The 121896-nt window shown below is 38.2% G+C and overlaps 1 long non-coding RNA gene across 1 annotated transcript; it reads left to right on the forward strand.

Annotated features, from left to right (window-relative positions):
• Nucleotides 1-44327: 44327 nt before the first annotated feature.
• On the forward strand, nt 44328-115342 carry LOC127482962 (uncharacterized). The gene is made up of 3 exons (XR_007908930.2): nt 44328-44522; nt 70110-70203; nt 115222-115342. It is a non-coding gene; the product is annotated as an uncharacterized lncRNA (long non-coding RNA).
• Nucleotides 115343-121896: the final 6554 nt, after the last annotated feature.

Here is a 121896-nt window from a genome sequence, read left to right on the forward strand (position 1 = left end):
TCACTGCTGAATTAACCCAAACTCTTAAAGAACTATTACCAATTCTATTTAAAGTACTCAAAACAATGGAAAGGGAGGGAATCCTCCCAAACTCCTTCTATGAGGCCAAAATCACCTTAATTCCAAAACCAGATAAAGATACAAGAAAGAAAGAGAACTATAGAGCAATATTGCTGATGAACATAGATGCAAAAATCCTCAACAAAATACTAGCTAATTGAATCTAACACTTCAAAAAGATCATCCACCTGGACCAAGTGGGATTTACCCCAGGGATGCAGGAATGGTTCAACATATGCAGATCAATAAGCTTGATACATCACATCAACAAAATGGAGAATAGAAACCATATGATTATCTCAATAGATGCAAAGAAAGCATGTGATAAAATACAACATTGTTTCATGATAAAAAACCTTAAGCAAATTGGGTATAGAAGGAACATACCTCAACATAATCAAGACAATGCATCACAAACCCACAGCCAGCATCATATTGAATGGGTAAAAGCTGGAAGCATTTCCACTAAGATCTGTAACCAGATAAAAACACCTTCTCTCACCATTACTATTAAACAGAGTTGTGGAACTTTTACTCAGAGCCAGTAAGCAAGAAAAAGAAATTAAAGAGATACAAATAGGAAAGAAGGTAAACAAAATATCCCTATTTGTAGATGGCATGATTCTTCATACAGAGCAGCCAAAAAAACTCCGCTATGAAACTATTGGACCTCATAAGACATTTTGGCAAAGTTGTAGAACATAAACTCAACAAAAAAAATAAATAGCATTTGTATACACAGACAATGCCATGGCTGAGAAAATCAATCTTATTCACAATAGCTACAAAAATACTTCAAAGAACTTGGAATAAATTTAACCAAAGATATGAAAGCTCTCTACAATGAAAATTAGAGTATTAAGATATAGAATAAGATACAAAAACAGAAAAATCTTCCATACTCATAGATTGGAGGAATTAATATCATCAGAATATCCATACTACCCAAAGCAATTTACATATTCAATGTGATTCTAATCAAAATGCCAATGATATTATTCTCAGATCTAGAAAAAAACTATCCTATAATTCTTATGGAAACACAAGAGTATCTGCATAGCTATAGAAATCTTCAGCAATAAAAAAGCTGGAGGCAGCACAATACCAGTTATTAAGGCATACTACAGGACGATTTTAATCAAAATTGCCTTGTACAGGCAGAAAAACAGACATGTAGACCATTGGAACAGAATAGAAACTCCAGAAATTATTCCATGCATCTATAATCAACTAAACTTTGACAAATGATCTAATATCACTCCCTGGAGAAAGGACATTCTCTTCAACAAATGGGATTGAGAAAATCGGATCTCCACATTCAAAAGAATGAAACAAAACCTCTCCTTAAACCATATACAAAAATCAACTCACAGTGCAATCTCATCTAAGCTAAATCTATGACTTGTGACAGCACTGTGGCATAGTCAGCAAAACTGTCTGCAAGGCAGGCACCCCATATGTGCAGCAGTTCAGGTCTTGTCTGCTCCACCTCTGATCTAGCTCTATACTGATGTCTGGGAAAAGCAGCAAAAGATGGCCCAAGTGCTTGGGCCCCTGTTACCCATGTAGCAGTGCTCTAAGAGGCTCCTGGCTCCTGCCTTCCCCCTGGCCTAGCCTCTGGCCTAGCCCCAGTCACTGTGGCCATCTCAGGAGTGTACCAGTGGATGGAAGATATTTTTCTCGCTCTAGCTCGCTCTCTCTGTCTCTCTCTCTCTCCCTCTCTCTTTATGTAACTCTGACTTTCAAATAAATAAGTAAATATTTTAAATAAATAATCTAGGACTTTACATGATCAAATTACTAGAGGGAAATTATGTAAGATGTTGGCATAGGCAAAGATTTCTTGGATAAAAGCCCAGAAGTACAGGCAATAAAAACAAAAATAAACTGGAATTAAATCAAGCTAAAGCTTCTGCACACCAAAGGAAACAGAGCAAAGTAGAGTGGAAACTAACAGAATGAGAGAAAATATTTGCAAACTATGCATCTGAAAAAAGATTAATATACAGAATGTATAAGGAGCTCAAGGATCTTAGCAACAACAAAACAAACAATCCAGTCAAGAAATGTGTAAGGGACAGGAATAGACATTTTTCAAAGGATGAAATACAAATGGCCAACAGACACATGAAAAACTCTCAGGTTCACTAGCCATAAGGGAAATGCAAACAATCAAAATAAATAATAGAATAGCTATCATCCAAAAATAAAAAAGTAAAAAATTCTGATGAGGATGTGGAGGAAAAGGTATGCTAAAACATTGTTGCTGGGAATGAAAACTAGTAAAGATTATGGAAGTCATTACAGAGATTCCTCAGAGATCTGCGAATGGATCTATCATATAACCAATCCCCCTACTCCTTGGAATTTATCCAAAGGAATTGAAATCAGCATATGAATGAGTTATTTGTATCCCCATGGTTATAGCAGGTCAGTTTACTGTAGCTAAGATATGAAATCATCACAAATGTCCACCAACTGATGACTGGATAAAGTTGTATATATGCATGGTAGAATACTACCCAGCCATAAAAAATAATGAAGTCCTGTATTTTGCAGCAAAATGGATACAACTGGAGACCATAATGCTTAGCAAAATAAGCCAGTCCCTAAAACACAAATTTCATGTTTCTTCTGATATGTGGTAACTAATCAATAGAGTACAAAAAAAAGAATGTTTAATAGTGAAACTACATCTTCTAATTTGATTATTTTTTACAACCCTTTTCTGTAGTCCTGTGGAACCATGGTCTTTGTACTTTTGCTTATTTAACACTATGGTTAGTGGTGCATTAAGTCTGTGATTGTAAAGTAAATTGAAAGTATATTATTGCAAAAATTTAAAATGAAAGAGAAAAGAGGGAGAGAGGGATGGAGGGAAGGAAGTAGTTTATTTTCTTAGATTTCTGTCTATGAAATACATGAAATATCTTCTTTATACTAATAAATATAATTTTTTAAACTTTTATTTAGTAAATATAAATTTCCAAAGTACAGTTTATGGATTACAATGGCTTTTTGCCCCCCTAACTTCCCTCCCACCCACAACCCTCCCATCTCCTGCTCCCTCTCCCATTCCATTCACATCAAGATTAATTTTCAATTATCTTTATATACAGAAGATCATTTTAGCATATATTAAGTAAAGATTTCATCAGTTTACACCCACACAGGACATAAAGTGTAAAATACTGTTTGAGTATTAGTTATAGCATTAATTCACATTGAGCAATACATTAAGGACAGAGATCCTGCATGAGGAGTAAGTACACAGTGACTCCTGTTGTTGACTTAACAATTTGACACTCTTGTTTATGGCGTCAGTAATCACCCTAGGCTCTTGTCATGAGCTGCCAAGGCTCTGACTCTGATCATATTTAGACAAGATCATAGTCAACATAGAAGTTCTCTCCTCCCTTCAGAGAAAGGTACCTCCTTCTTTGATGACCCGTTCTTTCCACTGGGATCTCACTCACAGAGATCATTTAGGTCTTTTTTTTTTTTTTTTGGCCAGAGTGTCTTGGCTTTCCATGCCTAAAATACTCTCACGGGCTCTTCAGCCAGATCCAAATGCCTTAAGGGCTGATTCTGAGGCCACAGTGCTGTTTAGGACATCTGCCATTCTATGGGTCCGCTGTGTATCTCACTTCCCATGTTGGATCATTCTCTCCCTTTTTGATTCTATCAGTTAGTATTAGCAGACACTAGTCTTGTTTGTGTGATCCCTTTGACTCCTAGACCTATCAGTATGATCAATTGTGAACTGAAATTGATAACTTGGACTAGTGAAATGGCATTGGTACATGCAACCTTGATGGGATTATATTGGAATCCCCTGGCACATAAAGAAAATAATAATATTCATGAGGCAGAGGTCTTCAGTGAATCAAAGTAATGGCATTACATAGACCATATCTAGTATAGGCCGTCAATTCTCTCTACCATAAAACTTTGTTTGTTCTACTTAATACTATTGGTTGAACTCTGAAATTAATACACAATTATTCTTAAGTGTTGAAACTTCACTGAAACTGTTAAATATAAGAGTGGGAATAAGAGAGGGAAGAGATGTACAATTTGGGATATGCTCAATCGGACTTTCCACAAATGATAAAGTTAGAAACATACCAGGGGATTCCATTTCAATCCCATCAAGGTGGCATGTACCAATGCCATCTCACTAGTCCCAGGATCAATTTCTGTTCACAATTGATCATAATGATAGGACTAAGAACCAAAGGGATCACATAAACAAGACTCATGTCTGCAAATACTAGCTGATAGAATCAAAAAGGGAGAGAATGATCCAACATGGGAAGTGAGATACACAGCAGACCCATAGAATGGCAGATGTCCTAAACAGCACTCTGGCCTCAGAATCAGCCCTTAAGGCATGCAGATCTGGCTGAAGAGCCCATGAGAGTATTTTAGGCATGGAAAGCCAAGACACTCTGGCAAAAAAAAAAAAAAAAAAGACCTAAATGATCTCTGCTAGTGAGATCCAGTGGAAAGAACAGGTCATCAAAGAAGGAGGTACTTTTCTCTGAAGGGAGGATAGAACTTCCACGTTGACTATGACCTTGTCTAAATATGATCAGAGTCAGCGAACTCAAAAGGCTTCCATAGCCTTGGCAACTCATGACAAGAGCCTAGGGAGCTTGCTGACGCCATAAACAAGAGTGTCAAATTGTTAAGTCAACAACAGGAGTCACTGTGCACTTACTCCTCATGTAGGATCTCTGTCCTCAATCTGCTGTACATTGTGATTTAATGCTATAACTAGTACTCAAACAGTATTTTTCACTTTGTGTTTCTGTGTGGGTGTAAACTGATGAAATCTTTACTTAATATATGCTAAAATGATCTTCTGTATATAAAGATAATTGAAAATGAATCTTGATGTGAATGGAATGGGAGAGGGAGCAGGAGATGGGAGGGTTGTGGGTGGGAGGGAAGTTAGGGGGGCAAAAAGCCATTGTAATCCATAAGCTGTACTTTGGATATATATATATATATATTCATTAAATAAAAGTTTAAAAAAAGAATGAAAAAAGAAAAAAACTGCAAAAATGAAATAACCATTTCTATCAATTGATTATTGCTACATAACTAACCATCCATCACTTACTGGTTTAAAGCAATTTACTTTTGGGTTTTGCTTTCTTTGATTTGCAGTACTATGGTTCAGGTTGTAGTTCAGTGATCTCCCTTAGGCATATTCTTGTTCCTAGTATTCATATAGTGAGTCAAACACTCTGTTCTATAGATTATCTGACTCACATGTACAGGCGGTATATTACTGGCCAAGGTGGCAGTGATGATCATTCCTTTTGCCATTCATTCTCCAACAGTCTCTATTGGTTGACAGGGTTTTAAGATGATGTGGAAACATAAGAGACTTCCAAGACCCGGGTATAGAATAGGCACAGTATGACTTGTGGTGCATTCTATTTAACAAATTAAGTCATGTGGCCATCCTAGATTTAATATGTGAGAGAATAGATGCTGTAAAAATCTCATTGCCAAGACTATGGATACAGAGTTAGGTGGAGAATTGTGAACATATTCTCAAGCAGCAATACCAAGATTTAGAAAATAGTACTGTGGATTTCCACGTTTAAACTCACATGTGTTTTATGGCACTGCGTGATTCTACATTAAAAAACCTGAAATGACTTGTACTGTGATAAATATAACATTGATTGTCTACCTAAAAGTAGTTAATCTAGGGGAATTATTAAAACGTGACTGGAGAGTATCTCCCAAAATCTGAAGGTACTAACCTGTAAACCTGTTGTTTAGGCTACACTTAGTTTTTCAGACTGTGCGTCTTGTGCTATAACATCAAACATTCTGTGACTGCTTTCCAAATGTATAAGGGTATGTGTCCTTTTCTAATGACCTTCAGTGCAATTCCAACAATGTGCCTTCTTGATGGACACTCAACCAATCTTCTCTGAATGGTTTTTTATACTTGAGAGACACTGTGACATGGCTGTTCCCTGTGGTATCAGGATGCCAACATCAGCCAGCCTCTACTGTCTTTCTTTCTCTACTGTCTGAGGCAGAAATCTGCCAACTCTCAAATCTTTGCTGAGTGTCACTCACCAGAAAACCCTGCCTTCAGATTCACGAATGTGTTGTATCTGAGCACTAACGCTTACAGAAGCTCTGCCAGTGACTGCAGTCCAGTTATGGGAACACAAGTCAGGGATGACGACTTTGAGCATGTGCCGGAGCCAGCTGCGGTGGGGAAAAGGGAGGGCTCCTGATCCTCTTCTTGATCCTTCTGATGTGAAAAGAACAAGATTTATTGCATATTCCGTTGCCTTAAAAACAAGCCAGCAGTTCCATATGTTCTTTTCCTGATGGAAAGCATGAATTCACATTGTGTATATAGCTTGGCCTAAGTAAAATAACTCAATTGACCGACACTTATATTTCACTGCTGGTGTCCCAAAAACCATCATACTGAGCCCAGTGGCCAATGCTGGCACACAGCATGTTTGGTTATGCTTTTTTCATTCTCAGTGCCGAGATGTTGCCTACCCTTCTGATAGGTATACGCGTCTCCAGCTGTTCCACTGTCTCATGCTAGTGACTCCCTGTCGTGCATCTCTCAGTGACAGTAGAGTTTTATTCTACTCACTCACATATTCAACACGTATCAATGGATGTCGCCAATGAGCTTTTAAACCTGTGCAATGAGGTTCCTTTAATTTGTTTTAAATCTTTCAAGATAATATGAATATTTTATTTTTCTGTGCCTAATAGCAACTGAAAGGGGGGGAAGCAAATATATTAGTTCCTTTTTCAATTCTCATATCATTTACTTTGAGACAGCAAAATGCAACAGAAGACTTAGAAGAGACTGCATGATGAATTCCTGTATAAGAAATGTGTTGCCTCAGGCCATTCTCTGTGCTATAACACAATACCCCACACTGGATAATTTTTTTAAAACTGTATTTCCTTCCTTCCTCCCTTCCTTCCTTCCTTCCTTCCTTCCTTCCTTCCTTCCTTCCTTCTATATTTGAAGGCAAATACAACCAGAGTAACAGCCACACAGAAAGCTCCCATCCACTGATCCCCAAATGCCCACAACAACCAGGACTAGCCAAGACCAAAACCAGGAGACAGGAACTCTTCACATCTCCCACAAGGGTAGCAGGGACTCAACTACTTGAGCCATCACCTGCTGCCACCCGGCATGGACATTAACAGGAAACTAGAATCAGAAGCAAAGACAGGATTTGAACTCAGACACTCTGATATGGGTTGTGGGCATCCCAAGCAGCACCTTATCAGCTGTACCAAATGTCTACTCCATAGCCCATTCTTCTGGAGACTGGCAAGTCCAGCACCATGGCACTGGCATTTGGTGAAGGCCTTCGTGCTTCATAAGCTAACTCAGATCCCTTCTCCTCCTCTTATAAGATCTTAATACAATGCCCTACCTTCATGACATCATTTAATCCCAGTTACCTCCCCAAAGCGCCCTTTCAAATGCCACTAAAATGTAAATTTGAAGGATTAAATTTTTAGCACATGAACTTTTGGGAGCCCATTTTTTTCTTAATATTTATTTATTTGAAAGACAGAATTACAGAGAGAAAGAGAGAGGAAGAGAGAGAGAGGGGGAGAGCAAGCTTCCATCTGCTGGTTCACTCCCCAGTTGGCCACATAGCAAAAGCTGGGCTGATCCAAAGCCAGGAGCCAGGAAATTCTTTCGGGTCTCCCATATGGGTGCAGGGGCCCAAGCACCTGGGCCCTCTTCTGTTGCTTTCCCAGGTGCATTAACAGGAAGCTGGGTCAGAAGAGAGCAGCCAGGAATCAACCTGGTGCCCATATAGGATGGTGGTGCTGCAGGTGGTGGCTTTACCTGCTGTGCCACAGAGCCAGCCCCTGGGGACCCATACAAACCACAGCACATGCTGAAAATTTTGACCCATAGGCGGAAAAAATATGCAATTTCAGTTCAGACCCAGCTATGGTGTCATTTTCTGGATCCCTGATGCATCATATGGGTATTCTTCTAACTCAGTCATCTTGTGTAACGTTTTACAATCTCAGTAAGTCAAAAGCAGGCTGATTTCAGCATGTAGAGTGCCCACTGAACACTGCTGAACTGGTGCTGTCATGCGGGGTCTGCTTTGCCTAGACCAGATTTGATTCAGGATAGAACTTGCCATTGTCCTCTGCCTTTCACTTGTCCTGGTCAAGTTGCTGTCACTCAAGGGATTAGATGGTTTTTGAATAGATTTGTGCCATTCCAAGGTGACTGTCCTCTGTGGCTCTGAGAGACGGTAACAATAGCTTTGGCTCTCAGATTCCCTGCTAGGCCCCTGTCCTGTGTGGTGGCTTGATACTGCATGCCCAGCTGCTGGGTTTGTGTCTGTTTGCTCTGCTACCTCCTTGCCCCTTTGGATGGCACTGTGGGACAAGAGCTCTTCACCTTACACGGCCCATAGTCTATTCTTCCCAACTCTGAGAGATCATGCAATCCATATACAGCGCTCTTGTGACTCAACCTCCCAAACTATGGCTCTGGGATATCAAGTGGTGCTCCACATCTAGGGGCTCGCTCAGATCAGAACAAGAACTTTCTCCAATTTCCTTACCAACCTCTTCCCCTTCCTACTGACTGTAACTCTGCACATGAATCTGATAGACACAGGAGCCATGTTTTCTTGCCATTTACTTTGGAAGGCAGCATATGCGAATGTGGGTGTCTGCCTGTGTTCTGCTATCTGATACTTGTTCTTAAAGAATCTAAGCTGAAACCTGACACAGGCATAGTTCCATACTAATTTCCTATTAACACTCACTATATAACTTTACAAAAAATTTAATTTTCTCATCTCATGTTTCCTCCATGAAATGAGAGTGTTGAAGCTAAATCTCTAGGGCTTTCCAGCTCTGGAATTTGGTGGTTTTGAACTAAAGTTTCTACAGACAATGTAACACAATAGAAAACACACTGAGAAAGTTGTTGAGAGTTAGAAATAAAATCCCAGCTATAACCCAATTAACAGATTTATTGACCTTAAGCAAATCTTTATTTTCTAGGACTCAATTTTCTGATAAATGAAGGAAGAAGAGAGATAACACAGAATGACTTACAAGGATCTCTTCTAGAGATAATTTTATTTATTTACCACTTATTGTTTCTAGATATTTCAAATTACAAATCCTCATTTTACTGAACACCCAAAATAAGATCTTAAACAACAAACATATTGCAATTAAACACAAAACAGTTGAGAAATCTTCTGACCAGCAAAAGCATAATAAAAATTGCAGACCCTAATATACTTCAATATTATGGACACATTCAAAATCGAAAACATCGTGTCGGCCAGTGCCGTGGCTCTCTAGGCTAATCCTCCTCCTGCGGCACCGGCACCCCAGGTTCTAGTCCCGGTTGAGGCGCCAGATTCTGTCCCAGTTGCTCCTCTTCCAGTCCAGCTCTCTGCTGTGGCCTGGGAAGGCAGTGGAGGATGGCCCAAGTGCTTGGGCCCTACACCCACATGGGAGACCAGGAGGAAGCATCTGGCTCCTGGCTTCGGATCAGCACAGTTTGCCGGCCGCAATGCGCCGGCCGTCGCGGCAACTTGGGGGATGAACCAACGGAAAAGGAAGACCTTTCTCTGTCTCTCTCTCTCACACAGTCTAACTCTGACTGTCAAAAAAAAAAAGAAAAAAAAAAAGAAAACATAGTGTCTGATGCTGTTCCTGCCTCTTCCCCATAGATATGAGCACAGATACATCACCACATGTTTTTAAACTTTATTATTAACAGTAATATTTGTTTGATGAGGTTGATCTAAGGATTTGTGTTATAAATTTGCAAATGGGTTTTAAATGAAAAATAAAACAGAGGCTGGTTATTATACTCCAGTACAGTAAACAATATAGAAAGAAACCAACTACTTTTACCACTTTTCCAGAATGGTGATGAGAGAGAGATATGCTGCCTATCTCTGGGCTCTACCCGGCACCTGCAGAATGGCACATAAGGGAACTAGAAGCAAGAGGGGTTTGAATATTCGGGTCTGGAGAGTGAAATAGATCCGGGATGCTAGTGCAGAAAATACTCTGAGAACTTTGTGAATCATCGAACTAGAAATACTTGTCCAGGCTCTTGGTCTTGTCTTAAATCACATTTCAGTCAAGGCACAGGTTTTGTGCAGATATTCTCATGTGTGTAGTTGGAAAACATTCCAATCATACTTTATTTTGTTTCCTCAGACTGAGGTGTGCTTGTTTGTATCACTGGTTTGTGTCTTCACTAAAACAGATATTTCACTCTATTACGGCAGGTAAGATTTAGCTGTCTAGATAAGGATCACACTCTTTAAAATTGCTCATTATTTGGTTGACTTTCAAACTCAGCACTGGGCTTCCATTTTAGATGTAACTTAAAAAGAAACAAAAAGCACTTTGTTTCCATTGTCGTTTTAACTTTTCCCCCTGTTGTACTGGTAATTTCTTAAAACTCTTCAGAGCAAGTATTATGGAAGCTTATTTACTATGTAAGCAAAATACTTTCATTTTCTAGGGTCTGACTAAAATGATTTTTCAAAATCAAAGATGTTATTTAATGTATCCTAAAGCTCCTAAAACTCTGGTCACTGAATTTTCAAAAGCCACGTTTTATTACCACACCCAGTAGCCTTACCAATAATGCATTTCTCTATTCGAGCAATTTCCCATCGTGTCATCAGACTGCTTCACACTTCTTTCTTCAAAACCTTGATACCCTTGTTTTCTCCCTTTAACTGATAATCTCACCTTTTAATTAATTGAAAAAAGTGGAAATGCTAAAACAGAATGCTTGCATCCTCTCCTCACCAATTATATCCACCCAATGACTTCTATCCTGCGTGACCTCCTCCGGCTGCACCGTCATTTTCTTTCTCTGCTGAATCATAATTAGCAAGAGACGTGCATCCCCTGCATCATCTCCTATGTCTGAAATCCTTCTTTGGACCATGCACCCTCTTTCCTTACTGCCTCATGTGTCTACCACATTTCATGTCCAAGCTTGTTAGTACTTAGTGGATTTCCTTCTATCCTGTACTCTCCTGAGCCCCCTCGTGGTCATGCTGAAATCTCTGCCATGCCATGCTCCAATCCTGGGTAACAATGATGCCCACCTTGCAAGATCAGTGACGTGCATATGATGTCCTCATATTTCTTAAATGATTCCCTGTTGGTCAAATTTTCACAGCTGAATATTATTGCTTATTTTTTCAAAACGGCATTGCTCTTGGGAAGCCACACACCCCTGTTTATTTTCTGCCATGCTCACTGTTCCTTCTCAGCATCAGTGTTGACCCCTTTACCCCAAGCTGAACAATAGGCTGGCCAGGAGCCTATCCCTATATTTCTCTCCTTTCTTGATAAGTATGCCACAGGTTGTGTGTTACACCCTTTCTCTTCTCTTTACTCTTACCTCTCCCCCTATCATATATTTAAATAAATGGAAGATATACATGACTGGGAAATTCATATCTTTGATCCCTATCTACACACACATACACACGCACAGATATATATATACACATACATATACATATACATATCCAGCCATATATCTAGCTGTTTCATAATTATTTCCATATAAAATGTAAAATAAACTTCAAATTTAACATAGCAATTGTTCTTCTTATTCATGCACACCCTGGGAGGCATTAGGTGATGGCTCCAGTGGTTGTGTTCCTGCCCACCATGTGGGAAACTGGGATTGAGTTCCTGGCTCCCTGCTTCAGGCTTGGGCCATCCCTAATATTTGCAGGCATTTGGAAGTTAGTCAATGAATGGGCGCTCTGTATCTGTTTCTCTGTCTCTCTGCCTTTCAAATAAATAAGAACTTGCTCATTTCTCTTCTTCTCACCTGTAACATTTTAATCCAGGTCACTCTCTCTCTTCCTTAAACTTTAGCAATAGCCTCTCTATTCTCCCCTTATCTGTATACAATTAATTTTCTATTTACCATGTCTCTAATAGCATAACTAGTCCTAAGTCTCTTTAATTCCCAGACATTGTTTTTAAAATAAATTCTGGGTAAAATAAACAAAATCTTACATTTTTATATGAAATAAATTTGTAATGTTTGTGAAATACGAGAGATTTTAGATACATATGACTATATGTACATTACACATATACACCTACATAGCAACTGACTGGACAATTGAGACAATAAGCAATTTTATTTTTAATTCTGGTAAGTTATTTTTAACCTAACACAAATAAGAATGCAAATTTGTTACCAAGTTTTAAGATAGAGACTTCTAGGAAATCTTGTACTGGGAACAAAACGCTTCAGACTAAGAGCCCAGATTCCTAGAAAGGAATATCCTCTTACCTTCTCCACTAAAGAGACTTGGATAGGACTTAAATGAAGGATCTTCCAAAAACCTTGTGGAAATGTGCATTACAAAAAAATATGCTTAGATTGAAAAATTGCCCCAAAACAATCTTATCTTTTAATTATTTTTTCTACAAACTGATTGAACTAACTTCAGATCTATGAAGTAATAGATTGCTCTCAGTGGATTTTCTTGTATCAATAATCAGTCTCCTTTTGAAAAACCCTGAATCACAACCCTTCATGACATCATGTCCGCAAGTGAGGGAGAGGAAGGAACATTGTAATTATATCATAAAACTTTCAAAGGACACTAAAATCTTTGTTTACTTAGTTTACTTAGTTATCTTGTTATGATGCTTACAAATTGAGGTCAGACTTATCAAAATAATGAAGCTTCCCATAAATCAGAAAGAGTGTGAAAATCATTACTCACAAAACAATCTGCCTTTTTTCTTCACAGACATTCTTAGTTCCTGGTGATCCTGAACACATTGTAATCTTCCTGAATGTGTGAATAATGGCACATTATTCAGGGTGAAAAAATCCCGCCTCCCCAGACAAGTCAATGTGAAAACAGAATAGTGTTACAATGTTTATTTAGTGACCATCAAAAGTCCCCAATGCTGGGAAATATTTCTGTACTGCATCCCACACTGGGCTTTGGGCCAAACCTTCCTACTATAGATGTTCCCACTGGCTTCAATAAGGAGGAAATTACTTTACTCTAAACTTTAATTAACAAGGAAACGATCATAAAGTTGCTTAGCCTTTCTCTCTTGTGCGAGATAAAGCAAGCAAAACTCACCACATCTCTACTTGGATAAAACTCTCTTCCCTAAGTTTTGCCATTGACTGCAGGAGTAGTACGAAATATTTCCCTCCTGGCTAGCCTACCCCAGCTCAGATTCCTTATCCTCATGGGGACTGAGCCAACATACCATGAAGCAAACCCACTCTCACTCCCGCCACAACAATTGCTGGTACTGAGCCACGGGGAGAGCACTGTGGGAAAGCAATCAGGATAGCAGAGTGAATTAATTCTCTGCTGTCAGAATAAAGCTTCATAACTCATAAACGTGAGGAATTGACAAGGAAACCTGCAGTCCAATCAATTTTGACTCAACAGAGTCTCCTTTTCCCTGGAAATGATATAAACTTCAAACCAAATCACAATCTGGTTCATTTCCTGTTGCACAAAGAAATGTCTGTTTACAGCGTTTTCATTTTAATGGTTTTAACATAAACGTCCTCCTCACCATCATAAACTCATCCATTCAGATTTTGAAGGTAGACTCTGTAATGAAGGTGAAATAATTTGGAGAAATATCCTTAAGACTGGAAGAGGAAGATCTGTATGTGTATACTGTTATAGCTAAGTGTGTAGGGTTGGTGGGAACAAGAGGAGGAAGGAAACGGAGTGCAGAGGAAGAAAAGAGAAATAAGGGAAAAGGTGTAGAGGGGAAAGGAGGGGAGAGGGAAGAGGGAAAAAGAGAGAAAGGACACCTCCTACCAAAAAGAGTTCAGCAGACTGGAGATTTTCTAATTTTATAAAAAGGATATGTGCCATAAATTTAAAATAAGTATCTCAATAGGCATCCCTGAGTCTTGTTGTTCCAATACTACTCTATTTTTCTATCAGTACACAAGACATTCAGTTTGGAATTGAAGCATATTTCTTCACTAAGATGCCCTCTCTCAGTCAGTGCATGCATTACATAACCCATAGCCTAGTAAGAACATGGATTTTTGTTTTACCTTAAGAACACTGATGAATTATGGGAGTTTTTTTCTTTGTTTGTTTCACCATCTCTTTCTTGGGACTAAAGAAAACTATTAGCAAAATTAATGCAATAATATTTTTTAAGAAATACGAGCCCCTGAGCTGTGATAACATTTTTGAAATGGCCACTATTGTGATTAGAGACCAAAGAGTGCTCATGCATATAAGATTCCAATTAGATAGCTTGTTTGCTGCTTTAATTATACATGACTGTGCATATGGCTAAAAATCTGAGGACACAGATTATTGTCATTTTGTAGTGTCTGTGGAGCCTAGCAAATTGCCTCCTTGGGATTATAAGACATTGGATTTTAGTTCTTCTATTTATGATGTAGTAATTATATTTTTACCGTGGTTTCTTTTTAGCTTAAGTACCTCCAACTGCACCATGATGGGTAAGATGAGTTCCTTGTTCTAGATTGGCTAAAATAACTTACAGTGTACATCTACACTTGATACTTCCTGGTCTGAAAATGCAAAAGTAATCATTAAGGAGATATTTTTGCAGGAAAACAAGATCACACAAACTCAGTGAGCAGGAGGCAAAGCTGTCCCCTGAGTTATCATGCCATGCACACATGTTACCTGAATCTTACGAGAGAACAAACAACTTGTTCAGTTCATTGAGATGCTTCTTAGAACCATCCATCTAACTCTCAATGGAAGTTCCATAGATTAACTATTGGAATATATTAATGCAACAAATACAAATCACCTGTTTATTTCAGTTCTTTAGCTATAATATGAGCATACTCAAATTGAAGCACCCTTGGGAAAAAAATATTTAACCAAGCAAATTTTATTCTGCGTTTGCTCCATCCCAGCCCTTTCTTTGAAAGAAGTACATTCTAGACATGTATTTTATAATTCTGTTCAGTCTTTGTTAGACCAGCAATTAAAAATACAATCTGGGAAGAAAATAAAGAAGAAAAAATCCCCACAAAAACCCTTTCCCCCAGAGTCTTGCTGACATTACAATTTTACAGGAACACAGACACGTTGGCATGTAAGCTCCATTTTGTCGAACTTGAGTGAACTCAAAGATGGATGAATACTGTCCCCAGTTGCACCTTAAAAGTTGTCACTAAACAAAAAACAGATGTGTTGGTTTTAGGTCCATTCAAAACATTTATAATTTCTTTATAAATAAAGACTTTTGTCAAGATGCTAAAGCAAACAATAATGTTTTAGTTAAGGCCTCTCTTTGTATGATTTACTTAATGTTAACAAGGCCATAGATAAGAAACATATATGTACTGTAAGAAGACAAATGATAAGTGAAGGTTAGAAGAGAATGCAAAGGGAAGTTACAGGTCTTAGGATCAAGTAAATTTTAATTTGTAACTTGTAAAACTTTCCCAGCTACATGCCTTTCCCCCATCTTTAGTTCAACACTGTTAAAAAGTGTGGGAAAACAGCTGCCTGTGTGATTGTAAAGGCAAGAGAATTACTGGTATCTCACAAACTGTGAAGAGATGTGTATTAATGGGTGAGCATCTGGGCTGATTAGTTAATTAATTCTCTTTTGGATGGTTTCAGCCTCTATTAAAGCAAACTTGAAAAGATAGTGGAGGCCAACATTTCATCAGGCTGTTATATACACACTAACACGACCCACATAGAAAGAGTAATCTTTACATTACGGAACACAAACATCAGCTGTTCTGTATTTATTTTTAATTTTTTAAAAGTGCACTTATTTATTGAAAGGCAAGGGGGGAAAACGATCTTCCATCTGCTGGTTTACTCTCCAAATGGCCACAATGCCCAGGGGTGGCCTAGGCTGAAGCCAGGAACCTGAAACTCCATCTGGATCTCCCATGTGGATGGCAGGGATCCAATTACTTAGGCCTTTACTGGTTGTTTTCCAGGTGCATTAGCTGGAAGCTGGATCAGAATCAGGACTGCCAGGACACACAAACTGGCATTCCCATGTGGTATTCCAGCATTGCAAACAGTGGTTCAACCTGCTACAGTGCCAGTGTTTCACATTTAGATGTAGCAGTTTCCTCACTTCAGAACTGTTCATGATTATCTAAAGCAATGAGATCAGGGAGTAAGGCATCTTAGTAAATGTCTTATAAAACTGTTCTTTGAAATTTTGGAAAAAGTCTGATGCAAAGAAAGACATTAAGACTCAGAGCTCTAAAACAGTAAGAAAAATCATTGTGCTAAAGGATTCCCCATATCAAGTCAACCTATTGGGTATGCACACATATTAATATATATTTAATTTCTTGTCCTGTAGTTTTGTGCTCTGAAGAGCTGAGGAGGGTGGATGGAGTCAGACAATATTTCTGGGTTTTTTTGCCCATTTGCCAAGGGTTTGAGGCTTCAATCTGAAGCAATACAAAAATGGAGTAAATCTGCCAACATGCTACTGGGTGATTTCAGGGCAGTAAGGTATTTTTCAAGAGTAATTTTGAATGCAGGTGATTTTTGATTCAAGTCTTTACAATTTTCTCAGTAAATGTGAAACTGTCATGTATTTTCCTTGAAGTGTTCTTATTGTCAGAATTCTTGTTGTTTGCATTTAAGATCTCAGTTGTTGGAAACTGTTTCTGACAAATTGCTTGCTTTTAAGATTTGGGTAACCATGACTCTTTAAACAAACTCTCAAGTTAAAGAACTTTCTTGTGTATAACTGAATGTTCTTCACTATTGCAACTCCTTTGTCAGACTTTTGAATACCCTTATTCCTTTGACTCACAGGTTCCTCTATTTCAAGAGATGAAGGATTCAAGTTCATCTCCAAATGTGCAGAAAAGTGTAGAAGGTGCAATTCTTCTACAACTCTGGTTCCTTCATCTGCTGAATTCTTATTTTCTCCACTTTGGTTCTGCCTCCTGTATATGTGTTGATCATGGAGCTTTATCCTTTTCTCCACATCCTTACCAAATTTGTCATCTTTCATCTTTTTTGGAAAATAGGATGAGTTTCCTCAAATAAGCAAAGGGAAATTACCATGACCCAGCCGTTCCACTGCTGTGGAATGGGATGCTTGGGTCCAAGTTCTTGCTTCTGACATGAGAAGGAATTCAAGGGTGAAACTGGGTAAAGGGCAGCAGACAAGCAAGATTTGTTTACATGCAAAGTGAAAGTGAACACTCAGGAAGGAGTACAGGCAAATTCAGGAGGGAAAGCTGTACCCAACAAGTTTCAGGGTCGTCCTTTTATACAATCTGGAGAGACAGGGGATGGTGTCTGGGGCCAGATTTGATTGAATATTCAAAGTAGGAGGAGTTTGGAGTGAGGCTTGAGTACCACCCATATTGTCCTTTTTTGGGAAACCATGGAAGTGTCACAATGTCAGGTGGGTTGGCAGTAATGTAATTACCAAGGTGATTTTTATTATAATGACATTAGAAAGACCTGAAGATCATCATGGGGCCACACCAGCAGCCATATTGGATATCTAAGATGTGAAACCCTAGAAGCTGCAGTTTTCCTCTGAGAGAAGGGGGGTGGGGTTTGGGTGGTGCATGGAGGGGTTTTAGAGTAGTCACAAGGAGATTTTGGGCAGTACAGATAGGGCATCTGTGAATGTAAGGTTGCAGTGCAAGTAGAGCTGCAGCAAAGGTAAGGCTACAGGGAGCTGCTGGTGATCTCAGCTCATTTTTGCTAGCTGCTCTTTGCTCCCTGAATACATCGCCATTTCTGGATATATACTCAAAATAGAGAAAATCAACATACCTGAGAGATGTGTGCATTCCCACATTCACTGCAACACTATTCACAATAACAAAGCTATGGAACATCTCAAATGTTTGTCAACAGATAAATGGATTTAAAAACATAGGACACACACACATACACTGTTATTCAGCATGAGAACACCAACAGGGAATTCTGTCATTTGCAAGACTATGGCTGAACAAGGAGGACAGAAAGTTAAGGGAACTAATCCAGGAACAGAGACAAACTGATTAATCTTGCTTATATGTAGAATCTGAAATGTGAAACTGATAGAAGTAGATTGTAGAATGGCAATTACCAGAGGCTAGAGATGGAAAGTGGAGGACAAGGGAAGGGGAGACATTTGTCAATGATTACAAAGTTATAGTTAGATAGCAGAAATGAGTTCTGGAGCCCTGTATCACAGCACACCAACTGCAGTCACTAATAATGCATTGTGTATTTCAAGATAGCTAAATATTTCCACTGCAAAGAAAAGATATATTCAATGTGATAGGTAGGCAAATGCTGCAGGCAAATGATTTGATCATTCTACAATTTATACATTTATTAAAACACTAAGTAATACTTCATAAATACATACAATCTTTATAAAATAATACTTCAAAGATTTGAGCTAAAAGTAGAGAGATCCTCTTTCTTAAGCACGATTCAGACGCCTTCAGAGGTTGCACAGAGAACATAGCATAAATGTGTTGAATGCAGTGAACTAGCATTTCCCTTTTTCAGGAAAGGTAAAACTTTCATCTTATTCTTAGAAATATTCCAATGTTTAGGCCGGCGCAGCGGCTCACTAGGCTAATCCTCTGCCTGCGGTGCCGGCATCCCGGGGTTCTGGTCCCATTTGGGGCAACCAGCTCTAGTCCCGGTTGCTCCTCTTCCAGTCCAGCTCTCTGCTGTGGCCTGGGAAGGCAGTGGAGGATGGCCCAAGTGCTTGAGCCCTGCACCTGCATGGGAGACCAGGAGGAAACATCTAGCTCCTGGCTTTGGATCAGCATGGCGCCGGCTGTAGCAGCCATTTGGGGAGTGAACCAACGGAAAAAGGAAGACCTTTCTCTCTGTCTCTCTCTCATTGTCTAACTCTGCCTGTCAAAAAAAAAATATTCTAATGTTTAAATATTGGAAACTATTTTTAAGTGTTTTATAGCACTTTACACAAAAAATGCATGCATAAGTTATATGTAGCCTATAGGATACAGTTTCACAGGCTATGTGCTGTTATCATGAGCTGCATGTAATGTTAGATGAATCTTCCTAATGAACGGAGACAACCTACTTTAATTATTACTTTAATTATACATGACAGTATAGATGGCTAACAGGTTTCAAGACGTCTCTCATAAATATACAATTTTATCCTCCTAGTTATACTATTTATAGATCTCTATTTCTAATCTTCCATTAGACTCTCAGCAATTGCTCTATACAAAGTTTTCAACTGGAACATCAATTTAAGTAGAATTATAAGAAGGAAATGCATTCATTTTGTTTTTCCCTAAGCCCTCCAACCTTCTGGATTCACTTTCATAAATATCTAAATTAGACAAATATGCCCACATACTGGGAGATATTTAAAATCCCAAGGTTTTCCACAGTTCCCAAGAGGGATTAGTTATGTTTTGAGTCACCCTTACTCTGAAATGTAACTGCTGACAGCTGCTGTCCGCTTTTGGATCAGTGTGAGTATTCCCCACACTAGGCCTTTTTCTTCATTCTCTCAAGAACCGAAAACTTAAGGCCATTGCATCTAATAGATACTCCATGTTTAAGATTAAATGTGGGAGAACTCAGATTGCCTCAACTAGGAAAAGCATCTAAAATTAACATTAGACATTCTCTTCATAGAGTTCTGCCATGCATACCCCTAGGCCCTATTTTACATCACTCACTGACTTACATGCATTTATAAGCAGAAATGTCCAATGCCATTGTCATTAATACAGTTCCTAGTATCCTACCCAGGCTTGCTTTGTTTCTCTTTTGTTTTGTTTTCTTTCATGGTTTATTTTATTACTAATCAACCCAATATTAAATCCAATTATTTTTACTTACACATGTGTAACATTATCTAAATTACTTAACTTCTTGACTTAATAAATGGAGATAAACTATCTAGTAATAGACCTATTCTTGTAGAGATTAGAGAATAAAATATAAGTGAGATACTTCCTGTGATGTCCAGTACACACCTGGTATTCAACAAATTTTTCCCTACCTCTTCTGTGACTCCTTTGAAGCAACAACCCTCATTTCTCTTCCCTGCATCTTTCCCCAGTCCAAAGTGGAGCAATTCCCTCTTGGTCACTTTTAGTCACCAGTGACGTGCACTTTATTATAATTTGTGTTTCATTAAGATTTTTATGCAATTTAAATCAATCTTCTGAATCCAATCAATGGCTCACTATTTCCTGAATCAGAATCACACTTCTCTGAGTAGAATCTTACAATCAATTGTACATTTTCCTTTTTTCTATTCCTGTTCGATCAGGTGTCCTTGAGTTAGATCCTGAGATCCCTCATTCTCTCAGCAATGTATACTCATTACCAAATTATTCATTTTCCTTGTAATTCATTTTGAATTATTTTTGTTTTTATTATTTCAGCAGCTTCTGCTTTTCCTACCCTCTCAGATTCTTGCCTCTAGAAAAATTTTAGAAAATTAATACTTTGGCTCATTTTGCTTCTCTCCAGTTCACCACTGCAGAAATTAGCATTTACCACATTTCTTCCTTCACATGTGATAATCTTGTCAATGAAAAAACCCATAGTAAATCCACATAACTTAACAAAGAAATTCTTGCCTGAAGATAGTTCAATAATTTTGTTTCCTATGGTAAATATAATTCTTATAAAAACTCACATCAATGCCAAAATAATACAAGGTTTTAAACAACTAAATATTCTGGTCATAATTCTTTTTTATGTTTTATTTAAGATAAACCAATTTTATACATTTCATACATACAGATTTAGGAACATAGTGAAACGTCCCTCCCACCATGCTCCAACCCTTCCTCCTCCTTCCTCTCTTTTTCCTTCTCTTGATTTTCATAATTATCTACTTTAAGCTTACTTTATACTCATAAGATTAACCCTACACTACATAAAGAGTTCAGTAAATAGTAAGGGCCTCAACAGTAGAGACAAGGTCCATAAACAATCATCAAATCCCAAAATGTCAATTTCAGTCCTATCCATTACAATTTCGGTACTCTATTAGTTGGCACATATCAGGAAAAACATACAGCATTTGTCTTTTGAGGACTAGCTTATTTCTCTAAGTATACCATTTTCTAGTTGCATATATTATATAGTATATATTTCTAGCTTCTTATATAATATATAATTAATATATAATTTCTTTATACAGCCATCAGTTAATGGACATCTGGGTTGATTCCATATCTTACCTATTGTAATTTGACCTGCAATAGACATGAGGATGCAGATAACTCTTTCATATGCTGATTTCATTTCATTTGGCTAAATTCTCAGGGTAAGACTGCTAGATCATACGGTAGCTCTATTTTCAACTTTCTGAGGTATCTCCATACCGTCTTCCCCAATGACTGTTCTAGTTTACATTTGGAGCTAGATAGTTGAACCTGAACAACTTGTAACTACAGAATAAGGCAAAACAATGGTGCCATTGTTTAATATTTCCAAATAATTAAGTCTTGAGATATAGTTTTTGAGTGTAAATGTGAAACAAAGAGTTGGATTTTTTAGATTATTTGACATTGAAATGTTTCATAAGGTAAGGGAGTGGAAGGTTTCTGGTACAGAAATAAGGTCATAACCATACGGATATAAATATTAAATTATCTCACTGCCAGATATTAATAAATTTGGTATTGAGAGTCACTATAGCATCTCAAAATTATCTTAAATGTCAACAGACTGGAACACTGCATCACCAAGTGACCCGCATGGAAAGTTTCCAGAGTCAATCATGTTCATTTCTGTGCTTTGTATATTATAAATGGGGCAGAATATGTGGAGCCCAATTCCTTTACCAGACTTAGGGGGAAAATGGTCCTTAAAGTTTCTAAGGCTTCCTCACACTTAAGAGTCACTCTACAGCTCAAAGCTATGACTGTCCCCAAAGGAGTCCTGACCTGGAACTCTCTTGGTTTGAAAGACCTTTGCAGTAGAATCTTAAGGAGAAACAGGAAAAACAATCTAGCAGCTGCTAAAAATTCTATATAAGAGAGTTTCCAAAAGTTCACAGAAAATACATATTCAAAAAAAGTATATATGGATTTCAAAATTTTTGTACCAAAATTCATTTACTTTTTAATTCTGTTTTCCATAAACTTTTTGAAACTTCCTCATATAATTCTTATTAAAGAAAAACACTTTTCCAAACTGCTGTTCATTAGATTAATATTTGTGATGATAATCTTCCACAATATTGGTAAGCAAGCACAAGATAGCGAATGATCACAATAGTTTACTTCCCTACATATTGCAGAAAACACAAGGTTTTATTTTTTTTTAATTTTTTTTTTTTTTTTTTTTACAGACAGAGTGGACAGTGAGAGAGACAGAGAGAAAGGTCTTCCTTTGCCGTTGGTTCACCCTCCAGTGGCCGCCGCGGCTGGCGCTCTGCAGCTGGCGCGCTGCGCTGATCCAAAGGCAGGAGCCAGGTGCTTCTCCTGGTCTCCCATGGGGTACAGGGCCCAAGGACTTGGGCCATCCTCCACTGCACTCCCGGGCCACAGCAGAGAGCTGGCCTGGAAGAGGAGCAACTGGGACAGAATCCGGTGCCCCGACCGGGACTAGAACCCCGTGTGCCGGCGCCACCAGGTGGAGGATTAGCCTAGTGAGCCATGGCGCCGGCCAAGGTTTTATTTTTTTTTTAAAGATATATTTATTTATTTATTTGAAAGGCAGAGTTACAGAGAGGCAGAGGCAGAGAGAAAAAGAGACCTCCCATTTGCTGGTTCACTCCCCCAAATATCATGACCCCAGGAGTTGGGCTGATTCGAAGCAGGAAGCCAGAAGCTTGAACATATGCACATGCCAAGTTTGGTACTGGCTTGGAATTTGCTTTCATTTATAATGGATAAGAGTTAGTATAAAATTAACCAGAATGTTTTTGTAAGGCCATAAGTATTACATGAACTAAAATTTCCAGAAGACTTTTTAAAATTAGTAAAATAGTTTGTTTTGATCAAAATACCAATACCAGAAAATAATCCTTTTTTTTCTCTGTTGAGCAGACCATCCTGGAAAATGATATTAAATTGTGAGAATCACAAATATTTGTTTTGCAGATCTAAAGATTGTCAAAGCTTATTTCAATTTTACATTCATCATAAACATGTTTCTTGTTAAACATATTTTTCTGTAAACATTATCAATCCTTATTCAAAATCTATAGATACATGGCTTGATAATATGGAAGATATTAAGTTCTATATGTAATTTCATTTTGAGCTCAAAAATGGTCAAATATTAGTAATTTTGCACAATAAGCCTAAACCAATGAGTAGGAGTGATTAAGGGACACAATAAAAGACATTTATTTTTATTATATATATAGTCAAAGGTTGATCTTTAGTTGTATGGGATAGTTAAAATTATTGATTATCTCCTGGCCAGCAGACACTATGAAGGTCAACTAAATATAACTGATTAGTAAAAACAATTAATGAAGTTTTAATAAATTCAGTTCACAATCATAAACACTTTGCATGGCAACTTTAAAATTTAATAATCTAAATAGTGAATTTATTCCTATTCACACAAAATTCTTTTCTTATAATCAAAATCAGAATTCTCTCCTCCATTCTCTTTACTTTGTGGTTATTTTTAAGTTTTATTTGTTTATTTGAAAGGCATAGTTACAGAGAGAGAGGAGAGACAAAGAGAAAAACACCTTCCATCTGCTGGTTCACTCCCTAGATGGCCACAATGGCCCAAACTGGGCCAAGCTGAGGCCAGGAAGCAGGAGCTTCATCTGGGTCTCCCACATGGATAGCAGGGGCCCAAGTACTTGGGCCATCTTCTGCTGCTTTTTCCGGGCCCTTAACAGGGAGTTGTATTGAAAATGGAGCAGCCAGGATCCCAAGGGGGCCCATGTGAGATGCTGGCATCAAAGCAGTGGCTTGATAAATGAGGAGGGGTGGAGCCAAGATGGCGGAATAGTAAGGGCGCGCACCCATAGTCCTGGTAAATTTAGTTTAATAAAAGGGGAGTTACGGTAGCCTCAGAAAAAAGAACCAGGAAAATATTGCAGAGTAAACTCTTCTTGATCGAGTGGCTGTGAATCGGAGGACCTACTGGGAGAACAAGGTCGCCCACTGCGCGGAAGCCAAGCCGCGGGTGCTGTGGAAGCCGCAGGGTCTGCGCGCCAGTGCGGGAAGGGGAGTGCATGAAAAAACACAGACAACAGCGGGGAGAGTTCCCACATCCAGGGCTCAGAGTCCACACATCGGCGCTGGAAGGGGAGGTGAGCTCAATAACTCGAGACATTGGCGGGGAAACGGGGGTCAGAATCTAGAGGGGGGCCGGAAAGTGCAGCAAACTCACTACTGGAAAGAAGGGAAAAAAAAAAAAAAAAGAGCTTGGGGGTTTCTCTCTCAAGGCTTGAAGAATTCTCAAGAGACAAAGAGCAGGTCCACTCTCTGGATTTACATATCAACAGCGGAGAGCTAAGGAACTGAGTCACTACAATTCAGTAGCCTAGGCAACCCAGTGGGAGTCCAGAGGAGCCTAAACAGACTCTGGGGAGAAGCCGTGCCATGCAGTGTTACTTACCCCCTGAATAAATAAAATAAATAAATAAATAAATAAATAAATAAATAAATAAATAAAAAGAGAGAGATTTACCACGCATAACCTGAGGGTGTCACCTTTGGACACCCTTAACCAGGAAGAACCAAGAAGAGCTCTCAGGCCGCACCCATCTCAAGCCTCCAAGGCTCCTCCAACAGCAGGCAGTCCACTTAACACAGACATAGTATAAAATAAAATAAAAAAAAAAAAAAAAGCACAGTGACGAAAGAAGAATTAACTATGCCAAGCAACAAACACAGAAATCGAGCGAACAAGATCAATGATGACACTATGATGCCTCCAAATAAACAAAACACCCCAAACCAAGATTATGAAGATGATGAGATAGAAGAAATGCAAGATACGGATTTCAAAAAATCTATGATAAGAACAATTAGAAGTTTTCAAAAGCAAATCCTTGAACTACAGAAATCTTTATTGGACAGGATTGAAAATCTCTCTCGTGAAAATGAAATTTTAAGGAAGAATCAAAATCAAACTCAGAAACTAGTAGAACAGGAAAGTGTGATAGTGAAGAGAAATCAAAATGAAATGAAGAGCTCAATAGATCAAATGACAAACACATTAGAAAGCCTTAAAAACAGAATGGGTGAAGCAGAAGAGAGAATATCAGACTTAGAAGATAGAGCACAGGAAAACATACAGTCAAACCAAAAAAAAGAAGAGGAAATTAGAAATCTAAAAAATATTGTTGGGAATCTACAGGATACTATTAAAAAAACCAACATTCGAGTTCTAGGAGTTCCTGAAGGCATGGATAGAGAGAAAGGATTAGAAGGCCTTTTAAGTGAGATACTAGCAGAGAACTTTCCAGGTTTGGAGAAGGACAGAGACATCCTAGTACAGGAAGCTCATAGAACCCCCAATAAACATGACCAAAAGAGATCCTCACCACGACACGTGGTAATTAAACTTACCACAGTGAAACATAAAGAAAAGATCCTAAAATGTGCAAGAGAGAAACATCAGATTACTCTCAGAGGATCTCCAATCAGACTCACAGCAGACTTCTCATCAGAAACACTACAGGCTAGGAGGGAATGGCGAGACATAGCACAGGTGCTAAGAGAGAAAAATTGCCAGCCCAGAATATTATATCCTGCCAAGCTCTCATTTGTGAATGAAGGTGAAATAAAGACCTTTCATAGCAAACAGAAATTGAAAGACTTTGTGGCCACTCGTCCAGCCCTGCAAAAGATACTTAAAGATGTGCTACACTCAGAAACACAGAAACACGGCCATCAATATGAAAGAAGGGAAAGGAAGAACACCTACCAGTAAAAGAGCATGGGAAGCTCAAAGCATATACTAGAAAATATCTCCGGGAAAATGGCAGGGCAAAGTCACTACCTATCAATAGTCACATTGAACATTAATGGTCTGAATTCTTCAGTTAAAAGACACCGTTTGACTGACTGGCTCAAAGAACACAACCCAACTATTTGGTGCCTACAAGAAACACATCTCTCTAACAAAGAGGCATGCAGACTGAAAGTGAAAGGTTGGAAAAAGATATTCCATGCCAACAGAAACCAAAAAAAAGCAGGTGTAGCCATATTAATATCAGACAAAATAAACTTTAATACAAAAACTGTTAAGAGAGACAAAGAGGACACTATATAATGATTAAGGGTTCAATTCAACAGGAAGATGTAACTATTATAAATGTATATGCACCTAATTACAGGGCACCGGTCTATTTAAAAGATATGTTAAGGGACTTAAAGGGAGATTTAGATTCCAATACAATAGTACTGGGGGACTTCAATACTCCACTCTCAGAAATAGACAGATCATCCAGACAGAAGATCAACAAGGAAACAGCAGATTTAATTGACACTATTGCCCAAATGGATCTAACAGATATCTACAGAACATTCAACCCTACATCTACAGACTTCACATTCTTCTCAGCAGCGCATGGAACCTTCTCTAGGATTGATCACATACTAGGCCATAAAGCAAGTCTCAGCAAATTTAAAAGAATTAGAATCATACCATGCAGCTTCTCAGACCACAGCGGAATGAAGCTGGAAATTAGCAACTCAGGAAACCCCAGAAAGTATGCAAACACCTGGAGACTGAACAACATGCTCCTGAATGAACACTGGGTCATTCAAGAAATCAAAAGAGAAATCAAAAACTTTCTGGAAGTAAATGAAGACAACAACACAACATATCAAACTTATGGGATACAGCAAAAGCAGTATTGAGAGGCAAATTTATAGCAATAGGTGCCTATATCAAGAAATTGGAAAGGTACCAAATAAATGAGCTTTCAGCACATCTCAAGGACCTAGAAAAACTGCAGCAAACCAAACCCAAATCTAGTAGGAGAAGAGAAATAATTAAAACCAGAGAAGAAATTAACAGGATTGAATCCAAAAAAACACTACAAAAAATCAGCCAAGCGAGAAGCTGGTTTTTTGAAAAAATAAACAAAATTGACACCCCATTGGCCCAACTAACTAAAAAAAGAAGAGAAAAGACCCAAATCATTAAAATCACAGATGAAAAAGGAAACGTAACAACAGACACCACAGAAATAAAAAGAATCATCAGAAATTACTAGAAGGACCTGTATGCCAGCAAACAGGAAAATCTCTCAGAAATGGATAGATTCCTGGACACATGTAATCCACCAAAATTGAACCATGAAGACACAGAAAACCTAAATAGACCCATAACTGAAACAGAAATTGAAACAGTAATAAGGGCCCTCCCAACAAAGAAAAGCCCAGGACCAGATGGATTCACTGCTGAATTCTACCAGACATTTAAAGAAGAACTAATCCCATTTCTTCTCAAACTATTCAGAACAATCGAAGAAGAGGGAATCCTCCCAAATTCTTTCTACGAAGCCAGCATCACCTTAATCCGTAAGCCAGAGAAAGATGCAGCACTGAAAGAAAATTACAGACCAATATCCCTGATGAACATAGACGCAAAAATCCTCAATAAAATTCTGGCCAATAGAGTACAACAACACATCAGGAAAATCATCCACCCAGACCAAGTGGGATTCATCCCTGGTATGCAGGGATGGTTCAACATTCGCAAATCAATCAATGTGATTCACCACATTAACAGACTGCAAAAGAAAAACCATATGATTATCTCAATTGATGCAGAGAAAGCATTTGATAAAATTCAACACACTTTTATGATGAAAACTCTAAGCAAATTGGGTATAGAAGGAACATTCCTCAATATAATCAAAGCAATTTATAAAAAACCCACAGCCAGCATCCTATTGAATGGGGAAAAGTTGGAAGCATTTCCACTGAAATCTGGCACCAGGCAGGGATGCCCACTCTCACCACTGCTATTTAACATAGTTCTGGAAGTTTTAGCCAGAGCCATCAGACAAGAAAAAGAAATCAAAGGAATACAAATTGAGAAGGAAGAATTCAAACTATCCCCCTTTGCAGACGATATGATCCTTTACTTAGAGGATCCAAAGAACTCCACTAAGAGACTATTGGAACTCATAGAGGAGTTTGGCAAAGTGGCAGGATATAAAATCAATGCACAAAAATCAACAGCCTTTGTATACACAAGCAATGCCATGACTGAGAAAGAACTGCTAAGATGAATCCCATTCACAATAGCTACAAAAACAATCAAATACCTTGAAATAAACCTAACCAAGGACGTTAAAGATCTCTACGATGAGAACTACAAAATCTTAAAGAAAGAAATAGAAGAGGATACCAAAAAATGGAAAAATCTTCCATGCTCATGGATTGGAAGAATCAACATCATCAAAATGTCCATTCTCCCAAAAGCAATTTATACATTCAATGCAATCCCAATCAAGATACCAAAGACCTTCTTCTCAGATCTAGAAAAATGATGCTGAAAATCATATGTAGGCACAAGAGACCTCGAATAGCTAAAGCAATCTTGTACAACAAAAACAAAGCCGGAGGCATCACAATACCAGATTTCAGGACATACTACAGGGCAGTTGTAATCAAAACAGCATGGTACTGGTACAGAAACAGATGGATAGACCAATGGAACAGAATTGAAACACCAGAAATCAACCCAAACATCTCCAGCCAACTTATATTTGACCAAGGATCTAAAACCAATTCCTGGAGCAAGGATGGTCTATTCAATAAATGGTGCTGGGAAAACTGGATTTCCACGTGCAGAAGCATGAAGCAAGACCCCTACCTTACACCTTACACAAAAATCCACTCAACGTGGATTAAAGACCTAAATCTACGTCCTAACACCATTAAGTTACTAGAGAACATTGGAGAAACCCTTCAAGATATTGGCACAGGCAAAGAATTTCTGGAAAAGACCCGGGAGGCACAGGCAGTCAAAGCCAAAATCAACTATTGGGATTGCATCAAATTGAGAAGTTTCTGTACTGCAAAAGAAACAGTCAGGAGAGTGAAGAGACAACCGACAGAATGGGAAAAAATATTTGCAAACTATGCAACATATAAAGGGTTGATAACCAGAATCTACAAAGAAATCAAGAAACTCCACAACATCTAAATAATCAACCCACTTAAGAGATGGGCCAAGGACCTCAATAGACATTTCACAAAAGAGGAAATCCAAATGGCCAACAGGCACATGAAAAAATGCTCAAGGTCACTAGCAATCAGGGAAATGCAAATCAAAACCACAATGAGGTTTCACCTCACCCCGGTTAGAATGGCTCACATTCAGAAATCTACCAACAACAGATACTGGCGAGGATGTGGGGAAAAAGGGACACTAACCCACTGTTGGTGGGAATGCAAACTGGTCAAGCCACTATGGAAGTCAGTCTGGAGATTCCTCAGAAACCTGAATATAACCCTACCGTTCGACCCAGCCATCCCACTCCTTGGAATTTACCCAAAGGAATTTAAATTTTCAAACCAAAAAGCGGTCTGCACCCTAATGTTTATCGCAGCACAATTCACAATAGCCAAGACCTGGAACCAACTTAAATGCCCATCAACGGTAGACTGGATAAAGAAATTATGGGATATGTATTCTTTAGAATACTATACCGCAGTAAGAAACAACGAAATCCAGTCATTTGCAACAAAATGGAGGAATCTGGAACACATCATGCTGAGTGAAGTAAGCCAGTCCCAAAGGGACAAATACCATATGTTCTCCCTGATCGGTGACAACTGACTGAACACCAAAAAGGAAACCTGTTGAAGTGAAATGGACACTATGAGAAATGGTGACTTGATCAGCACAGCCCTGACTGCTAATGAACAACTTAATACATTATCCCTCTTAGTATTTTTTTGTCTGTTCTACTTAATATGACTGGTTTCATTCTGTAATTATCACACAGTTATTCTTAAGTGTTGAAAATTAACTGAAATGTGATCCCTGTTAAACAGAAGAGTGGGAATAAGAGAGGGAAGAGATGTACAATTTGGGACATGCTCAAGCTGACTTGCCCCAAATGGTAGAGTTAGAAACATACCAGGGGATTCCAATTCAATCCCATCAAGGTGGCATGTACCAATGCCATCTCACTATTCCAAGTGATCGATTTCAGTTCACAATTGATCATAATGAAAGGACTAAGAGTCAAAGGGAGCACATAAACAAGTCTAGTACCTGCTAACACTAACCAATAGAATAAATAAAGGGGAGAGTGATCCAACATGGGAAGTGAGATACTCAGCAGACTCATAGAATGGCAGATGTCCTAAATAGCACTCTGGCCTCAGAATCAGCCCTAAAGGCATTCGGATCTGGCTGAAAAGCACATGAGAGTATTTCAGGCATGGAAAGCCAAGACACTCTGGCAAAAAGATCTCTGTGAGTGAGATCCCAGTGGAAAGAACAGGTCTTCAAAGAAGGAGGTACCTTTCTCTGAAGGGAGGAGAGAACCTCCACTTTGACTATGACCTTGTCTAAACAAGATAAGAGTCGGAGAACTCAGAGGGCTTCCATAGCCTTGGAAACTCATGACTGGAGCATAGGGAGATTATTGATGCCATAAACAAGAGTGTCAATTTGTAAAGTCAACAACAGGAGTCACTGTGCACTTACTCCTCATGTAGGATCTCTGTCCTTAATGTGCTGTACATTGGGATTTAATGCTATAACAAGTACTCAAACAATATATTTCACCTTGTGTTTCTATGGGGGTGCAGACTGTTGAAATCTTTACTTAATGCATACTAAACTGATCCTCTGTAAAAAAAAAAAAAAGAAATTATCAATTCCCAACTTGACTCTCACTGGGATTAAACATGACAATAGGTCTGATCTGATTTCATCATCATTTGAAAAAATCATCTATTATTTTTCACTTTATGTTTCTGTGTGGGAGCAAACTGTTGAAATCCTTACTTAATGTGTGCTAGGCTGATCTTCTGTATGTTAAGATAATTGAAAATGGATCTTGATGTGAATGGAAGGGGAGAGGCAGTGGGAGGGGGGAGGGTTGTGGGTGGGAGGGACGGTATGGGGGGGAAGCCATTGTAATCCATAAGTCGTACTTTGGAAATTCATATTCATTAAATAAAAGTTAAAAAAAAAAGCAGTGGCTTTACCCAACACACCACAACATAGGCCCCCACTTTGGGTTTTAAGGAAAACTTTAAGGTCTTAGTGTAATGACTTTGAGGAAAGTGATGACTTTGCGTATTATTTTCCTCCAGCATTCATTGCTGATTTATTCCTTCATTGGTTTCCCAGTTCAGAAAGGCTTGTGACAGGCAGTCTTTTCCCATTGGTTCACCCCTCTCCTCAGCTTCCACACCATCAGGTTAGCAGCCAGCAAGGCCTTTTTGCCTCCATAGGCTCAAATATAAAGTCCTCCATCACTTATTGTGACAGTTCCTTGGCAAGCATAAATTCTTCAGCTCGTTGCTGCTTTCAGGTCATACTTGACTCTACTGTGAATTTTTTCAGATCTCCTCCTCATCCAGTAGAAAAATTTAAATGGTGAGTGGAGAGAGGAGGTATTCATCTCTGCACCTTACTTTGGCAGACACACACTGCTGACATTTTTTCTTTGCTGTAATGATCCTGTGTTGGCATAGCACATTTTACAGCAATTGATTTTCCCATAGTTTCAGTCAGAATCCATGGCACAGATCACATCTGTTCACAGATTCCTCGATCCAGGAGTTCCCATCTCCTTGCTGGGTGATTGATTGGCACTGGTGGCAGAGACTGAAAGTACTCAGCTTCTGCTTGCCCCTCTCAGTGCTCCCTAATCTCCTAATCTGGGTGTAGAAACTGTTGTTATCCACTTTCATGTAGAGCTAGAATTAAGACAGATCCACTCTCCATAGTAATGAGTACCATTGATTCAGATAATAGTTACCAACATTTTATTAGTCTGCTTTTCATTACTTAGCTAAAATGGCCAAGAAAAACTGATTTGGGAAAGAAGAGGTCTAATTCAGTTTACAGTTGGAGGTTAGAGAATCGGGCAGCCTCAGCCTGGTTTCTGATGGAAGCTAGTCCTGTAAATGAGGAGGCATATGTAGAGGCATAATACATATACATTATATTATGTAGAGGCATAATCACCTGATGAGCCAGAAAGAGATAGAGACATAAACTAGGCTGATTTGATCTCAGATAATCAAACCTCTCACAAAAACCACCTGAAGGAATACCTCCGACAACCCAAAGATCTCACACCAATCTCACCTCTCAGATGTTATCATTAGAAAAAGCTTCTACCCTCAGTCCATCAACCATTATGACATAAGGTTTTAAACAGGGTCATGAGTTTTGGGGATACAAGTCCTAATGTACCCATTATAATCATATTAATAATTATATTACTCATATTTACATGTTTTCTTAGAAAGTCTTGAAGTTATGAAAAAGTATAATTAACATATTTGAAAATTATTAAGAACCATGATTTATGATTTGTCTCATTGATGCTTACCGCAATACTATGTATACACAGAATTTTCCTATCTTACAAAACAGAAAACTAAGTTTCCATAAAGGCTTAAGTAATTATTCAATTTTACTTCATATTAACTGTAGAAACTGAAATATAATCTAGTTCTCCCTAGCCTTTCCTGATATATTTATACATGATGCAATAATAGATCAATGGTTCATGTAAACATGTAGTGCCAAAAAATGAAAATCCATGTGTAGATATTTAATAATACATAAATTCCATGAACTTTCTGAAGACTCCCATACTTGAAATATATGTGTCTGTGTGTGTGTGTGTGTATACATATATATATATTGCATCATTTAAATAACTTTTCAAACTATTGGGAATACAGCAAATAATGCTCTGAAATCATATACCTCTATGTTTCTAAATTTCAAACCATTATGCTAAGACACACGCAAAAGGAAAAGAAACATAGAAAACTCCTTCTATTAACTTTTTCATCACAGGATACAATTTATGACTTTCTGCCATTTGATAATAAAAGTTAAGTTTTCTATGCTGTTACTGGCATTGGGTACAATAATTCATTCTCCAAAATCAATTTGCACAGGAAAACATATTGAATACAAAGATGATTGAGTTTCTGTATTTCTCTTTTGTCATTTGGCAGCAATTTGTGCAAGATTCAGGAAAGATAGAGTGAGAACTGATGGTAGCTATTTCTTCAAGATATGTGGAAAAGACCAACAGTATTGAAAGCACATGTCAGTTAAAATCATTCATTTTAGATTAAACTCGTGGTCTGCAGTGACAGAAATCCCTAAGAAGATATCTATCTTTAAGGATTAATAGAGTTTCATCCAGGGATTATTCTTGATCAAAAAACATGGGATTTTTTTTTTCAGTAGCTCATTTGACAACCATTGTGTGCACAAATAGCACTGGACATTCCAATCTATTTTCCCAAGGTGGGAGAATGTTGGACTCAGTCTTTAGTAACTTTATAACTTATTTTCAAAGCACAATGAGCTTTTTAACCTCTGTTCACCAACACTCAATAAATGTTCCAGTTCGCTTTTTCATTGAAAACGTAAGTTTTGTGAATGCCGTAATTGTAAGATGGTTCCAACTTTATTTCTAGAAAGGACAGTGTCAATTTTTTAGATTTTAGCATTTTTGTGGCTTCTAAAGCTAGGGCTATAAAAAATCTAAGACCATAAAATCACATAGTTTCTATGCATTTCAAACTATCTAAAGTGTTTATCACTCTAGTAATTTGCATTGTGGTTATCTCAAAAGATCAAAACAAAATTTTGCATCATGAATCAATTGTGCAGACTGTATGGATTGTAGTGTCCATATCTACTGCTACTTGAGTAGTCCACATCTGAAATGGGAAATTCCAAATGTCTTGCCATAACTACTGGCACAACAGTCCACATAGCAAATGGTTCTGGCAAAATAGAATCAGCCCAGATAATACATGATATTTTCCTGGCTACTGAAATGAGTTAAAGATTAGCCCTGTTTACAAAGAGATTTCTGAAACCAGATATTGTCCTTTTCTAATGATGTGATTTGTTGATCTGCCATCAGTTTGCCACCCTAAAATTGAAACACAGAGTAAGTTGGAGACTTGATCAAACATGAGTAGATATGTTATTTCCCTAAAACTTAACCTGCAATAATAAACTCTGTGTAGTTTAGGTAATTTTGAAATAGATTTGACATGGCAAGTTAAAGCCAAAACTCTTTCTCTATTTAAATAATAAATATGGTCAGAAAAAATATTTCTGTAATCAGAAGTATTGATTTTTACGGTTTAGTTACATTATATTAGATTATGTGATGAATGATCAAAGAGAATTAACAAACTTATATTAATTTGCTAAAAAGCTTAAAAGGAAAGGATTTTGAAATTCAGTCCACAGACTAGATTATTAGCATCTTGTGTCCTCTTTCTCTGTGACCATGGTCTTAAGATGGCAATGGCATCACAAAGATTATCTAGTTTAGCAATGCATCTTAGCTTAAAGCCCATTCCAGCTAGTCATTAGCCAGCCCTTGATTGCTTGTAAAGGCAGAAAACTCACACCTCCTGAGACAATCTTTTCCAATTTCTTCAAAATTTGTTGAGTGAACATCACTTTTCTTCATATAGAATGTTGAGTGCTACTTTCCCAAAAATTCCATAAACTTTAATTATCTCATTTTCCTTTCTCTCTAGATAGTAACTTTCTTCTTTGTCACCTCAGGCAAAGTATTCTATACTTGTTGCCTTTAAAATGTTTGCTGTTTTCATTCAGGGATATCATTTCTATTTTCTTTCTAAGAAATCCATTTCAAGCTATTTTTTCTTAATTTATTCCATTATGATTTCTAGGATTAAGAAAAGGAATTGTGATTCTCTACTGGCTTCTGTACTGAACTGGCTGTGGCAAAGACTATTAGTTGAAAGTTTCTAACTGCCTAGCAAGTTAGTTAATTATTCTTCCTTGCTGAAAGAACTCCTATGTTGTTGAATATTCAAAAATGCCCAGCAAAAAACAAAAATATCACATTTCACTATGTACTTTTTGTATTGCAGTGATAGAGTAGTCCTGAGAAATAAACCTTCTTACCATCAAAGGGATAATTGTGTCTTTTGCCCTGTGTTCTTTCCCTTGAACAGAAAGTAGAAATATCAATCCATATGGGAATTATAAAATATCACACCTTCTAAAGCTTTTTATTGAACTTATGATGTGAGAAACATAAAATCATTAATTTAAAAATAGCAGTTCCTATTATCTACAAAATAAACATGCTTTTTACCAAAAAATAGGTAGTAATGTAAGATTATAACAAAGGTGACAACTGTTGAAATACCAAAGACTTATGACATTCCATAAATTTAGAAATGCTTAAATAAATCTTTATGAATGTATCACCTTCTGTAGAGGATGGTCCAAATGAGCTCTGATGATGATTTCATTTTAATATACCTTCTTTGATACTTGGCTCTTAAAATAGATAAACAATGGTATGGAATCCTTAGGTTTCTATCTCTTATTATGTGGAGGCATATAAATAACCAACTATCATAAAATGTGGGGAAAATATATTTATGTGTATGTTTGTAGACCATATGTTTACACAAAAAAAGCACAACATTAATGAACAAGAACACAAGTATAGAAAGTCCAAATGGAGTCTTGAGAGTAGATAAAATAGTAAGAAATTTAAAGAAGTTTCAGCTAGATTAAAAAATTTGTAATATCCCCAATCTCCAAAACCAAGGGCTGTTAGGGTACTTGCTTGTCAATGGTAGTGTGAAGGGGAAAATACACTGAGGCTATTCCAATTGTTTTTGTTTCTAAAATTTTGATTTTAGACGATTTATCCATGAGTTTAATTCACTCAAATATCTGAATTTATTATATAATAATAATAAGGTAGTAAGGTTCATTATAATTACCACCATCAAGGCCTATGGAAATTATTATGCTTTATTCATAGTAAAAATCTGGTAAGTTTTTAAGGCTGTGTTAGACAGCTATTGTCAAGCAGAAGGTCACATATCTAAATGTGTGTCTTAACATATCAAAGTAGTAATATTTTAAAGACAAAACTAAAACATCAATATTCTCATGTCTACCTCATATATGTGCCTGAAAACTCAGCTTGCCGCAGTCTAATTTTAGGTCTTACTTGTTGAGTTGGCCCTGCAATTTTTCCATAAATATTCCTATTGTTTTCTTTGTGTTTCCTCTGTGCTTTTAATAGATTTTTCTGCCTTCACATTCTTTCATAATGATGACCACCTTTCTGTTGCTGTGTGTAGCACATCCTTAAGCATCACTTGTAAGGCTGGACAAGTGGTGACAAATTCTTTCAATTTTTGTTTGTTTTGGAAGCCTTTATTTCACCTTCTCTCATAGATGAGAGCTTTGTAGTAATCTGAGTGAATAGTTTTATTTTTCTTTTATTCTTTTAAGACTTGGATTATGTCTCTCTATTCTCTCCTCACCTGTAGGGATTCTGATGAGGAATCAGCTCTCAGTCGAATAAGAGAACCTCTAAAAGCAATCTGGCATTTCTCTCATGGACATCTTAGAATCTTTTTTTTTTATATTTTATTATTAAAACTTTTACTAAAATGTGTTATAGTGAAGTTCTTTCTGGCCATGTCTATTAGGAGTTCTCTGAACTTCCTATAATTGGATGTGACTTTCTTTTTAGAAATTAGGGAAGTTTTACTGTTACTGTTTAACTGAATAGGCCTTCTAATCCATTCTCTCTTTGCACACCTTCAGGAACTCCTAAGATACGTATATTAGGATGTTTCATAGTATCTCATAAATCTAGAACACTAATTTCAATTTTTTCTTTCTCTCTTGGTGAGATATTTCCAAAGCTTTTTTTTAATAAACATCTTTTTTAAAGATCTACTTATTTCTTTGAAAGGCAGAGTTACAGAGAGACAGAGGCAGAGACAGAGAGAAAGATTTTCCATCCTCTGGTTCACTCCCCAGATCACTACAAATGCTGGAGCTGGGCCAATCTGAAACTGAGCCAGGAGGTTCTTCCAGGTCTCCCACAGGTGTGCAGGGACACAATGACTTAGGCTATCTTTCACTGCTTTCCCAGGCATATTAGCAGGGAGCTGGATCAGAAGTGGAGCAGCCAGGACTTGAACCAGTGCCCATATGGGATGCTGGCACTGCAGGCAGCAGCTTTATACACTACACCAAAGATTTTTCTTCTAGCTTGAATACTATTTCTTCTGCTTCATCAAGTCTGTTGTTGAGGCTTTTGACTGTATTTTTTATTTGACATATTGAATTCTTCATTTCTTTTTTTTTATCACTCACATACGACTTTTATTTTTCCTAGAAGTTAAAATAAACCAATTAAATTGCACAACTGTTATTTTTAGAAAGGAGAAAAAACAATTTAGCAATGGATTCAAAGTATTTCATGGGACTATACTCAGAAAGAAATATATTAAATATTATTTGTGAAATAGGCAATGAATTTATCAGTAAGAATCCCTTGAAGCCAGCATTGTGGTATAGCAGGTAAGGCTGCCACCTGTAACACCACTTCAAGTCCTGGCTGCTCCACTTCCCATACAGCTCCCTGATGGTGGCTTGAGAAAAGTAGAGGAAGACAGCCCAAGTACTTGGGACCCCGTCACCCATGTGAGAGACCTGGATTGAGAGTTTGGCTCCTGGTTTTGGCCAGGCCCAGCCCAGTCTCCTGCAGCCATCTGGGGCATCTGGGGAGTGAACCAGCAGATAGAAGATCTCCCTCTCTCTCTCTCTCTGTGTGTGTGTGTGTGTGTGTGCACACGTACGCGCACATGCACATGTACACATGCATGCGGATCCCTTTCCATACCTCTCTGTATCTGTGACTTTCAAATAAATATTGCTTTAAAAAGGAATTCTTCATTTCTAATATTACAGCTTGATTTGCTTTAATATCTATATCTCATGGAGAAATTTTTTGTCCATGTTGTATATGGATTTATTTAAGTCGTGGATTTGCTTCTCATTGCCTTTAAGTAATCTTATGATCATTCTTATGATTCCAAAATGTGCATGAGAGAAATGCTGGGTTTCCTTCACAGGGTCTCTAACTGACAGCTGATATCTCATCAGAACCCCTACTGGCTAGGGAAGAACAGAGACATAACCCAAGTCTTCAGGCATTACATCAATCTCTTTGTCTTCACATTCTAATATTGAAGTGTTGTTGTGTTTCTTTCAGGGACTCATATTAACTTCCTTGTTCATATTTATCATGTTTCCGCATTTATTTTTATGTATTTGTGGAACCACTTTTTGGTTTTCCCTTCTGATGGCTTTGGTCTTTGAATATGCTTCTGTGGCTTAGTGGGATGTCTGCTCATTCAATGGATATCAAAGACATGTGCTTGGTGAGGTAAGGAACTATACAGCCAGTGCTCTAAGGTGTTGTAAGAGTCCAAGGTGACACCCGCATTGGGCATGATAGATCTCCTCTATTGTCAGTAGGGGGAAGGATATGTTTGCATGCCTGGTGTGATCACTGCCTCACCTCCTCTCTGCCAAGGTGATCAATGCTCAGAGCAAACCTGCAATGGCTACACACCCCTCACACACAAAAACCACAGAAAGGATATATATAGTCTTCACTTGGAGCACTGAACCTTCTGCAATGACCAACCACAAGAACTTAGGGAATCTGAGACTCTGAAGCCATACAGTGATTGCCCAAAGACTCAGCTATGCTTCATGTCCTATTGTGCAGTCACGGCATTCCCATATTTGTGGCTTGCAAGGCTCCCACAGTCACAGGGAGCAAGGGATCAACTCTCAGCTCCATCCACAGAGCCAAGGTGTTCCCAGACCCAGCTGCCTATTGGTGTTCCACCTTGACAGTTTGAATAAAGGCAACAATGATACAGAGGTGAGGGGAGCACTTCACAGGCTTAAGTGCCCACCCCACCCTTGCCAACCCTCCACACCAGACTGAAAGTCAGTGGGCACAGCAAATTTATCCCTTAAATAAAATCCCCTAGTCACACACATACATACACACACACACACACACAGGCACACACACACGCTGAAGCAGCTTGGACTTGCCTTCAGAGATGGCACTTCCTCCCTGCTATTCCCCCAGAGCCTTTGTAGGGGGATGTGAAGCAGGCAATGTGTGTTGGAATGAGAAGATCATGCCAAGATGGCACTGAAGAGTGTCAGTTACTCAGGAAATGGCTTCAGAACCCCCCTGGCAAAGGAACCTGCCTGGCAACAGGCAGTGATTGGTTACAGCATAAACCACCCTTTGACTGGATTGGCTGCCTCGGCTATATAAGCTGTTGTACCAACTGAAATAAAGGAGTCTGCAAGCTGCTCTCCTCTAGCCTGCTTTCACCCAACTCCCAGTGTCTGTGTTGTGACTCCACACCTCTTGCCCCCACTGTGCTCCTCCTCTCAGAACGAATCCACAGCAACAGCAATGTGCTCTTACTTCCTCAGTTTAGGTGGCCAGCTCTCCAGGCCAGATTCAAAGTCCATATGGTCCATGGGCAATATCACCAGTGAAACGGACTGTCCCAATCTCCTTTCATTTCTCTTGGAGAAGATGGCATCTCCTCTCTATGCTGATAATGGCACTGGTAGGAGTGGAACAGAGGATCACTGCCGAAATTTTTGGTACCAATTACAGGGCTCTGTAGGAGTAGAGAGGGGGAGGAAGCATGGTGGCTTCACTGCTCCCAGCCTGGAAGTTGCTCAGACTCCAGTCAGCTCCCCAGACTGAAGTAAAAGTCAATGGGTGACTGTGGAATTTGCTCTCAGCTAAAGCCTCGAGCTGTTTCTTCCTCACTTATCATGGTATGATGGCAGCTCACAGCCAGCAGCTGGCTCCTGCAGCATCTCTGTATTCTCTCCCCTTGTCTCATGCAGTCATTGTTTTTGTCAGTCTTTGGTGAGAAATTTCTGTCAGTCAGGTCCCTGGAAATGCAGTCGTTCCTTTGTTCTTTTCATATCCCAGAGCAGTTGAAGTGTCTGTGGCTACATCCTATTCAGCCATTTTGGATCTCCATCACATTCATTTTAAAGAATAAATTAAGATCAAGAGCCAACAACATATAAAAAATCACTGCCTTCTAGACAACCCCTACAAATTAAAGGAAACTTTCATTCTATCCTCTCTCCCTCATTCTCACCCTATTGTTTCCAATCAGGTACCAAATTTTACTATTTTATTCCAAAACCTATGTTTTCTAATTCCAAAATATATTTAAAATGTCAAAAATATGAATCCAGCTAGTAAAAGAACTATTACTATGTGAATAATGAAGAGTGAAATCCAAAATCACCATTCAATTTTTTTGCTGAAGTAATCATAATTTATGAATCAAAATGGAAAACAAAAAATGTAGTGCATCCCAATATCTAGGAAGTCATAGTCTTGATAATATGAATTTTAGACATTTCATTTCCATCCTTCAAAATATCTTTTACTATTGTGCATTCATTCTTAAACAGGTAACTTGTCACCAGCCCCCAGTCTTTAGCATTTCTGTCCCATTATTATGCTGCTTCCAGTCTTACAAATAAAGACATATGGTGCTTCATTTTTCAGAGGAATTCATTATCATCCAGGTGTCCACACACACACACACACACACACACACAAATATTATAAATGCTTTAGCTTGACAAAGAAGAACCTCCAAATAGGGGCTGGCATTTAGGTGTAGTTGTGGTTCCAACATTCTATATGGGCATCAGTTTGTGTCCCTGATACTCAGCTTCTGATCTGGCTTCCTGCTAATGGCCTGGGAAAAGCAGCAGAAGATGATCCAAGTGCTTGGTTCCCTGTGATCAATGTGGGAGACCCAGAAGAAGCTCCTGGCTCCTGGCTCTTGGCTCCTGGCTTTGGCCTGGCCCAGCACTGGCCATTGCAGACATCTGGGGACCGAACCAATGGATGAAATATTGCCTGTCTCTCTATCTCTCTCTCCTGTAACTCTCGCTCTCTAATTCTGAGTCTCAATTTTTTAAAGAAAAAATCTCCATAGTATAAAATTTGCAATTGGTTTTGTTCTTTTTTGTTTGTTTGTTTGTTTTGGTTCTTTTATCAGAGACACCATGAGATTTATAAGGGAAAAATACAGGTGTTAACAATAAAGATGGCAGGCGCTGCAGCTCACTAGGCTCACTAGGTGGTGGGGGCAAGAGGCGCAGAGTCATCACACAGACCCCGGGAGTCGGGTGAAAGCAAGCAAAGAGGCGAGCAGCCCACAGATTAATTTATTTCAGTTAGTACAACAGCTTATATAGCCAAGACCAGCCAATCCAGTCAAGGGGTGGTCTATGCCCCAACCAATCACAGCCTGTTGCCAGGCAGGCTCCATTTGCCAGGTGTGTTTCAATGCCATTCCTGAGTAACTGATGCTTGCTTGCCAGTGGCCATCTTGGCATGGCCTTCTCATTCCACCGCATTTCCCCCTTTTCGTTTATTTTTGAGCAATGGGAGGCATGATTCTTGACCATACCATTGTTGACCCCGTTTCCATCTGGTCTCCGAATGCAGCTGTGCCTGTCTTGGGTTGTCCCCCAGGGGATCTTACCCGTCATTGACTAACCAGTGCTCAAATTGAGAGACTGCAGGAGTGCTTGCTCAGATAGGGGTAGGAATGAGGAACAATGGTAATCAGGAATGGCGTGACCGCACACAGGCTGTGGGCTGTTTGAGTGGCTGACCAGAGCTAGTGGGGTACAAAACAGTAACAGATATGGCTATGGGCAGTTCCTCAGGGTAGGATGATAGGGCAGGTGCATCTGCTAAGAAGGTGGATTCTCAGTCTTGCTCAGCTGATTCTGGTTGGCTGTCAGTTGCAGGCTTGATGTTTCTGGCTGGTACCCAAATGGGCTGTTCCACATTCTTTGGAAAGGCACAAGCATATCCTTAACCTTTGGTTAACAAAGGGTATGGTCCTTTCCATTCTCCTGTCAGGGGGTCTTTCCACCTAACCACAGGGGCTGGGGTCTGGGGTGGAAAGGATCCCCAGTGTTTATAAGCTGGGCTGATCCCTTGGGAATCAAAAGTAAGAAAATTGATAGTGAAAAGGACCTCAATCAAAGCAAGCTGTGGGTCTGAGGGCATATGATTGTTTTTCTGTCTTTGTAAAAGATCTTTAATCGTCCTATGAGTTCTTTCAATGATTGCCTGTCCCTGTGGGTTGTATGGGATACCTGTGGCAGACTGTATGTTCCAAGATTTCAGGAAGGAATTAAATTCCTGTGATGTATATGCTGGCCCATTATCAGTCTTTATGGTCCAGGGGACACCAAGGACCAGCATGGCTGATTTAACTGCCTTTATCACATTACTAGCCTTTTCTCTGGATTGGGCTGTTTCAAATACAGCCTTTGAATAAGTATCTACCACCACATGGGCAAACTTAAGTTTACCAAAGGAGTTAATGTGGGTGATGTCCACTTGCCATATCTTATTAGGATCAAGGCCTCGCGGGTTCACTCCTGCTTGTTGCAGTTGGGCCTAACGGGGTGAAGGGGCACAATTCTTGCAAGGTGTTTGCATTGGCTCATTTTTAGCTCTGGGAAAAGCAATTTTATGTTGCTTGCTGACATATGAAATTTTTGGTGTAAAACACGGGCTTGTTCATGAGGATACATGTAGGTGCCATGGCTTGTAAGCGTATCAAAGGTTACTGCTATTCCATAGGCAGCATTATTCCTTGCCACAGTTTCAGCCTCTTCCTGATAGGAGGCTTTCCACTCTAAAAACTGTGGTCTCGACAAACTGCTTTGAGCAGTGTAACCCAGTCAAAATGAGTTTGAAGGTTTGCTGCCCATTGTGTGAGCACCTGTTCAAAGTAGGAGAGTCAGGACCTGACTCTTGAGAAGCCTTTTTTAGCATAGTAAGGTCTTTTATGGGTGTTGGAATCCAGAGCCTGAATTCTGCATCTGCTCCTACATTAACAGCAAACGTGCAGGTGGGATGGGGTCTAGCATCTGCCCTAAGAGCTTGGGGTGCCTGAGTACTGACACAAATGTGGGGATCCTCACTGGGTGTGGATGGGATGACCTGGCATGAGTTATTATATAGAGGTCCTGTAAGTTCATCCCACGGGTATGTGGGGGGTGGCTGACTAGGCATTACTACATTGTTTGCTACTTTGTATGCTACATTGTTTGCTACCTTGTATGCTACATTGTCATTTTCACTGTCAGAGCTCTCTCTCCCTAAGTCATCAACTGTTGTCTGTGAGACAGGGACCTGGAGTGTCAGGCTCTTACCACTCAGATTCACTATGCTTGATAATCTGCACGGGATTCTGAGAGGGGGGTATCTTTCCCATGTCTGAGTGCTTAAGAGCAGCATGGCATTCCGACTCTAGCCAAAGGAAGACAGGCACAGCACTGCTGCAGTAACAAAGCAAATTCCTAGCACCTCAGCTCTTGATGGCATTTTGCAGGGGTTCCCTACATTAGACGAACAGACAGTGGTGTATCAGATCGTAAGTATGTCCTGTGCTTAGTGGGGGACTTCCTTGATTCGTTAGGTCAAGGTCGTATGCCCACACAGTGTCTCCGGAGTGTCACCTCTCTCGAGTGAGGGAAGATGACTTGGTTCCGAATTCTGGGATGATCAGTCCCTTATGTGAATTTGCTGGGCGAACCAAAAGTAAAAGGAGGAGCCAAGAAGTGACGTACACTTCTGGGCAGTGTGTGCCTAACCTCAGGTCACTTAGACCGAGGATAAGGACAGGAAAGGGGCGTTAGGAGGGGGTTCTGTGCTCACCCTCACAGAACTGAACAGCACACAAAACACCGAGGGGACTTCTTGCTGAAATCCAGGGGGGACCTTGCCGAGTCCCACAAGCTGTCTCTTTCTCAGTCACATTGGCGTGCCAGATGTTGCTGTTGATTTCTCAACAATGTTGCAGTGGATTTGTTTCTGAGAGGAGGAGCATGGTGGGGACAAGAGGCGCTGAGTCATCACACAGACCCCGGGAGTCGGGTGAAAGCAGGCTTGAGGCAAGCAGCCCACAGACTCATTTATTTCAGTTAGTACAACAGCTTATATAGCCAAGACCAGCCAATCCGGTCAAAGGATGGTCTATGCCCCAACCAATCACAGCTTGTTTCCAGGCAGTTTCCAAAGCCATCCAATTACAGCCTGTTGCCAGGCAGGCTCCATTTGCCAGGTGGGTTTCAAAGCCATTCCTGAGTAACCGATGCTCGCTTGCCAGCAGCCATCTTGGCATGGCCTTCTCAAAAAAAGAAAGCACAGGCCCCTCTCTCGGGGTGAACCCATTCCAGGGCATCCTGCCCTTCACAAAGAAAAGAGAACTCTCCCTGGGGCTCCTGCTGGCTTCTCTGGGATCGGTCGCATTATCGAGAAATTCTCAAGTTGCTTGTACTTTTGAAGTAAGTGAAAATAATTAATAAATATGCTGAATCAGTGACTCTTTTCAGACAAAGTAGGATGCCCTCATTAGCTGTTGACCCTTGCATATCTATGTTCTCAAGTTGAGGAATGACTGGTTGGGAGGGATGGGGTTGAGATGTCAGTCTCTCCCAAGTCACAGGCAAAGTGCTTAATGGTAAGAGGAGTTCTCATAGCATTAAAAGAGAAAAGAGAAAAAAGTAAAAGTAGTTCTGGAGCTGGCGCCGCGGCTCACTAGGCTAATCCTCCGCCTTGCGGCGCCGGCACACTGGGTTCTAGTCCCGGTCAGGGCGCCGGATTCTGTCCCGGTTGCCCCTCTTCCAGGCCAGCTCTCTGCTGTGGCCCGGGAGTGCAGTGGAGGATGGCCCAGGTGCTTGGGCCCTGCACCCCATGGGAGACCAGGATAAGTACCTGGCTCCTGCCATCGGATCAGCACGGTGTGCTGGCCGCAGCACACCGGCCGTAGTGGCCATTGGAGGGTGAAGCAAGGGCAAAGGAAGACCTTTCTTTCTGTCTGTCTGTCTCACTGTCCATTCTGCCTGTCAAAAAAAAAAAAAAAAAAAAAAAAGTTGTTCTGGATACCATGCCAACTATTCTGTTACAAAACATAAATGCAAAAGGAGAATTTGGAAGAGTTCCACATTCCTTACCAATATCTTACTGTTACTACATGGCTACTTTTGAAACATGCAAAATTAGGCACAATGATCAGACTGTGTATCTTTATCTATTTTTTTTTTATTTTGTGCTCTTGGCTATCATTTAATTTCCTGGTTGTAACTAACTAGTTCTCCCATGTAATAGTTCATGTTGGATATTCTCCAAACTATTCCAGGTGCCATATTGTCTCTCTTTACAATGCAATGCTAAAATACAAATTTATGAGCCTCTCCCCCCTCCACTGATGGTGGCAGTGATAATAACATTTATTGAACACTTGCTATATTCCAAGCACTATTAAGTTACTGTTGAGTACAGTATATATTTTAAATCTCATAGCCTAATGCAAAGAAGAATTTGGCATAAGCACAGAGAAAATATTTAGTTAATTTGGCATTAAAATCAAAATTGGCTCTCACGTCACAATACTGCATAACTTTAACAGATTTTTTTCAGAAGAATCCTTTGTTACAAACTCATTTGCATGTGTGAAATCTTGCTGTGAACCTGCATAAAGAGGAATTAAAAATTAATGTAGTGTGTATTACGTCTCTGCCACATAAGAAAGACCTATATGAACTCCCAAAGCCTGTCATTCTATTTCATATTTAAAGAACAGACTAAATTTATGTGTACAGCCATCTATGATATCTCTTGTCAATTCTGAAAGGCTCAAGAAAGGTCATATGATTATTGTGGTGTGTGTGTACAACTTAAGCCATCCTAAAATGCTGAAAAATCAAATTAAAACAGTACAAAAAAAGCAGAAGTCTTAGTATATTGACTCAGCATAGAAACACTCCAAAATAAAACTGGATGAAAATACATTTGTAATAATGACAAGCTGCTAATGCAAAATGTGAAAAAAATGTTGGAGTTGCTTATGGAAAATGTAAATCCCATTATCATTATTTTCTGTATCAACGTATTTGAGTAGCAACTAATTCTCATAATCAAATTGTTCCTAGTAGGACAATGAACAAAAAGTATTTGTATTCCAAAAGAACCAATGATTATACCATTATTTGAACAAGTAGGAGTTGGCATTATGATAAATAGAAAACTATTTAGAAGTCCTATAACATTTTTAAAAAGGCAGTTAGCATTTATTGAAGCTACATTTAAATTCCTAATATATCTCAAAATGTAAATATATAGAAATATGAAAAGTCCAGTGAATAACCATGATGACCATGTTTTCTGAACTAAAATTTCATAAATATACAATAACAAAGGATTATTACTTTTCATTTGTAATTATTCTAAATGGGAAGTCAAGTACACACTGCACATCAATTCATCTCTCTTTCTGGAAAGGGAATCATTTTAAATTAAAGCTATATCATATATACTACAGCTAAAACTTCCACTGATGTAGACTTCTAAAAATCTTTGGTGGGCAGGCATTTGGCACAATTTGTGGAATACCCACATTGTATATCAGAGTGCCTGGATTCAACTCCCAACTCTACTTCCAATCCAGCTTTCTGCTAATGCACATCCCGGGGGGCAGCAAATGATAGCTCAAGTACATGAATCTCTGAGGCCCATGTGGGAGAACTGCATGGAGTTCCAGGTTCCTGGATTTGGCCTGTCCCAACTGTGCCTATTGCAGGCATTTGGGGACTAAACCAGTAGATGGGGATTTCTCTCTCTCTCTCTCTCTCTCTCTCTCTCTCCCTCCCTCCCTTCCTCCCTCTCTCCTTCCCTCCCTCCCTCTCCCTCTCTCTCTCTGCCTTTCAGATAAAATAAAAATAAAGAAATAAATATTTCCTTTTGAAATTTTTAATTTTTTCTTCTTTTTTTAAAGTCATACTTTGAAGAATTCTCTTATTGGGCAACTCAGAATATGAAGGGATTGAATTAACAAATGGTTCTGGAATAATTGAATATCCAAATGCAAATTATAAACTTTACATTTTACCACAGAGGAGAATTCCATAATGGATAATTAGGGAAAAGATGTACTGCTGTAAACTCTGGAGAAATACAGAAAAAAGGGAGGAAGTGCATCCATGGAGCCACGGAGAAGGTGCAGAGCAGACATGTAGCAATGAACATAGAAACCACACACATCCCTGGCATCAGGAAAATGGAACTGGAGCAAATGTCAGCTTTGGAGATCAAGCTGAGAGCAGACTGCAGCAGCCCATGCAACTGGTGATATAACCTAAGGAAGAGCCTTCTGGACCACACTGTCTGGCCTGCAGCCCTAATGAGGGTCAAGGTACCCACCTAATCAAGCAAAAGAAAAGTGTGTTTGTTTTCTCCCCATTCCCCTGATGAAGATACTGAGCAACTGGCAGAAGAAGGCACCATTTTGACACAAGTAGAGGCTGAGGTGTCTTTTGTGGGCACATTTGATCAGGATATATTACCAGAGGGAAAAATCTACATTCATCACTGACTTTGAGTCTCACTGGAAGGGTTGACAGAGTGCTAGGTACCCATGTAAGACTGTGAAGTAACCCATCCACTCAATTTTCACAGGCTCCAGGGCTCAAACTCTCAAGCTAGAGCACCCAAAGGCACTGCCTCTGGGAACATGTCTGCTCTCTGTGGACAGGAAAATGTAAATCCTCTGCACCTTGTGACTGTGAGAGCTTTGTGTTCTATGACTGTGAGAACTATGTGGTCTATGTGGTTGCACAATTAGACTCAAGTTAAAGCTGGATCTCTGGGCAATTAGTGTGTCTGATGCCAGAGGATCAGAGCTCCCTGCCTTCCTGGGTGGGTCATTTGTAATTCATGTGACAACGTGAGTGTTGCCCCCACTGTAGGCTAACGGTGGGCATTGATCACCTGGTAAGAGAGGAAGTGAGGAGCTGATTACACCAACAGAGGTGAACATACACACCATACTGCTGACAATAGAGGAGATCTACCACACCCAACTTGGCTGTCACCAGGGATGCTTGCCCCACACTGAAGCACTGATCAGAGCTCCCTGTCCACAGTCAGTACCAATGTTGATTAGTACTTAGTCCACTAAGCCATAGAGGCATAGTTCAAAGCTAAAATCCATCAGAGAAGAAAACCAATAAGATCTTCCACAATTGCCTAAAAATAAACACAGAAATCTAAGAATCAATAATAAATAAGACAACATAACTTACTCAAAAGAAAATAAAAGCACTTGAAGATGAAAAGATTGATGAAATGCCTGAAACAGAATTCAAAGAATGATCAGAGGCAATTAAAAACAAACTCGCAAGTTTAAAAAAGTCCATAAGTGGATTTAGAAAATATTTTTCATGAAACTGAGGTTTTGAATAGAAATCAAACTGAAATATTAGAAATGAAGAATTCAATATATCAAATAAAAATTATAGTGGAAAGCCTTACAAACAACATTGGTGTGAGAAAAGAAAGAATATCTAAGCTAGAAGACAATTTTTTTAAATATTTCAGTCAGACCAAAAAAAAAGAATTTAGAAAAATTAAAAACAATACTTGATATTTCTGAGATAAAATCATAAACTCAACATATGGGTGTTAGGAGTTTGTGAAGATATGGAAAGCAAGAATTGGTTAGAAGGGCTATTATGTAAAATAATCATAGAAAATTTCCCCAAGTTGGAGAAAGAAAGGGACAGGAAGCACATAGAACTCCTACCAGACATGACCAGAAAAGATCTTCACCATGTCACATTATAGTCAAACTGTCCATAGTAAAACATAGAAAAGATTTTAAAATGTGCACAAGAGAAACACCAGATTACTTTCAGAGAATATCCAATTAGACTTACAGCTGATTTCTCATCAGAAACCCAATAGGCTAGGAGAGAATGGAGAGGTATGGTCCAAGTCTTAAAAGAAAAAAAAAAAAACAAACCTTCTGACCCAGAATACTATAACCTTACAAAGCTTTCATTTATTAATTAAAGTGAAATAAAGACCTTCCATAACAAACAGAAATTGAAAGAATATCTCACCACTCATCCAGCCTTATAAAAGATGCTTAAGGATGTTTTACACAGGGAAACACAGAAAGATAGTTATCATTATTAAACAATGTGAAGACAGAAAATATCCCAGTAAAAGTACAAAAGAAGTCCAAAGGAAATAATAGGAATATTTATGGGAAAATGGCATGGCCAAGTAGTTACTTATCAATAATCACCTTGAATGTAAATGACCTCAACTCTACAGTTAAAAGATACAGGGTGATTGAATGGATTAAAAAACAAAACTCATCTATTTGCTGCTTATAACAAACACATCTCAACAACAAGGATAGACACAGACTGAAAGTTAAGGGATGGAAAAATATATTTCATGCTAACAGAAACCATAAAGAAGCTGGTCTTGCCATCCCAATATTGGACAAAATATACTTTAAAATAAAACTGCTAAAAGATATGAAGGAGGGCACTATATAATGATTAAGGGATCATCTCAACAGAAAGATGTGACTATAATAAATGTATATGTACCAAAAGCCAGGGAATTTGAAAATTTAAAACAAATGTTTTTGGATCTAAAGGGAGGCATAGACTCCAATATAATATTAATGGGAACTTTAACATTCCATCCTTGTCAATGGACAGTTCAACTAGACAAGAGTTCAATAAAAAAACAACAGAGCTAATCTTCATTATGGACCAAATGTATCTGATAGCTACAGAACATTTCATCCAAGAAATGCAGAATACACATTCTTCTCAGCAGTGCATTGAACTTTCTCTAGAATAGATTGCATACTAGGCCATAAAGCAACTCTCAGAAAATTCAAAGAAACAAATCATATTTTGCATCTTTCCTGATTATAATAGAATGAAGCTGTAAATTAACACCTCAAGAATCTCTATAAAATGTGCAAACATGTGGAGATGAACAACATGCTCCTGAATAAACAGTGGTCATAGAGGAAATCAATGTTTCCTAGAAGTGAAGGAAGATGAAAACACAACACAACACATCAAAACGTATGGGATACAGCAAAATCACCATAAAGAGGAAGAGTTATAGCAATGAGTGCCTACATTAAGAAATTGTAAAGGTATCAAAAAATGTGCTGTCTACACAGCTCAAGGATCTAGAAAAACAACAAACCAAACCTAAAATTAGTAGCAAGAAAAAAAAATAATTAAAATTAGAGAAGTTATAAACAAAATTAAAGCCAATAAAACAATACAAAAGATCAGTGAAATGAACAGCTATGTTTTTGAATAAATAAACAATATTGACAGAACATTGGCCCAACTAACCAAAATAAAAAAAGACCCAAATTAATAAAATCTGAGCTGTAAAATGAGGTATATCAACGGATACCACAGAAATAAAAGGAATCATCAGGAATTACTACAAAGACCAATATCCCAAAAAATTGGAAAATCTGAAACAGATGGATTCCTGGAAATGTACTATACCAAAACTGAATCATGAAGATACAGGAAGCCTAAACACACCAATAATGAAGATAGAGATTGAATCAGTAATGAAGACCCTCCCATCAAAGAACTGTACATGACTTGATGGCTTCACTGCTGAATTCTATCAAAGTTCTTAAGAAGAACTAGTTCCAATTCTTCTAGAATTATTCAAAACAATTGAAAGGGGAGGGGGGAAACCTCACCAACTCCCTCTATGCGGCCAACATCACCTTAATTCCAAATGAGAAAACAATGCAAGAAAGATAACTATTGAGCAATTCCCCTGATGAACATAGATGTAAACATCCTCAACAAAATATTACTTCATTAAATTCAACAACACATCAGAAAGTTCATTCATCTATACCAGTGATATTAATTCCATATACACAGGGATGTTTCAACATATGCAGATCAATAAATAATAAATCACACCAGCAAATTGAAGAATAAAAACCATATGATTATCTCAACAGATGCAGCAACAACATTTGATAAAATATAACATCCTTTCAAGATAAAAACCTTGGCAGGTGCCGCGGCTCACTAGGCTAATCCTCCGCCTTGCAGCACTGGCACACCGGGTTCTAGTCCCGGTCAGGGCGCCAGATTCTGTCCCAGTTGCCCCTCTTCCAGGCCAGCTCTCTTCTGTGGCCCGGGAGTGCAGTGGAGGATGGCCCAAGTCCTTGGGCCCTGCACCCCATGGGAGACCAGGAGAAGCACCTGGCTCCTGCCACTGGATCAGTGCGGTGCGGCGGCCACAGCGAGCCGGCCGCGCCGGCCATTGGAGGGTGAACCAACGGCAAAGGAAGACCTTTCTCTCTGTCTCTCTCTCTCACTGTCCACTCTGCCTGTCAAAAAAAAAAAAAAAAAAAAAAAAAAAAACCTTAAGCAAATTGCTTATAAAAGGAATATCCCTCAAAAAAAAAAAAAAAAAAAGAAAGAAAAAAAATGTGTGACAAACCTGTGGTCAGCTTCATAGCGAATGGGGAAAAGTTGGAAGCCTTTCCACTAAGATCTAGAATCAGACAAGGATACCCACTTTCACCATTGCTATTCAATATAGTCCTGGAAGATTTAGCCAAAGCCATTAGGAAGGAAAAAACCAACGGACTACAAATTGGAAAGGAGGACATCAAGCTATCCCTGTTTGCAGATGACATGTTTCTTTTATATAGGGGAACCAAATGACTTTACCAAAAGATGACTGGAACTCATAAGAGTTTAGTAAAGTGCCAGGATACAAAATTAACACACAAAAATCAATAGCCCTTGTATACACAGAAAGTGCCATGGCAAAGAAAGAATTTTTAAGATCAATATTATTCACAATAGCTACAAAAATCAAATGCCTTGGAATAAGTTTAACCAAGGAGGTGAAATATCTCTATGATGAAAATTTAGAACTTTAAAAAAGAAATAGAAAACACAAAAGTCAAAAAATTTTCCATGTCCATGGATTAGAAAAATTTTATTACCAAAATGTCTATACTACTGAAAGCAATTTGCAGATTCAATGGAATCCCAATCAAAATATCATTTAAATTATTCTCAGATCTTGAAAAAATGATGCTAAAATTCATATGGAAACACAAGAGACTCCAAATAGCTAAAGCAATCTTAAATAACAAAAACAAAGCCAGAAGTATCAGATTTCAAGTTCTACCACAGGGTAGTTCTAATCAAAACAGCAAGGTACTGGCACAAAAATAGATATGCAGAACAATGAAACAGAACAAAAATTCTGAAAATCAATCCATGCACCTACAACCAACTAATCTTTGACAAAGTAGCTAAAATGAATCCCTGGAGAAAGGACAGACTCTTCCACAATTGCTGCTGGGAAAATTGGATGTCTACAATCAGAAGTATGTAACAAGACCCCTACCTTACACTTTTTACAAAAAATAATAAACTCAAAATGGGTCAAGGATTTAAATCTATCACTTGATACCATCAAATTACTAGAAGAGAACATTGGAGAAACTCTGCAAGACACTGGCAAAGGCAAACACTTCTTGGAAAAGACCCCAGAATCACAAGTAATCAAAGCAAAAATAGACAAATAGGATTACATCAAGCTGAGAAGCTTCTGTACTGCAAAGGAAACAATCAGCAAAGTGAAAATTCAACCCACAGATTAGGAGAAAATATTTACAAACTATGCATCTGATAAGTGATTAATATCCTGAATCTATAAATAGCTCAAGAAACTAAACAAATAAATCAAATATCAAAACAAATAACCAAATTAAGAAATGGGCAAAAGACTTGAATAGGGATTTTTCAAAAAAGGAAATTCAAATGACTAACAAACACCAGAAAAATGCTTGAGATAATTAACCATCAGGGAAATGCAAATCAAAATCACAACGAGTTTTCACCTCACCCTGGTTAGAATGGTTTTCATACAGAAATCAAAAACCAATAAATGCTGATGAAGATATGGGGAAAATGGAATCCTTATCCACTGCTGGTGGAAATGTAAATTAGTACAGCCATTATGGAAGACAGCATGGAGATACCTCAGAAAGCTGAAAATAGGTATACTATATGACCTTGCAATCCCACACTTGGGAATTCAGCCAAGGTAAATTAAGTCAACAGATATACTCACCATGTTTATTTCAGCTCAATTCACAATAGTTGAGATATGGAATGAACCCAGATGTCCAACAACTCATGACTGGATAATTATGGAATATACTTAGTATGGAATACTACTCATATGTAAAAAAGGATGAAATCCTGTCTTTTGCAACAAAATATATCCAACTGGAAACCATTATACTTAGTGAAATAAGCCAATACCAAATGAAAAATGCCATATGTTTCCCTGATCTGTAGTAACTAATAGAGTAGAAAAAAAAAAGAATGCATAGTAGTGACATTGACAATTTGAGATTCAATGATTGCTTACAGCCCTTGTGTCTACTGTTGAAGAATAGTGTTTTTTTTTTTCTTTTCTTCTTACTATTTGTTGAATCTCTTTACTTAATGTAGGGTTAATCTTATGAGTAGAAAATAAACTGAAAGTAAATAATTTTAAAAATTGAGAGAGGGAATAAGAGAGGAAAGAGGAAGAAGGATGGGTCTATGGGCAGAGGGAGGGTAGGGTGGGAAGTATCACTATGCTACTTAATCTGTATATATGAACTACATGAAATTTTTTCACCTTAAAATTTTAAAACTAAAAAAGAAAGTATACAAACAAAATAAAAAATAAAAATACATTTACTGTAGAAAATATTACCTAGAAATAGATCCTGAACCTAAGTGAAGACCCAAAACTTTAAAATTTCTAGACATTAACAGAACAAAATCAGCAAAGATGTATTAAGGAGGAATCAAAGAACATAACCCATGAAATAATACTCTGAGAAAATGCAAAAAGTATTTTTTACTTCAAACAGAGTGTAAGAAAATGAAAAATCTTCATTTTAACATATAGTTAATTTTAAAAAACTAGTATTTAGAATATGTAAGGCATCCCTACAACTCAAAAAAAATACAAATGACTCAATAAAATATGGAAGAAATATTTGAATAAAAAATCCACCAAATAGTGGCAGGCATTGTGACATAGCATGTAAGGCTGCCATCTGTGGCACCACTATCCCATATCTGTGCCTGTTTGAGTCCCAGCTGCTCCATTTCTGATTCCTGCTAATGGCTTGGGAAAGCAGCAGCAGACAACCCAAGTGCTTGGGCCACCACACCCATATGGGATATCCAGATAAAGCTCTATTCTCCTGGTTTCAGCTTGGCCCAGCCCCAGCTATTGTGTTCATTTGCAGAGTGGACCAGCAGATGGAGGATATCTCTCTCTTTCTCTTTCTCTCTCCTTAGCCTTTATTTCTCCCCATCACACCCATAAATTTGCCTTTTTTTTCATTTTTGATTATCTTAATATACAGAAGATCAGCTTAGTATACATTAAGTAAGGATTTCAACAGTTTGCTCCCACACAGAAATATAAAGTGAAAAATAATAGATGATTTTTTTAATGATGATGAAATCAGATCAGACCTATTGTCATGTTTAATCCCAGTGAGAGTCAAGTTGGGAGTTGATAATTTCTTTTTTTTTTTTTTTTTTTACAGAGGATCAGTTTAGTATGCATTAAGTAAAGATTTCAACAGTTTGCACCCCCATAGAAACACAAAGTGAAATATATTGTTTGAGTACTCGTTATAGCATTAAATCTCAATGCACAGTACATTAAGGACAGAGATCCTACATGAGGAGTAAGTGCACAGTGACTCCTGTTGTTGACTTTACCAATTAACACTCCTGTCTATGGCATCAGTAATCTCCCTATGCTCCAGTCATGAGTTTCCAAGGATATGGAAGCCCTCTGAGTTCTCCGACTCTTATCTTGTTTAGACAAGGTCATAGTCAAAGTGGAGGTTCTCTCCTCCCTTCAGAGAAAGGTACCTCCTTCTTTGAAGACCTGTTCTTTCCACTGGGATCTCACTAACAGAGATCTTTTGCCAGAGTGTCTTGGCTTTCCATGCCTGAAATACTCTCATGGGCTTTTCAGCCAGATCCGAACGCCTTTAGGGCTGATTCTGAGGCCAGAGTGCTATTTAGGACATCTGCCATTCTATGAGTCTGCTGAGTATCTCACTTCCCATGTTGGATCACTCTCCCCTTTATTTATTCTATCGGTTAGTGTTAGCAGGTACTAGACTTGTTTATGTGCTCGCTTTGACTCTTAGTCCTTTCATTATGATCAATTGTGAACTGAAATTGATCACTTGGAATAGTGAGATGGCATTGGTACATGCCACCTTTAACTTTGCCTTTTTTTAAGATTTATTTATTTATTTGAAAGGCAGAGTTACAGAGAGGTTGAGACGGGGGGGGGGGGTCTTCCATCTCCTGGTTCACTTCACAGATGGCCACATGGCCAGATCTGAAGCCAGGAGCCAGGAGCCAGGAGCTTCTTCCAGGTCTCTCATGTGGATGCAGGGGCCCAAGGACTTGGGCCATCTTCCACTGCTTTCCCAGGCTACAGCAGAAAGCTGGATTGGAAGTGGAGCAGCTGGGACTTGAACCGGTGCCCATATGGGATGCCAGCACTGCAGGCAGCAGATTTTACCAGCTACACCACAACACCGGCCCAACTTTGCCTTTAAAATAAACATTTTTTTAAATCTACCAACTAATATATATAACTATCAAATGAAAATATGAAACGAACTCCAATATTAATGGCAATATGGCAAAATAAGATGAGATACCATTACACACACAAAAAAAATGAATAACAGTATAAAAGGCTGGCAAATGCTCCTAATGAGCACCTGGAAATCTCATACATTGCTGGAGGAATTGCAAAATGGCATAGCAACTTGAAAAAAAGACTTTTTTTAAAAAAAATTTTATTTATTTGAAAGGCAGAGATGGGGGAGGGTAGGAGAGGGAGAGAGGGAGAGAGCTTCCACCCGTTGGTTCACTCTCCAAGTGGTGGCAACAACTGGTGCTGGTCCAAGTCAAAATCATTAGCCAAGAGCTTCATCCAGGTTTCCCACATGGGTGCAGGGGCTCAAGGCCTTGGGCCATCCTCCACTGTTTTCCCAGATGCATTCGCAGGGAGCTGGATCAGAAGTAAAGAAGCAGGCACTCGAACCAGCTCCCATATGGGATTCTGTTACTGCAGGCAGTGTCTTCTACACCACAGTGCCGTCCCGACATTTTCTCATCTAATTAAACCTACACTCATTTTATAACTTACTGATTTCTTTCTTAAACATTTATCTCATAAAATGAGAGCATGTAGACCATGAATACTTGCCTATGAGCTTTTACGACAGCTTTATTTACTGTAAGTAAAAACTGAAAACAACTCATGTGTCCATCAACTAGAGTATAGTTTCAAAGCAATAAAATAGAATGAACAAATGTTACCCACAAGACCATGAGTGAACACAAAATCATCAAGCTACTTAAAAGAAGTCACACAGTTGGCCAGCAGCACGGCTCAATAGGCTAATCCTCCGCCTACAGCGCCGGCCCCCCAGGTTCTAGTACCTGTCGGGGTGCCGGATTCTGTCCCGGTTGCTCCTCTTCCACTCCAGCTCTCTGCTGTGGCCCAGGAAGGAAGTGGAGGATGGCCCAAGTCCTTGGGCCCTGCACCTGCTTGGGAGACCAAGAGGAAGCACCTGGCTCCTGGCTTCGGATCAGCACAGTGCGCCGGCCGCAGTAGCCATTGGGGGGGGGTGAACCAACAGCAAAGGAAGACCTCTCTCTCTCTCTCTCTCTCTCTCTCTCTCTCTCTGCTTCTCCTTCTCTCTGTGTGCAAATCTGACCTTTTGGTGAGAAAGTGGAGAGAATGCTGGCTTTGGGAATGTAAATTAGCACAGCCACTATGGAGAACAGCAAGGAGATTCCTTTAAAAGCTGGGAACAGCCGGTGCCGCGGCTCACTAGGCTAATCCTCCGCCTTGCGGCGCCGGCACACCGGGTTCTAGTCCCAGTTGGGGCGCCAGATTCTGTCCCGGTTGCCCCTCTTCCAGGCCAGCTCTCTGCTGTGGCCAGGGAGTGCAGTCGAGGATGGCCCAAGTGCTTGGGCCCTGCACCCCATGGGAGACCAGGAAAAGCACCTGGCTCCTGCCTTCGGATCAGCGCGGTGTGACGGCTGCAGCGCGCCAGCCGCGGCGGCCATTGGAGGGTGAACCAACGGCAAAGGAAGACCTTTCTCTCTCTCTGTCTCTGTCACTGTCCACTTTGCCTGTCAAAAAAAAAAAAAAAAAAGTCACAAAGTTAAGACTATCCACACACCACACAATTCTATTAAATGATTTTCCAAACAAGGCAAACAGTTGTGCCACAAAGCACAGGGGTTGCCAGAGGCTGAGTTAGGAAGTGAGAATTATTACAAAGGGATGTGAGAAAGTTTAGGAATGATGGAAATACAAGGGTACTTCAAAAAGTTCATGGGGGATGAAATTGAAATGTGAGTTTATTTTGGTTCCAAAAATTTTAAGCTCCATGTACAGTTTTTTCTGCATTTCCATGAACTTTTTGAAGATTTTTTTTTGTCCAGGGCTTTAACCTGCTGTGCCACAGCGTCGCCTCAACCACTGCTTTTTTTTTTTTTTTTTTTTTTTTTTTTGACAGAGTTATAGTCAGTGAGAGAAACAGAGAGAAAGTTCTTCCTTCCATTGGTTCACCCCTCAAATGGCCGCTACAGCCGGAACTGTGCCAATCCGAAGCCAGGAGCCAGGCGCTTCCTCCTGGTCTCCCATGCGGGTGCAGGGCCCAAGTGCTTGGGCCATCCTCCACTGCCTTCCTGGGCCACAGCAGAGAGCTGGACTGGAAGAGGAGCAGTGGGACTAGAACTGGTGCCCATATGGGATGCTGGCACCGCAGGCAGAGGATTAACCAAGTGAGCCACAGCTCTGGCCCCTAAGATCTCTTAATTCAAATATCGTGTGTGCTGGTGGTTCAAATCTTACTAAGTTCTTCCTCTAAATGAATAATTTTATAACTCACTGGAGTTTATTTTAATAAATGCTTTCTGATTTTTATCTAAAATTTTTTTTATTTATTTGTAATGTAGTGAGAGGGAGAAAGAAAGAGGTCCAGCATTCTGGCAAAGCAGGTAAATGTACCACCTATGATGCCGGCATCCCATTCAGGTCCTGGCTACTCCACTTCCCATCCAGCTCACTAGGCCTGGAAAAAGCAGCAGAAGATGACCCGAGTCCTTGGACCCCTGCCACCCACACTGGAGAACTGTGTGAAGCTACAGGTACCTGGTTTCCGCCTGGCTCAACCCTGGCCTTTGGGGCCTTTTGAGCAGTTAACCAAAAGATGGAAGATCAATCTCTCTCTCTCTAGATTTTGACCTAAAACTATGGGGAATGTGGGATAGCATTTAGTTAATGCATACTTCAAGCTGCTCAAGTATAACCAAATCTATCTGCCATTGTGGTCAAGTGGGCAGAGGGCTGTTCAGCATGCAGCCTACAACAAACTCTACATAAAAGGCTCTGGTCCATGAATTTTATGGAATGCATTAAAGTATGAAACCCTGGTATTGAAGTGGAATAGAAGAGAGAGCTGGTGAGCGCTGTTTCTGTGGGAACTAGCAGCCAACACCGAGGCACATTTCCCCTTTCGTAATTTTCTCTACATCCATCTGCCAAGAAAAACTGAACAGCAGCAACACCAGCTGTTCTTGCTGCTTCCCAGATTGCAAGCCATGTTTCCCAAATTAGCATCTCACCAATGCTTCCCCATTGAGTTTATACAAGACAGGACCTAAATCAAGACGGGCTCTTTAACAACTAACAAGTTAGCCTGATCGAAAACTAAGGAGCAGATAGAAGCTGCCTGTGTGAAGGTCAAGCTACAGAGTCTGTGAGGAAATGAGTGCAAGCTCGATTCACAGACACCAGTAGGGAAGGGGGAGCAGGTGTTTAACACGTGGAAGCTGGACAGTAAGACTACAGTTCACTCCTTTCCCTCCCCATTTGAGAAAAGGAGCAAAATGAAGAGTACATAGCAGACCATTGTTAGAGACATCCATATGCTGAGTAACAGACTCAATGGACTCATTAGACAGATGCTTGAAAGTTATGGAAGAAACGAATTATGTCAACAGTATTATTGCCTTAAATACTAAGGTGACAATCATTTCCATCTTGCTAAAGAAAGTGCCTTCTAATCATATAATAAAAGGACTCTCATTTGCTCGGTTTTGAGAATCATGGCTCTCATTGCTCTAGTATCTGGGGCTAGACTGTTTTCCTCTCAGCACTGGCTGATCTAACAAGGCCAGCAGCTTCCAGGGTCATCTGCGTAAGACATAATGTGAAAGCCCTTTGAGTAGGAAATTTTCTTACGCCTGTATCTTTTCTCACTCTTCTTTTCCTTTCCCTACTTTCTTGTAATTTCCAGTTTCTCCTTTGGTAATCAGTTTGGGCTAACACAGAGCCAACTGAGATAATACCCATGGTGCTACAGTTGGCAATGCAATAGAGGAGCCTCCTCTCATTTGAAAAATGTGTCCCTCTCAGTGTTCCCTGAAACAATGCAGTTTGATCACAAAACAGAGTAGAAACAATAATGCATGGTCCTATGTCTTAGCAATTGGTGTTGGGAGGAGCAGAGGCAGAGGGAAGATAATTCATTCAATTTTAATCTTGAAATGAAAGTTTAAGGCACTCACTCACTGGTGCTCCCACAATATATTTCTGAGAGCTATTTGGGAAGATTCTTGTGTTTAGTGCAGCAGATTGAGCGACCACTTGCAGCGCTGGCAGCCACACGGGAGCACCAGTTCCAGTCCTGGCTGCTCTGTTTCCAATCCAGCTTCCGACTGATGCACCTGGGAAGGCAGTAGAAAATGGCCCAAGTGCTGCTGCCCTTGTCAGCCGTGTGGGAGATGAGGGTGGAATTTTTGGCTCCTGTCTTCAGCAAGGCCCAGATCTAGCTGTTGGGACCATTGGGGAAGTAAACCAGTGAATGAAATATTTTTTTCTCTCTCTCTCTTTCCCTCTCTCTCTCTCCCTTCTTCTCTCCCTTCCTCTCTCTCTCTGTAGCTCTGCCTTTCAAATAAATAAATATTTTCTGAAACAACTAGGGGCAGTACATCTTAGAATTTAGTCTATTCAATTTATATTCACTAAAGCAAACCATAAATATTTCAGCCTTATTCTGCACAGTGAATATTCCATTTGCCAATGTAAAGACAAATGAAAATTTCTTAACTTCATGTAAAAATAATCTAATGATGGTTGAGTATATTTTAATCAACACACATAAATCTCTTTTATGAAACAAAAAATTTAAATTCATATTTCAAATACATTTTCTGCATCCTTGTTTGTAAGGTAAACCATATAAATGACTCACTATAGGAGACAATGACTACTTCCTTAGCCAGCAAACCATGTGTGCATTGTCAAGGGACCTGCTCTTAGTTTTACTGCCAACAAGTTACTTGGGCTTATCTGCATTCTCAAAGTATAGCATGAATAATCCTGGTATTTATAATAACCTCTTAAAGAGCATTGATTTTCTTCTTTAAGAATCAAAAATAATCAACTTATTTAAGAGTTTCTAAAATTAATGCTAAAAATAAGCAGGAATATACATAAAGTGTTATTTTCCTGCCTCCCTAACAGCATTGATTTCATTTATTTTATACTATTTGCAATGATTTGACAGTTTCAAAGTGTTTATATATTCTACTGTTGTGGAAAATACTAAGCTATATTTGCAATTATTCATATCAGTACTAAATTTTGCTTAAGACATAGTATTCTGTAAATATTTTGAAAATTAACATTAAGGGCCGGCACCGCGGCTCACTTGGCTAACCCTCTGCCTGCGGCACCGGCACCCCAGGTTCTAGTCCCGGTTGGGGCGCCGGATTCTGTACTAGTTGCTCCTCTTCCAGTCCAGCTCTCTGCTGTGGCCCTGGAATGCAGTGGAAGATGGCCCAGGTGCTTGGGCCGTGCACCCGCATGGGAGACCAGGAGGAAGCGCCTGGCTCCTGGCTTCAGATCAGCGCAGTGCGCCAGCCGTGGCGGCCATTTGGGGGGTGAACCAATGGAAAGGAAAGAACTTTCTCTCTGTCTCTCTCTCTCTCTCTCTACTGTCTAACTCTGCCTGTCCAAAAAAAAAAAAAAAGAAAAAGAAAGAAAATTAACATAATTAACATTAAGAAAAGTTAAATCTCATAATAAAACTCAGGTTTCTGGTATCTAGATTATTGTTATAGCTAATGGAGTGAAACTGTTCAGAGACTGATCTGTAAGGTTACCATCATGAGAGGTTAAATCCTACTCTGTTGCATTCTGGTAACATAATCTTGAAGTTACTCAAACTAAGCATCAGTGTTCCCTTCTGTGAAAGGAAGGGAAGCAGAACCACAGCAAGCAGTAAGTGATACATGTGTGTACTTCTAAAAGTTTCTAAAAAATCAAATTAAAAAATCGGGGTTTTTTTTGGGTTCAAAAATGTGGAAATACATACATTTTTTCAGAATGAGCACTTTCCGTGAACTTTTGAAGACCTTTTATGTAGAGAGTTTAAGGAACACATGGCATAACAGAAGCATGCCAGCTGCTATCTACTTTGAACCAGTACTTATTGAGTGATTACTGCATACCTGGAATTGTTCTAGTTCTCTGAGTAACAGTAGTGAAGAGATTTTTAAAAGACTTCTTCTAAGCAGGTTACATTCTAATGGGAGATTTGACAATCAGCGATGTATAAAATATATGTATTCTGTTCATAAATCTTAGCACACAAAGGAGGGATAAGAAAGTCCAGAGGGCATGATGCAGGTTTAGATGGGATGGTGAGAGAAACATCACTGAAAAGATGACATGGGAACAATGTGAGAAAAGACAGGGAGAGAGAGAGACAGAGACAGAGACAGAGAGAGAGAAGAGAGAGAGCGAGCGAGCCAAGCATGAACTTTTCAGGAAGAGGAATGTCTTCCAGGCAGCAGAAACTCCAAGGACAAGGGTCCTGAGATACAAGTGGATTTGATCTGCTGCAAGCAGAACCAGAGCAGTGCGCCCAGTGAGTGAGCAAATGTACACGCAACACCAGCATACAAGAGGCGAGGTGGGCAAGAGAATGCTGGGGGTACCAGCAGTGGACACAGGGCAGTGTGACTGACACCAACTCAGTGACACACTCTGAGAGTTGGGAGGAGAGGCGGGAGGGTTTTGAAACTAACAGTGACATGATATGACCCGATCCATTATTTGCATAAAACCTGTAGCTAATATAGATACAAATGTTCTCCAGTCATCGTCCACAACTAAGCTGTCTCCTCCCATTAGACAAACAGTTCTCTTAAGCCTGTTCTAAAACTTTCAGGGCGAACTTTAGAGACCTCTCCAGCTCCGGTGACATACACACTTTAGCAGCAAATCCCACCCCACCCCACCCCGCTCATATACAAATCAGACTTTGGACCAGGAATTTCATTTGTAAACACAACATGCAAACTGTTGGATTGTGAAATATAAACATACTTTCCTGCACTTAAATCTCAAAGTGTGAAAGGACTCAGAGAAAATGTTCCCTTCACTCTGGAGGCGTTCGGCTGCTTTTGTAGCATTTTTATTGGTAGCGTCTACAGCTAAGTGATACCTCAATGTCCCTGTGCCTCCAGCTGACGGGCAGTAAATATCCAAGAGCAGGATGAGAGCATCGGCCGCTGTGGTGTTCCTGAAGGAAGCCAGCACCACAACAGGTCGGTGTCCCTCCGTCTCTCATATGAGCTAAAGTGTCAGGGAAGAGGCGGATTCAGACAATCAACCAACGGCTTGCGTTGCTTTCATGACGATCCTGCAGAGCATTTAAATTTTCAGCAGAGAGTTTCTGCCCTTTTAAAACCAGCTGTACACCAGCCACTCGCCATCCTGCAGGAGGCAGCCGGCTGAGAGAATTCCACTTCCCTCTGAAGACCAGTCAGAAGCGCTGGGAAAGGCAAGCACTTCAAAGTCACACGGGGGTCTGGTGAATGTTCCCCTCACTTCTGGAAGCCTTGCCCTGCTCCTGCTCCGAGATAAGGGGGAACTGCGATACTCCGAACACTTGCCGAGTCCCAGCTCTGCTCTCACCTGCTTTTCTGTTTCACCCAGAAACTCGAGACAATCAGGAAGCATGCTTCTTGCACAGACACAACTAACAACTGGCTGGGAAAACAAAACATCAGAAATCTTTGCTATTGTGATTTGGGGCCTGGAATACACACGCCAAACAGCTGCGGTGCCAAAGAATTTGACTTCCAGGGTCTTGAAAGTCTTACCGTGCTTTTGACTGCCAACTGTGTAATTGTCTGGCAAGACTGGATTCCAAATTGTGTGTTCTCTGTAACAGAGAATTCATTTCTCTATTCCCTTTACCGTTTCTAGAAAATATTTCCTTTTTCTAGCATGAGATGATCCAAAACTGACAGTTGCCTCTGAGAAGGTCTCATCAATAATGAGAAATGTTTATCGGACTGGATCAAGATTGTCTCGGGCTAAGGAGAGAAACCTTAGGAGCCCAGTTGGCCTTTTTTGTTCCACCGAACAAACATAACTCGTTTCATGTCATCTCAAATCATATGCCATAGGCAACTATATATGTAGATTCCCTTTCCTGAGACATTCAAAAAGGAAGATCATATTTTTTTTTCTTTTTTGATGTATAAAGGGGGTGTATTTCATGTATTTCATATATAAAGTTTTAAGAGCATAATGATACTTCCCACCCTACCCTCTATCACTCCTTCACTCCCTCACTCCCATCCTCCCTTCTCCTTCTTTTCTTATTTTTCTTTCAATTTTTACAATGACATACTTTCAATTTTCTTTATAATCATACACTTAACCCTGCACTACAAAAAGAACTCAACAAATAGTAAATAGTAAAACCACTGAGGAAGATATTCTTCTGCTACTAATTCATTAGTTGAGGAGATATGTTTGTCTGCTCAATCCAATCCACTAAGAATACATAATTGATTTTAAGTTAGTGGTATACTCAATAAAGACAAATCTTCATCTTCAAGAATAACTGTAAAGTTAGAAACATGCCAGGGGATTCCAATTCAATCCCATCAAGGTGGCATGTACCAATGCCATCTCACTAGTCCAAATGATCAATTTCAGTTCACAATTTATCATAATGATAGTCCTGGTCGGGGCGCCGGATTCTGTCCCGGTTGCCCCTCTTCCAGGCCAGCTCTCTGCTGTGGCCAGGGAGTGCAGTGGAGGATGGCCCGAGTGCTTGGGCCCTGCACCCCATGGGAGACCAGGAGAAGTACCTGGCTCCTGCCATTGGATCAGCGCGGTGCGCGGGCGGCAGCGCGCTGGCCACGGCGGCCATTGGAGGGTGAACCAACGGCAAAGGAAGACCTTTCTCTCTGTCTCTCTCTCTCACTGTCCACTCTGCCTGTCAAAAAAAAAAAGAGTCAAAGGGATCACATAAACAAGACTAGTGTATGCTAATACTAACTGATAGAATTAAGAAGGAGAGAACAATCCAACATGGGAAGTGGGAGACACAGCAGACTCATAGAATGGCAGATGTTCTAAACAGCACTCTGGCCTCAGAATCAGCCCTTAAGGCATTTGGATCTGGCTGGAGAGCCCGTGAGAGTATTTTAGGCATGGAAAGCCAAGACACTCTGGCCAAAAAAAAGAAGAAGAAAAAAAAAAGACCTACATGACCTACATGAAAGATCTCTGCGAGTGAGATCCCAGTTGGAAGAATGAGCCATCAAAGAAGGAGGTACCTTTCTCTGAAGGGAGGAGAGAACTTCCACATTGACTATGATCTTGTAAATAAGATCAGAGTCAGCGAACTCAAAAGGCTTCCATAGCCTTGGCAACTCATGACAAGAGCCTAGGGTGACTACCGATGCCATAAACGAGAGTGTCAACAAAAGTCAACCACAGGAGTCACTGTGCACTTACTCCCCATGTAGGATCTCTGTCCTTAATGTGTTGTACAATGTGAATTAATGCTATAACTAATACTCAAACAGTATTTTACACATTGTGTTTCTGTGTGGGTGCAAACTGTTGAAATCTTTACTCAATTTATACTAAATTGATCTTCTGTATATAAGGATAATTGAAAATGAATCTTGATGCAAATGGAGTGGGAGAGGGAGCAGGAAATGGGAGGGTTGCGGGTGGGAGGGCAGTTATGGGGGGAAGCCATTGTAATCCATAAACTGTATTTTGGAAATTTATATTTATTAAATAAAAGTTTAAAAAAATCAAATGAAGACACACATGCTTTTAAACAGTTTTTACTTTTATAAGTTGTCAATGTCATAAGCAAAGCAGTTTTCTTTCAAAATTGTCTGTTCTCTATCTTTAGACTCCATGCCAAATCTCCTTCCCACACTTATCAAGCCAACTAAGTGTTACACAGCCCACATTCTTCCACATTTAAATTATTTGGGTTTGACTGTCAGACACATGAATTGTTAGTCAAAATAGTTATATCTCCTCTCTAAATTGTGTGTCACCTGGCATTTCTCCATCATCACCACTCTGCCTCTCTTTATCAGACAAAGGATCCTACCTCTTTTTTTCCCTCGTTTTGTTGATTTAGACTCCTCAGAGACAAAAAAAAAAAAAAAAAAAAAAAAAAACACCACGTCATTTTAATATGATCGTGTTAACAGAGGGACAATTTGATATGACTTATTATTAGAGTATATTGACTGAAATAGTAAGGATGATATGATGTGTCTTTCTAAAAATGTGTAGCCATCTTATGAGCTCAAAAGTGGCATGTGTCCTCCTTGAGCTTGGTGTCATCCATGGGTCACTCTGTATCTTCATTCATTCATTACCATATTTTTACTGTAATATTCAACTTATTAACAGTCCATATTCCACCGAAGACCATAACCTCCTTCCCCTCCTAATTAGCCAAAATGGCAACTTTCACTATTAAACAGATTTCTCCACTTTGGGAAAGAATGTGCACAATCAGTCATAGACAAAATAATTGTGAATCTGCCTTGTTTTAAAATAAAGTTGCTCAATATCTTCTTGAGAAATTTAAAATAAATAATTACATATAAAATAACTTTGAAACCTCAAAAGATTTCCAAAGTCACTTAACCTAAAATGCTAATTTTAATTTTATCTACCTGCCATTTTTTAGAAATCCATGCAGGGATTCAATTAGTCAAGCTTCTCAGTTTAGGACATTATCCAGTTGTCCATGAAAAATTGATCACGCCGGCACCGCAGCTCACTAGGCTAATCCTCTCCTTGCGGCGCCGGCACACCAGGTTCTAGTCCCGGTCGGGGCGCCAGAGTCTGTCCCAGTTACCCTCTTCCAGGCCAGCTCTCTGCTGTGGCCAGGGAGTGCAGTGGAGGATGGCCCAAGTGCTTGGGCCCTGCACCCCATGGGAGACCAGGAGAAGTACCTGGCTCCTGCCTTCGGATCAGCGCGTTGCGCCGGCTGCAGCATGCCGGCCGCGGCGGCCATTGGAGGGTGAACCAACGGCAAAGGAAGATCTTTCTCTCTGTCTCTCTCTCTCACTGTCCACTCTGCCTGTCAAAAATTTAAAAAAAAAAAAAGAAAAAAAAAAAGAAAAAGAAAAATTGATCATATGATTTTATTCTTCCCTTCGTTATTTTTTTTATTTTATTTATTCAAAATACAGTGAGAGAGAGAGAGATAGGAGCAAGAGATCTTAAATGTGTTAGTTCACTCCCTAAATGGCTGCAATGCCCAGTGCTGAGCTTAAGTGAAGCCAGGAGCCAGGACCTCCATCATGGTCCTCCACAGGAGTTATGGAAGCCTAAGTATTTGGCTCATCCTTCCCTGCCATCCAGACATATAAACAGGAAGATGGATTGAAAGTAGAGAGGTTGCAGCTCCAACTGGCACTCCAATACAGCATGCTGCTGCACTGAGTAGTGGCTTAACTTGCTGCAGACACCACAACACTAGCACCCCTTTCATTCTTGATCAGACTGAGGGGAGCCGCAACGTGTATTTCAGTAGCCCAGTGTTAGAAGCAGCAAAGCTCCTGCAACCCCTAAGTTCAAAAAGATAAGTGCAGGGAACAGTTGTTAAGAACTCACTACAAGGAAACTACACAGAGTCTGTGCCTGGAGAGGAGCAGGGACTGGAGGAGAAGAACATAGGCAGCTCAAGCTGCTCACTCAGGTCTCGGAGCTGTATTGATTTTCCTTTATTCTTTTGCTTTCCTTCAGACTAGATCATCTCAACTGCCCTATCCTGAAGTTTGCTGATTGTTTCTGCTGCCAGCTCGAATCTATTGTTGAGCCCACCTGTGAATTTTCATTTGCATTGTTGTAGATTTCAATTCTAGAATTTTTACTTATCTCTTTATTTATCACTTGATTGAGTGATTGATTTTAAAGGCAGAGAACTCCAAATGCCCACAGCAGTCAGGTGTGGACTGAGCCCAAGTCAGGAGCTAAGAGCTCAATCCAGATGTCCCCTGTGGGTGGCAGGGAGCCAATTACATGAGTAATGACTTAACCACTTCCAAGGGTCTTCGTTAGGAGGAACCTGAACTTGGGAATGGAGCTGAGACCAAAACCCAGGCACTCTGATGTGGGACACGATGGCATCTCAATCACAGTCAATTGCAAGTCAAATGCTCACCTCATATTTGTCCTTTGGTTTGATCATTTCTGCTTCTTGATTGATGTTCTCTATTGCATGAGATATTCTTACACATTTCTTTAGTTCTTTAGATGTGGTTCCCTTAACTTCTTGGAACATATCACAGTTGACATAAAATGTTTTATATTAATGCCAGTTTATGAGCTTCCTCATGGACAGTCTACAGTGTGTTTTCTCTGAGACTCTACCCTGTTTGTTTATGGGCTACACTTTCTTGTTTCTCCCATGTCTTGGGATACTTTGTTGTAATCTAGACACTTTATATATTAAATAATATAAAGTGGTTTTTGGATCCCCTTCACTCCTCTGGATTGAACTGTTGCTGTTTGTTGTTGATACTCTTTGTTTGCTGAACTAATTTTCTAATGTATATTTTTGTCACGAATAGCCACTGAAATTTAAATGCTTTGCGGCAATAAATCTTCTACCTTTCACCCAGAAGCACTGTGCATATGTTGTAGAACACTTTCTAAAATCTGACTGGCAGCTTGAAATTCTGCTTTAACCTTGAATTCCTGCTCATACAGATCTTCAATTCAAGGTCTGTCAAAGACAAGAAATCAAAATTTTCTTTCTTGGGCATTCACACAGCATTGCACATGTGTACAAGCCTTCTATATTTTCCAGATTACTTTAAAAACTTTCCATAGCCCTCTGCAGCCATCTCATTCCCCAGTGTTTCATTTTAAATAGTTGGATCGAGCTTCTTGTTGGTCCCCGCTGAAATCACCAACTCCAGCAGCTTTAATTCATATATTACCATTGCTTGTTTTCACAAATGCCTCAGGGAGAAGCGCGTTCACAGGGACAGTTCTGAACAGATAAAAGACAAGTTCTGCAAGTGAGGATTACCTGGGAGCTGCCCCACAGATCCCATAATGACATTTCTCTGGAACTCTACCCTGTTTGTTTATGGGCCACACTTTCTTGTTTCTCCCATGTCTTGGGATATTTTGCTGTAATCTAGACACTTTATATATTAAGTAATATAAAGTGGTTTTTTGGATCCCCTTCACTCCCCTGAATTGAATGAAGTTTTTTGTTTGGTTGGATGGTTTTTTTGTTTGTTTGTTTGTTTGTATTTTTTTAAGGAAGCTTCAAATTTCATCTGCTCCCTCCACTCAATGCTAACTTTGTCCTTAGTGTGCTGTACATTGAGATTTAATGCTATAACTAGTACTCAAACAGTATTTTTCACTTTATGTTTCTGTGTGGGAGCAAACTGTTGAAATCTTTACTTAATGTATGCTAAACTGATCTTCTGTATATAAAGAGAATCGAAAATGAATCTAGATGTGAATGGAAGGGGAGAGGGAGTGGGACAGGGGAGGGTTGTGGGTGGGAGGGACATTATGGGGGGAAGCCATTGTAACCCATAAGCTGTACTTTGGAAATTTATATTCATTAAATAAAAGTTAAAAAAAAAAAGAAAGAAAACTGGTTTTCATGATGACTAACATTGTGAAACTGTTGGTTTACAAAGCTACTACAGTGCTGAGAAGAAAGAAAAGGAATACAAGCTAAATGCAATTTTCAAAACTTGATTTGAATTCTTTCTACAGTGTTATTGCTTTTATGAAACCAAGCTCCTATCTCTGATGCCTTTGATCTAGACTTTACCAAGTCCCAGTTGCTCTCCCTTAGCCTGCAGTTCCTCTGTCTTCACTTTGATTCAACTCCTTACTAGAGATTAATTTACTAAATTAAGAGAATGATGTAAAGGTCCCATAAGACCCCAGGCAACAAGACTTAGAATTCAATTATCACCTCTATTGTTAACACCCTATTGCTAGACTCTATTTTGAGGCATTTCAGATGAACCCTATGCCCTGATCAAATAAAGTAATAACCAATCTACCTGTAAACCCCAGACAGACCAGAGCCCACTGCCATCACAGTATCTTTAGAAGAACATGCTTGCTTTTTGTATCACTCACCAATCAAAGGAAGACCACAAGCACGGTGTGTGCCTACCAGGGACCCACACACAAGATGATTACACACTGCTCAAACCTAACATTAATCAATAAAAATGACTTGGGAGTCCTGGAATCTTTACTCCCCCAGGATGCATAGGAATTAAATTTTAGCTGCCTGAGTACTTGCTCTATGCATTGCAAACACTTTATTTCACCATCCTAGCGTCAGAAACTGGCTTGCTGTGTGGTGGGTGAGTGGACCCAGGTTTGAGCATTCTGTAACATTATGGATGAGATGCTTCTCAGAAATCCTTATTCTGCAAATGATGCTGCCATTTATCAATTTTTAACTTTGAAACATTTTAAAGTCCTCCACCCTCCTGTTATTTTTCTAAAGTAGATATTTGGAAATAAAAATAATCTCAATTTGTGGTAAATGTTTTTTCTTTGTGCTCCCATAGATCAATTGTTAATGCTCTCCATCCTACATTGTGAACCATGAATCTGATCTCCATGGACAATCTTCAATGGCCTTTCCAATCCTATGGTTTCCAGGTATGATTGAAGAAACCTCATGAGAAAGAGGGCAGGAGTAAAGGGAGATGAAGGGGACAGGTATTCCCTTAGCTGTCTTCCTTCCAGACCATAACTTGGTAGTGGTTTCATTCCTCTACGAGACCACAGTTGCAGCTTGAATATCTTCTGATACCCTTCTGCCAACACCTTCAGGTCTATAGGTGATAGAGGTTGTACATATGCAATTGCTAGCCCTAAGGTTTCATCAGTTTTTATCCCTTAACTATAAGGGTGGGAAAATCTCCACTTCCATACTTAATATTTCACTGGACCTGAAAATTAAATTTGCATAATATAGATTCACAGGAATAAAAACTATGATACAAGTTTTACATATCACAGAAGAGCTCATAAAAATGGAGACACAAAGAATCAGTAAGAGTCCATTACTTATACAGATGATGCTCACCACCATGATGTGGTCACAAAATGATTAACCTATCCTAAATTGAAACAGCATAATTCAAATACATTAAATATGCCCAATCAACTGAACTCCACAGCTTAGCAACACAACAAACACAGTGTAGAGCATTGGTTGTTTTCCCTCATGGCTGTGAGGCTGCCCTGCCTAGCAGCATTGCTCACTCAAGTAGCCAACATTGCTTAAGAGTATCAGACTACGTACAGCTAACTCAGGAAGAGATCAAATTACAAAGTAGTGTTTCCATTAAATGCATATTACTTTCATACCATCATAAAGTCAAAAAATCCTAAAATGAATTCTCCTATGAAAGGATCAGTATCTATACTGAAATATACAAGAGTAAACTATGAAAATATGAGTAACAATAGGGGAGCTAAGAACTATTCTAAAAAGTTCTATAAAGAATTCTTCCCATCGGGACTTTATGTACTTGAAGTTAAGAACATTGTCTTTCCTTCCAGATTAGGAGTTTAGATTGTCTTTCACATGGGAATTTCATCTTCCACATTTAAGAAATATTATAAGGTAAAGGTAAAAGTATTTTTGGACCTGCTGTTTTTCAAGTAGCTTTAACTTCAATATTTAATAAGACAAAATAACATATTTTAGCTACTTCAGCTCTATTCAGACCTTGCAAATGATTCCTCCATTTAAATGCCCATTCAGTGAGACCTTGGTAGAGTTAAAAGTGTTTGATTTCTGGGATTTTTTTAATAAATTAATTTATTTTTAAGGAATACAAATTTTATAGGTACAACATTAGAAATATAGTTATTCTTCCCACCATACCTGCCTGCCCACTCATATTCCCACTCCTCCTCCATTTCCCCCTCCTAGTCCCATTCTCATTAAGATTCATTTTCAATTAACTTTGGACACAGAAGAGCAACTCCATAGTTAGTAAGGTTTTCAACAATTTGCATGCACACACAAACACACAAAAAAAAACTGAGAAATAGTTTTACAGTTAACTCTCATAATACACCTCACTGAGGATAGAAGTCCTGCATGGGGAGTTAGTGCACAGTGACACTTGCTGTTAATTTAACAATTAAAAGTCTAATGTATGATGTCAGTGACCACCCAAGGCTCTTGACATGAGCTACCTAGGCTATGGAAGCCTTTTGAATCCACAAACTCCATCAGTATTTAGAAAAGGCCATAAGCAAAGTGGAAATTCTCTCCTCCCTTTAGAGAAAAGTACATCTTCCTTTGATGGTCACTTCATTCCACTGGGATCTCACTCACAGAGATCCTTCAAGTAGAACATTTTTTCCACAGTGTCTTGGCTTTCCATGCCTGAAATACTCTCACAGGCTTTTCATCCAGACCAGGAATCCTTAAGGGCTGATTCTGAGGTCAGGGTGTTACTTTAAGCAACTGTAATTCTATGAGTATGCTTTGTGGACTGCTTAGCATGTTGGAAAAGTCACTCCTTTTTAATTCTATATTTTATTATTACCAGACACTTAGTCCTCTTTAAATGGTCACTTTAACACTAAATATGAACACTTTAACACTTAACATGGCATTTTCATTTGTTGTTGTTTTATAAGATTGTTTTAGCTATTTGAGGTCTCCCATGTTTCTAAATGAATCAGCATCATTTTTGAGAACTGAGAAGAATATCTTTGGTAATTTTATTGGTATTGCATTGAATCTGTAAATTGTTTTCAGAAGAATGTACATTTTGATGATGTTAATTCTCATAATCCGTGAACATGCAAAGTTTTTTAATTTTTTTGTATCTTCTGTTTCTTTCTTTAATGTTTTGTCATCTTCATTGTACAAATCTTTAACATCCTTGGTTAAATTTATTCCATGGAATTTTTATTTTTTATAACTATTGTGAATGGGAATGAATTTAAAAGCTCAATCTCAGCCTTGGCATCACCTGTGTATATAAAGGCTATTGATTTTTATGCTCATTTTGTATCCTGCTATTTTACCAAAATCTTCTATGAATTCCAATAGTCTTTTGGTGGAATCTTTTGGATCCCCTGTATATAGAATCATGTTATCTGCAAATAGGGATAGTTTGACTTCTTCCTTTGAGTTGTTTTTTGAATACTTTTTCTTAGAGTTTTTTTCTTGTCTAATGGTTCTAGCTAAATCTTCCAGGACTATATTGAATAGCAATGGTGAAAGTGGGCATCCTTGTGTGGTACCAGATTTCAGAAGGAATGCTTACAACTTTTCCCCATTCAATAGGATGCTGGCTGTGGGCTGTCAAAAATTGTCTTATTTGTGTTGAGGAATATTCTTTCTATACCTAATTAGCTTAGAGTTTTCATCATGAAATGTTGTTGTATTTTGTCACATGCTTTCTCGGCATCTATTCAGATAATCATGTTTTTTTTTTCTGTAGTTCATTAATGCAATGTATCACATTGATTGATTTGTGAATATTGAACCATCTTAGCATACAAGGGATAAATCCCACTTGATCTGGGTGGATGATCTTTCTGATGTGTTGTTGGATTCAATTGGTCAGAATTTTGTTGAGAATTTTTACTTCTATATTCATCAGAGAAATTGATCTGTAATTCTCTTTCTCTGTTGCATCTTTTTTAGGTTTAGGAATTAAGGTGATGCTGGCTTCGTAGAAAGAATTTCAGAGGATTCCCTCTCTTTCAATTGTTTTGAATAATTTGAGAAGAATTAGAGTTAGTTATTTTTTTTTCAGTATTTTATGCATTTGCTTCTGATTACTTCTATGTAATCTTTCTTTTTTTCTTTTCCTAGGTCTATGCAATCTTTCTTATAAACAATTTTTCAATTACATCTTTGCATTTCTTCAAACTCATCATCTTCACAATCACGTATTGAAGTGTTGTGTTTTTCCGGGAGGTGTCAGGTTGTATTATTTATTCTTATTTCTTGAATTGATGTGCTTGTGATTCTGCATTTGTAGAGATACTCATTGGTTTCTTTGTTTTTCCAATGTGATGGCTTTTATCTTTGTACTATGCATCTGTAGATAAGTGGAAGTCTGCTTTCAGTGAATATCTAGAAGTTTGTGGTATTTGTGGCCAGGTAACTGTTCAGTTCTCCACTGTTTGGCATGGTAAATGCCTTCTCTCTTTTTTTTTTTTTTATTAGAAGGGAGGTTTATTCTCCTCAAAGGAGACCAGTGCCTGAGCGCTAGCCTCAATGGGTAAAATATTTATCCACTCAACCCCAAAGACCACACAAAGGATCTGTTCAGTCTTCAGTGTAAGCTCAGATTCCCCAGGATTTCCCTGTCCCTCACCAGGTAACCAGGAAGCTCTGAGCATGTGGAGTCTCCCACAGTGGCTGCCCAACATCCCAGCAACACCATGAGTCCTCACGCACAGCCTCAGTTTTTTTCACAGTCCCAGCACACAAACCCTCCACAGTCAGGAGCACCCAGATTCCTGTTAGTTAGTTCTTCTCACCAGAGTTAGGATTCTCCACTCAGCTGCTTGCTGTGCACAGACATGAACTGGCATAGCTGTTAACGTATGTCCAAAATGGCTCCCACTTTATTGGATTATTACAACACACCACTGTAAGGTGATCATGGAGAGAGAAACGTGTCTCTCCAATTTTTTTATCTCCTCTATTTTGACAGGTACACTATCCCCCACAGGGCTCCAAGCCAGGTTCCCTCTTCCTGCAGCTTCATCACCAGTAGCTTGGGCTGCTGCAGTCTGATTCACTTCACCCTCCAACACTGGTGCCTAGGTTCTCAGCTACTGGGATCATGAGTTGTGGGTATCCATGCCATCCATGTAGGTCCACTGTGTCCCTCTAATTTGCATAGAATTTCCTCTGCATTTTCTAACTCTTCCCTGAGACTGCAAACTCTCCACTTTTTTTAAACTATCATCTAGACTAGAGCAGTAAGCACCCTCCCTACTCAGCCATCTTAAGCTCTCGCTTTAGGATTCTTTATGAAAATCCTTTCCCAATCTAAAGTCAAAGATTTATTTTTTTTATTTTTTATTTTGGCTAGGCAGAGTGGACAGTGAGAGAGAGACAGAGATAAAGGTCTTCCTTTTGCCGTTGGTTCACCCTCCAATGGCCACCGTGGCCGGTGCCCGGCGCTGATCCGATGGCAGGAGCCAGGTGCTTCTCCTGGTCTCCCATGGGGTGCAGGGCCCTAGGACCTGGGCCATCCTCCACTGTACTCCCTGGCCACAGCACAGAGCTGGCCTGGAAGAGGGGCAACCGGGACAGACTCCGGCACCCTGACCGGGACTAGAACTCGGTGTGCCGGCACCGCAAGGCGAAGGATTAGCCTATTGAGCCATGGCGCCAGCTCAAAAGTCAAAGATTTATAATCTAAAAATAAGTTACAATATTTATTTTATCTGCTATTTTGGGTGTATATCTTTTTAAACTTTTATTTAATAAATATAAATTTCCAAAGTACAACTTTTGGATTATAGTGGCTTTTTCCCCCCATAACTTCCCTCCCACCCACAGCCCTCCCATCTCCCACTCTCTCTCCTCTTCCATTCACATCAAGATTCCTTTTCAATTATCTTATATACAGAAGATCAATTTAGTATAAATTGAGTAAAGATTTCAACAGTTTGCACCCACATAGAAACACAAAGTGTAAAACACTGTTTGAGTACTACTTATAGTATTAATTCACATTGCACAACACATTAAGGACAGAGATCCTACATGGGGACTAAGTGCACAGTGACTCCTGTTGTTGAATTGACACTCCTGTTTATGGCGTCAGTAATCACCCTAGGCTCTTGTCATGAGTTTCCAAGGCTATGGAAGCCTTTTGAGTTTGCCGACTCTGATCTTATTTAGACAAGATCATAGTCAAAGTGGAAGTTATCTCCTCCCTTCAGAGAAAGGCACCTCCTTCTTTGATGGCTCTTTCTTCCAACTGGGATCTCACTCGCAGAGATCTTTCATTTAGGTTTTTGTGTTTTTTTGTTGTTGTTGTTGTTTTGTTTTTGTTTTTGTTTTTGTTTTTGTTTTTCCAGAGTGTCTTGGCTTTCCATGCCTAAAATACTCTCATGGACTCTTCAGCCAGATCCGAATGCCTTAAGCGCTGATTCTGAGGCCAGAGTGCTGTTGAGGGCATCTGCCATTCTATGAGTCTGCTGTGTATCCTCCTTCACATGTTGGATCATTCTCTCCCTTTTTTATTCTATCAGTTAGTATTAGCAGACATTAGTTTTGTTTATGTGATCCCTTTGACTCTTACCTATCAGTATGATCAATTGTGAACTGAAATTGATCACTTGGACTAGTGAGATGGCATTGGTACATGCCACCTTGGTGGGATTGAATTAGAATCCCCAGGCAAGTTTCTAACTCTACCATTTGGAGCAAATCAGCTTGAGCATGTCCCAAATTATACAACTCCTCCCTCTCTTATTCTCACTCTTATTTAACAGAGATCACTTTTCAGTTAAATTTCAACACCTAAGAATAATTGTGTTAATTAAAGAGTTCAACCAATAGTATTAAGTAGAACAAAAAAATACTAAAAGGGATAAAGTATTAAGTTGTTCATTGACAGTCAGGACAAGTGCTGATCAAGTCACTGTTTCTCATAGTGTCCATTTCACTTCAACAGGTTTCCTTTTTGGTGCTCAGTTGTCACTGATCAGGGAGAACATTTGATATTTTATGTGTATATCTTAATCCTTGGGGTATTCACCAATATAGATGATTAGAGGTAGGTTTCTTTTTTTTAATTATTTTTATTTTATTTATTTGAAAGACAGAATTACAGAGAGAGTTAGAGCCAGAGAGAGGTCTTCCATTCTTCTGGTTCACTCCCCAAATGACTGCAATGGCCACAGCTGAGCTGAATCAAAGCCAGGAGCCAGGAGCTTCTTCCAGGTCTCCCACATGGGTGCAGGTGCTCAAGAACCTGGGCCATCTTCTACTGCTTTCCCAGACCATAGCAGAGAGCTGGATCAGAAGTGGAGCAGCCGGGACTCGAACTGGCATCTATATGGGATGTTGCCACTGCAGGCTGGGGCTTTAACCCACTGTGCCACAGCCCCGGCCCTTAGACGTAGGTTTCTTTATGAGTTTCTTAATTCCTCTGTAACATACTTGGTGACTTAAGACAAATTTTAGTGTTTTAAAGGAAAGGAATCTAGAAAGGTTTTCACTAGTCCTAAATCAAGGTGTTAGAGGACCATGCTCTCTATGAAAGTTCTCAAGAGCAATTGTAGCCTCGCAGTTCCTTTTTCTTGAGCAGTATTCCTGTGTTCCAGAGCTCACGGCTCCTTTCTCCAACTTCCAAGCCAAACACTCACAATATTCCAGTCTCTGATTCCATCTTCTCAAGATTTTTTGTCTTATAAGAATTCTGTGATTGCATTGGATTCATCCACATAATGCACTATCTTAACTAATTCACACATGAAAACTCGCCTCTTGCCATGTAAATTAATACTTGTCTTTATGTGAACTATTATTCAGCCCACCATACCACCCAGCTTTATTTCTCTATATATAAGGATCAATTTGTCTCAACGTCATCAATAGAGCTTTAATTTGTTGTACCATTAGTTTGTAGTGTCAATTCCGTCAAACATAGGTTATCTTATAACACATGGCTTATTTTTGCATAGTCTGAATCAGTGGTTCTCATTCAGGAGTAATTTTCCCCCCAGAGAATTTTTGGAACTTTCTGAAGAACTTTTGCTTGCCAAAATGTGGGTCATAGTGATACAGGAGACACTATCTGGAATTTATGGTTAGGGATCTAAATATCTTACAATGCCTGAAACAACCCTGACCCCCAATAACAACAAATTATATCTCTCAATAAGTCAGTAATGCTGAGGTTGACAAAGCCTACTTTAATTTTCTCTAGTGGTTTGTATGCTGTGGCTGCCTCAGTGCCAAACTATTTCTGTTATTATCATTTTATTATCAGGATAAAATTTATCAGGGTGTATGGCACCTATCTTTAAGAAAAAAGAGTTACAACCATATAAATTTTATGGCATTGAATGCTTCTAGATAACTGTGGATATTTTATTTGGAATTATGTTGATTTCTTGTTTAGATTAATATTGGAAGAATAAACATTTTTACATGTAAATGTTGAAAACTAACTCTGAAAGGCCCAGGGGACTTCTTTCTTTTCTTCTATGAGTATTTATCAGAGAATTGGTTCAGCTTTGCATGACATCAGTATTCTTGGCATGCAAGGTTGTTCCCATTACCCTTGCATGCAGACCTTGATCATTCATATGTATGGTACTTGTTCTTGGGAGGAAAAGTGTCTTGATTCATTTATTGTTATTGAGAGAAACCTGGTGTTCCCTTTGCTTCTTAGGCTATATCATGTAATACATAGACATGTAATGAGGTTTAGAGCAAAGCTTGTTCTTATTTTTGAAAAGCTCTCAGATTCAGATCCAATCCACTGGGAGAAGCAGACCTCCCTTTGCTGAATCACTGACCACTGTACACACAGGTCACCTAAATATCCCAACTAGACCATGGCATAATGAGTTTAGGACACTGTACATTCTCTATTATTCTCTGGTAAGTTTTCCTCCAATAAACCCTATATTGTATGTGTACCTCATGACTCCTTGGTGTGCATCCGTGAAATCCTTGCACAAAAGTTAAGTCACTCACTCGTGAGCATTTATTTATTCATTGATTTCAAATATTTCTGTATGTCCTTTGAATGTGCGACTTTTCCAAGAAGCTCTTCTCTATTTGATTAGGTAAATTTCTACATCCTATCTGTATTATTGTAATTGTAAACTTCTTAATCTGTGTTATATTTTCTAGAAAATTTTGGCTGTGGTGGAGGAATGTTTGAGTTATACAGATTAGTATTGTATCTACCCAAGCTGCATATTCATATTAGAAATTAGTACATACTATATTATATAGCAATTATATATATACATATATTATATATGTATATATCAGATATATATGTATATATATCAGATCTATTATATATTATATATATACATATATTACATATATGTATATTAGTAATCAACCTGTTGCATTATTTCTCTGCCAGATCTCTCTCCATCATTTTGGGGATACAGATTCCAGATAACTTCAATCTAGCCTTGTGTACCAGTAGAGAAAAAACTCACATAGAGTCACAGGGATTCCAATTAAATATTTTGAGGAGCTGAATTACTAAAAATATGATGATCAACATCAACAACTTTGCTGTCTTTGTCTCTTCTTCTCACTCATTTTCCACAGCTAATCAATCACCTGGTCTGCAACTTCACTTCCAAAAGATTTCCTGTATCCATTCCTTCTTAACTGCCTATATTCATTTTCTATTGCTGCATAGTGAAATAACATACATTTAGTAACTTAAAAAAAACCATGCACAGACATTGATTATGTCACAATATCTGTGGGTTGGAAGCACAGGAATGCCTTAATTGAGCCCTCTGCTCAGGGTCTCATAAGGCTGCAAGGTCTCACGGGGCTGCATTCCTTTCTAGAGCTTCGAGTCCTCTTCCAGGCTTAAATGTTGCTGGCAGAACTCAATTCCTTGTGGTTTTGAGTCTGAGGTCCCTGTTTTCTTGCTGGCTGTCTGCCAGGGCACACCTATCTCCTAAAGGATGTTTGCAGTTCCTTGCCATCACCTTCTCTAAAGACCTCTCAAAACATGGCAGATTACTAAGCTAGCAAGCAGAATTTTCTCACCTTGCTTTGTTAATATGAAGCCTTTATAATGTTATACAATCAAATGAATTAGAGTTCATATCTTTGCCATATTCTATATGAGTACTATGAAAATGTCTGTGGACAAATGGAATTGAAAAAATAAGTTATGCTAAACTGATCTTCTGTATATAAAGATAATCGAAAATGAATCTTGATGTGAATGGAAAGGGAGAGGGAGTGGGAAAGGGGAGGGTTGCAGGTGGGAGGGACGTTATGGGGGGGAAGCCATTGTAATACATAAGCTGTACTTTGGAAATTTATATTCATTAAATAAAAGTTTAAAAAATAAGTTTATTTTAAGGAAATTTTGAAATTTTTTCCTTTTTAAAAAAATTATTAATATAAAGAGAACAAATCATATATTTCACAGATGCATAATATGCTTTTGAAGAATCCCATGTGCTTGAATTTCAAAATATTTTGTGCCAAAAAATAAATTTATCTTTTAATTCAACTGGGAGCCACTTTAGGGTATGTCTGACATATTAACTTCCAGCATCTGCTTTTTGCTAATATGATTTTGCAACAGCCTTCTAAATGGATTTCCTACCTCTGGTATCGTCCTCAGATCTGTTGCCTGAACCTGCCAGAGAAGTCTAAAGTGAATAGAAATCTAACTTTTCTGCCCTAGTTCCACAACATTTTGATGATTTATCTTCAGTATAATGAGCCCCAACCTACTCATCTGATAAACTATGGTTTCTGAAACTTGCCTCATTTCAAGCTTCGTGGCTCCTCTTGCAGACTTCAATAAAAGGAATGTATGTTCAGTTTATTTTTTTAAAGATTTATTTATTTATTAGAAAGAGTTACACAGAGAGAGACAGAGAGAGAGGAAGATGTCTTCCATCCACTGGTTCACTCCCCAATTGCCCACAATGGTTGGAGAAGAGCCAATCCGAAGCCAGGAGTCAGGAGCTTCTTTTGGGTTTCCCATGGAAGGGCAGGGGCCCAAGGACTTGGGCCATCTTCTACTGCTTTCCCAGGCCACAGCAGAAAGTTAGATCCGAAGTGGAGCAGCCGGGACTCAAACTGATGCCCATACGGGATGCCGGCACTGCAGGTGGCAGCTTTACCCACTACGCCACTGTGCCAGCCCCTAGTATGTCCAGTTTCTTAAAGGCAGCATGCTGGTTTTCATCTTGCCTTTGGTTATCATCTACCCCTCTTCCTGCAAATTACCCTGTAAGACTCAGCAAAGGCAACAGGAAATCTACGTGGGCTCCCAAAATTCACTTTGATCATCTTCATTATACTCAGTATCTTGAGTATATCTTTATCATTGCACTTAGCACTTGATAAATTTTCTATCCCACCTACTAGATAACAAGATGTTGGGAGGTAAGAAGAATGTCTCTCTTTCATCCATTTGCACCTGACACATTTAAGACATTTAATTTGCTGAATTAATACATGGATAATTAAATAATTGTCATGATAGATTCAATTACACACTATCTGCGGCAACCGTGAATCGAAAAATGTAGTTGAATGATAGTGTCAACCAAATATAAAAGAAATATGACAAACACTAATTGCATTTTTCATTTGACTAGTGTTGTTTGAGCCTCAGTTCATGGTTCCAAAATTCTCCATCAATGTTTATGAGACATCTCCCATGGGAAGAAGGATCCTCAGTGCAATAAGTCAATTTAATACATGCCCTTTAATAAAGAAAAGATGAAGAAGAGATTAAGATCCAAATCTGAAATGCCAGATGTGTATCTGTATTTGATTTACTGATTTTCTTACACCAGAACTAATTTATATCATCATGGTGCTTACTAAGAGTGTAGACACATGGGGTCTGCGGATGTCCCCATTACAAGTGCACTAATGCTTCCCAAGTTCATGAACCATGTCCCTTCAACTTGACACTAATCTGAATAGAACAAGGCCACAATATATTTTTGGTTTCTAATCCCTTGCTACCAATTGTTCAAAAGCTTTGGGATAAAGAAAGAGAGTGATGCCATTCCTTTATGCCCTGCTGGTTATATCCTTCCTAAAGTCATAATCCGTGAGACAATAATCGATTGCAGAGGGTACTGCTTTGATGAAGCTCTTTAACCACAATCCTTTTACATACTGTTTGTAATCTGCACAGCCACACAACCATTCAGCCCTTCTTTCTTTTGTGACATCTTTTCACACATCTGAAGCTCCCCAAAGTTATGATTCAGTCACTGGCATGAACACACACAAAAAAAAAAAAAAAGAAGAAGAAGAAAGAAGGAAAGAAAGAAACCCTCCCAACTGCAGTTTAAATTCATGCCACTATTGGGTTTAATCTCATTCAAAAGCCCTAAAATATAAATTAGGCCTCTATTCATTGTGTCCCAAAGAGGTTTCTTTTCTGGGACTGGCTCTGACGGCTGTGGGGCCTCCCCAGCAGTTCACGGTGGCCATCTGGTTGCCGTGCCTTCCCAGATGGGCTCTGTCGGCTCAGATTCCAGGATCCAGGAAAAAGGAGAGGAAAGAGACATTTGGTAGTCAACTAAATTTTAAATTTACAATATGGAGACAAATCTCCATTTCCTTTTCTGCAAGTTTCACCAACACCTGCTTAAGTTATTTCTGTCTAATAGGAACTGCCAACTTGGTCAACAAACTTTATGACATTTTATGATTTCCTGGTGAAAGACTACTTGGAGAGACAAAAGGAATCGCATTAAGTGTGATGAATTCTTTGATATTTACTTTTTAAAATCCATTACAAAATATTTGTGAATAGTTGAATTATTGTGAAACAGTGTATTTGAATAACATGCTGTGTTCTGAACAGAACACTGGAAGATTGAAAAGAATTTGTTGAGTATTTTATAAAGCAATAACAGGAATCACTTATATAAGCCTTAAAGTACGCCAGGTAAGAATCACTGTGTTCCTAAAGTTGTATTTAAGAAATTCATGGAGTTTGCATTCCTTAAATAAAAGGCTTCTAGGGGAAAAAATCCTTAAAATAAACTTAGCATCTAATTACAATTTTAAGAAAATTGCTTTTGTTTAAAAAGGAGGCATCCCAATAAACTTCAGCCATTTTTCCAATGTTAACATTGCTAAACTGTAATATAATATCACAACCATGGTATTGAAGTTGAAGGATTCCACCAATCTTACTCAGATTTTCCCAATTTTCTCATTTTTGTGTGTAATTGGCTCCATAGGTTGTTTCACATGTGTCAGTTTATAGATCATCCTAGACAAGAATGAAGAATTCCATCACTGGTGCCATATTAGAATCGCACCAACTTATACCTCCAACTCTCCTCCGTGGTATCATTAACAGATTCTGCATTTCTAGGTTTCGTAGTCTCAAAAATGTCATACGAATGAAATTATAGAGCACATAACATTTTAGGATTACTTCTTCTCCCTCAGCATAGTTCTCTGGAGACTCATCCAAGATATTGCACATATCAAGTTTGTTCCTTTTTATTGCTGAATATCTGTTCCATTTCTTTTAATTTTTCCAGTATTTTTTAGCATAAACTTGCTCACAGTATTTTAATGACTGCATGATCTGTTATATAATCCCATATTATATTCCTGAGTTTGAAGATTTGTTCATTTGACCTCCTGCTAGAAGTTTATCAAAGTTATTGTTTTAATGAATCTACTTTTTTGTTTCAATGACTTTCTCTACCATCTTGGTTTTTTTTTTCCAAATTATAATTGCCTTTTCTGTTTGCAATGGGTTGAATTCTCTCTTCTTTTTCCAATCTCTTAAAATAGGAATCTAGGTTTTTGATGTGAGACCTTACTACATTTCTAATGTAAGCATTTACTGCAATACTTTTCCTCTCAGCACTGCTTTAGCTCCATCTTTGTATTTTGAAAAATTGTTTTTGTTTTCATTAAGTTCTAGTGATTTATGGAATATTTATTGTATTTATTTATTCTTTTTATCTGTCTGAATAGTCAACACAGAGAACTTCCATCCACTGTTTCACTCCTCGAATGAATGCAACAGCTGGGACTGTTGCATTCATTTTGGCCAAGCCAAATCCAGGATACTAGAACTCGGTCCAGATCACACATATGAGTGGCAGAGATCCAAATGCTTAAGCCATACCTGTTGACTCCCAAGGTGCATGCTACCAAGAAACTAGGATTAGCAGCAAAGCTGGCAGTCGAACCCAGGGACTTCGACATGGGATGTAGATGTGCAAAGTGGTGTCTTACCTAATGTGCCAAAATGCCTGCCCCTTCACAGAGTATGTAAAAGTGTGTTATTGAATTTTATGTTGTTAGAACTTTTTCAGAGTTTTTTTTTTATTGTTTATTTCTGGCCTAATTACATTCTGGTCAAAGAACATGTATTATTTCAATTCTAAATTTTTTGAAATTTGTTTGATGGCCCAGGTTACCTGGTAAATGTCCCACGGTGTATATATACTCACTCACTCTCTCTCTCTTTCTCTCTCTCTCTCTCTCATACACACACACACACACACACACACAGAATCAGAATTTTGGGATAAATTCTTTCATATATAACAATTAGATCCTCCTTGATTAATACACTGTTTTGATTTTCTTAACCTTTGCAAATTTTTTTGCCTGGTATCTGCATCAGTAGTTGAGAGGGTAGCCTTGAACTCCCTAATCTTCTCTATTTCTCCCATCAGCTCTGCCAGTTTGCTTCATACATCTTGAGGTTATTTTAATTAATGGATACACATTTAGAATCATTATATCTTCCAGATGAATTAATTTTTTATCCTTATATAATGTCCCTCTCTCTCACTAGTAATTTTTGCTCTATTTTAACGCTAATATAATTTATTTGCTTTTTAAATTTTATTAATGTTTGCATGTCATATCCTTTTCTTTAATCTTTTTGCACTCAATCTACTTTTGTTCTTGAATTTGAAGTGAGCTTCTTGTAAAGAGCATATCATTGGGCCACTTTAGTTTATCTACTAAACCAGTTTTTGGTTTCTGATTGGCATATTGATACTATCTACATTTAAGATAGCCATTGACAAACTAATGTTTATGTCTGCCTCCCTGTTTCCCCCTGTGTTTCACAATGGTTCTGGGTCTCTGTTCTTGCCACCTCTGGCTTACTTGAACACTTTTTATTCAATTTTAAATTATTTGTCTTGTTTTTGAGCATATCTCCTTTCATAGTTTTTGTAGTATTTGCTCTGGGTATAAGTGTATGAGTGTAGCTTATAACAATTTGACTATAACCACTTCAAGTGAAATGTGGAAGCCTCATTTGTCTCCTTCCGAGTTTTAAGTACCATTGTCTTGAATATCAGATGTTGCTATAATCTTGTTTTACTAGCAAGGTATGCTTAACTAAACTTATGAATAAAAGGCTTTCCACTGTATAGACCTATATTTCTGTACTTTTTGCAAGTTTTTTCTTTCTTGAGACTCCAAGATTTTTTTTTATTAATTCCTTTCTATTTGAAATATTCTTTAGCCAAAATTTAAGGATAGGTATGATAGTAACAAATTCTTTTTGTTTTCCTTCATCTAAGAATACCTTTATTTATCCTTCTTTCTTAAAGAATAGTTTTGTTGGATAGAAAATTCAATTGACACTTCGTTTTTTCAAAACATGAACATGTTGGATACTTTCTTTAGATTTCCGTTATTTCAGATGAGAATTCTATTACTGTATGAAGTGGTTATCTTGGTTAATTCAGACTGTTACAATTCAGAGCCATTGATTAGGTGTTTCAAAAATGCAGATCTGCAGAATGGAGATCTGAGAACAAAGTGCCATATATCCTGGTCATATCCTTGCAAGGACATTCTTGTGGGTAGCAAACTTCTGTCTTCTCATTGTATTCCCACAAAGCAGAAAGAGCAAGGAGGATCTCTGGGGTTCATTTTACAAGGACAGTAATTCCACTTATGAAGGCTCTACCTTCATGATCTAATTAGCTTCCGGAAGCTCCATCTGTTAATACCACCACACTGGAAGTAAGGATGTCAGCATATGACTTTGGCGGTGTGAAAAGAGGGACACAAATACTTGTGCTGCCCTTTAAGTAGGTACTGTTTCTCTTCAGTTGCTTTGAGATTTCTTTTTGTTTTTACTTTTCAAAAATGTAAATATGGTGTGTCTGGTGTGAATTTTTTTAATTTAAATTGATTTTCCCAGTATTCTTAGTCTCTTAAAATATAGGTCTATATCTGTCACCAAAATGGGAAATATTTCAAACATTGTTTTTTTCAAAACCACCTTCAGTCCTACTGTTTTCCTGCTTCTTCTGAGAATCTCATGATAACAATATTGGATTTTTTTTATCGTATTGCAGATCCTTGCATCATTGTTTAATTTCTTTCACTCTAGTTTGTCCATATTTTTCAGATTCGGTACATCTATTCATTGGACTCAGTGTTATTAAATTTTGAATTCTGTCACCTGTAATCTACTACTTAACCCAAATATAGAAAGCTTGTTTGGATTATTGCATTTTTCTATTCTAATTTTTCCCTCTGGTTCTCTTCTATTACTTTTCTGAGACTGTTCCATTTTTATTTATTTCAACAAAATATAAATAATTTTCATAATGCTATTTTATAATCCTTGTCAGATAATTCCAAAATGTAATTCATATCACTATAATCATAAGTTAATTTTCTTTTCTAATTCAAGTTGTAATTTACCTGACTCTTAGTACAACAAATAATTTAAAATTATATTATAGCTATTTTTTTCCAGATGTTAAAAGAGTCTAGATCCTATTTAAATACTTTATTTTAGCAGATAATCACCTTGTATAGGTTTAGCCCACTTGTCTTGGCCTAGTCTTTGGGTTGCGGTCACAATGGCAGCTTCATTTTCAGAGCCTTTGTGAGATGTTACTTTGGTCATTTGAATGTCTTTGGTTTTCTGGTGCCACTGGCACTCCCACTTGTTCTGGTCTGTGCTGTCTGAGCAGGTGAAAGGGGTTTCCTCTATTACCCAGGATAGATGAGAGGCATGCTGGGGTTCCCTTCACTTATGCATGTGGCTACCCCAGTGTCTCTGTACAGACCCAAGGCCCTAGGGGGGCTTCCAGCCCCTGATAAGTTGTGACTGCATCATAATTATCAGTTCTGTCTACTTCTCCCATGTCTTTGAGTGGAGGAGAGTCTCATGCCATTAGAAACAAAAACAATCAACCGCTCATCCATTTATTTTGTTTGGTTCCTCCTGTCCATTCTGCCAATATGTCTCATTATGTCTGGGCAAAAGAGAAGAGTCTCAGCTTAAAGGAATAAGGTAGTTCCAGACTGGACCACTTGCTCAGTATACATGATACTGTCAGTTTCTCCTACCACCTGGCTGTATCATGCTGGCAGAAGAAACCCTCGAGACTGTTATTATTAGGGGAGCTCTCCAGCACTCACCTTTCTTGGTGGTATCGAACTCACCTGGTGTTGTCACGGAGGCTCCTTTAGACACTGAGGAAGAATAAGCCCATATGAGCTGGTTTCTGTTGCTAACGTGGGGTCAGAAATGCTGTGCGTGGGTAATCTCTTTCTGCTGGGGAGGCACAGTTGACTTTTTATATTAAAAATATTTTTAATATTAAAAATAATGGAAGATATGAAAAATAATGGAAATCTCCCTTAACAATATAAAACTCTGGCCTGTGTCCAACTGGTGGAAATTTTCTGATACATATATTTATCTGTGGAAAGTTATTTTAAAATTTAGAATATAATGGGCTTGGCATTATGGCACAGTAGGGTAAGCCACCACCTGGGAAATCAGTATCCCATATGTGCTCCGTTCAAGTCCCATCTGCTTGAATTCCAATCTAGCTCCCTGCTGACGTGCCTGGGAAGACAGTAGAAGATGGCCCAAGTGCTTGGGCCTCCACAACTCACATGGCAGACCCTGAAAACACTCTTGGATCCTGGTCTCAGCATAGTCCAGCCTTGGCCATTGTGGCCATTTAGGGAGTAAACCAGCAGATGGAAGATCTCTCTCCATAATTCTGTCTTTCAAATAAATAAAATTAATCTTTTTAAAATATCTGAATGTACCAAATGAAAATATTGCAAAAAATGCTTACCAATCATACCTCTAAACGCCTTCTGGTTTAAATAGCACTGACTAATTCTAAAAGTATTGAGATCACATGTGTGACTTTCAAGAAGTGTGCTCTGGTGGAAGTGTGCTCCACCATGTCAGTGTAGATCCAGGTGGCCAGAGACTAAACCTCATGTCAGGACTCATCAAGAAAGCGAGGCCTTGCAGTGATAGTCATGTAATTCAGCATCTTGGAAGTGGAAGCTATAGCTTTGGTCAAGTTTTCACAGGACAGTATCACCAATCAACAAATGACAGAGGAATATTTGGAGTTAGAACATTCTAGCTAAGCTTCCTACATATTCTTGACCACAAACTGCAAGAGAATAAATACTTGCTGTTTTAAACTGCTAATCTTGGAATAACTCATAATGAAGAAACAGATAACCATCACAAATAGTCTCCCTTGCAGTCTTTTGACAAAGAACTCACATCATTTGAGCTCTTTGAGAAGTAGCATATGCTCAATGAGAGAGACATTCTGAGTAAACATATAACTAACTCCTCCCTTCTTTTTTTAAAAGATTTATTTATTTACTTGAGATGCAGAGGTAGACAGAGAAAGAGAGAGAGAGAGAGAGATCTTCCATCTGCTGGTTCATGCCCCGGATGAGAGAGAGAGGGAGAAAGAGATATTCCAGCTGCTGGTTCATGCCCCAGATGAACACAATGCTTAGAGCAGAGCCAATTTGAAGCCAGAAGCCAGGAGCTTCTTCCAGGTTTCCCATGCAGGTGCACGGCCCCAAGCACTTGGGCCATCTTCCACTGCTTTCCCAGGCCATAGCAGAGAGCTGGTTCAGAAGTGGAGCAGCCAGGACTCGAACTGGCGCCCATATGGGATGCCGGCATGCAAGAGGTGTCTTTGCCTGTTGTGCCACAGTGCTGGACCCAAACCCAATTCTCTTCTACCAAACCCTTCTACCAAACCCAATTCCTCCTGCCCATTTCAACTACAGATATCTTTACTCCAGTCTGCTCCATTCCTTGATATTTTTCTCACTGAAATCAGCACATTAAAATAATAGATCTAGCACATTTTTTATTTATGTAGACTTTTATCAGTTTTCATTTTCAATCTTACAGTTTTTCAAAGAGGAGATTCTATAACATAGATGTCTACTCCCAGAAATTAGATAATTAAAATTTTATTCACAAAACAGTATTTTTATTCTCATACCTTTAAATATTCTTGTTCTGATCTTAACATGAAATATTAAGTATCTGTGTTCTTCTTACAGAAACTATTTTAATATTATTTTAAAAAGATAGGAAATGATCTATATTTTTAAATTCTATATTTGAATATGTCATAATACACACTTCTTAATACAAATATTTTAGTCTAAGATAATGGGAAATTATCTGAAGCAAGCAAACCTGTTGAGTGGAGGCAAATAATGGCTTCCTAAAGTAGACAGTCTTGGGGGTGACATCATTCTGTCAATGGTCAAATTGTCTTCTCAGAAATCCTACTGTTATGTGCCAGGAACTCCCAAATAGAATGCCTAAGAGTAATATTAACAACCCTGGTTAAATCCGGTTTCTGTATTTTTCCCATCTAACCTCACATATGTTTTTGTTTTGCTTTCGTTTTTCAAGAGTGGCAAAAGTGTCATAATGTGTTAGGGTAGTCTTAAAGGAGAAACAAACTTCATGCTTTTATTCTAAAATTGATACATATTTCTTGCACTAATTATTTCATTTCTATAATTTGGCTTAACCAACTTCTGTGAATTTCATAACCATTATTTTCTAATATAAATTGTTTGAATACGAAACTTGGAAATTTTTTTTCTTAAAAAGAAACTGAGAACTGTATTTTCTAAAAAGGAAACAAAGAGATGTTGTCCAAATTATTGATAAAATAGTTTAAAAGTTACATATGATGATTATATTTAGTTTCATAAGTTCTTTATTACTTGTAGTTGTCATCCAAACAAAAAGTAAAAATGAAATGCATAACCTAATCAACTTACCTGTCTCCAAGCATGATACAACAACATATAGACTGCAATATGACAGAATTAATATTTAAGAGCATTTCATTAGGAAAAGCTTCCTGACATTGATTTGAATATTATTTCAATATTAAATTGGAAAAAAACCTTACAGCTAGAATCCTGAGTTTAAAGACACGGTGACAATTATTAATTGCTAAAATGAAATATGGTGGCATTTTAAAATTAAGATTAACAATTTTGCCATCACACCAATCACCCTTGACACCTAAGCTTGACCTGCTTCCCTTGTGTTACTAAGTTATGACAATAATAGTTCCTGTCTTATACTGAGAGTGGACAATTCAAAGAGCTGACAACTGATCCTCAGGAATCCAAAAGGAAATATCAAGTAGGTGTTACTTATCCACATGTGGGGCTTCCAGGAAGACCAGGGGAATTCGTACAGCTCGATATTGCTGGAAATTCACTTAATGCACTCTGTCCTTCTCCCCAGTGTCTACACAGGAATGATTTAGGGGTACAAGCTGCCATGTCATGATTTAGAACTAAGATCTTAATCACAATAAAACCCCTGCCTTGGCAGACCTTTCCTGCTATCTTCATGAAGACCTAGGTAATAACAGGCACTCAGTTTCTCACAATTCTCACAGAACTGCCTTATGGTTTTTCTGCTCCGCAATTCTCTTATTGGAATTTGCATTTAAGCCAGTTGGAAGTAAGAGTTGGTGCTTTGGGGAGCAGGTGTTAAGAGACCCAACAAAAAGTAGAGCTGTCGGAGGGTTGTAGAGCAGGGTAGGTTGAAGCAATCAATTTTATTGCAGTACACTGTTTCTCTTGCTACTAACAGCTGCTCAGAGGACATTGAGGGAAGCTACCCTGCTGGGCAGGTTTGAGTCAGAGGATGGAAAAATCCACCTCATTTCCAGGCTGAAGGGTCCCACATTAAAAGACCATAAAGCTAAAGTCATTTAAATAGTAGCTCCAGGGGCACATTAACTTTGCCTTTTTACACAATGTCTGTTAATATAGATCTCAAATACAGGTTGCTTGTCATTTTACCATTTAACACAATATAGCAGGTTTTTCAATTCATTTTCCCAGACATGTGTGTTTACTAGTACACCCACACCCACCCACACACACACACACAAACACACACACACACACACACTGCATCTGATTAGAGAGCTCCCCATTGCTATTTACACATATGGAAGCCAGAGTCAACATAAAGCTGACACAATCTGAGACCCTTGGAAAGCATTTAAAGTACTGAAATGGACATTTCACAATTACGTGGAGGAAAAAACAAAATACTGCCATTACATATTGTGGGCCTGAAAGGTTCTGGATTGTTGATTATGGGCCATTTCTGCCATGGAGGCATGCCTTAGAGGAGCAAATTTGGAATATAAATTGGACTTTGAGTTACATATCTGCATGCACATGGGCTTGTGAGGGTGCTACAGTTTTCAGAGTCTTGAATTGATTCAAGGACTGTTCCTGCAGCTGTCAGTCGATGCTCCCTCGAGAGATTCCCTTGAGAGATGCAGCTCATGGGTGCCATACTGTAACTGTAAACTACTTGGAAAAAGAGGAGAGACTGGGGTTTAGAAATATGTCTGGCAGCTAAAGGATCTGGTTTGAATGCCAAGTAGCAGCTGAGACAACTGTGTAATAGCTTTACATTCCCAAAAGGGTAGGGATTTTAAAAAAAGACAGCTAGGTTCTTGCTGTTTTTAAGAACAGATAACGCAATGCTTCTCAACAAGATAATTTTTTTTGAGTTTTAAAAATGAAACAGTGAGAAGGAGGGTAAGGGTAGAAGGATTACTACATTCCTAAATCTATATATATGAATACTAAAAACATGTATAACTTGACTAAAATAAATTTAAAAATTATAATACATAAGAGTGTTTCATACCTAGGACAAACTGAAAGACAGAATTTGATATCAGTGTACCTGTCTAAATGGAATTACATAAATCTCACTGTCATGAGCACACTATTTATGTTATATCCAAGTGACGCTATGCCATATAAAACATCTGAATTACCACACCTAATCATTATAGCTTGTACAATGGAGACATTGATGTAAGACAACTTCATACAGGATTTTTAGGTGTTCCCACAACAAAAAATATCAGCATCACCTTATCTGAAGCAATTGTTATTATTTATTAAATTATTGAAGTCATCAATATTAGACATTTTAAAAAACTGGAAAATCAAAACATCTCATCAGCTGCTTAAATAAGATTTAATGATAATTATAAGCAACTGGACTCTGTAAAATAATGTTCATTAACATTTTTAAATTTTTAAAAGTTAAAGTTATAAATCATCATTTGAAAAAAAAAAAACAGCTACTGAAACACTTAGAAATGTATTTGATTCCTGAGGAGGGAGTTTCCTTAAGGTTTTTTTAAAAGGTGCCTAGTTGTGTTTTATTGTGACATAATTGATTTGTTTAAAAAGGATTTGAACAATTTGCCTAGGTGGATTCTTAGTATCCTCATTGTGAGGAATACCGACAAAGTCATTTTAATACATATTCCACTTTCCAGCTTTGAAGCAACAATTAGAATTTCTAACAGATACTACTTCAGTATTAAGAACACAATTCAGCTTTTGGCTAAAATCAAAACAACATATAGAACACTTCCCATGGAAAACAATCTGAAGTGACGTCTTTGGGGCAAACAGGGAATTAAAAGAACTTGTCACTGTCTAGGCCTGGAAGGCTATGCCATGAAGCATGAGTCAGCATCCATTCATCTTCTCTGGCCATCTGCCCTTGTCTTTACATCCTTTATATCTGCCTCTCTCTGATTCTTATAGCTCATCAGCAAGACAGCAGCTGTTGGACTGCTTTCCTGAAGATGTATAAGCCTCAAGTCTGAAACTTCACAGAAAAGGAAATACTAATTTGTAAACATCATCACCTTTCAATCATTTTGTGCCTGGCCCATGGGGAAAACCCCAAGTGATTTGGAAACACACTAGAATACAGAAGTGCTCCCTTTTTCACACCTAGTGTGCCATCTAAAGGGAGAGCAAGGTCCAGATGCTTATGTAATTCTCACCTTAACCCCACACATTTCAAAAATTACAAAGGGCAAGGCTGGAAAAGAAAAACACTTGGGGAAGTATGATGCTTACCATATGTACCAGGGTTCAAGCAATTTTCATCAAGCATTAAAATATTTCAAAAATTTCAACATTTTAGCCTCAAAAATGTCCATTTCATATTGACTCCCCTACCTGGAAAGCCATGTGTTTTCCATTCCGTATCTTCAATAGTTTGGAAAATGTAGCCCAAAAGGGTTTGATAGATGATCAGTGACTTTGGGGCATATTGTGAAAAGTCTCTTATCAAATTAGCACATTTACACTCACATGTCAGTAAGTATATTATTTTGCATACAGTAGGTGCTTAGTCAATGCTGTTTTATTTGCTGTAGTTCAAAGATTAATGTCATTTGGCTAGTGATTATCCAACCATTGTTCTTACACATCCCTTGAGAATATAGACTCACTGATGTTTCTGTTGAAGATTACTGGTTTTTACAAAGAAAATGTGTAAAACAACAATGAAACAATGAATTTTAAAATAAATAATAAAAATAATTTTAACATATCCTTTGTATAATGACACAAAAAACATAATTAGAAACCACCCATGTGACATAATCTCAAAGTTACATAAACTCATATAATCTCAAGTATATCCTCCACAGCTTTGCCCTGCACCAGAAATATCTGACATGAATCTCATTTCTATTATTTAAAATGTTGCATTTTCAGAATATCCTCCTGCAAATGGAAATGCAGCATTTAAAGCAGTTTATCCTTACAAGCTTGGTCACTGCATTTGGTGGGATCAGATTATTTTTCAACTTTGCACTATAGATTAGTACATGAAAAGCATATAAAACAATTAATTGTTCTTGAACAGAATGTATGAAGTTTTGGTAAAATTCAAAGCACAATATATACGTGAAGTGGCCTGCACAATTTTGTGGTGGAGGGTGATTCCCTGCGCCAGAAGGGCAAGTTATGAAGATGCTTTGTTTTTATTAGGGTTATTTAGGCAGATCAACAGCTACAAAAAAAAGAGATTTTCTAATATATCATCATTAGCATAGCTTTTCGCTGTGTCATTATTTAGCAAGAATTGTGTCCCTCTAAATTTTTATGTGGAAGTATTAATCTCCAACAACTCTTAACGTGGCTGTAACAGGAACCTTAAAGATGTAATTAAAGTAAAAAGTGCTAGATATGTGTTATAACATTTTCAAAATATATAACTAATGCAATATGGTGGTTGTCTTAATAATAAAAAGAGTGTATTAGAACACCAACATTCAGAGGGAAGACCATGTGTAGACACCAGAGGAAAATAACCATCTACTGTCTGAGGAGAGAGACTTCAGAAGAAGCAATCCTACTGACACCTTGATTTTGGATTTCTAGCCTCCAGAACTTTGAGAAAATAAATATTTGTTTCTTAAGCCACCCAGTCTTTGTTATGAAAGTTGTAGAAAACTAAAATTGTAATTTTTCTTCAACATATTAGCTACAATGAGAAGTCATTGTTTACCCTACAATGAGAAGTCATTCTTTACCATTATTACAAAATTAATGGATTCAGGCATAATATTATGCAATTAAATAAGATTAAAGAAGGAAATTCAGACGACATCCCAGATTTGAAGAAAAAGAAGGCAATAACAAAACAGAAACAAGAACAAATCCAAAAGACAATGTCAGAAAATTTGTGAGTGCAACAACTTAAACCCAGTAAATTGAGGCAAAGAAAAAACATGTGAAGAACAAATAATATGTAGTCACAGTGATAATATTGAGCTCTGATTACAAATGATATGAAGAATATCAAATAAATAAATATGACATCCTTATATTCTGAGTGATGAATGAACAGGGCAAAGTAGCCAAATTGTGAGTACCAAGTTTACTTTCATAAAAATTATTACAAGGAAAGTTTTTTTTAAAAAAATTATTTGGACTTTCTTGAGAGATAATTTGGAATCAGTGAAAAAATTCAGTTATAACATTTTAAAGCATACAACTATATTATCTACTTATCCCATAACTATACTTATACAAATACAATTAGAAAATAAATATGCAAGTGAGCATTGTCTATAGCAAATCGATTCTGTGCTATTAAATGACCTATTAAAATACTTTTAAAATTTTTCTGTAAATTACTTAGACTGTTGAAAAAACTGACAAATTCTGATAATTAAGCTTAATTGAGTGTTTAATTATTTTAAAAGTCATGACATGATAAAATGAAAATCAATATAAAAGTCACATTAAAAAATAGAGGCAGGGGATAAATACAGTGTTCTGGATTAATTTAAAATGAAACAGAATTTGGAAGCAAACTTAATATAATTAAAGTATATTTTCTTATAAGCCATTTTCCTAGAAATTCCTGACCAAAAGAGATATAAAAGTAGTCAGCCAATCCTAGGGAAAAGAAATGACCTCATCCCTTCATAGGGAAAAAAAATGACCTCATCCCCCTTCATCCTAGAGCCCATTTCTCTACCATGGAGATTACCACACTCAAAAGTGGGTGCTTTTAGGTGTTTGTCTTCCCTACCTTGCTTGTGATTTTGATACTGAAGTTTTGTTTGCATTTTGAACATTAACCTTCAGTACATTCCCTTACTATACTCTGTAATGCATTAGACTCTGTATCTGAATATTTTCTGTTTCGCTAAGTGGTTGATAAGAATAGAAAGCTTTAAGGAACATATTGGAAAAATCAAGAAGTGACTGCAATCCAAGGTAATTAAAAGGAAAAAAAAAGTGAAACTAGATATAAATGTTTTAAATAAACTTAAATAAATAGCTCATCAACACAACTTATGGAGCTACTATATTAGATTTCAGAACTTCAATAGAAAAAGTGACTGAGGGGTTGGCATTGCGGTATAGTGGATATAGCCACTGCCTTCAACACAGGCACCCCATATCAGCATCAGTTTGTATCCTAGCTGCTCCATGTAGCTGCTGGCCAATGACCTGGCAGAAACGGCAGAAGATGGCCCAAATGTTTGGGCTGCTGCCACCCACCTGGGAAGCCCAGAAGAAACTCCTGTTTCCTGGCTTCTCCATGGCTCCACACTAGCTGTTGCAGCCACTTGGGGAGTGAATCAGTGGGTGAAAGATCTCTTTTTCTCTGTCTCTCCCTCTCTCTGTAACTCTTTCAAATAAATAAATATTTATAATAAATGACTGATAATATAAAATTTTGAAAAAGAAAAAGTGATTGAATATAAGGTTTATGCTGCACAGGAAAATGAAAGTGAGGCAAAAAAAAAGGGGGGGTAGCTATATCATTATAAATTTGACTGAACATCTTGAAATTCTGGAATATTCTGTGGTTCTGCTAATGTACCATTGCTCAGAGGTCTATTGTATGCCTGGCAGCAAATTAGATATCTTCACAAGATGATTTTGTTTTGGCCTAACCGTAAGATTCTGTTCAATATTCAAACAGAGAGTGTATACGTATGTAGAGGTGTATCAAATTTAGAGATGTAGGCCCAAAATGCTTTGTGTTAAAAGACTTGAAACATTAGGATAAGGTAATATAAATTATTAAAATTTTACCACATTTTGACCCAATCATTTCATTGGAAACAACCCAAATAAAATTCTAAGAAATCCCTTCACAAATGATCAAGTAAAATAAAATTTATAATTTTTATTTTTATTAGAATTTATTACTTTGCTGTGTTAATATTACATAAAGAAAACTGTAATAAGAAAATTTTCAACTTTTAGATTGAAAAAGAAAGACATAAGTTAAATATTTCCCTTTCGATCAAAGTGCCATGAACTTGAAAGGATTTGTAAAGTGGAAACAGGTGTAGTCAACTGTTGGAGTATTTTTTAAATTGTTTGACACATTATAATAGTGTGATCCAAAGCTGAAACTTGACATTACTATAAGCATTGGAAGATCATAAATCACTTTAGACAGCACACTGTAGTCTCAGTTTTTTCATATTGGAAGTACTTTATAACGGCGATATTATTATCTATTAGGAAAGCAAAAACAGTACAAATTTTAAATTTAAATTTCTTTTCATAGTCAATGTATTCTTCACAATTCTGTATTACATGTAAAGTAAATGAAGATACTTTCTGCTTTGGCATATTTAGACATTTTATTAAATCCTGGATGTTTTTGAATGAGAAGATAAAGTCGAATTCAGACACATTCACATATTATAGTTGATTTAATTATTGTATAATTAAAATTACAAAGAAAGGAAAACAGCTAAAACAGAACTCACAACAATTTGATGTTTAGAAATAAGAAGATAATTTTATTCAACTTCTAAGAACTTCACTTTTTATAATGGCTTTTATTCCCAAGGGTTCTAATTTTTTTTTTCATGAAAACAATCTTCTAACAGCTTTGCTTATCCCTGTTTCCTCATAGTCACACCATGGGTATAAAATAACCCAGATCAGGACAACAGCGGAGCAGAAAGTGGTTGCTTCTCCCGGTCCCACATGGATCTTCTCGCTTCCGGACTTCCCATAAGCTAGCAGTTGTGCTGAATACCAAGCATTGCTTCATCATGGCTCAAAACAACTGGTATCGGATTTCAGTATAAATGACAAAAATAAACTAAATCCATTTACTTCAACTGGAATTAGATATAGTGACACGAGCCAAAAAATTAATCATTAAAGAAACATAATTAAACAACTTGCTTTAGCATAACCCAAATGGTATCACTGAAACCTTACTCATGGCATACAAATTATATCAAATTCTCAAGGGAATCATAGAAGCAGTTTTAGCATTAATTTTTTTGTTGTTGCCAATGTTCACCTCTGTGAAATTTTCTCCTTTCTGATTCTAAGAGATTTACTGCTGGTTGTCCATTCAGTTGTCTCATTTTTTGAAAAAATAATTCCTAGCTCCAGTCTAGTCAGACAAATGTATTATGCTAAGAATAAAGCTAAGTGGTACAGCTTTTTTTTTTTTTAACATTGAATGATGCATTCCTAATGCTTAGTGACACTAACAATACTTACTATGACTTGATTTTCTTTTCTATTTTCTAAAGAACCCCTCCTGTAATGAAATTTCTGATATCCAAACACTTTTCATGGGTTGAAGGCATCCAAACATTTGTATTTATCAAGAAAATATATAACCTCCAATCCTTTAAAAATGTATACAATAACAGGTGGGATTTATAACAACAAATGAAAAGGAAGATGAAGGAAATATACAAATCATAAGCCTCAAGAAACACATAAATCTTGATGAAGTCTTATCGTAACTCAGACAGAATGCTATCCTTTCAAAACTTGCCAGATCACGCCAGACATTAGACCCAGTTTTTAAACTCAGGTGCTTTGAAGTTGTTATCTTTGAAGTCTGGCATTTCAGTCACTCCTGAGATCACAGCAATCCATGCATTGGTTCTATGCTGTCCTATTGCTTCCCTGACCACTCATTGTTTCTTCTTCCTTCTATACAAAAGTGCATAGCTATGTCCTTTATGATAAATAATTTGAAAATTGTAAACATATTTAAATGCTAAATTTATAAAAAATAATTAACTGAACTTAGGAGATTGCAAAGAAAAGCAAGCTGTTTTACTTTCAGACTACTGCTCTTTTCAAACTGGCTGTATCTACTTGTATTTTTAGCCAGCAAATGAGCTTTGGGGTGAAATGTATAGCATCTCTTGTTCTCCCATATTCATTCACTTATCCTTTTAAATGTCTACTAAGTTCCAACCACTATTCTAAGTATTTACACACATCAATGATTAAAACCAAAATTTCCTAAGAAATTTATATGCTAATTGGGAAAATCCATTAAAAACTGGGTGAAGGAGAAACTGAAAACAAACCAGACATAAGAGGTCCGAAGGTCCTGGTTGAAGGCAGGAGACAATAGACACTGTGGTGGTGGGAAGGGAATAAGATTTAAAATTAATTCTGATAATCAAGGTAAACCTCATTGAAATGAAGAAATTTTAACAAGAAAGTGAAGTCGGCCAAACTGATATCTGAAGAACATTGCAGAAAAGATAGAGCAAAAAGCTAAAATTGGGAATATGTTTGCTATGTTCATACAGTATCAAGGAAGCCAATGTACTAAAGCTAACTGAGCACGTATGTAATGATTAGGAGGTGGCTGGGTGGGCAGAAGCAGAGCTGAACATGAAACTGCATGTTGGGCACTTTTCTGGACTTTGACTTCTAATCTGAGTGAAATGAAGATATGACATGATCTGACATATTGTTTTGTTTCTTATTTAATTGTTATCATTTTATTTGAAAGACAAAGAAGAAGAGACAGACACAGAGAGATCTTCCATCTGCTCATTCACTCTCCAGAAGCCTACAATACACAGAACTGTGCCAGGTCAAAGCCAGGAGCCCAAAACTCAATCCAGATCTCCATGGGTGGCATGCACTCAAGTTTTAGCCATCATCAGCTGCTTGCCTGGATGCACATCAGCGGGAAGCTAGATTTGAAGTGGAGAAACAGACCTGAACCAGGCGCTCCACCCTGGGATGTAGGCATCTCAAACAGCTTCTCAACCACTGTACCACATTCTCACCCTGTGACATACTTGAAAAGGATAACTCAACATACATGCAAGGCAATGGTGATTCAGAAAAGCTTACAGTGGAGGTTCTGTTTTGAGATACAGCCATTGTCAGTTCCTGACAGATTTGCCATAGAATGAGAGAGAAAGAAAGGAGAAAAATAATGCTCCAATAGTTTCAGCCACAACTGCAGAATATGACTACAGCAGAATGTTAGAGAATAGTAAGGACCTGAGGAAGCAGATTTAGGACAGCTGTTTGGCATCTGTGAAACGTTTAATCTTTTTGCATTATGGATGTCCATTAGACAGCCAAATGGAAATGTTAACTAGATAATGGGATATATGTCTATTGTTTGGGAGCACAACCTAGCCAAGACAAAATGAAGAGTATTCAGCAATATATTTATCATTATGAGACTGGGTGAGAACACTGTGGATCTGTACCTAAAATCATTGATATTAGTGGGTCAGGTAACAGAGAAGAATTCAGCAAAGGGAACTGAGAATGAGTAATCAGTAATACAGGAAGAAAGTCCATCATCAGCCCAGTGTCCTGAAAATAATATTAGCAGATTATTAAGGAGAGGAGAGATAGAAACTACATCAAATGCTGCTAGCAGTTTCAATTTTTCCAGCATAGATTGCATATATCATTAAAATTCAGATATATGGAAGGGGTTATAATCTATTTTGAAACTGGTGCTCAAATTACCAACCAGAAACAATTTAAATAAAATATCTAGTGAAAATTATAAAAAATTTAGCATTATTCTAAGGTCCTACGAAATTATGGTTTTGATAAAGGTATTCCATGTATATTTACATTCTTTATAGTGATAATAACTGAACTGGATTTCAGCAGACAAAATTTGCATGATATTGATGATTAACAAATCTGAATCTACAATTCTGAATGTCCACCAAATGTTTTCTTCTCTGGAACAGAATATATTTTGGAGTTAAAAAAAATCTTTAGCTCATTCTTCATTCCCTGAAAGCTTAGAGGCTCTTCCAACATATGTTCAATAGAATATTTATGGTTCTGACTGACTCCAGAAGACTGATTTATTTAATCTTCTTGCTATTACCTTTGGGAGTAGTACACAAGTTCATACTTTGAATGTTTTTCTCCCCAATATTCAAACGAAAAAGACCATAACAAAATTTTGACAGAATAAACAGTGCCTGCCAAATGCCAATCAATCATTTTCCAAAGGGATTTTTGGGGAAGATACAGATGAAAACTCTTCCTAAGTGATTTCTAAATATTAATAATGGAACTTTTCTTTAAAAATCTATACCATTTTGGAGCATGAAATTATACTGAGCACAAATGCTCACTGATTATCTCCACCTGACCCATCATAAACCCAAGGTGCCCGTGCAATCCCTTGCCATGAAAGCAAATGCTATATAACCAGATTTTATGACCATTTTTCTAGGTATTATTTTAAAATATTTCTCAATTAATCCTAATCACTTAAGGGTCTTTTTAAAGAAGCCAATTCTTCAAACTATGAGTTTCATCATAAAGCCAATTTAGCTTTTATTAAAATAAAAACTGGATATAAAAGTCATCGATATAACACAAAAAACTATATTTTAATAGGTATTGCGATCATTAGTTGAATTATGATAGCACTCAGTCTAACCTGCATTGTATACACCTTTCAAACAGTCATTTGATTTAGAATATTTAGTATTTAACTATTTAATAGTCATCTTACCATGCTCATTTTATAGAGAAATAATTATCTTTCCCACAAAAAACTTAAAGGTGTAAATGAATACTGTCCTTTAGAAAGCCACTGTGATATTTGTGGCCCCATAGCATGAGTGTCAATCCCAAATTTGACATTTAAAGTATAAAATATCTGTAGCAATTCACTTAGTCACATAGGAGTCTCAATTCCTTCACCTATAGCAATGATATTATCATAATTTTAAGTGCATTACAGTTTTTAAAGATCTATAATATAAAATTTAAAACTAATAGTTTAAAAAATCAAACACTGCTGAATTATATAAAGTATAGTTTTAAATTCTTTGTTCTGGACGACATTGCTAGTTGCCTTAATCAGAACTCTCTAAAGATACATAACTAATAGGATGTGTAGGTAGGTAGGTAGATAGAGTTTTTTGGTTGCTTAAGGACTTTGCTAGTACATTAGATTCTCAAGGCCACAGCAAATGCATGTTAATTACTACAACACAATTCTCATCAATTCTCATGTTGGTGTTATCTTAATACAAAGAACAGATTCAATGTAGTTCATAGATTCAATTCTAATAATATACTAGTGCTAGGAATTGGTTCCAAAGATCATGGGGGCTGGCAAATTCAAAACCTACAGGACAAGCCAACAGCATGGATATCCAAGTAAGATTTGTTGTTGCAGTCTTGTGGTCTAAGAAAGTCCAGAGACAAAATTTCTTCTTCAGAAAACCCATCTTTTCTCTTAAGCCCTTCAACTGATTAGGTAAGGCCCAATCAGTTAGCATTTACAGAGTAGTCTACATCACTCAAACTCTACTGAATTAAATGCTTACCACATATTAAAAATATCTTTATAGCATCATGTAGACTTGTGTTTGACCAATTAACTAGGTACAATAGTAGACTAGTTATTGCACAAAATTAACCATCACAGTGTACTTTGTCAACCTAGCAATCATAAACATCCCCTTAACTATATTTAATCTCAAAATAAATACAGTAGCAAGGTCACACTTCCACCTGATAAGATACAACTACCCTCAACACAAAAAAAATCATACTAATGATTTCCCTAATTGAATAGGCAAATTCTTTAAGTACTGTTCACTCATCTCTTCAAAATCCTGTAGTTTACCTTTATAGAAAGTTAAAACATCTCATGTTACATGATGAGATTAAAAAGAGAGGAAAACAAAATAATTTTCCCCTAATTGACATAGAAAAATAAGAAAGAGACATTTGTGAAAATTACAGTCCTCATTCCTGTTCTGGCCAGATGGTCATAACTGGTATTTATAACTATTTTTTCCCACTATTCATTCCATATACCCTTTACCCTCAACAAACACCTCAGGTAATTATGAGTGTATTTGATGGAGTGACCCAAACCTCCCTTCCAGAAGGGTATGAATCATTATTTGTCCTTCCTGAACTGAATCGTAGTGTCTGTCAGTTTTATTCTCAGGCATTGTAGTGCTAAGGGATGCCCTAAAACATGTCCTATATTCCAGTCATCCCCTTACTTACTTCCATTGAAAGTAGCTGTCCAATTCCCCCTTGGTAATCAAGATCAATTACTCAGCCAATACAGTAACTACCTCCTTTGCATGTTGGTTCAGAGGCATCAGATTCTCAAAGTGACAGAGCAGCAGTTTTAACTTCAAGTTTAATGGGATCATTTTTGTCTCTTACTGCATACATTTCTGGCATTGGGTCTAAGACTTCTAGACCAGCAGCATGTATCATGAAAAAGGAAGCAAAAATTTTCCCAGTTGTCCACTAGAAGTTATAGTGTGTAATGGCATTCTTAAATTCACCTCTTGATTCCTGACCCATGAATGCTGACTGTTGGAAAAGCAGCATGATACATTGGGTGTTGATTTTAATATTTACTTCTTCCTGAAGAACCCCGTCACAGCTCAGTTGCATATTGCCACTTTGCTACCACAGTTACCTGTGATTTCAAAAGGACATTCCACATTCTATGAAACCAGTTGCTTCAGGATAGTGGGGAACATGTTAATTCCATCAGTTCAATAGAGAATCTCCTGCATAGGGAGACAGGGACCAAAGGACCCCTCTCTGACCATCCGGAGATGAGTCTTCAAGGGCATGAGAAAAGTCAAACCACTGGTTTCTGTGAAGGATGTTAATGTCATGTGCTAGTTCTTGTAATCAAGGTTTTTCTGTGCTGTTGTAACTGATTTAAGCAGCAAAAATCTTACGCATGCTAGTGGACGATTTCATGTGGTTTCTGTTGTCTTTATTGAGTCTCGATTGGAACTTTTACCCAATTAACCAATCAAAACCATCCCTCTCACATACCAATCACAAGAGCTTCTCCTTTTACAGCCCATAAAACCTCTAGACAATCAGCTCTCAATGGCTCCCTTCTTCAGGGACCTCTCTCAATGCTGCTGGGAGCCTTTTCTTTCACTTTTGTTTTCTCTGCTGTCTTTCCATAAACCACATCTGCATTATACACTCTTCCTTGTCCATGCTCCTCCTTCATTGAGGACATGAGACACAAACCTAGCAGAGAAAAAGAATTGTAATAACCAGACTCCTGCACTTTACTTGCTAAAAAGTGAGTTTCCTGATCAGAAGTAACATGTATGTTCTATCATGGTGGTAGTAAATAATGCAATCTGAATGTCCACAGTTAGTAGTTTTATCAGCATTACCTAAAGGGAAGACAAATCTGCAACCAGAGTACTTGTCTACTCCAGTAAGAATAGAATGAGCCATTATGGGAGCTGTCCACTGTAACTAGCTCAATTCCCTGTAGTCAGAGAATCACTCTAGGGAATGTTATTATATTAGAAACTCAGTGTTCATCTTTGCTGCTAGAAGATTGGGCACTCAGCAGTGACTTTAACCATGTCAGCCTTGGTGAGTCGAAATCTTACTGCTGAGACAATGCATAACCTCCATTCCTGCCACCAGAACCATAGGCAATGACAGGAGTGCCCAAGGAAATAGACCTACTAATAGCCATAGAACAGGTCATTCTGACCACTTTATTATTAAAACCTTTCTCTGCAAAGGTTACCCTTTGATGAACATTTATTCACGTGAAACTCAAATATTTTCACATTTTTCTGCCCATTCAGAAAAGCATGTATACAGGCTTCATTCTTATTACCCCTTGTCACTAATTTCCTAATCATGTTACTTTCAAGTCTCCAAATATCCAGACAAATACTGGCTACAGTATATGAATCCATGCACAATCATACATTGACCCATTCTCCTTCCAGACAAGATGAACAACAAGGTACAATGCTCAAAGTTTTGACCACTGGGAATACTTTCCTTCACTACTGTCATTCAAATGTTAATCCCATAAAGCAGCTCTAATGCTGTAACTGTTCTGTTTTAGGTAGCACCAGAATATCATGCAGAACTGTCTATAAAGTAGACCTTAGTATTTCTGTATCAACTAACTATAAGGAACTCCCTAAAAGGCCATCTGTGCAGGCTAGGAGAGAGAAATCAATGTAGCATGAGTGGGCACCAGTCAATGAATGGATCAGAATGATGTCTTGTGATTATGACCTGGGGTTTGATGATGGGCATACCCCTGAGTGAAGGTGGACTATTGGCCTTGCCAGCTGCCATTACTAACAGAGATGGAGAACACATTATTTGTCAAATCAGTAGCTCCAGGTCAAGCACTAGGGTATTTACAAATTTTCTACAGCAATGAAGCCACATCTGGTACACCAGCTGCAAGTAGAGTCACTGCTTTATTAAGCTTATGATAATCCTCTATAATTCTGCAAGAGCTGTCTGTTTCCTCCAAGTTGAATGGGGATACAGCCAGAATCAACACTACTGAACCTTTCAAGTACTTGTTGGTAGCACTAATCCCTGTGATTTACTTTTGATTCATTACTTTTCTATGGAGTACAAAGTCATTTTATTGGCTTTCAGTTGGCCTTTCCCACCACATTAGACCTCACCACATGGGTCAAGGAAACATTTTGTGGATTTTTCCAGTCTGTAAATATATCTATTCTAATTATGCACTCTGGAACTAAAGGAATAACCACAGAATGCATTTGGGGGCCCACTGTTCCCAGTATGAATTAAATATGTGCTAAAACATAATCTCCATTAGCACTAACACACTTACTAGTGCAACAAGGAGGCAGATAATATAGTCGAGCCACTTGGAAATAGCAATTCCTCTTGACTCAAGACCCAAGATACGGGTTTAGGTCTCCTTGCTGTGGAAGATAAACAGACACTCTGCCTGAATCTGGCTCATACCAGTTTGGGAAACCAAGGCTGATGCAGACTGAACTACAGATCCTTACAAATTCATTGTATTAGCATGCTAAATCACACATGTGCCCCTTTCCATGACAGGAAACACTCGATCATATAAGGAACAAAAACGAACAGTAACTAGATTCCTAGAAATCTTACTTCTCAGAATAAAAACATGAATATTCCTCTCACTTAGAATATACCTCCCGTTTATGAAAATGTACCTCCCCTTTCATTAAAAGACACAAATAATAGTAAACACAAGTTCATAATCAGGCTACTCCCTCTCAAGTACTCCATACTCTGTGGAATGTGGATCTTTGCTTTCTCAATAAAATGCATGCTGTTCACTATTCACTGCTCTCCAATACAACTGAATTCCTTCTTAAAGCAAAGTCAAGGTCCTGTGTAGCTGGCAGTCCACACTGTCCAATGCCACTAGTGGCTCACCATGGCATTTTAGGTCTTCTGGAACTAGTGTCAGTTCAGAGCTAGTATCTAGAAATCTATGAAATTGTCTATTGTTTTATTTACCAAGATGCACAGCAATCCTGATTTAAAAAAAAGAACACAGGCAATAAATACCATTGGAATAAAAATTACTATTACAGATTTTTGGCATTGTAACTAGAACATTCCATATATGGGTATCTAGACTCCTAGGCCTGCAAACTGGCTGAAGTCTGGGAATTGATAGAAGGGACATGACTCTGTTTTTATTATTCAAATAGGGCTTTTACTCAATTGACTCTATTGTTCATACAAATCAAATAAAAATTATACTATAGACTTCTAATATATTTCACTCCTGAGGACACCATGATCAAGCAGCCAGTGCTATAAATCTTCATGAGCCAGACCATTCTGTTTACTGCTGTCCATTACAATAGTCACACATTATAATGGCCACACCCACTTTGCTTTTAGTGATTGTCACCATTGGCTTCTGCAACCCTGAGATCCCATGATTTCCTGCATATTTAAATTTCCCAATTCAGTTGCAGGAGCTTCCACTACAATTTCTGACCTACATATGAGTGACCATGGAGCTCTGCTGTGATGCCGGAGCTCCCCACACAAATGTATTTTTACAGTTGTGGCAATAGGTATGTCTGCTGGCCTCTCCTCAGGTGGTTGAGCAGGTGTTATATGATAAATCTCCCTAAGCCATTTATAATTCTTCCTCTAACATATATGAAAGCAGGTCTGTCATTTCAGTTTTTTGGTGTGGAAAACCTTTTGGTCCCTGTTTCAGCCGAACAACCAAATAAACTGTTAGAGGCTTTTCAAACCTGCAAGCTTCAGTGTTAAATCCCAGATCTTGCTTAGTAGATTCATAGCAATAATTTGGCCTATTCTAATCTCATGTCCTCTCTACCAATATCCTAAATCCTTAATATTCATTCCTATACATATACTCTAAAATCTATGTCTATACAAATTGAAAAACTCATTTTTTTTTGATTGCTGCATACTTCCTCATGATCACATTTTATATCTGAAAGTCTTTTCAGACACTTATTGCAAAATACCTTTGGCTGCATGGCTTACAGACAACTGAAGTTTAATTCTCACGGTTTGGCAAGTGACAACATGTAAGATGAAGACATCAGCAGATGTTTCTCTTTTCAAATGTGCCAAACAAGGAGCCAATCTCTCTTCTCTCTGGGATCCTGAACAAGATTCAGGGAAGAAAGAATTGGAATGCAGAAGTGTATACGTGGCAGCTTCCCTGAGTCTTAAAAGAAAAGATCATGCCATAGTTCTTATTTGAATCTTATCAATGAGTTTTCATTTTCCCTAGAATAAAAGCCAAACTTTTTACAATGCCTAACAAGATATTACAGGATCTATTTCCAAGCTCCATAATCTCATTGACTGCTTTTTGTTTTAGTTAGTTACTACTGCGCAACTAGCTACACCAAAAATGTCTGCAAAAAAAATTATTCTTAGGAATCTCTAGGCTGGCTGTGAAGTGTCTGCTATCAGCTGGCAGGACACTGGCGCTTTCTGGTCTAAGATGCATCAGGTGGACGACCCAGTTCAGCTCTAAGTGCTCTTTCATCCTCTTAGGCTAGACTGGCATTATTTCATGGCATTGGCAAGAGTAAAGGGATAAAGTGAAAAGGCCCTTACTACCCAACCTGTGAATAGCATCCTGTGCTGCTGTCCCATTGCCCAAAGCGTCACATAGCCCAACCCAGAATGAGTACTGAGGAGCTCTACCTAGAGATATATAAGAGGAGAATTTTAATCATTGAGGCCTTTAGTTGAATCATTCAGACTTTTTGTTACATTTTTTGTCATATATTCTGACTTCTTTTTATTTCTTAGAATGCAACAGACCCATTAGGATTTTAATTTAGCTGTTACTTCTCTAAGAAGTGCTCTTCCCAAGATAGCAGACATAGTTAACTCCAGCACTTAATTCAGGTTTTTATTCTACCCTCTCCTTCTTCTTCTTATTCTATCCTCTACCTTCTCCACAACATAACGTTATGGTGATTTTTGCTTGTATTCTGCCATTTTTAGGTTTCTTATATGTTGCAGCGATTTTTGTTGTTTCTTTATTTCTTGTCTCTTTTTTAAGGATTTGTTTATTTATTTGAAAGGCAGAGTTACTGACAGAGAGCTAGAGACAGAGATAGAGAGATTGTCCGTTACAGGTGGACTCTCTAAATGGCCACAATGGCCAGGACTAGGCCAGAAGAAAACCAGGGACCAAGAACACCATCTCAGTCTTCCAAGGGGGTGGCCAGGCCAGGCCAGGTACTCAGGTCGTTTTCCACTGCTTTCCCAGGCAGTTTCAGGAAACCTTATGGGAGGCCAGAATTCTAGATGGCTGTTTAACCAGCTGAACCAAAATGCTGGCCCCTGTTTTGTTTCTGTTTCTATTCGAAGTCAAATGTAAACTGTGAACTTTGCTTATTTTGCTTAATAATATATCCCAAGCCATAATTAGAATGTCTGAAAAATAGTAGGCATTGATAGATATTTGTTAAATATATTAATGTATCATATTTCTGCTTCTATGACTCAAATGTAAGAAATGTGTACTCATCAAAAAGTGAACAATCAAGAAATGTGAACAAAGTAGACTAAAATAATGTAAGAGCTCCTAGAGTTTCCGAATCTCTAAAATCAGGTGGTTTCAGTATTGGATGGAACTCCAGCAGGTACAAGCCCAAGGAGATGGAAGCCAAAAAAGATCATTCCATCCAAACTCTTGATTCTACTAATGAAGGCAATGAAGTCTAACAAAATTAAGTGCATGGAAGCATGTTGAAAAGTCATCTAGGGGCAAAACTAGGATTAGAACCAAATCTTCTCGTTACCAACACTGTATTCTTTTTACTTTCTCAAATAGACAAAATCACTGCCTAGAATTTTTAACAATCAAATAACATTGTAAAGGAAGAAATTTCTGAAGTTACTGAGTAACTAAAAACATGAGGCTTTGAAAATTAAGCTTAAGGTTTCTAATTTTACCAAATTGAAAACAATAGGTTGGTATATTTGTTTCTCAAAAACAGCATAAATGACTACAGTTCAGCATCTCTCATGTAAAACTATAATAGAGGAAAGAGCTGCCTCACTGAATCTAAATGTACAATCTTATTGAAAAAAAATTATTGGCCTTTTCCGGTTCATGGGAATTTCATTTTCAGAATGGAAATGAGCATAATAAAAACTACACTGAGGAAGGGAAAGATTCTATCAATAATGATGTGAAGGAAGCAGAAGTTGTCAGTATAAGGGGATTTCTCTTCAGTTTTGCTACTGAATAGTTTCAAAGAACTTTTATTTTTATATTTCAACAACCAGGGCATTAATTTAGCTCAAAGAAAGTATCCAATAATTGTGGTTCTGTCTCCACAGACTGAATTTTACCCATGGAGTATAATTCTCCCACAGTTATATGGAATGAGAATCTGGGTCATTGTTTTATATTACCAGCCTCTCTTACCAACAAAGACATTTGATACTCTTATTGCTGAAATTGAAGGCAAAGAAGTTAATAATTTTGTGGCAAAGTTTATAATTTTCTTTCCCAAGCATGTTAATCTTTATGTCTTGTGACTCCCCACTTCCATGTTATGGGTAATTGAGACATATCCCTATCTGATGAAGGCTGAATGAATCTTTCCTGGTAAAAATTTTATATACTTATACCTATTAATGTCCATTTATTCAATTCCCATTTCACTGATAATGAATTAGTTATTAGGTTTTCTGTATAAATTGGTGACTAAAAGTTCATGGAACTAATCATTCAAAGGTCACTGTTTATATAGTTTTAAAAAATAGAAGCTATTTTAATTCTCTGCTTTGCATCAATTAAGGAAATGTTCTTATACTCAGTAACCACTATGTCTATTCTTAAAAGAAAAATTGGAATTTCAGTATTATCTCTAATTCTGTCACACTAGAAGTTAATTATATTGTCATTAAACTGATCTGTTAAAGCTTGAATTGATGCATGATAAGAAGATGACACAAAGAATATTTCAGACTCTGATATCAAACTCTGGTTTCCATTTTTTAAACAAAAAAAAGTCTCATTTACTCAATATAATTTGGATAACTAATATGAGCATCTTAAATTGTCTTACTGAATATAAGTAAATAGATTATGGTAATACTTTCAAAATTTTGGAAACCAGCAAAATCTGCTCTTTTCCTAGTAGTATGCATTTTTATCTGAAAAAAAATCTACTCACATTCCAAATATTTCAAATCGTATGTAAGTGCAAAAAATATCATGAAATACGTTTCTTCAACATATAATTCTCAACTGGCGATATAGTGCCATAATAAAAAATAGTGAATCTGATATGTACTTTATTAGTTGAAGATTTTGCTAAACTTATGACCTTCCTCAAACTATTTTAATTCAAATATATTTCATTCAGTATAAATAAAATATTTGATTTAATAAAAAGGAAACAAAATGCAATACTCACCAAATCACCAAAAATTTGAAAACAATTTTATCCTCAACCTTTTGGCAAGTTATTATTTGTCACCAAGTATCTCAATGGTGATTGTAATATTCCAGTAAGTGATAAATAGCAGGAAAAATGTCAAAGATTGGAATGAATTCCCAAGATAGGAAATTATCTCTAACATTTGTGAATCATGCATATAATATGTTATAATTTTGCTAAAACTTTGAAAGACTGAAAATCACCCTAACCACTCACTACCATATCTTCTGCTGGGCTAGGCCATGAAAAGATCTATGTTTAAAGCAAAACGCTTTAAAATTGCCTTTAACAGTATAAATTGTTCTAAAAAGTAAATATAGTAATAAAAATGTTAGCATAACCAAATCAGTTCTCAGCTTTAAAACTAACGTTTATAGGAAGTCTCAAGTTTTAAGTACATTTTTGTATATAGATATTTGCATGATTTGGAACTGAAAATACTAGAATGAACCATTGCAGACTAGAAACAAGGAGCATATCTCCATTCGAAAAGGACAGCAAACAAAAACATATCCTCAAAAAAAAAAAAAATAGATGGCTACAAACCTGGGTCATCTGGTCAACCTTGCCTTGAGCCATTTCACACAGAATGCAATTTATTCTTTAAATTGAATAACAGCCTCACCAGAGAATAACACTATAAAAATAGACAATACCCCTGCCCTGTAGGACCTCAATATTTCTTTCTGCCAAATAAAAGAAAGTGCTCAAAGAGAAAACAGAAACCCATAACTGGAGTGGGAAATAATTTTGAAATTATATATTTTTCTACCAATAAGTAGCAAGAACACAAAAAAAAGAAAAAATTAACTCAACAAACGATTTCAAGAAAACACAAGCAAGCTATATGAGCAGCAACATTTCTTTGAGAAAATAAGCCTCCAGTCTCATTAGGAGGAGAACCCGCTGCTCAGAATCTCTAAGACAAGAACAAATAATGATACAGATATGAACATTTGAGGATTTCCCCACTACTTTATATAAGATTTATTTATTTATTTGAATGACAGAGTTAGAGAAAGAGAGTAGGAGACACAGAGAGAGATATTTTATCCATGGTTCACTACCCAAATGGCCACAATGACAAGGGCTGGGACAGACTGAAACCAGGAGCCAGGAGCTTTCTCGAGGTCTCCAGTGTGGGCACAGGGGCCCAAGCACTTGGCCATATTTCACTGCTTTCCCAGGCTTAGTAGCATGGAGCTGAATCAGAAGTAGAGAAGTGGGGACTTGAACCAGTGCCCACAAGAGATGCCAGCGCTGAAGACCGTGGCTTTAACCTGCTGTGCCACATCTACTTTTTTATTTCTAAAGGAAGCTTTAGGGTTTGCAACATTGGAGAAACACAACTGCCTGTTATTGAGTATTTTCTATTTCAATGGTCTTGGTGATATTCTCAATCATGATGACCTAAAGCTACAGGTATAGGACTAATCATTATAAAATCTCATTTTCTAATGACATTATTAACTTGAAACAATAAGAACAATAGTGAAGATTTATCAAAAGTGTATCATGGGTTGGGTGGATGCTTTTTATATACTTTAGGTTTTTTGGTTCATGTATATACTCACAAATAAGTTATTGTGTTACCCATTTTGTTGATGAAATAATAATGGCACAGAAAATTTAGTTGATTAACCCAGATTACACAGTTAGTAATATTAGAGCCAATATTTAAGCCCACTTAGTCTGGCTCCAGGCCCAAACATTTAAACATACTACCACATGGTTCATCATGCCTTAGAAAGCTTGCTGATGTCAAAGGGGACTGGATAGTAATAGAAGAAACTGAGGCCGGCGCCGCAGCCCACTAAGCTAATCCTCCACCTTGCGGTGCCGGCACAGCGGGTTCTAGTCCCGGTCGGGGCGCCAGATTCTGTCCCAGTTGCCCCTCTTCCAGGCCAGCTCTCTGCTGTAGCCAGAGAGTGCAGTGGAGGATGGCCCAAGTCCTTGGACCCTGCACCTCATGGGAAACCAGAATAAGTACCTGGCTCCTGCCTTTGGATCAGCGTGGTGCGCCAGCCACAGCACACCGGCTGCGGCAGCCATCGGAGGGTTAACCAATGGCAAAGGAAGACCTTTCTCTCTGTCTCTCTCTCTCACTATCTACTCAGCCTGTCAAAAAAAAAGAGAAGAAGCTGAAAGTAGATTTTAACATTTTAAAGTGAAATATATTTATTTCTTTATTTTGCAAATTATTATATTTTCTTCCATTTTAATTTAAAAAACAACAGCTCCACCATGCTAATATTGGGCATATTCATTTTAATTTGGGCCATAAATAATGCTATTTAACATTTTAACATCTTCATTTTAACATTCTTACCCACTAATTTAGTAGTCCTTTTTAGTCCATCCAAAACAAGTACTATTGGTTGAACTCTGTAATTAACACACAATTATCCCTAGGTGTTTAAATTTAACTGAAAAGTGATCTCTGTTAAATATAAGAGTTGGAATAAGAGAGGGAGGAGATGTACAATTTGGGACATGCTCAATCAGACTTGCCCCAAATGGTGGAGTTAGAAATGTGCCAGGGGATTCCAATTCAATCCCATCAAGGTGGCATGTACCAATGCCATCTCACTAGTCCAAGTGATCAATTTCAGTTCACAATTTATCACACTGATAGGTCTAAGAGTCAAAGGGATCACACGAACAAGACTAGCGTCTGCTAATACTAACTGATAGAATCAAAAAGGGAGAGAACAATCCAACATGGGAAGCAAGATACACAGCAGACTCACAGAATGGCAGATGTCGTAAATAGCACTGTGGCCTCAGAATCAGCCCTTAAGGCAGTCAGATCTGGCTGAAGAGCCCATGAGAGTATTTTAGGCATGGGAAGCCAAGACACTCTGGCAAAAAAAAAAAAAAAAAAAAAAAAAAACACCCTAAATGAAAGATCTCTGCAAGTGAGATCCCAGTGGAAAGAACAGGGCCATCAAAGAAGGAGGTACCTTTCTCTGAAGGGAGGAGAGAACTTCCACTTTGACTATGACCCTGTCGGAATAAGATCGAAGTGAGTAAACTCTAAAGGCTTCCATTGACTTGGCAACTCATGACTAGAGCCTCTGGAGATTACTGACGCCATAAACAAGAGTGTCAAATGTTAAGTCAACAACAGGAGTCAATGTGTACTTACTTCTCATGTGGGATCTGTCCTTAGTGTGTTGTCCAATGTGAAGTAATACTACAACTAGTACTCAAACAGTATTTTACACTTTGTGTTTCTGTGTGGGTGCAAACTGATGATATCTTTACTTAATACATATTAAATCAATCTTCTGTATATAAAGATAACTGAAAATGAATCTTGATGTGAATGGAATGGGAGAGGGAGCGGGAGATGGGAGGGGTGCGAGTGGGAGGGAAGTTATGGGGGGAAAGCCATTGTAATCCATAAACTGTACTTTTGAAATTTATATTTACTAAATAAAAGTTAAAAAAAAAAAAGAATGTTGCATTTATTTGACCATGAGCCTGGGAATCTGACTCATTCTTGCCAAGAGGTATACCCACCCCTATATTCCCAAGCACTTGGTGGGATGCACACCAGTTAGGGAAAATGTCATCAAAGCAAAAGAGGCACTTGGTTAAAATTAGATTTACTGTTGCCCCCTCATACCAACGTAATTCCATGGTGTTTCAACATGGAAGTAGAACAAGAAATTTGTACTTTTAAAATAGTATACCTAGCTTAACTGAATACCCTTTCTCTGCCTCAGTTTGAAAGATGCATAGCTTCTGTACAAAAGTCCAGCATATTTGTCTCTCCCTGTCAGCATGTATTATTGAAAAATCATATGAGCTAACAACAAATATAAAAATTTTGATAAATCTTTCCCCCATTTTATACTTTTTTTCAACCTTGACAAATACAATAAATATATCATAAAGCAACAACAACAAAAAAAAAAACAGAGAAAAACATCTTTAGTATTAGTGTATGAGTGTGAATGTTCTGTTTGTGTTTCTTTAGGGTGTGGAGGGTGAAGTGAGGGAAAGGCATTAGAACAAAGCTATTTAGAAGAACATGTTTTTAGCTAAGAAGGAAATGAAAAGTAATACTAAATCTAACACTCAAGCAGATAAAGCTTAGACCATCTTCACAGGAAATAAATGAGCAGTGCTAATAGCTGGATCCAATTTATAAGGCACTAAACGGATATTATAGGAGGAAGAGAGATAATTAATCTTCAGCTAGAACAATGAAAGATCAGCTGTGGTATTATCACAATGCCACATTCCAAGACAGTGAAGGTGCTTTGCCTTCCAATGTATTAATCAAAGACTATCAGAATTAGGACATTTAATTATTTGCAAAGAGTCTTTGCATTTATTATCTCTGCCTGAAGTTACTGATTACATAAAGTTTTCCTTTCTTGTTATCTACTGAATTAAGACTATAACAATAATTTTAAAAGTCTGAGTGTAGAAATTGAGATATATTTAATTATAGATTTTTAACAAAATAGTGCCTTTCATTTTATTTGAGTAGAATACATGTTTGATTTAAGCTTTGTTCACCAATACTATAGTTTTTGGAGATTCTTTGAGTATTTGATTGTGAGATTGGGAGAGTGGAAGATCTGAAATTAGTTTCAGAAACACTTGACACCAAGAGTAGATGTGCCATACTTAACAGTGTGGGGTGATTCTACCCCTATGTGAACTTCATCTCTTACTCTCCCCTTTACTCTAACCTTAGTTACTTTATAGAGAAATAAAATTAAGGGTAGGGTAGGGTTTCTCTGTAGTCAAAACTATAAGGACTTATCCAAATCCAAGTTCATCAGGAGAGACTCAAAAAAATTTATGTTTTGGATATAAGGACCCAAGTCACCAGCCTATCCAGTACTGCAGTGAAGGAGATGGCCAAATGCAACTGTTGATCTTTAGACAGGGTTAACAGTGGGAGAAGAAAACTAATGTAACTTTTGAAGTGGAGCCATTTGGGCCAATTCAATGTATTGCTGTTGATGCTTTATATCTGAACACATTAATGTGTTCAGTATTTGTATTTCTTCATCTCGTAAGTGCCATGGAGGCCTCTCCCAATCTAAGAACACAAGTAAGGAGATGTTAGTGAAACAAACATTCCTGCAACTTCCAACAAGTAAGTAGGTCAGGAAGTAGCATGCATTTCTTTTTCCTCTTATATTCAAAACTTGTATGTTATAGGTGATACTCAATTTGTTAGTCAGAAGGCCAGGTCTCGAAGGTTCTTACTGAAGTGTTATCACATCTCTTCTATAGGACTGGTTAATGGCACTACATTTCAAGTACTATCTGGAACTATTAAAATGGCCTCATAATTCTAGATGACTTCAGAAATCAAAAGAAAATTGCTATCTATTTGGATCCTCCATCACCTAAAAGGAATTCCAGCACATTATTTACACTTTGGGTATTAGAGACAGTGTTGTCTCACTGGAATATTCTACTTAAATTTTTCATAGTTGTTAATCTATGAATCAGAATCCCTGATGTGGGATACCAACAGACTATACTGGAACCATCCAGCCAGCTGTGGAACACGCTCTACCTATATAACCAGCTGTGGAGCTTTCTCTACATTTATATTCCCAGAATTTGAATATTCTCTTTAAGCTATGAATATCTTTGGATAATTATGCTGCATATTAGAATATATGCCAAAGGAAAGGAACCTCCAACAAAGGAACACTTGAGATTTTGGACTTCTTCTCTAGAGTTATTTAGTTCAAGGGGTTGATGTTGTGGCATTGCAGGTAAAGTTGCTGCCTGTAACACTGGTAAACCTTATGGGAGCCAGTTCATGTCCCAACTACTGCACTTCCCATCAGGCTCCCTGTTAATAGCCTGGAAAAATTAATGGAATATGGTCCAAAGTGCTTGGGTTCCTGCCACCCATGTAGAAGATTCCAAGATGAAGCTCCTGACTTGTGACTTCAGGTTGGCCCAGTCCTGGCTGTTGCAGCCATCTGGAGAGTGCAACTGGTTATAAGATATCTCTGTCTCCCTCTCTCTGTCTCTCCATTTCTCCTTTTCTCCCTCTCTCCCTCTTTATCTGTAACTCTGAGTTTCAAATAAATAAATAGATCCTAAAAAAAAAAAAACAGTTATGAAGTTCAGAAGGGACCAATAAATTTCACCTACCAAGTGGAAATACTATATTTAAGAAAGTAGTAGTGCTAAATAGGAGCACCTTTAATTGACCAGTTTGTAGTTTTCCAAATGGTAGACACAGTAGGACACAGGAAACAGTAAAATCAGCAGAAATATAAGTAGCAAGGTTTATCTAGTTGGTTATACTTGTACTCAAGAGTTGTGAAGGTCAGAAGGTTAAAAATACAGAGGATCAATAAGCCTCACCTGCCACATAGAAATGGCATATCCGAGATAGCAGTAGCACTGGTGCCAGTAGTATGTCAGATTTATATTTAAAAGTGGGGACTTTGGGGGATTATACGCTGTTTTTCCAGTCTACCGTGGCTACAACATTCTGGCCTTTGAAATTAATGAGTTGTGGTTTTAAGAAGCAGTCCACATACTGTCCTCACTTCTGTCCCAAGTTGCAGGTTCAGGGATCCTCAAGATGCTCTTTATTTTCAGTAATTTACTACAGGGGCCAGCGCTGTAGCACAGTGGGTTAACACCCTGGCCTGAAGCACTGGTATCCCACATGGGTTCAGGCTCAAGACCCGGCTGCTCCACTTCCGACCCAGCTCTCTGATATGGCTTGGGAAAGCAGTAGAAGATGGCCCAAGTCCTTGGGCCCCTGCATCCGCATGGAAAACCCAGAAGAAACTCCTGGCTCCTGGCTCCTGGCTTCAGATTGATACAGCTCTGGCCTTTGCGGCCAATTGGGGAGTGAACCAACAGATGGAAGACCTCTCTCTCTCTCTCTCTTTCTTGCTCTCTCTCTCTCTGTATAACTGTGACTTTCAAATAAATAAATAAATCTTTAGAAAAATAATTTACTTCAATTACTAACAATTCACTGAAAGCTGTTACACTCACAATTATGATTTATCACAGAGAAAGATAGATAATAGATAATAGATAGATAGATAGATAGATAGAAAAATAGATAGATAGATGTGTATCAGCCATGGGAAGAATTGTATAGAGCAGAGTCCAAGAAAGTTCCAAACATGGAGCTTCCAGTTGTCCTCTTCCAATAGATTCACAGAGAGTGTGACTTTCTTAGAACAAATATTACAATATGCATGGCATATTGCTTGCCTTCCAGGAAAATGCCTCCAAATCTTGGGGTTCAAAGACTTTGTTTCAGCTTGTTCTCATAAACATGGTTGGCCACATACATGGCTGACCTCAGTCTTAAGCCACTAAGAAAATCAACTGATGCCACATGACCCAAAGCCTTCACTGTAAATCACACTGTAGTTCAAAGTCCCCAGGTAATCAAAGACATTTTTGATCAGGCAGGGCTTTTCAAAATCTTGAAGCTATCTCTTAGGGACCAAGAACAAAGACCAGACCTCTTTGTATTCTATCTGCAATCAGACAATGGTACAGCTTTTATTGCAAAACCACTCAACAATAGTTTGACAGTCAACATATTCAATGGACATTCTGTACTCTTTGTCATCCCAAAGCATCTGGTACTGCTATGGACATTTCCATAGGAAGGAAAATGTCTTAATGTAGCTCTCAAAATTTGATGTACATGCCTCACATTCAACTGTCTCCTAGGTCCTCTCTCCAATGACTCTGACCATGATTTGATTTCTCAGAAAGAATATTTAATGACCCTAACCCCTCTAATACTTATGGATGTTTTCCCCATTCAACTTCCCATTCAGTGGGGCAGAGGAATGACATCCAGTAGGTAATACAGTGAAATCTGGTCTTTCCTCTAATTAGAAATATATTCAAGTTGAACGTGAAATCCTAAAGTGTACAACCCAATCAGCAGACTACATTTGCCCTTGACCAACATAGCTCCTAATTGAAGGGTATCATCATTGATTGGAAATAAAACTTTCTATCCAGGGTCACCGTAAGGATAATATTTCTCAAGTGAAAGATATCAATATGGCTCCCTTCAAAAGGCACCACCAATATGGCACAAGAGACTTTCAAGTTTCTAAGGCATTCAGGTTGGCTTGGATTTACTGGCTAGGATTGATATGGATGAGAGAATTTCCCTGGATTTCTTCTTTGTAGAACAAAGTGGAGGCTAAGCAACCAACATGTCTTTCAATATGTTTAATTCCTAAGCCAAGTGGAAAAGTCAATGCAAAAACTTAAGGAGGAGCCATCTGGCATTGTAAGGGACATGCTAATGGCTCATGAAGGCCATCATGTGGTGAACAGCGCATGTTAACCCATCTGCTTGAAGTCTTTTGGGGAATGGTCTCAATTCAATGTTGTCTGAGACAAACTAAACAGATCTTGTCCCAGTTTCTAACAAACACACTAACTAGATTTTTGTATACTTGGAAATATCTGTCATAGCAAAAAAAAAAAAAATATAGAAACAAGGGATGCAATTGTTCAAAGATAATTCTCCATAAGTAGCTCATATTTCTGTATATTTTGTTAGCAAAGATACTAACTATATTTTGTTATGAACTCTTTTCCAGGATATCTGTGTAATAAACAGCCTAAGCAGACAGAGATAGTATGACTCATTCTAAGCCCTCTTGTATATTAGGTCTCTCCACAGGGCAAATATTAGACAGCTGTGCTTGCAGCTTGTTATAAAGTATTACAATAACCTAAGTTTCATGTTCCAAAACTATATTTGTGCATGTGTTAAACCTACTACATGAGCAGCATCTTCTGGAGCCCTTGTGTGTCTTCCCACCATGAGACTGGGGAGCAAGAACTGCACACATGAAGCTCGTACTGTTTGCTAAGTGCTGAGTGAAAAGTCTATGACCTAAGTCTATGACCTAAGTCTTTTGCTTCTGATATAGGGAATCCCATGCTTTTTCATAATCTACAAAACAATAGCAGGGTAATACAGTAGCTTACAAATACAAGTTTGAAATTACTATAATTCTTAATAGTGATCAGAATTTTCAAAGCAAATCTGTGCTAACTAGTATGGAATATGGGGAGATTTTCAGAAAAAGGAAACAAATACATTTCCCAAGAGTTTTTCAATGCTAATTTATAAACTTTTTCCCCTTAGTTGTTAATTCCTCCTCTCCATTGAAAAGACAATATACACGAACACAGTTCTTACTACCCAGCCTTCAACTGAGAAAAATTCATATACATACCTTTTCCCTAAATTTGCAATTTAATTTAGATAAGCATGTTTTTGTTTCATTGTTGTAATTTGGGAATGTAATATTTTTCAATCAAAATGTTAAGACACTAAATAATAGAATATCAATCATTTAGAGAAATATTTTGTAGAACTTATCAGAGTAGTAGTATACTCTTCATCTATTGCTTTGCCAAATGCACTGTGTAAAGTATGTGCCTATAATGAATCATTCACACAATTGAGAAATACATTCAGCCCACGACATCCACAGATTGCACAACCATGAATTCAATCAAAATTATTCAGAAAAAATATTATGATTGTGATGAACATTTATAAACTTTTTTTCTTTCATTACGGATAAGAGTAAACACAATTATTCAAGTGTTCAGGTCAGCTATTGGCAAACATCCAGATATGACAATTCAGTTGGTTGCTCTTTTTATATCAATGTCTCAGAGCTGATTTATATTATTCCATAATAGAGTCAGAAATATTTCAAAAATATTATGTAAGAGTATTTTAGATCATAGAAATAAGCTTTCCTCATATACATTATTAGAAAATGCTCACTTTAGGGGGCTAGCACCGTGTCTCATTTGGTTAATCCTCTGCTGCGGCGCCGGTATCCCATATGGGCACTGATTCTAGTCCCAGTTTCTCCTCTTCCAGTGTAGCTCTCTGCTGTGGCCCAGGAGGACAGTGGAGTATGGCCCGAGTGCTTGGGCTCCTGCACCCACGTGGGGGACCTGGAGGAAGCACCTGGCTCCTGACTTCGGATCGGTGTAGTTGCAGCCGTGGCTGACATTTTGGGGGTGAACCAACGCAAGGAAGACCTTTCTGTCTCTCTCTCTCTCTCTCTCTCTCACTGTCTGTCAAATTAAAAAAAAATGCTCATTTTAAATAATTTTATTTACTACTTATTTATTTGAAAGGTGGAGTGACAGAGGGAGAGAAATGTCTTCCATCTGCTGGTTCACTTCCCAAATACCTACAGCAGCCAATGCTGGACCAGGCTGAATCCAGGAGACAGGAACTCCATCTAGGTCTCCCATGTGAGTGGCTGGGACCCTAGTAGTTGGGCTATCATCCACTGCCTTCATAGGTTCATTAGCAGGCAGCTAGAAGAAGAAGAATTTCTTAGTATTAGTAATAAATTTTTGAAGCATTGTTCAACCATAATATTACATTAATAGTTCTTAAATGTCAATTTTTAATATTATTCATGAATTTTAAAAATCACCAAATTTTGTTGCATATGTTTGCAATAGACTTTGTAAGGTAAAACTTAGCTTATTTTGGTTATTGAATATCTCTTTATGAAATCAGTAGTATAATCATTCCATCATTCTTTTTTTTAAATTATCTATTTGAAAGTCAGAGTTACACTGGTTCACCCCCAAAATGGCAGGACTGGGCCAGGTTGAAACAAGGAGCCAGAAGCTTCTTCCAAGTTTCCCATGCAGACACAGGGGCCTGAAGGCCTAGGCCATCCTCCTCTGCTTTCCCAGGCACATTAGCAGGGAGCTCGATGAGAAGTGGAGCAGCCAGGACTCAAACAGGCTCCCAGATGGGATGCCTGCACTGCAGGCCACGGCTTAACCCCCTGCCACAGCACCAGCCCCTTCATTATTCTTAACTCGAGTATATAAAGAACTGTTGGGTTATCGAGCTTCCAAAAAGAGAAAGAGAGAAACAAAACAGTGGAAATAAGAGATGATGGAGATACAGATACAGATAGAGGAGTGGGAAATAGAATAGGAGAATGAGGAAGCGGGCGGAAGGAAGCAAGGGAGGAGAGAAAAGAAGAAAAGGAAAGAGGGAAGAAGTGAGGGAAGGGACAAATGAAGGAATGAAGGAGGGAAGGAGAATAAAGAGATTTCAAAATGCAAAAATGCTATAAGCGTTCATCTGCCAAGTGGGTCATTTTATTTAATATTTACAGTTCACTGGATGATAACTTAAATCAGATTGGGAAAATTGTCTGTCTCACATAAGCCAATTATTTAAGCAGAAATATTTAACTTCATGTTTAATTTTCCATGTCCACATTTATGTAGGGCATGGAAGTTAGGTGTGTGGATAATAAGGGAAAGAGGGTATCCCAGATGAAAACATGTAGAGTATGCAAATATGTTCCAGAGAATCATTGTCCATAAAATTCATGTTTAATTCAGACTCCCTGATAATTTTTAGAACTAAGTTACCATATCTATGATCTTGATTTTTCCATTCAGACATGTACAAAAAAATCTGTCCACTCCTTGAAAGGAAACATATTTTCTTCTCGTCTTTCATGTCTGGTGAATTCTGTACCCTTTTTTGTGGCTCTCACAATTTCCTGTCCTCATTATAGCTGTTCACAATCTCTGTCTTCTATCTGCACATTCCTCAGGCTTCTGATTCATCTTTGTATCATCACACTGCCTGGCACACATCCTTGCACAGAACAAGCATCCAGTAAATGTGTGTAATACAAAGCAATGGAGAGAAAGAACAGCTCCTTTATGATTTTGTAGGTGGGGCCAGAATTGAAGATGCTGGGAGCACAATTAAGAATTTGTTTTTCCCTTAAATCAAGGCATCATTCTGAATGTCATATTCAGTCATTATGTTGACCAGAAGGATCAGGGCAGCAATTAAAGAATGAGCCTCAGGGCAAGCCTAGCCCTGGTAGGAATCCTTTCTATTTTTCTGTCTGTGTA

Source organism: Oryctolagus cuniculus, chromosome 4, assembly GCF_964237555.1.
Source record: "Oryctolagus cuniculus chromosome 4, mOryCun1.1, whole genome shotgun sequence".
NCBI lineage: Eukaryota > Metazoa > Chordata > Mammalia > Lagomorpha > Leporidae > Oryctolagus > Oryctolagus cuniculus.